Source organism: Pagrus pagrus (genome assembly GCF_965226575.1).
Source record: "Pagrus pagrus genome assembly, chromosome: 10".
In the NCBI taxonomy this organism is placed as follows: Eukaryota; Metazoa; Chordata; class Actinopteri; order Spariformes; family Sparidae; genus Pagrus; species Pagrus pagrus.
Genome location: NC_140194.1, coordinates 30,317,326 through 30,461,504, shown reverse-complemented (window position 1 = coordinate 30,461,504; position 144,179 = coordinate 30,317,326). Strand labels below are relative to the sequence as shown.

Here is a 144,179-nt window from a genome sequence, read left to right as displayed (position 1 = left end):
TCCTGGTTCCGTCACCAGATTTTCCCGCCCCTTACCCTTACGTCACGATTTCTGCTGCCCAGGACCGCGAAAGACAGAAAAGAAAGTAGGAAGAGAAAGAAGAAAGATGCCTGAAATGGAAGTTTTAGTTTTGGTTTTCTTCCTTATCTTCCTGATGTTGGAGGAAGAGGAGATGCGGCTCCGTCGGCGGCTGGTGTAGCTCCGATTGAGAGGGGAACGTGGAGAGGTAAACCTGTTATTTGAACCCACAGGAATGTTATCATTATAATCATTATTAGCTAGCTAACAGTTAGGGGTCATTAACATACCAATACATTATGTTAATACTAGACATGTATAACTGTAGAACGGCACATATGGTTAATGCCTTATAACATTGACAATTGATTAATAGTTAAAGAACCCTGACCTTAATTTAATATTAAAATATTTTGTCATGAATCATCAAAACCAGATTGAGAAGCCTAGATAGACTGATAAGTGGATTGATAATCAGATTCAGCATTATCTACCAAAGCTCTAAAATGAACTAGAATTAAATTGTTAACTAAAATTATGTAGCTATTGTCTTATTAACCATTTTTCTTCTCCTGTTCTGCCCTTCCTTTCCCAATCCAGACCAGACCCCTGTACTGCAGGATCAACCTGGCTGTTCCCGTCCTCGACAGGTTTTTCGAGGACGGGGACACCAGGCAGGATTTCCGGCTGAGCAGAGAGTCCCTGGCAGTGCTGCTGAACCTTTTCCAACAGGACCGGAGACACGGATGGGGTGCCACAATAGAGACCTTGGTGTTCCTCTTCTGGCTGGCAAGCGGGGCATCATACAGGGTGGTCTCAAGGGTGTTTGGGATGCCTCGCTCCGTCGTCCACTGGATCGTCCACAGAGTTACTGGGGAGGTGGTGGCCATTCGCCACAAGGTCATCCACCTCCCAAAGACCGCTGAAGACCTGGCGGCAGTAACTCGTGGGTTTGCAGGGCTGGCAAGACACAGAGCTTTTTTAAAAGCTGCTGGAGCGATCGACGGCTGCCATGTGAGGATCAAGCCACCAAGCGGCCCTGATGGTCACTGCTACAAGAACAGAAAACTGTTCTCCTCCATCATTCTGCAGGCAGTTTGTGACCATCAGGGCCGCTTTGTAGACATGTACGTGGGCTGGCCGGGATCGGTGCACAACTCAAGAGTACTCCGGCACAGCCCACTGTACAGGCAGGCTTTCTACCCTCCTCCAGGGCACTTCATCCTCGCAGATCGCGGGTACCCGTGCCTCCAACATCCCCTCCCCCTCATCACTCCCTACAAGCGGCCCGTACGAGGTGTGGGCCCCCAGCGCTTTAATGTCCATCATTCCAGGGCACGCTCTATCATTGAGCGTGCCTTTGGAATGATGAAGACCAGGTTCAGGTTCATCTTCCTGCAAGCGCTGGAGGTGCACCACACCTTTGTGCCCCAGGTACGTCATAACTCAACAGGATTCTTTTTTTTTTTTTTTTTTTGAGTACTAAAGCAGAGTAAATCAAAATTAATGAATACTTTTTTTCATTTCAGGTCATAACAGCTTGTGCCGTCCTGCACAACATCTGCCTGGGGGCAGGTGACATCATGCCCCCAGAGGATGAGCAGCAGGACGACATGCCGGAGGATGAGGGTGAGGGAATGTTGGAGGCAGCCAGTGGTGCTCCATGGCGGGACCAGCTGTCTGCGGAGGTGTCTGCCCTGGAGGAGGTGATCCCCGACCACGACTATCTTTAGTTGGTAAGTAAAATAATCTTAAAGGCATTATTCCAATTTAAAGTGTTTGGTAGATTGTTGTGTTCATCGTAATCAGTCAATCATTATTATATTATAATCACATTATGAAATCATAATTCTTTCCTCTTTCTTAAAAAATTCTTAGTGGCATGGCAGCTGTCGATCGAGTCAGCCCTGCAAACCCTGTTGATGGACGATGTGGTGGACAGTGGAGACTTCACCCCCCAAACACCCTGAGTACCACCCCAGATGATGTCCCACTGTCACCAGGTCTTTATTGTGGCATCACATCCAGCCCAGCAGCACTGCCAGGGACTCCTGCTCAATAAGGAGATTTTTTTGGAACGATTGAACTTTTTTTTTCTTTTGCTCCTTTTTTTTTTCTCTAAAAAAAAAAAAAAACCTAAAAAACAGCACAACACAAGCCTGTCTGTGTGCCACACTGCTCTGGCTCCTTCATGTTCAGTCCTGTCGAAGAGGAGGCTATGGTTATGTATGTGTTATGTTATGTATGTGTTTTAAATGTGTTATATATGTTATAAAAGAGGCCTCTCACTCAATGATTTATTTGTTGGCCAGTGCTGATTAACATTTAATGTTTTTATGTTGCATAAAAGTTTCAAATCTATCAAATGTGTACATTAATTTGTGTAAACATTGACCCATTAGTGAATAACAACTATATTTAGCATGTTGAAGGTGCAATATGGAACAGAAAGTGAAAGAAGAAAGGTTTGATGTTTGAAAAACCTTGTGAATACTAAATGGAATAGACAACGTGTGAAAAGTGACAATATTTAATTGATTAAATAAATAACAAACAATGATTGCAATGAACAATTAACTAATTAACAATTAACTAACAATGAACAATTAACTAATTAACAATTAACTAACAATGAACAATTAACTAATTATAAACAACTAATTGGAACTATTTAACAAACTGAACAAAATAAATGAATAGCAAAAGAAAAGAAAATCAGCGTTCCACCATCCGCTCCAGGAGGGAGAACAACCTGTCCATCCTCTCTTTGGTCTCTCGCTCCCTCCTCTTCTCTGCCTCCCTCTGCAGCCTCATGTCCTCCCTAATGAGGTCCAGCAGGTCATCCTCCCTCTTCGTCTTCCTCTGCCCTGGCTGTCGCTGCTCCTCCTCCTCCTCCTCCTCCTCCTCGTTCTCCTCTTGCACAACCGCTGCACTCGGCCCTGGTCTGTCCTCAGGCATTGAGGCAATCAGCACAGGGGGGGCAATGGACGGCCTCTGTCCCAACATTTCGTCCATGAGGACAAACCAGGGCCAAGTGGCAGCGGTTCGCTTCCCACCGACCCCCTCTCCACTCGCTGGATATTTGCAATCCTAAGGCAGTGGAAATCAATCATGTCAGCAATTTTCAGCAAAGTATTTATTAAATTGTATGGGTAAAACAAATAAAATGTAGTTTCCACATCATCATTCACACCTGCACCTACCTTATATTTTTTTTTGAGGTTGTCCCATTTCTTTTTTGCCTGCAGGGGCTCGACCTTCCCCTGCAGGCCCATTTCTTCTAGAATTGTTCTAAACACAGAGAGAAGCAAAAGAAAAGGTAAACACAGGATCACATTAACACAGGGATGCAAAGATTTACAAAAAAGTGACATCAGGACACTGACAAATGGGCTATTTATTATTGCCTTACCTCCATCCAACAGCGGCGGAGTGTTTTGCCCTTGTGAATAAATGGTCGTTTTGGCCCCTGACCTTGATAAATTTCTCTGTTTGCTCCCTGCTCCCTAAAACAAAATGAAATTCAAAACACATGTTATGTAATGTCAACAGACAAAAGGGTTCTGATATAGCAAAAATATAATAATTATTATTATAATGATGATGATGATGATGATAACCCTAAACTTAGCTCTTTATTCAATCCAAACGTTTAACTAGACATTACAGTTTTACAGTTTGGAAATAAAGCAGGGATCACAGCCTAATCTAAATTTGTTCATCTTGGTCCATTTATGTACATGAAGTCTCGTCACAATAAGATATGAGTCAACCTCTGAACGGCTGAACATTTTGAAAGTGAAGGCTTTTAAGGCTTTACTTCAAATGGCACAATGCTAAATTATACCGTGAGCTAATGCATCACCAGCGTCACGTATTTTAACTGAAAGTTAAAATTTGGAGGTTTTCAAGTCCCCTGAAGATTAACATATCTGGCGTTGGATGTTCAAATGAGTAAAAACCGAGTATAAACCCAATACTTACATTTATATGTCATATCTGCGCCACTTGATGTCGCCATTGTTCAAATTTTCCCTCTTCTTTTTCGGGACTGAGCAGCGGCGCGCAAAGGATCTTGGGATATGGGAGGCTGCGAAGGATAGTAGTGGTCCGTCCTCCAAAAAGCGGGAGAAGCAGGCTGCATTTGGAGGAGCCTTCCAATTTGGACAGCCTTCGCGCAGCGTTGTGACGTAATTGGCCTTCAAATCCGCACTTCGAAGGATGCAGCCCCTGAATTTGGACACAGCTTCTGTGCAGCCTCCAACAGAGCACAGAGGGGCGGGGCGAACAGTGGTGGCTCGTGATGTAAGCTGCCTCCAAAACGTCATCGGCCTCCATCTCAGCCAATAGCAAAATTCAATTGTAATAGCCGGGTTTCAACCCATAAAGGCCGGCACTCTTACATTTTTACAACAAAATACACCAAATTGAAATACTTTGACTAAAATGTTAAGCGTTAGACCAGAATACATCAACAACACTACTTCATACCCAAATACATTTGTTTTCAGCAGAAAAAAGTGGTTTGGGGGTTTAGTTACACTTTAATGATGACATCAGGCTCACTTAGATTGCACTGCGGATATAGCTGAGGCCTTGCTAACTGCAGGGGGGGCGCTCTACTAGTAGCTCTGCTGCTAGTAGTAGCGAGAGTATCTCTGCCGCTGCTGGTTCAAGCACAGAGCAGAGTACATCCATGGAGCACGCCCTCCCCCCGACAAGCAGCACGAGTCCAGTCACCATAGGTTGACAGGGTTCGACCCAACTTGGCTGTCAGAGAGGAAGTATTCCTCCTGGCTGTACAAAACTGATATTGGTAAGTACACAAAAATAGAGAAACAAATAAAACACAGATAGATGGATAAATAAACAAAAGTAGATGGATAGATAGATAGATAGATAGATAGATAGATAGATAGATAGATAGACAAAAGTAGATAGATAAACAAAAGTAGATAGATAGATGGATAATGATAAAGAGGTGGATAAAGATAGATAAATAAATAAACAAAAGTAAATAGATAGATAAACAAAAGTAGATAGATAGATGGATAATGATAAAGAGGTATATTATCTGTAATATCAAGGCATAATGCTATTTCAGTCTGTGTCAGGCCTTGATTGAAAAGATATGTGAAGCGGTGAACGGTATGCTCCTGCTCCTCTGACATTGCTACACTGAATTATGTTTTCTGCAATGATTTAAATATCAAACACTATCGTTAAATATCAAACACTATCGTTTTGTTTTCTGAAGATCTCGAGAAAATTATCCTGTTATCTTGGGAAAACGGCAGTTGTTATTTTGAGATAATAACTTGAGATCTCAAGAAAACAAATGAAATTAACTCGTTATCACAGGAAGACGAAGGAAATAAAATGTATGAATGCATGGCCCTTTAGGGCTTCCGTAACACACATACATACATACTGTATATATATATAATGATCATAATAATAATACTTTGTTTTTGTTTTAGTTTTAGGTGAATCAGTGTACTGCATGCCAGGCCAGCACTGTCGTCATAAAAAAGGAGGTGGAATACACACCAGTAAATGTAAAAAATACATAAATATCTCATTTTTGTTATTGTATCATCTTTGGTTTTAGACTAAAATAACCAGAAATAAAAATTGTACAGGAAATTTTACACACCTTTAATCAGTTATATTTTATGTGTTACAGGTTACCACACCCTTTGAACTTGTTGGGATGGACTTGATTGGTAAATTAAAAAACCACTGCAGCAGGAAATCAGCACATATGTGTACTCATTGATTACCTGACTAAGTGGCCCCAGGCTTATGCCATTAAGTGAAAGACCGCAGAGGAAATTACCCAGTGCATCCTCAAGTTTTTTTTACCAATTTGAAACCCCAAAAAGGATTTTAACTGATCAAAGCCGGGAGTTTGTGAAAGAAGTATGTATGAATAACCACAAAAATTAAATAAATTTATATACATACATACATACATGGGGGCACTTTGCTTATGCTTGCTGCTATGTGTTAAAACAATATTTTCGTGTTGTTTTGTTCGAGCACCCTGATTAGCTTAACCGGCGGGCGAGCAGATCTTGCCACTTTGTTATTTTTTCTTTTTTGTTTTTGTTGGTAATCCTGAGGAGGGGGTGCGCCAAACTTTCATCGTGTTTGTCCTGCCTAGAGCCGGGTTGTGACAATACACACACACACACATATATATATACACAAACATATATATACACACACATATATATTCACACACATATATATATATATATACATATACATGTATATACATATATACATATATACACACACAAACATATATACATATGCATATATACACACACACACACACATATATATATATATAACATTTATCATATACTGAATTTTGGTAATCACCATTTTAACACCACATTGGCTATCTCAGTCACACCTTATTCCATCTATGACTATTTTTAATTTGCTGTCTTTATTTATTTTCAATACAGATCAATCATCCTCAGACAAATGGACTGGTGGAAAGGATGAATGGGACCATCCAGACTTTGAAATATTAAATAATATATATTTCTTTATTGTCAAACCAAAAAACATTCAAAACGTATTAAGAATTGCTCTGTCATTTGTTTTTTTTTCTAGGGCACTGTCCAAATTGGTACAGGACAGGCCGGATGAGTGGGACAAGCATTTGGTAGCAGTACTGTTTTGCCTGAGGACAAAGCGGCAAATTACTACCAAATTCTCACTTTTTTTTTTTTTGATGTTTGGGAGAGAGGCGAGGTACTAATCTGAAATTCCAGACGAATACAGAGTGAGTTGCACTTTGTACTTTGAATAAACAGACACACTTTGAAATCAAGTCATAATGTAATAATAATGTCATAATAGTCATAATGTAACATTAGAATCATATATCGTCACCCTAATAAAATAATGGCCTAAGTCAGTTTTTGACAAAAATTAGTTTTTGGCCTAAATAAGCTCCTGATAATGCTGGCCACCTCTGGTAAAATCCCCATCAGCCTTAGTTGAAAGGATCATGCTCTTTTTTCCCAATAAGACAATTGCCTATGTCAAGAGGGTGACTTGGGCCATTTTATTGGTTGGCTAAGTCAAAATAATTGAATCTTTTAAAAAACATTTCTGACTTAGGCAATTTAAACAAGCTTTCATGATGGCAGCTGCTGCAAGGAGCAGCAGACATTATAGCACAGAAGAAGCTCTAAACTTGATTTTTGAGTCAATATCTACTGGTGAGTGACAAAGTTTGCTATCATAAAGGCTAGGCTGTAATGTCGTGTAGTAATTTAGTCTAAATTTCAAGTTATAATTTAATCCAAAAGCTAGCTATGTTCTGTTTCAGTTTCAGTTTTTTTCAGTTTTTTTCAGTTTTTCAGTGTGCAATAGGGAATGGAATGGCAATTTATGACAGTGTTAAAGTTGCCTAAGTCACACTATAATGTTTGAAAATTGGCCTAAGTCACTTTTATTCTTTAATATTACATGATTTAGACACAACGTTCTATGTATCTCAAGAGTCATCCACTATGAGGGCCTTTTTGAGTGAAATGATTAATAAATATCCTATGGTCTGCATTTGGTGAAGTTTTTTGTGTTTTCCCAAAAGCTTGAAAAAATGACTTAGGCCATTATTTTATTAGGGTGACGATATGTATTAGTGTTTTAATTTAATTGTGATATAATTTCAAAGGTGGACAGCAGTGTTGAAGAGAACCTGTCTGTTGAGGAGGTAACAGAGGACGTCCTCAAATTAGACAATGCTCTCCAGAGGGCAATTACAAACATCACGGCCAAACCTCACAAAATAAAAGGCGCAAAACCTGCTCCGGACTTTCAGGTGGGAATGAAGGTTCTGAGGCTGAATGTTCGGAGCCAACAGAGGAAAGGGGGTAAATTGGACCCCACTTACCTTGGGCCCTATACCATTTTGGCCATAGTCGGGAAGACTTGTTTTTGTTGGTGATCCTGAGGAGGGGGTGCGACAAACTTGGTTTATTGCAGCTGACCAGTTGGTTAGATGTGATATTCTGGGGTTGGTGATGCTTCGAACTCGGCAAGCCGACGAAGACCAGGTGAGGCTTTTGGAAGTATTACTGTGGTTAGGTAGTGAGGGGTTGGGGTGTCTCGGCTCTTGTTTGTTTGTTTTTTTGTTTGTTTGTTTCGCTTTGGTGGGGGGCTCCTTTTTTGGAGTTTACCTGGTAAGTAGCAGCAAGGGTGAGTGTCCTGGTGTTTGCGTTATTTGGTGGATATGTCTGATGTGGCTGATTTTGTGAGAAGGTAATGGCTGCGGCCTGCAGGAAGGCGGGGCTGGACGGTCCAGCCCCGCTGGACGGTCCAGCCCCGCCTACCATCTTAGGATCCGTGTGCCAGTTCCGGTTGATGTTTGCCAACCGCCATTAAAGAAGAAGAAGAAGAAGAAGAAGAAGAAGAAAAAGAAGAAAAAGAAAAAGAAAAAGATGTCATCGGTGAGTGTTAAATGTTAAAGCCTTATTCAGATGTAATGACAAGTAAAATAAGCTTTATTGCAGAGAATTGTTGTTACGTTATGAAGCTAAACTGTGGTACAAAGTCAATGCAAAGATGCGGGGCCCCGAGCACCGAGCGTTAGCCCCAGTTAGCTCAACAATAGAAGCTGGCTTTTTTCGCTTGTTGTGTCGTTCCGAGCCGGGTCTGCTCCCCGAGCTCTGTACCACCATACCGCTGTACACGCATACAGAGACCGGACAATAAAGCAGAGTGCTTGGAGAATGTGTGAATGTTAATTGTGCTGATTTTATAAGCTGAATCGGCTGCCAGTATTGTTGCCGATAGCATTAACCAGAGGTGGGAATTGTGGAGTCATCGAGTCATCTCCATGCGATGTATTTAACCTAAGTTGTGCATGAATTTGCATCTAATGATCTTTGTCTTTTGATATGGTTGTCTCAGCAGCACGCCACCCATTTATCTGCAGAGGATCCAGATATCCCTTTGGCGGACACATATTACTGTCCATGTTGCTATTACATGTCGACTGAAAGACATGCAATACTTTACCACCTGAAAAACCATTTAAAGTTGGCAGTGCCTCATGAAGGTACGGTCTGAACAAACTGAAGATAACATTATATTATTGAGAGAAAACTTGTATATCGCCTTTCCCCTCCTTATCAAGCATGTGGTTTTGTTTGTGGACTGTGTTTGAGGTTGTCAGTAGCTCTGATTGTGATAATGTTGTCTCATAGGTTATCTCATCTGCAAATGCAGTCGGCGGTGCAGAGTTTCAGCTCATTTCCACTGCCCAAATTGCCAGAAGACAGTGATACGGAAAATTCAGTTTCTCTCACACCTGAATTCATGCAAGGAGACACCTGAACCTCCACCTCTTGCCCCCACCGTGGCTTCAGCTGCACCTCCACCTCGTGCTCCTGCCATGGCTTCAGCTGCACCTCTTGCCCCCACCGTGGCTTCAGCTACACCTCCACCTCCACCTCGTAATTTAGCTGCACCTCCACCTCTTGCCCCCACCGTGGCTTCAGCTGCACCTCCCCCTTGTGCCCCTGCCGTGGCTTCAGCTGCACCTGCACCTCCACCTCGTGCTCCCACAGTGGCTTCAGCTACACCTCCAAAGGCACCACCTCGTGTGTGGGGTCAAAAGCAGAAGACTGTTCAGTGTATCCATTGTGGACTCAAACTGAATAGACGCAACTTAAGAATGCACATATCTAGGAAGCACTCGGAAAACAAGCGGGACATCACAGCTCAATGTCATCTGAGCAGTGAGTGCATTGATCCTGAACATGGTGTTTTTGTTGTTCGAAAATCATTTACTGGACCCAGCACACCTATCCACGCCATAAAAAAGACAGTCGGCAACAACCAACAAATTAGGTGTGAAATGGACCTGTGCAAGATAAATGCAGACTTTGCCAGAAGAAGCAACCTTTTTCCATTTGAATGCCACCACCTGCAGTCCCTCACCTACTGCCCACCTGCCAGAACTGAAAACCCTATGCTGGAAGAGGATGTGTTGACACAAATGGTCCAAGAAAAGTGGTTTGATGAAGCCAGAAAACAGAAATGTCTCCAACGGCAAGCTGAAGCTGTGAATGTGGGAGTGCCTCTGTCATGCCTGGTGACGATTGGTGGACCACCCACCAAAAAATTCCTTTCTGTGTACGAACCGGACATCTCGTATTATAGTAGGCTAGGTAGAGTGCTGGTCACGTACAACAGTAAAAGAATTGAATGGTGCTGTCCATGTGCCAAACCGAGACAGTCCTGCATCCACAAGACCATTGGCAAGTGGCATCTATTTCAGATAGACCCGTCACTTTTTGTCAATGTTAGGTGTATGGAAGATACACTTGCAGGTTCGTTTGCAGATGTTGCAGATGTTGCAGAGGAGCAACACAAAGAAGGGGCACAATACCCACCTGATGACCCGATGCTGTCACGGATGGTGCACTACATCTTCAGGAAGAAAATTCCTGCAGATCTTCCTCATGATGCTATCAGTGCAATGGGTGACTTTCCGAGGCACCTAATTCCTCATGAGACCATCTGCACTGAATGCACAGGCCAGACACTGCTGAGTGAACCACAGCTCATCACTGCAACTGCAAAAATTGTGACTCTGACTGACATAATAGAAGGTATGTGTTGTGTTGTGTTTTTTTTGTTTGTTTGTCTTTTTCAAGCCAAATTAAAATATGATAATAGTAGCAGCTACTATCATCATTTTGTAATTTTGGTGAACCAGCCTTTAAGTACAGATTTAAAATAACAACAATGTATGAGTTTTAAATGATTTCAGGAGCTTACTGCAAATAGCATAATTGAAATTGGTAGCTGTTGACACATCTGACACACCAACCTGTGATTGTTTTTATTAGGGGTATCAACGTATTGCAAGTACTGCTGTAGCTGTGGCATGATCTTCCGCTACCAGGAGTGGAGTGACGGAATACACAACTTTGATGATCACACGCTTGTATCCTTGCATCTTTGTGTGTTCCTGCGAAACACTCTCCAGGTATGTTTTAATGGTTTGCAAATCAGAACAAACTTGTAAAAAGACTCTAATCTGTAATAAGTCTGATAAATAATTTTTTTATAGACTCACCAGGCCATTGGAAGTGCTGTAGAGGTGTTGGAGAAGACGTGTGGCAAAAGATTCCCATCTAAGCAAAAACTCTTGTATGCATACCTCCATTATGAAGCCATGACAGATCATTCATACACATTTTCATGTGTCACATGTGGTTACCATCCTGTCACGGTTGTTATGGATCTCCATAAGAAGGGAGTCTTCAGTATGCCCAGTAAGTAAATAAATAAAGAAATAATTGCCCTGAACTTGATATAAAATATCACAGTAACCTGTCACTGTCATTCATTTGGTATCACAGGTTTGATTGTAACCAGATTTTACATGATCAATATTGACACTGTACTTGCCTATAAAATAACTCATTATGCCAGCAAAGTGACTTCTGGGAAATGTCATTCCACCAGACTTGAAAGAAGCATATGTGGATATCTTGAGCCCACTGAGGTAGCATCATTCATAATAGTGCAACATTTGCATTTGTTGTTGTCCTGTTTCTTTTCTAGTAAGTAGCATAGAGCCACCACCCCAGGATTATGAGGGTAAAGTTAATGTTGAAGACTTCTGGGAGTCTGTGTCACTAGAAATGGTCAGTCGGGGATTGGTGCCAAGTAAGTATGAACTACATCCAGAACCAGAATTTGTCAACATCCAAAATATGTTTGGAGTGACATTAATGAAAATCCTACAGGTGCTGCAATGGGAGTAACATATTCTGTACTCTTCTTCTGAAATGTTCCTGCAGGTAACAAGCAGAACCCGTTTTTGGTACGGCCCAGTTACCATTACTGGGCACCATGGATTGGTCCCCACACAAGAGGCTCCAGTGTGGTGTCAAACACAGAGCACTGCAAAATCCACACACCAAGGAACCCACATGAAGAATCCAACCTCTTAATTACAGAGGACAGGCTCACTGACGAGATTCTGAAGCTGAAGGTATTTGCACACTGTGGAGTCATTCGTTATTTGTATGGGTTTTCTCATTGTTGAATATATCAGGGCTGTAATATTTGCTATTTAACATCATAGATGGAAGCTGTGCGAAGTCTCTGCAAGGGGTGTGGCATAGACTCCAAGGGCTCCAGGATGGACCTAATTATGAGGCTCCGCAAAGAAATGCAGAACCGGTCAGCATATGACAAAGTGTTTGCAAAGGTCTGGGGGGCTTCTGGTGAGTTGATTCATATTCAAAAGTGTTTGCATCTGTAATAACTTTCAGACATACTTCATTTCACTGTAATAGTTACTCATAACGGGTACAATAACTTTCTTTTATCAGGTGGATGGGCTGTGGTCACATGCCCTTGTGCTGTTGTTTATGGAGTTAAATTTAACCTAAGGGCTGAGAGTCCAAGAGATTTTGCTGACCTGCTGCTATCAATGAAGCATTTCCCCAATGTGACCTTGTATGATTTTGCAAGGGGACTGGCAACACATACAAACATAAGAGAGCCACAGTCCTTGCCCTTCAGCCCTCATGAGGGGAGACTGCTGGATCCTACTGATGACAACATCAGATTGGCCTCTGCAGAGAAAGTGAAAGTCAGCTTGCCTTGGCTAACTACAAAGAAGCCAGTACCTGATGAAAATGGCCACCCTATGACAGGGTCATCAGAGCATTATGCTCTTTATGACCGCTTTCACGAGGCAAACACCAAAGACTCAAAGGATGTGTTGCGCAAGATAGAGCTTGTGCCTGAGTTACGTGGCTGGGCCAATAGCCAGTGTGCCGAGCAGCTCTTCAGTGGAATGAGGAAGAACAACCACTTCTTAAACATGATGAGTCCGTCGTCCCATATCTTTTTAATGAGGAACATTTTGAACCACTACAACAATGGACGCAATGCCAAAACAATAGAGACCATGAAGAAAACATTGGGGAGTGGACTGCAAATCCAGTTGAACTCCAGTGGGCAGACAGTTTTAGGTATGTACTTGCACAGTATATTGTGACATTCAGATGAAAAACTGTTATTGTCTTAGTAAAGCCACCTCCTGCAATTAAAAGGGTTTATTAATCCAGTTTGTGGAAATTCCTAGCAGTAATTTCATAATCTTAATTGTTTCCCTTGCCTGCTGACAGCATCAGCATCCACTGCAGCATCTTGCACAGCTGCCCGGTCTGTAAACACTGCAGCAGCCTCTTTTGTGACACAATCTGTGGCACCCCCTGCTGCAAACCAGGCCGCTGCCATCATCCCACCACCGACCACCGCTGCAAACCAGGCCGCTGCCATCATCCCACCACCGACCACCGCTGCAAACCAGGCCGCTGCAAACCAGGCCGCTGCCATCATCCCACCACCGACCCCTGCTGTACACGTAAACCCTACCATGAACATAGCAGCTTCTGGCATGAGTGCCACAATAGCAGTGGACGCTCCAGCTGCAACCACAACAGGTATTCCAGAGATCATTACAGTACAAAAATGTAGCACCTAATACTGCACTATACTGCATCTAATGCACTATAATCTAATGTTGTACAACTTGGAACAATATTTACTAAGTCAGTTGCTGGAAAGACATGCTATGGTACAAATTCCACACGTTGCTTATTATGCTCCTGTCATTTCTGAAATTGGGCTTCTCTTACCATATTGCAGGAGGTTTTGAGGTTTGCGATGAACACTGTTGTGGAATGAAGCACATGTACCACATATGTCCAAGAAGGGAATTAACGGAGCACGAGATGGACAAAGGACAATTGACATTGGTAATTTTTATTTATTTATTTTTTATTTGATTTAGTTCTAATAGGCCTAATATGGCCCGCATCAAACACAGTGAAGTATTTTTTCTTCATATAATTGAGTTCTAAAGTCAGTTTTCTATTGTATTTCGTTTTTTGCCGTCTAGTATAATATAGTAATAAGTATTTAACTGATACTGTCATTTTAAAGCTCAATGATGTGTTGGATGACACAAAATCACCAGACGAGGCAATTGGTCAAGTGGGCACCACAGTTTTAAAAAGGCTGGACTTCCTGTCCCTGGGATTGGACAGAGAATTGGACGCAACAGTTAGTACACTTTTAATCACACAAATATTTGAAAATTGTTTAGTAAAATGTCTTTGTAATCCGTAAAACATTCTGTTGTTTTATTACAGATCATCAACTGTTGTTTATCACTGATCATCAAGATTGCTGGGCAGAAGGTGTGCATGGATATTTTTTGTAGCATTTCGAAGTAGAATTTTTCAATCATTAATAGTACTTATTTCTTTTATGTGAACCCAAATAATTTAAACTGGTGTTCTGTGATTTACAGGGAAGGAATGTTCATGCTGTGGATGCCTATGTTGTCCCCACTTGGAAACAGCCTCTCAATGTTGACCCATTTCTCTCGCTGCCAGTAAGTTCTATGCATGTGTTGTGTATGGCTTTAGTTTGTTGAACCTGTACATAGTGACAGCATCTCAGACTATGGTTGTGTATCTAAAAATATCTTCACGTTGAAACTACAAGCTCTTATTGTTGTCATTACAATGATGCAGGTAGATGCAGCATCTACAGACTGCATCCTTTTTCCTATATGGAAACCAGGACACTGGATACTAGGTGTAAGTTTTACAGGCATCATGTCAGAGTTTTTTATAAGAATGTTCTACTTTTAGATTTGAAATTCATAACAGCCACACATTCTCATGGGAATTGTAGTCCATGTCATGAAAAATAATCTGCTTTGTCACATATATGTTCACTTAAAAGTTATGAAAAGGCATTACAGTGAAGCTGTTTAATGTACAGTTGCAGTAGTCTGCACAATGCATATTCAACCTTTACTTGAAATATGTATATTTTACAGGTCCTGAAGCCTCAACTTAAGAGGATACATCTTCTTGATTCCTCCAAGCTTAGTGGCTATGGAGACTGGCATTGTTTATCCATGCTCAGGTTTCAGTCTAATATTGAGGAACCGTTCATTGTTCCCGTAAATTAATGTTCCGTTAAGTTTTTGTGTTTTGCATGGTGTTATATTATTATTAATATTAATATTCTTATGTTTAGGAACCGTTCAATGTTCCTAGTAGAGTTAAGTATGTTAGCAACCGTTCAATGTTGCTTCTGCTGTGTTCTAAAGAAGCCTTCTGGTGATGTGTTCGTTATATTTGTGGCAATCAAGGTAGCACAGTCTGGAGTCATACTATGCACACCTGCTCCACTGTTGCTTAAAGCAATAATGGAAGCCAATTAATCGACAATCGATTGTCTGTGCAGATGGAAAAAGTGCTATTCAGAATGATGCATGGAACAGCAAGCTTAAACTGTTTACAATATTGCCCACAAATGTCACGTCACATCACAATCATGTGAGGTCTTTAATAGTAAATTTCAGTATGCTATCCTTTTGTCTTTTATAGCACCATTGCAGCAAAGATGGTGCCCGGATCCTGGCCATTTGTTTCAAACAAGGTGAAGGAAATTTTAGATTTTTCTATGCCTTGTGAAATGTGCTATGCATTGAAATAGTATCAAGAAATGTAATTTTATTAAATATATTTAAATATAATTGAGTTGTCAATAACTTCTGGCATTTTTATCAGAATGTTCCAGCACAAGCGGGCAGCGTGGACTGTGGTGTGTTCATGCTAATGGTAAGTGATAAATAAGTGATGGGATTGTGCACCTCGGCATCAACAAACATAATAACATAAGCAGGTGCCAAGGGAAAAGGATCGTTGACATGGTTTATATGTACAGTAACAACTCTGTGTATCAACTCTGTTCTATCATGACAAGAATGTAAACAGTTGTTTATAATATGGATTACAGTACGCGCTATACATGGCACTGGACTGGACCTTTGACTTCACTCAGGTCAGCAATTTAAGTCTGAAATTGTTAATGTACAGATTTTAGGATTGAAATTACAATGACGTCTGTCTTTATCTACTAGCATGATATGCCACTTATAAGGAGGTGGTGGTGCCAGCTTTTGTTAGACAACATAGAACACCAAAGGTATGAACAACTCCTTACTTGATAACTATGATGTGTTTCGGGGGGGAGGTTATGGTTATAGTTTAGTGGTCTGATATTTATAATTTGTTTTTAGGAAGAGGAAATGTGATAATGCGGACATGGACGAACAGGAAAGGTACTGTAGTTTGTACTGGTCCCCAGCAAGAGGATTTTGTGCATTTTTGACACTACTATAATAACAGTCAACAACAATACTTTTTTTTTTCCTGTACCAAACTGTCTCTTAAACTGGAATATGAACCAAAATGTGACTTCTGCGTAACGTCAAACCCCTTGTTTCTATATTAAAAGTTGAGGATTTTCATGTGTTACATTAGAAGCATCTTGCTAATGTCACCCCTATGACATTTCTACGTAGGAAGAGAAGACGGATGGAGCCCACGACGCATGGAAGAGAGCAGGAGCAGGAGTTGGCAACATGTATTGATCAGGTATTTTATTTATTAATAATTTCTTCATGATTTTGTTTGTTTGACATGTGTTTCTATTTTTGTGGAATACAATATTTATTGAAAACATTCAGTGCTCATGCTTTCAGTATTTCTATTAATGCTGTTTGGCTTTATACTAACAGAAGATGATGTCTTCGAATAGAAAATGTAAAAATAAAATCTTATTTGTTTCAGTTGCCATCTTGCCTGTTGGAGAAGATATTTGCTGAGGTGGTCCTTCATGATGGAGACAGAGCTTTAATGACCCTGTCACTGGTGTGTTCCCGCTTCAGAGAAGTGGTGGGAATGGACCACTTCCGGAGAAAAGTTCATTTTCTGTGGCTTGACAGTAAGATTACAGAAATGGTTGTAGCTATATAGTTATGGTTTTATACTGCACGTTTTCCATGTTAAATAAATTAGAGAAGCTTATTCTCAAAATTGTCTTCTACAGGTGTTGCAAACTGGACGAAATTCTCGGCAGCATACAGGGCCGACTTCTACAAAATGTACACTCTGGATGCATGTAGAGAGTGCAGGGTTACATACAAAAACTGCATACCAGGTATGAAAATTGTGCACAGAAATGTGTACTTATTTCAGTTATTGCTAGCTACCTAAAGATGACTTGTTTGTTTTAAAAATGTTGATAGACGTTGTTGCAAAGACTAGTGTGTTGACCAAGTACTGGAAAACTAATTTATTCCCATTCCATGGGCATCCATAAAGATTTCTTCAATGTGACAATCCATAGAAAATAAAGGGGGGCCCTCTAACAAGGACTGTTTTTATTTACCGACAGGCTATTCAGGACAAGGGAAAAGAGGGGTGCTGCAGGGCATCTACTCAGAGAACTCGCACCCTGGCTTCTGCTCTCACTTCTGCCAGCTCTGTGCAGGGTTTTCACAGTGAATGGTGGGTGAGCATTTATTTATTTTTATTTATAATTTTATTTGGTTCGAAAGACAGTTTCCAGGATGCTACACAATGCTTTGGTGCTTTGGCTACACAACTAATACTTGTTAGTAGGATCAATTATCTATTGGTTTTGGTCTTTACATGGAATTTGTTGACAAAGTATAGAATATATCACTAGATTTATCCTTTCATGATTCCTTTGCTTCCATTTTAGACACTCCACAAACCTGGGATCTGAGTCACACCATTTCATCGTTTCCTAAAAAAGGAAAATAAGAAATTGAAAAATATTATATTGTTCTGATTAAATAAAGTTCATATAAATGTATATTTTCTGACTTACTGTACCTGTGGAGAGTACTCATATCTCTCTGGTCTTTCCACGAAGGGACAAACCTCAGTTCTACGACACACCTTCGACCCGTTGTCAGAAATCCACAACATCTTGTTGGCAGTCTTATCGTCCAAAGACAAATTCATCCAATCTACAGGAGAAATTCAACAGTGTTTTTTTTTTTAACAAACATTGAAAAACAATACTGAGCATTAGATAATGAGAAAAAGAAAATCTTCTCATACACTTCATGAGTTCAGCTCTACTTGTTGGCTCTGGGATGTTCGGCACATAGACAGGAACTTTTTCTGTAAGTAGAGGAAACTGGTTTAAATACAAACTCATGCTTGCATATAGAGTATGAATAAGGTAGGGAATGATTCAAGCCCATTACCTGCATTTGTCTTCTCATTCTTGCTGGGTTCTATTTTCTTCCCTAAAAAGGTTAAGGTCAAAGGTTAAACTGCAAAGATGTGAAGAGCCGTTTCCTGTTTCAGTCAATTCATGTTCATTTCATTCTGTTGTTAAATAAAATACTGTTCTTAAATCGTTCATGGCGTATCTCCCACATTTGTCATGGCCGAAGAGCCAGGTTATGACGGCAGCTGCAGAGTTTTGTTCTTATCCTAGGTTTTTTCCCTGCCCATATGTATCTGGATGATGATTTGTCCCATTCCCAAAACTGTTCATCTAAAGGTATTGAGTGAAAAAGGCATCGTTTTTACCATGGATGTTAAATCCAGGTTCCAATCATATTGATCAAAGGACACTCAAAGCTTGGTATTGCAATAGCAGTTATAAGTTCAATTTTTTATGTTGTGGTCCCTGTTGTACTACAATAAAAAATATTTTCATGGATAAGATACATTTTAGTATCTTTAATCAACTAAACTACCAACTAAATAGGTATTCGTCATGGTTTGCCCACTTGAAGATGAAAAGGAGTCATTGTAGGAATAGTGATAAAGAGAGCAAGTAGAGAATAAACAATACCTTCCATTTAGTTTTATAGATGACAACATTTATGTATGTTGAAAAGAAAATTACGAAGTCCTACAGTTTGCAGGTGTCGTAAATGCAGCAAGTTTCATAGAAGTCCGAAATCCCCACTATCCTGAACGAAGCACGACTAAGGTACAGGAGCCGATGTGGGCGGGGCTGGACCATCCAACCCGTGGCGCAGCCGGATGTGGGCGGGGCTGGATCCGGATGTGGGCGGGGCTGGACCGTCCAACCCGTGTCGCAGCCGTTAGTACTTGGATTTTGTTAAGGCTCCTTCGGAGGAGTTGTTGGGCAGATGCATAATGGAGCAGCCTTTGAAGATCGCAGGCCACTACCGTATTGAGGTGGGGGGCAAGCAGCTGAAAGCTGACTGTTATGCGCTTAACCCTCCTGTTGTACTCACATTAAACCTACATCCCATGTCTCAGGGGTCACCCTGTCCCCAGTGATTAACCCTCCTGTTGTCCTCACATTAAACCTACATCCCATGTCTCAGGGGTCACCCTGTCCCCAGTGATTAAAAATTTCTGTCCACACCAGGGGGTTTTTCTGACCCAATAGGAAATGGCGATGATTTCAATTCTTAACCCTCCTGTTGTCCTCACATTAAACCTACATCCCATGTCTCAGGGGTCACCCTGTCCCCAGTGATTAAACATTTATGTCCACACCGGGGGTTTTTCTGACCCAATAGGAAATGGCAATGATTTCAATTCTTAATGGGGGACGGGCGGATTCGACAGGCAGTTGCCCGCTCTCTCAGTGCCAAGTGCCTGATGTTTTTTGGGAAGGATGTTTTTCTTTTTGTGCTCTTTTGGTTCTTGACTCACCTGATTCTCGGTGTGAGTTTTGGGGTTGTTGGCGACAGGGTATTGGGGGGGGCTAGATAATAATAATAATAATAATACATTTTATTTCATAGGCGCCTTTCTGTCACTCAAGGTCACCTTACAGTAAATAAAAGACAATGCACAGTACACAATAGAATAAAATAAGTTAAAAAATAAAATTAAAATAATAAAATAAAATAAAAAGAAGCCACAAAAGTACACAAGAGTACAAACAGTTAAAACGGACAGGAAGCTCAGTTAGAGGGAAAAGGCAATCTTAAACAGGTGTGTTTTTAGTCGGGACTTGAAATGTGAAAGTGTACTGATGCTCCTTATTTCGGGTGGCAGAGAGTTCCAGAGCCGGGGAGCAGAGCGGCTGAAAGCTCTGCTCCCCATGGTGGTAAGACGGACCGGGGGGACAGTCAGCAGAATGGAGGAGGATGAACGGAGTGTGCGAGAGGGAATGGCAATATGGAGAAGATTGGAAAGATATGGGGGGGCAAGATTGTGAATGGCCTTGAATGTTAGCAGAAGGATTTTGAAGTCAATGCGGGATTTGACTGGGAGCCAGTGGAGCTGCTGTAGGACGGGAGTGATGTGGTGGATGGAGGGGGTTCTGGTAATGACACGGGCAGCTGAATTCTGGACCAGTTGAAGTTTGTGCAGGGATTTATGGGTGAGACCGGAGAGGAGGGAGTTGCAGTAATCCAGGCGGGAAGTGATGAGACTATGGACAAGGATAGCAGTGGTATGGGGAGTAAGGGAGGGGCGGAGGCGGTTGATGTTGCGTAGGTGGAAGTAAGCAGACCGGGTGATTGTTGATGTGAGATTGGAAGGAAAGTGTGCTGTCGAGGATGACACCCAGACTCTTAATCTGTGGGGAGGGGGAAACGGAGCAGTTGTCAATGGTGAGGGGGAAATTGTTGGTTTTGGAGAGTATTGATTGTGTGCCAATGAGAAGAATCTCAGTTTTGTCAGAGTTGAGTTTTAGTAGATTTGAAGTGAACCAGGATTTTATTTCAGTTAAGCAGTCGGTAAGGGAGGAGGGCGGGAGGTTGGAAGTGGGCTTGCTGGTGAAGTAGAGCTGGGTGTCATCCGCATAGCAGTGAAAAGTGATGTTATGTTTGCGGAAAATATTGCCAAGGGGAAGGAGATAAATGATAAAGAGGAGGGGCCCCAGGACAGAGCCCTGAGGCACACCTGTCACCAGGTGACAGGGGAAGGTTGGGATGTGAAGGTTTTTAGCTGGATGAACTGAGTGCGGCAGGAGAGATATGACTTGAACCAGTTTAGAGGAGTATGAGTGATGCCGAGGGAGGATAGTCTCTTGAGGAGGGTGGTGTGACAGATGGTATCGAAGGCTGCACTGAGGTCGAGGAGGATGAGAATGGAGAGTAAACCAGAATCAGCTGCCATGAGGAGGTCGTTGGTTATTTTAATGAGTGCAGTCTCTGTGCTATGGAGAGGGCGGAAACCAGACTGGAACTGTTCGTACAGGTTGTTGTTGGATAAATGAGAATGGAGTTGAATTGCTACTGTTTTTTCAAGAATCTTGGAAATGAAGGGGAGATTAGAAATTGGATGGAGGTTATTGAAGTTTGTGGGATCTGCACCAGTTTTTTTCAGAATTGGGGTAATTGCAGCAGTCTTGAATGATGTAGGAACAGTTCCAGTGGAGAGAGAGGAGTGGATGATGGCGGAGATGAGAGGGACCAGGGGAGGGAGGCAGGCTTTGACCAGAACTGTGGGGAGAGGGTCGAGCTGACAGGTGGATGGCTTGGACTTGCGGATAAGATCTGAAATTTCTGAGGTGGTGGGGAGCTGGAAGGAGGAGAAAGAGTGGGTAGGAGGAGGAAGTTCAGATACAACATTGAGGGTGGTTTGTGAGCTGAGGTGTTGGTGAATCATCTGGATTTTCTGACTGAGGAATGACATGATGGAGTTACAGAAAGCAGTTGAACAGAGGTGAGATGGTAGAGATTCCGGGGCTTGGGTGATATTCTTGAACAGTGAGAATAGTGATTTGGTGTTACCTTTGTTGGAAGAGATTATGCCAGTGTAATAATTTGATTTGGTTTGGGTAATGCAGTTCTTGTAATGTAACATGTGATTTTTGTAATTGTCTTTGTGAATATGAAGTCCAGTTTTCCTGTATAGCCGCTCGAGTTGTCGTCCTTTAACTTTCATGAGTCGAAGTTCGGGGGTAAACCAGGGAGCGGAAAGGGAGAAGGAGACAGATCTGGTTTTTAGCGGAGCAAGGGAGTTGAGAATGTGTTGGAGTCCAGTGTTGTAGTGTGAAACCAGCTGTTCGAGGGTGACTGAGTTGTGAGTGGCCATGAGGGAGTCGATGCTGGAGGAGAGGGAATCTAAGCTAATGTCCTTAATGTTGCGAAAAGAAATGAGACCGCAGAGCTTGGTGGTGGAGAGAGGGAGTTTAACATTAAATGAGAGGAGGAAATGGTCAGATATGGGGAGTTCAACTGCAGTTAGGTCAGAAGGGGGAACACCAGAGCAGCAGATTAAGTCCAGAATGTGACCCTTCGAGTGAGTGGGGGTATCGGTGTGCTGTTGAAATCCAAAACTGTCGAGGCAGGATGTAAAGTCTTTTGTGAGTGGGTTGTTGGTATTGTCCATGTGAATGTTAAAATCTCCCAGTACTATGTTGTTTGGTGAAAGTGTGGATAGGTGGGTGAGCAGAGCAGCAAAGTCATGTAGAAAGTCATTGTTTGGTTTTGGGGGCCGGTAAACAGTTGCAATGATGGTGGGAGTAGGCCCAGAGAGCTGACAGACAGTGGATTCGAAGGAGGTGAAAGCAGGGGTTGGCACCGGCGAGACTTTCCACTTCTTGTGATGAATTATTGCTAGACCCCCTCCCCGGCCGGTGCCACGGGGTTGACAGGTGTAAGTAAATGCTGGAGGAGTAGATTCATTGAGTTGGGAGAAGTCATTGGGTTGTTGCCAGGTTTCAGTTAAACAGAAAAAGTCAAACTTATGGTCAGTGATGAGATCCTGGATGAGATAGCCCTTGCTTGTGAGTGAGCGGATATTAAGTAAACCAAAGTTGACAGTGGTGCTTTCATAATTGGCAGTGGTGTTAGCCGACCGGGGCAGGGAGGCTAGGACACTGTGGTCAACGGCCCTGCCGTGTTGGATGAAGGGGGACGGGAATTGGACCAGATGGATTTTATTGGCTGAGTGGGAGGGACGGGGGCGCTAGAGAGCTGGACTGTACTTTGTACTGCTGCTGGGATGGGTTGAGGAAGAGTGTCTATGGAGGGGGTGTGTGGTGTAAATAGTCAGTCACGTGGAGCATAATGTACAGAATATTGGATGTTGGCTGCAAGCATGCGAGCGCCTGTGGTGCTAGGATGGATGCCATCTGATTTAAAAAAGGAGGGGCGGTTCCAGAAGAGATTAAAATTGTCCATAAAGTAAAAACCTCGGACGTAGCAGGCAGGTTTGAGCCAGGTGTTGAGCATGAGTAATCTGGAGAAGCACGCGTCGCCGCGACCAAATGTGGGAATGGGGCCAGAAATAAAAACAGATTTTCCACAAGTGCGAAGGAAGTCCAGGAGGGAGATAAAAGCACGTTTTGTCAGTTCCGAGGCACCCCGAGCCATGTCGTTTGTCCCTACAGGTGGTGGCGTTGAAAAAGCGGAGCAGTATCCTGGAGGGCCGCTTTGAGTGAGACTATTTGCATGGATTGTTCGTGGGCAATGTCCAGACAGGAGGTCAACAGGGCCTGTTTATTCTGCAACTCCTGGGAGAGTCGACGGATGTCATCTTTAAGGTCAGATATTTGTTTATTTGCTTTTACGAGGGTGGTGTTTTTGAAAGACATGGCTGTAGCTCATAGGCTAGTGCTAGTTCCACTCGTAGGCTAATGTTCCTCTGTAAGTTCCTCTCCGCCTATGTCCACAATGTCTCGCTACTGATGCGCGTGGTTTAGATGTGATCTTCTTATCTTTATTGTAACACAGCCATCATCATCTCTATTTGTGTCCATAGTACAGGCCTACATGTTTTGACTCATTTGCTTAATACATTGCACATTGTTCAGCCCATTCTAGCCCTACAACTGAACCATGGGGTCCGCCCGCTATTCCGACATCCCGCTATTCCGATATGTCTCTATTTAGACATGGCGCTATTCCGACATGTCTCCGACAATGACAAAAAACAATGTCGAAATAGTGGGACGCTTGAAAAATAACTTTAATGCCGCTATTCCGACAATTACAGGTCACTGTCTAAATAGCGGCATGTCGGAATAGCAGCATGTAACCCTGAACCATGACAACTTTACAGTAAGCTACTTGGAACACGAACGGATTGAACGGGCCAGTTAAACGTGCGGCTTTCTTGGATTTACTCCGTAGAAACCACATTGATATCGCATATATCCAGGAGTTACATCTTAAAGCAACTGATGTACAGCGATTTGCTAATAGACAATATTATGTGGCAGCATCAGCATCTGTTGATTCTAAAACCCGTGACTCTCTTATCGTTTTGAAGCGCTCACTGTCCATAACCATACTTGATCAATTTGGCAGTGAAGATGGCCGCATTTCTTACATAAAAACTGTAATTGCTGGTTGTAAACTAGTTTTATGTCAGTGTATGCACCTAACCAATTCAATCCTATATTTTTCACCACACTATCTGAGACTCTGTCCGAAATGTATGATTTTGCTATAATCATGGGTGCAGATATGAATGCGGTTGTAAACCTGGCCTTAGACTGCTCGAGCCCCGCGGGACACTGTTCTCACTCTCAAAGCCCTATTTCAGCCTGTCTGTCCAAATTTATGTCTGACTTCAGCTTAATTGATGTATTTTGTGCTATTAACCCTACAGTTAAGCAATATAGTTTCTATTCTGATAGACACAAAACCTACTCTCGCATTGACTACATCTTAACCTCTAGCTCAATCTCCGAAATCCATAATGCAGTGCTTTCTCCTACTCCATTATCTGACCATAGCATCATTTTAGTCAAACTTACCTTACTGAACACACCTACCAGAGCAGCTCGCTGGCGTTTTAACACGACTCTGCTCATGAGTGAAGAATATTGTGTCTACTTCCGGAGACAGTTAAGCAGATTTGTGGCTGAGAATATTGGTTCCGTTAATGACCCTCTAATACTGGTGCGCTATGAAAGGATGTATGAGGAACACCTCGATAGCTTTTGCCTCACATCTTAGTAAGACTCAGCTGGCCAAAATAAATAATCTTGAATCGAAACTTACTTCCCTAAAGCATCAACAGCAACTCTCTTTCTCTGAAGCCAGGAAACAAATCATCGATGTGACAAAAACTGAGCTCAATTCTCTGCTAAGACAAAGGGCTGAATTTTTAATTCACAAGACCAGAAGTAGAGATGTTCCGATACCATTTTTTCCCTCCTGATACCGATTCCGATACTTATGCTGTGGGTATCGGCCGATACGAGTACCGATACCGATACCAGTGTGTTATAAAAAATGATATATATCATACTACGCCTGCATGACTGTGATATGATTATCAATGTGGTAAGGCCTGCCTCAGGTTAAACCCTTTGTAAAACATGAATGAATACAGCAAATGAAAGCCATTTATTTTTAAAAAGAATAGTATAAAGCCGAATTCAGCACAGAGCAGACAGGAAGTCAGACACGAAATAATAACATGACATCCAGTGATTTTTCAAAATAAAACACTCCGTGTTGATACAAGCACAAAAACCTCAAATGAGAGACAAATACGCGCTCTTCTTCTAATCCTTCAGTCGGGAACACTTCGTGTTGTTGTGTTTATAACACATACATATAACTGCGGTCGTGTGTGATTATGTAATCATCGCGGGAATTCCTTGGTTTCGTAACTCCAGTTGATCGGCGGAGCTGCGCTGTGGCGGACTCAAAACACAGCTGGTGGGGGTTGCCGGATGAGGACGACAGAGCCAAACCGTCGGAGCCGTAACGCAGCGGACACGTATCCGGTAGAATCTCGGAGCTAACGGAGCTAGGCACTAATAAATTACGTGGTATCGGAGCGGTGCCTGGACTCCAGTACTCGCCGATACTGATGCCGGCATTTTCTGCAGTATCGGAGGCATTTCCGATACTGGCATCGGAATCGGAACAACTCTAACCAGAAGGACATACTATTTTCACGGCCCTAGACCTAGTCACCTTCTGTCGCTCAGACTCTAGCAAAGTGAGAAATTTGCCAACATAACAGCCATCCGCTCTGGGTCATCACAGAACATTTTAACAGAGCCAAACGCTATTAACACGGAGTTTCGCGACTTTTACTCTAGCCTCTACACTTCTGAAGTTAATTTGGACAGTGACAGGTGTAGAAACTTTATACGGAAGGCAAATCTTCCAATCTTAAACCAAGAGGAAACAGATGACCTGCAGAGGCCTATTTCACTGATAGAGCTAAAAGAGGCCATTCAGAGGATGAAAAAGGGTGGGATGGAATACCCCCTGAATTTTATTTGTTTTTCTCGGAGGAGCTAGGTCAATTCATGCTGGATATGATCCACGCAGCTGTGGATAAGGGCTCATTTGACCGGGACACCAACTCTGCTATTCTCACAGTTCTCCCTAAATCGAATAAGGATCCCTCCCTCTGTGGCAATTACAGACCCCTGTCACTTTTGAATTCAGAAATAAAAATATATGCTAAAGTCCTGGCTTCACAGATTGAGACACTCATGACTAAATTAGTACATCATGACCAGACTGGGTTTATAAAAACGTGCCACGCAGCTGATAACCTGCGTAGACTTCTCCGTTCGTTATATTTTTTTAAAGATATTGAGTCCCCATGTGCTATTCTATCATATGACGCTGAAGAAGCCTTCGATAGACTCGAATGGAACTATCTCTGGCTGGTTTTGGAAGCTTTTGGTCTTGGTACTAACTATATTCAGATGATTAAGGTAGTCTACTCTAATCCTTCAGCTTTGGTGATTTCAGGCAACATTTTTTCCTCCCCCTTCCCAGTATCAAGAGGCTCCCGTCAAGGCTGCCATCTGTCTCCTCTTTTGTTTGCTCTCTCCCTCGAGCCTCTTGCACAGACAGTTAGACGGCACTCCTCTCTCTCGCCCATATCCTTTTGTAAAACTTCACATCACATATCATTGTTTGCGGATGACATTCTGTTATACATAAATAATGCGCCAGTGAGTATTCCGATTGTATTGGAGGTGTTTGAGGAGTTCAGCACTCTCTCGGGCTATAAAATTAACTAGACTAAGTCTTCGCTGATGCCCCTTAACTCATCTCTCGACACTTCAACATTGCCAACACACATACCAGTGATTGGGAGCTTCAAATACTTGGGCGTTGATGTCTTACCCTCCTTGTTCTCCATCTCTAGCAAAAATTTCCAGGGTATTATGAAACGGGTGGAGGGGGACTTGGAAAGGTGGACGCGGCTCCCAAACTCCTTACAAACCCGTGTGTCCATAATCAAAATGGACGTCCTTCCTAGAGTGAACTTTTATTCTAAAGGCTACTGGGACAAGATGCATAGTATAATATTGAAGTTTATCTGGGGTGGGGGACGTCCACGCGTCAAGCTAACTACTCTTCAGCGCAATAAACAGAATGGAGGTCTTGCTGTCCCTAGCTTTAAATTTTATTCTTGTGTAGCAGCAGAATGCTTTTGTACCACGTCATTAATTGAGCACCAGTGGTAGCCACTCATTGTAAGCGGAACTGAGTATAAATGCGGCAGCTCTCCCCGGCACTTTCTCTTTGCGTTCCTGTCTGACACGTCACTTCTGGTCCGGATGTATTGACTCTCGGCAGGTAGGATTGCACGCTGCTCGTCATTTCCATGTTATCAGGTGTTGAGCCCTTTTGTTCTCATAGCGCATATATGTTTTACTGCAGAGCGGCTGAGCTGATGTGTCCAGCTTGGCGTGCGCTGGTCCCGTTAAGCGGTAGTGGTAAGTGTCCTCTCTGTCTGCACGATCTTGGTCGATACATTTTTAAGCTAACGTTAGCATGGTTACAGGTAAATGCTGGTAGCTGCGTGTGTCTCTCCCTCTCACCACTCTGTGTGTGTATCCAATCCGGCCAAAAAGGTATGTTGTAGTTTTACTGCGGCACTTGAAACCGGAATGGTAGGCTCATTTAAATAGTGTTAATTTTGTTCTTTATTTTAGATGAGATACAGCCATTGGGCCAAACGATCTATGTGACATAAGAGTCACGATCAGCTGACCACTGCTGCTTTGTCTGCTGCTTTGTCTGCTGCTTTGTCGCAGTTTCGCCGCTGCTGTGTCGCAGCTTTGCCGCTGCTGCGTCGCAGCTTTATCTGCTGCAGCGCCGCCACTCTGTTGCAGCTTCGCCGCTGCTCTGTCGGCTGCTGTGTCGCAGCTTAGAGACTCTTAAGTCTGCCTTCATGGCCATGTGTTTAGTTTCATTTTGACACCTTAATTTGGTTTTTGTTTATTTGTTTTCTTTACCCCACCTGTCTTGACTTTTGATATCCGTTTGGTTAATTTGATTTAATTAACTTGTGTAATTTATTTGTTTAGGGCAGGTGGTGTTTATATTTGTTTATATACAATTCGTGCTATTTGCTTTCTTTTCTTTATGGTTGGTTTATTCTGGTTAATAGATATTTTGTTTGGGGTGATAATAATTTGACCAGTTTCTATTTTATACTAGTTTTGTTTCACTGTGTGACTATTCTCTCTGTTCATTTCCTTTGCAGAGGCCGGTGGTGGTGGTGGTGGTGCTGGTGACCTGGGTGGTGGTGTCCCCTTCCTCCTTGTGTGCTGTGCTCCCCTGGGATTATTTCGGTTATTCACAAAGTGTGAGTGTGTGTGTGTGATTGTCACGTGCCGGGGTGACCTATGATATTTTGTTTGGACCCCTTCCCTCACTAGTTTCTCCACGCCAACGAGCCTCAGCTTTGAATAGTCCTCTTTATAATTTGTGTCGATGCTGCAGTGTTTTAATATTATAATAAAGTGTATTAATTGTGAACCACGTCTCATGCCTATTGAATTGAGCTTACTTGCGTGTCCTTAGATCAAGTGATGTAATTAAATCTTTGGGTGAAAGCCCCAAGGTGGCGTTGTCTGCAGTTGGTAGGTTACGAGTGGGATCCCGTTAGCCCTACTACCCTCCTGAACACAGGCCAATTGACATTGCTGTGTTTGGTGTCCTCCTTACGCTCGCCACACTTGGTCTTATGTGCTGCGTCCGCTTTCCAATTGGCTGAAACCCCAGATACAACTATCATGGAGACCTATAGAAGAACATTTGGCCTCCCCTCACCGTCTTCAAGATTTAATACACTCAGGCCTTTCCATTAAACGCTCCAAACTAAAGCTGGGCCCCATTATGTCATTCCTTTTGACTGTGTGGCACTCAGTGGAGAGGGTGACCGGCTCTATGAAGTGGCATGCACAAAGTCCTATTTTTCATAACTACTCTCTACTCACTGGTGGGGTACCTTTTTCTTTCAGGGAGTGGAGTGAGAGAGGGGTTAACGTCTTGTCTGATATCGGTGATCATGGGGTTCTGAGGTTGTTTACTGATTTGCGAGCTACTTATGATATACCAGGTACAGCTTTTTTCCTCTATTTGCACCTAAGATCTGCGATGCGAGCGTACGGTGTGCCCTGGGGTACTCCCCTCCCCACCCACAAGTTACACACGTTGTTGGATGTAGGAGTAAGGTCAAGAGGCCTGGTTTCTGCTCTTTACTCTTTTTTACTAGCATTCTCTTGTAGACCTCTGGCTGTTCATCAAGTGTGGAGCGGTGACCTTGATCTACCCAGTGGCGAAATATGTTGGTTGACTGTCTGGAACAATTTTGATGAAACATCAAAGAACCATAATCATAAACTGATACACTTCAAAATCATACATAGAATGTATCTAACGCCAAGAAAGAGATACTTCATGAAGCTCATAAATTCGCCTGTTTGTAATCTATGCTCTCTGGGTCGTGTGGGAACATTCTTACATATGTACTGGGAATGTCCTGATGTGGCGTCCTTTTGGAAATTAGTATCTTCCACTTTATCAGATCTATTGGAGGTAGACATACCGTGTTCTCTTAAAATACTGCTTCTGAATGACACCTCATCATTGAGCCTGTCCTCTACTCGGACCCGCACTCTATTAGCGGGGTTGACTGCAGCTAAGAGAATGCTGGCCTTGCACTGGAAGCCCCCCCACGCACTCACACGCACCCAGTGGCTACAATCATTTTTGAGCATACTCGACATGGAGTTGTCTGTAGCAAGAATGCATGGGGCTAGTCAGGAAACAATCCGAAACTGGACCTCTGCGGTGGCAGTGGTTAAAGATTTACTGAGTTGAGAAATATGTCTTTTTTTACAATTTTTGGAATTTCTTGTTTATTTCTGTGCACTTACTGCGGCCTATAGGACACTGATATGACCGATGTACTATGTGCTGTATCACTATTTGTACTGTATGTAACGTAGAAGATCGTGTTGGGACATTGAGGGAGGGGGGTTGTCGCTATTCTTGGGGGTATTCTGGTGGGGTGGGTAGAGGGAAGTGGATACTTCTTGTTGTATACCGTCTTTGAATTGTGTCATGCCCTTCTCTTTTGAAAATAAAAAAATTATTGATCACAAAAAAAGAAATTTCACTGAGCTATTTTTGTAATAAAGGAGAAAGTTTCCAAACGAGACATAAATATACACGGCTCACAAGTGGCATTCATCCAATCAGGTGCAGCCAGTGAGTGTTTGTGTGGTTGTCGGATGGTGAAGCCTGTTTTGGTCGAGTGTTCAAAGCTGGGAAGCGCCCTGTGCTCTTGTGTCACATGACGCCCCGGTGAACACCAAGACTGAACATAATCGTGAGTTTGTAAAGTTGTAAAGCAACATTACAACATCGCAATCAATAGCGTTCAGTCAATTCATCACTGCTCTCATCCACAAGTTCATGTTGTAGTTTCTGCATCAAAGGTGTGTCATGTCCAAGTCCAGATGAGGTCAAAGAGTCATTCTTCCTCCGTCTGCAGACTCTGACAGACGCTGCTGGTGTCTGTGTTCATCTGACTGACAGCCGTCACATCCTCATACCTTCAAATACAAATCCAGACGCGTCAATGACGTGAGAGCAGAAACCCAGTGTGAGCTGTAGTGCTGCCAGTCAGCAGCAGGTGTCAGTGTTACAGAAGGTCTGTCAGTCAACATTCTCACTGTGTAAAAATGACTTCTGAAGTTCAGTTGAAGAGTCACATGACAAACATACAGAGCTCTGATTGGAGGAAACTAATACCTCTTTCAAACTGGCTGAAAAACCCACTAACATCTGTCTTTTGTGTGCAATGTGAATGTATATCATCAGGATTGACTCCCGGGTCAGTTAACCTGCAGTAGTCCCTGGTATTTATCTCCTCCGGCTCGGCTGTGATGTGACCACAACACTCAGGTGAACACATCATCTACTCTCCTTCTCAGGTGCGATGCTTTGACCTGTGTTGAAGTTAAAGGATAACTACCGTTTTTTACAACCTGGACCTTATTTCCAGCAAAATATATGGTCATTTACTCACCCAGATAACTTTGGTGTCATTCGGCGTCGTTCGGACGAAATTAGATCCAGTGTAGCGCCGATATATCCATATAATGCGAGTAACGGGGCATCGACACACAGCCTCTATATAACACATTATCTGCCACGAAACTAGTTCATTTCACCAATGTTTTGTTATGATACGCTAGTGCTATTCCCCTCTGAGTCCGGGCTCGTCTGTTGTCAACATCCGGGGTCTGTAGGTTGACCTTCTACCTCTGACCTGGAAGATGTCGTCTCTGAGCTGCGCGCGCACCCGCGACAGCCCAGCTTGTTTACCTGTAGCTGCTACTGCTAGTTTTTCATAACCTTCCTTGTATCTTTTTTTAATATGCATGTTTGTGATAAACTGAAGGATGATGAAGAAAATTCTCCTTCTTCAGCTAAATAAACTCTTTAAAAACCCTCTTGGATTAAAATGCATCGTCACAAAGATGAAAACATACGTGGTTCTCACAGGACAGCGAGGCTACAAACATATGATGATCTGCTGTAGATGAAACCAGCCAACAGGATATAAAGGAGTTAAAATGAGCTCCACCTGAAACATCTACAGCAGTAAAATGACACAAACACATTAATGCAGCAGGAATATTAATCCACAAACATCAGACTGTAGCGTCCTCAACACATATATTAAATATTATTAAGCACTTGTTAGAAGGAACCAACTCTATTTATTAATTAATCAACTAATTAATTAATTAGTAACATCAATTGAATCAGTCTTATTTTTTGAAAGCTGTCATAAAGGAATACACAAATACAACGACTTAATTCAAGACATTTATTGAACTATTAAGGGACATGGATGATGAATGAGTACCAATGAACATATATACAGTCAGAGTGGATAAATGATAAGGCAAGAAGTAATTGTAATTGTAATTAATGAATTTAATCAGAAATGATTCAAAACTAAAAAAAAGGGGGGAACACTTCACTACAATCAATAAAAGCAAAAATCCTTTAAGAATTAGCTCTTCATCAACTCTCAGCCAGAACACATGAAGATGTTTTTTTCCTACGTTTCTGTGGTGATGGATGAGCTGATGATGAGGGGAACTTCTCAGAAAGTGCCGAACATTGCGTGAGCAGGCTAAAACAAGGCCTATCCGAGGCCACAGAGGAGACACACGGCATGTGTCCTCTGGTCTTGTTGTGTTCAGTGACAGGCTGCAGAGTTGATGCATGAAGCCAAAAAGTCTTCAAAATTCAAAAAGGTACATGCTAAAAAAAAAAGGTTAAAAACAAAAGCCAACACCCGATCATGTCTGTTGGCCGCATTGCCAAGCAGGGTGCTTCACCACAGAGAGCCCTAAAAGAGTGATGAGCAAAATCCAAGAGTCAGGATGTAAACCGTAAGAGACAAGAGGGCAGGACAGCATGTGTTGTGAAGTTTTATAGTCTAGGGGTGTGTTTTGGAAGAAATAGGATTCTTGGCTTTTACTGATTAATATTTATACCTTTGTGTGGAAAGAGAACTTGTCTCTACTTAAAGGGGAGTAATTTGACATCTTAAGTAACATTTGAATTATATGCACTGGCAAACTGAAAACTCATTTGTTCTGTCGTCAATATATGCAACATATCTAAGAACTACAGGAAGCACCAAGAGCTTGTGAGAGGAATTTATCAAGTAACACAGAGTAACATAATATAACACCTAAACATGTTCATATCTGTAGCTAAGGATTATATAACAGTGGAGCACATTGGAAATAATAAATGATAATAGAAATTAAATCATTAGAAAATCATACTGGTTAACATCAAATACACTCATGTGATACTGACATTATATCATTGTGTTAAAAGTTACAACCAAAACTCATCAGATAGAAGTGGAATCCTGTAAATCAGCAGATTTTAAAGCTGAGGTTCATGGATATCAAAATGATTAGATGATATGAACTCATATACACATATTTACAGATAATAACTCAAATAAGACAAATGAGAAACTTCAATGATGAATGACAAATCAACTAAATAAAAGCTGTCTGAACAAAGATCATAATTATGACGATCTATATGCATGTGTGTGTGGAGCCTGATTTTATTGTATATACAGGCTGATTGTTGTAAGAAAACAATCAGATCACAAAGTTCAGAAAACTGAAATCTGAACGTTCAAAACATATTTAAAGAGATTTAAAACCACTGATGTGCAGCGCATTCACCAAGAAGAGACAACACAACTACACCATTTCTGTTACTGTGGTTTACAGAGAGGGTGTGTGTGTGTGTGTGTGTGTGTGTGTGTGTGTGTGTGTGTGTGTGTGTCTCCTACAGAGACACTGAGGAACCAGGCCATAACCTAAACCCAGGATAAAGAGGTTGAGTGAATGTGGTGTTGAAGGTGTGGAGGTGGATCAGTGTGTCAGAGGAGACTCTGTAGAAGGACAGAGTGCCAGCAGGACAGTCCACATACACTGCTACTCTGTTAGAGACAGAGGAGGAGGTGGAGGAGGAGGAGGAGGAGGAGAGGACTGTTCTTATGTTATTGTGACAGACACAGTAACGACCATCGTCATCAGAGCGGTTCAGACTCCAGGACTGATTATTCAATCCAAACACACAGTCCTCACTGTCTCCTCTCCTGCTGATTCCTCTGTAACTCACTGATATACGAACCCTTCCTCTCCACTCGACCTCCCAGTAACAGCGACCAGTCAGACCATTTTTACACAGCAGCTGAGTCCACCAGTCGAACCTCTCTGGATGATCAGGATATGGTACATATGTCACCTTCCTGTTGTCAGACAGTTTGAGGTCTGTGTTTACTGTGTTTGTGTCCACTGTGAGTTTCCAGACATCTGATGGAGAGAACAAGACACAATACAGCAGCAGTTTATCATCTAACACAGCTGATGGTTTATTTGTTGCTTTATTAAAATACTTGGGGACTTGGGGCAGGATCAAGAAATAAGACTCAATAGTGAGTTGCCGGCCGTTGCGGCCGTTAGGGTAACTGCAGCCATCAGCCAAGCCGCCGTGGGAGGGCTGATGCCATCTCATCCCTATTCATCAGATGCTTGACGCTTGGTCAAGTGCCCCTCGCGTTGATACCTGACACCCTTTGCGTCGGTCTTATCCGCTACACATGAAGCCGCCGGGAAGCTGCTTGCTGTGTGTAGCAACACACACGATTTACCGTTACAGTTGATGCAGTCTGAAGGCACAGGCGAAAGCAAAGACGGCATGTTGGGGGACAGAAATATTGTCTCTGATACGGGATTGCCGTGTGTGAGCGGCTAATGTTACTACACAGACACAAACAAACCGTTAGCCTGTGGCTATAGCCAGCTGCTAACGTCACCTCCCGGATAACAGGTTGGGCTTTCGGTCCCATATATAAAGGGACATATTTCCAACTATTCGGTTTCAGACTGAAGGACCGTGGAAAATGCGTAGTCTGTAACTATTCAGTGTTACACGGCGGTGGACTAAGTTACATGTTTACAGCTAACGCTACTTTGCACGTTAGGTCACTCCGAGTCCTCTGTGATCTCATATGATTTTCAAATCAAGCTCTAAACATGACCTGTAATGTTTTCTTACCTGGTTACTAGGAAATGAGTTGTGTCAGCATCTGTTTTCAGTCCCAGTTCAAGCTGCCTCCATGAGTCCAACACGTATCCGATGTATATTCAGGTGCCAGCCCGCTTTGCTCGTAATTTCGTTTCGACTCGCGACATGCCGCTGATAAAACCTTTGTCTTCTTCCTACTATGACTTTTTAGTGGACTTTGTGTGGTGGTGGGTCGTTTGCTGGCCGTAGCAGAATCCATTACTACCTAAACACTAGTTGGGTCCACCGCGCTTGTCTTCTTCGTGTATACAAGTCGAAAGCCATCGAGGACACGCATTTAGCATCATCTGACGTCACGTCTGCAAGACTGCACGGGAAATTCGGGCCCGAATAGCAGTACATTATGCAGCACACAGCCTGTTCAAGGCAATGGAGAGTTACGTGGGTGGGCTCATTCTTTTTGGTTTTGAACGCTTCATCACCCATTATCATTAAAAAACTTAAAATGCATGTTTATAATTTCACAGATCCTGCCCCAAGTTCCTTTAACAGACTGACTGTTAATTAGATCAAAACTTCACAATTACTCATCTTTTTGGATCTTCTTTCAAACTGACAGTTGAATGCAGATACACAAGCTTTAGATTTAAACTACTTTAACATGTGCTGCCTTGTTTTCATCAGTCAAAGTGAACACACACTTACACTTCCTCAGACCAGGTTTCAGCCACTGCTCTCCACCATGTTCCACCCTGGAGGAAGAAACAAAGTCAGGATGAACCTTCAGAAGCTTCCTCATCAATGATCTTCATAAAGCTTCACTCAGATCACCATGAAGACAAAACAGCTGCATTTATAAAACACACTTCATACACACACTCAATCTTTACATCAAGTATTCACAAACAACAACTAAATAATTAAAGGTCAGCTCAAGAAAACTACGTCCAGTTGTCCACCTGAGTCTCTGGCTGCAGAAGTGTGGCTCAGGTCTGTTGATTATTTGGTTGAAACTGTGTCTGCAGATGAAGCTGCTCTCGGAAAGATTTTCTGGTCACAACAAATAAAGAATTTGTGGGACAGCCTACATTTAAGTATTAAAGATCAAATATTCCAGATTTTGAACATTAATATAGCAGCAAACGACTAATAGCGATGTGAAGATATAGTTCCTTAATGGCGTCCCGAACAGAGAATGAAGTGACACTCCTCTGTATGTTGTGATCTGAGCTTCTTTGTTTATTGTTTAAGTAGCCAATAGTGCTGGCATGCATGTTGGTGCTTGTGAGCCCCTGTCCTCCCCTCATCCATTTTAAACATGGCTGCCTGGTAAGAAACTTGAGGGAAGAAACAGTCAATGCAGCAGAATATTGATACATATTTGATCAGTACTGCCTCATATTACTGTTAGATTTGATTTTAATCATCAGTGTTTGTTCAGATGACACTGTCTTTTAGTTTCTGATTTTAATCACAGAACAGACATTAATTTAGACAAAGGTCGACCGGACGGATTCTCAAGAGCTATTGTTGTCTGTTCATACCTGAGAGTGTCCAGTCTCCAGTCTGGATCCTCGAGTCCAGCCGACAGCAGCTTCACTCCTGAGTCTCCTGGATGATTGTAGCTCAGGTCCAGCTCTCTCAGATGGGAGGGGTTGGATCTCAGAGCTGAGGCCAGAGAAGTACAGCCTTCCTCTGTGATCAGACAGCCTGACAGCCTGGACACACACACACACACACACACACACAGATTTATATTTAATTTATTTTCATCTATTCTTTCCTTGTCAGAATTCCCGTATTAAAATTTGATCACTCAGGCAGCACAGGAAGTTGTTAAACACAAAGCCTCAACATTGAGGTGTACAGACAACCTACACACATATGAATGGCACAACACAGGAGGGCCGACTTCTCAGGTCAAGACTGTGCTGTTCACTTACATCTGAAGGAGAAAAATCATTCCTTTGAGGACAACAATGTAAACATGTTGTTTCAAAGAAGAGTAAAGGAATCCATCTAGGTCAAACTGGAACGACCGTCTTTGAACAGAGGAAGTGGCCTACGACGACCCACAAGTGGCCCTAACGACTCTCAAACTCAGAGCTCACATGTGTCCTTAACAACTCTGTAAGGTCACTCCCACACAGAGTTTAAAAGCCTGCAACTCCCCTCCAGTTAGTAAGAGCTGAAGAAGCCTATTGGATGAAAGGTGAAACAAGTCAAGTTTCCTACGATACAGCACTTAGAGCTGAAAAGTGTGTCAACAGTCTGAAGAACTGAGGTGTTTTTTTAATAAAAAATAGTTCTTGTTTGGCACAAGCTCCTCATCCATCGTGGTGCTAGCTATAACCCAAATTACAAATGAAAACAAAAATTCAAAATGTGCCACTCAAGGAGGAGCCACGACATTTATCAATTTGGACGTGAGCGGAAGCTACGATCAGATCTCACGTCAGGTCTGAGCTCGTGTACGCAAATCTGAGTCTGTGGATTTGCGGTGCAGCACAGCAAAATCTGTCCGAAAATAATTATTAAACAAACCTCAGCTGTCATTAAGCATAAGCAGTCACATATTTAGAACAGATCAAAATGGATTCTTAAAACGAATAAACAAAATAAATAAAAAATAAATTAAAAAAGCCCACGTTTTTACTGATACCACTTTTTTGTAAAATAAAACAATATGATAGGCTAAATAGCCTAACATGACAACTAATTATTGCACATTAAAATTTGAAATAATAATAGAAAAAGGCAATTTTATGAGATTGCTCGGTTTCCGAATGTGGTTGGAGCAATTGATTGCACTCATGTGCGTCTGAAGGCACCATCCATGAATGATTACGCATCATCAATCGCAAAAACTACCACTCGATAAATGTACAGGTGATTTGTGATGCCAAGCTATCACTTTTAAACGTGGTGGCCGGGGGGGACACACGATTCTTTTATATTTCAAAACAGCTGTGTTGGCGCGCGGCTGCAGGAGGGCGCACTGCAGAGCCAAAGTCATCTCCTCGGTAAGTAGCTACCCTAGATAAATTGCATTAAACTAAACAAGGTATCAGATGATAAACATTTTGGTATGGTTCTTCTAGGTGACAAGGGTTATCCTCTAACGGAATACCTAATAACCCCGCTGGCAAACCCTGCTACAGAGCAGGAACGCAGATTCAACAGTGCGCACACACGCACACGGGTCACAGTGGAGCGCTGCTCCGGGTTGCTGAAGGGCAGGTGGCTCTGTCTCGGACCAGCAGGGGGACCGCTGCTGTATACTCCAGAGAAAGTGTGCGATATTATTATGGCCTGTTCAGTTTTGCACAACATTGCATTAGTGAATGGAGTGCCTTCTGATGTGCCGGCGCAGCCAGATGAGCCAATGCCCATTTGTCTCTCCATCTCCGAAAAGTTTCTCTTCTTGCCAGTGTTTCTTCTCTCCACGGTTGACCTCAGTGGGCGAGGCCTCCGAACCAGGAATATTTAAGGGCGTAACATGTTAATGACGATCGAATTCAGCCGCCGCATTTATCAAGACCCGATCATTCGTACGCGGGGATTGGTCAGATACGAATGTTTCATAAATCACACGTGTGTCCTGTCGTAAGACCAATTCTGCGCTCAGATCTGCACCCGTTTTCACGCAAGATTGATAAATGAGGGCCAGTGTGACTAAACTAACCAACAACAGAAAAAATATGACAACTTGAAGAAAGACAAGACTCCGACTGATGATGAAACCCAACCTTGATTTTGTGTCAGAATCACAAGACTTAACATTATTTAAACACAGTTTAAAATATTTGTCATTCAATTTCTGGTTAGTGCGAGTATGAGTATGTAATGAGTATGAGTACTTGCTTGTGAGTTTTGTTCTTGTTCTCCTAAAATTTTCAGTCAGGAGCATCAGAGCTACAAGTGGAAGAAGTTAGTCTGGAGCCCTGCTACAGATTTTGGATGTTGTATTTTAAATAGATTTACACTTGTATATCCAGTAACATTTAAAGGGTTATCTCTTAAACAGAAGCTGAATCCTGACCTGAGAGTCTCCAGTTTACAGTGTGGACTCTTCAGTCCAACAGACAGCTGCTTCACTCCTGAATCCTGCAGGTCGTTGTTACTCAGGTCCAGCTCTCTCAGACTAGAGGACTGGGAGCTGAGAACTGAGGACAGAGCTTCACAGCTTCTCTCTGACAGATTACAGCCACTCAGCCTGAAGGAGAGTTAGTGACAAAGACAAACACTGATACTGTTTCTGTCTTATACAATATAAAACACATCACATTTCTATGGTTGAGTCTTTATAGTCTCAAGTATATTACTGGGATCTGACAAGCAATTAATAAAATGTCCTAAATTATACTAAATTATACTATATCTCTGGGATTTAGCCTGACATGAACTACAAAGAGACAGTTTTCTTCTATTTCCCGATACAGTATCTGTTCACTTGCAGAGCTTTGTTGGAGGCTTTGACCACTGGCAGCAGCCTCAGAAGAGCCTCCTCTGAAGCACAGTATTTCTTCAGGTCAAACACGTCGAGATCTTCTTTTGATGACAGTAAGATGAAGCCCAGAGCTGACCACTTAGCAGGAGACAGTGTATCTGTGGAGAAACTTCCTGATCTCAGGTACTGTTGGATCTCCTCCACTAGAGAACCATCATTCAGTTCATTCAGACAGTGGAACAGATTGATGCTTCTCTCTGGAGACAGATTCTCACTGATCTTCTCCTTGATGTACTTCAATGTTTCCTGATTGGTCTGTGAGATACTTCCTGTGTGTGTCATCAGACCTCGTAGAAGAGTCTGACTGGTCTCCAGTGAAAGACCCAGGAGGAAGCGGAGGAACAAGTCCAGGTGTCCATTTGGACTCTGTAAGGCCTTGTCCACAGCACTCTGGTAGAACTGTGTTGGTTCAGGTTCGTCTCTGAATGGAAACACCCACCGCCACCACCACCACCACCACCACCACCACCAGGAGGTTTGTTTTCCTTCTGACATCAGATTGACTCCAGAGTTGATGAACGTCAGATGGACATGAAGAGCAGCCAGAAACTCCTGAACACTCAGATGGATGAAGCAGAAGACCTTGTCCTGGTGCAGTCCACTCTCCTCTTTAAAGGTCTGTGTGAACACTCCTGAGTACACTGAGGCTGCTTTGATATCGATGCCACACTCTGTCAGGTCTGAGTCAGAGAAGATCAGTTTTCCTTTCTGCAGCTGCTCAAAAGCCAGTTTTCCCAGAGACTCGATCATCTTCCTGCTCTCTGGAGTCCAGTGTGGATCTGTCTCAGCTCCTCCATCATACTTGTCCTTCTTCACTTTGGACTGAACCACCAGGAAGTGGATGTACATCTCAGTCAGGGTCTTGGGCAGCTCTCCTCTCTTTCTAGTCTTCAACACATCCTCCAGAACTGTAGCAGTGATCCAGCAGAAGACTGGGATGTGGCACATGATGTGGAGGCTTCGTGATGTCTTGATGTGGGAGATGATTCTGCTGGCCAGCTTTTTCTTTCTGAATTTCTTCTTGAAGTACTCCTCCTTCTGTGGGTCAGTGAACCCTTTGACCTCTGTCACCATGTCAACAAAATCAGAATGAATCTGATTGGCTGCTGCAGGTCGTGTGGTTATCCAGAGGCGAGCAGAGGGAAGCAGATTTCTCTTGATGAGGTTTGACATCAGCACATCCACTGAGGTGGACTCTGTAACATCAAAGTCTGTGTCCTGGATTTCATCGGTCGAGCAGTTCAGTTGAAGGCGGCTCTCATCCAGTCCATCCAAAACAAAAACAAGTTTGAATTTACTTCTGTCATAGTTGGTGTTTCCTGATGACTGCAGAGCTGTAAAGATGTGATTCAGAGCCTCTTTCTTGATGTCTTTGGTCTCTCTGATACATTTATGGATCAGCTCGGTCAGACTTAACTTTTTTCCCTTCCATAAATTCAGCTGGCGGAAGGTAAAGGGGAATATGAGATGCACATCTTGATTGTTTCCTTTGTTAATCCAGTCCAACACAAACTTCTGGACAAGAAATGTTTTGCCAATTCCAGCAATTCCATTGGTCAGCACTGTTCTTATGGATCTTTCTTTTCCAGAGGGGGTCTTGAACATGTCACTGAGTTGAATTGATTCCTCTGTTGTTGGTTTCAAGTCAATCTGAATGACCTCATGCTGTTTGTTGAGGTTTACGTCATCCCCAGTTGTGACGTACAGGTCTGTGTAGATATCAACCAGATGTTGCTCATCCTTCTTCTGTGCTAACCCCTCTTTTGCACAATTAAACTTGTCCCTGAAGTTTGACTGAAGCATGTTTTGGTAATATGAGATGGGTTGTGGCTTTGGTACTGGAACAATCAGATCTGAGTGACAAATAGAAAGAAAAAAACAACTGAAATGCAGGATTTTGAATTTACAGTTGGAGCAAGATGTCTATGGAAACTATTCTAGCAGTATATCTGTAATTGTGTTACAGTAAGGTCTTTGTGGCAGTGGGGTGTGGTTAAGGCACCGGCTGCTGGAGGAGAGGGAGGATCAGCCGGTGCTCAGACAGCCGGACAGAATCAGGTAATCAGTCAGCTATACTTTATAAGCACGCTTGTAACCTGGTTCTGCTCTCCTGCAGTAGGCTGGGTCCTGGGAGAGGACCAGAGCAGCGACAACAGCGGAGACGGCAGACGCTCCAGACCCTCAGCCGTGAGAGAGAAGGCTGTTCTTTTGTGTTTAATTGTTTTCTTGTGAGCCACGTTGTCTGCCGGCCTGGAAATAAAACTGTCATCTTCATCGTCTAACGCTGTTTCCTCCTTCCTGCCCTTCCCAGTGAGCACTGAGGCTCACAGTCTTGTAGGCCCAGAAGTGCACACTCTTAATTTCTTTCACTTCCTCTCGTTTTGGGGAATCACTTGATGTTTAAATGCCAATATCATTTAAACCACCCCAATAGAGACCGATAGTATTGGTTAATTAAAAATAAAAAAAAAAGTTTTATTACAACTGAGCCTGGTGGCTCCATACAGGCCATGATTTATCTGTTTTCTTTGGTTTTTCACTCAACAAAAAAGGCTAGAGCTTAGATCGGGGCCCAAAAAATCAAGCCCGACCCTACCCGAGCCCGTGCACATTGTGTTCGACCCGGCCCGGCCCCACACATTAACTGTAATTATGAGCCCAAGCCCGATTTAAACCCAACAATTTTTTAATAAGTGGTGTAACAGTCAGAGTTATTCAATGTAGCGCAACTACGTGGCACCTCCTTTTGTTTAGTGGGTAATGTAACCTGTACGATGAAGAACAGCAGGTGTACTTCTGCTCCCCGTGAGAAAGGATGCTGCCGACAGAGCAAAGACTCCCCATTTTATTTTGTCTTTATTTTGTAAAGTGATGGTGCAAGAACCTCGGCCTGGATCGTTTGCATGTGTGCCTGTAACATTAGTGCCGTAGAGACCTGGCATGGTGTGGTCAGTATTATGAATAAAAGTGCCGTGTGGAAACCTCCACATGTTGCCTGCCGTCTCTTGAGTAACCGGAGGCACCGCACTAAAGTGGACCATCACCTTCCCCTTCACCAGCCCACGTTACAGTGGGCTGTTATAACTGACGCTCTCAACTACAACTCCGAGTTGTTTGAACTACAGAAATCTGTTTACAATTATCTTAATGAATAATGCAACAAGGACAAAGCATGTACACTGCGTTGTTTGTTTATTTAGAATGGAATGGATCGCAAATGAATAAAGTAATGATTTAAAAAAAACCCACAAATGCTTGATCAAGGGCCCTGCCCGGCCCGGCCCGGTCCGAGGATAGTAGTGGGTATATCTACCAGACCCGTACCTGTCAAAGATCAACTCCTCTGCCTCCGACCCCAGGAAACTATTCTCCATGTTCTCTTCCCTCCCCACCGCTCCTACCCCTCCCCCTCCCCCCTCCCTCACTGCTGATGACTTTGCAACTTACTTTACCAAGAAAGTAAAAGATATCAGCTCCTCATTTACTCCTCTGCCGATACAGAAAGCATCTCCCCCAACATCTTGCCTTTCCTCACCACCCTGATCAACTCCTCCCTCACTTCAGGTCCTATTCCAGCTCCTTTCAAGACAGCTACAGTAAAGCCACTCCTAGAGAAACCCACCTCAGACTCAGCTGACATCTGAAACTACAGACCTGTATCTCTTCTCTCGTTCCTCTCTAAAATCCTGGAATGCGCCATCTACAACCAGCTGTCCTCCTACCTTTCACAAAACGACCTCCTTGACCCTAATCAGTCAGGTTTCAGGACACTCCACTGAGACGGCCCTCCTCACAGTGACTGAGTCCCTCCATGCCGCCAGAGCCTCGTCCCACTCATCTGTCCTCATTCTCCTCGACCTATCTGCTGCGTTTGACACAGTCATAATCTAAAAATGTGTGTTACAGTCTACAGTACCCAAGGAAAACATATTCAAAACATTTGTAGATGGATTTTAAGACTTTTAAATAGCTTCTAGGTAGGGATGTCCCGAGCCGATCTGCGGGATCGGGGCCGATATGGGCATTGTTTTACTGATCGGGATCGGCAATTTTGAATGTGGACCCAAGCCCAGAGCACAATTTGTGGAAGAACGCAGACATGCGCGCAACGTTACTCTGGAGAACCTGTGGATACAATTTCTGCAGTGTGGAAATATTTTAAATTATTAGCGAAAGCGGTCCAACGACGACATGTAACATCTGCAATACGACCGTTTCGTGAGCTGGTAACAAAAGAGCTGCATTTAATACTACAAATTTGATATGGCGCATAAAAAACAAACAAACACTCAAAGGAATACAACAAGTTCACTCAAGCAATACAGGCAAAGGCACCGAAGCAACAAACACTCGCGGATACTTTCAAAAGGAAAGAGAAATATCCTTGAGACAGCGACATGGCCAAAAATATCACAGAGAAGGTCACTGAATTCATCGCTCTGGATAACGAGCCCACCTCCGTGGTCGAGGACCAGGGTTTAGTTACTGACTTTGTTTACTTGGTTGTTTTTGTTGAAAAACAAAAAACAAATGAAAACCAATGTTGTATTAGCATATGTAGAATAAGAAAGAGCTGTATGAAAGTATTTACTTTGTTTCAACAAAATAAAAAAACCTATTAAGGAACAGCTTGGATGCAGGTAATTTTTTATTAATGCAGCTGTATTATCTAGGAAAATATTAGTTAGGGCTAAGTATCGGATCGGGACTCGGTATCGGCAGATACTAAATATTAAATGACTCGGATCGGGATTGGGGTAAAAAAACCTGATCGGGATATCCCTACTTCTAGGGTCTTTCTTGAAGAAACTGAATTAAATGCTTTATATGCGATGTCTTTCAGAGCTGCAGATACTCTGATACTGCTTCAACTACAGCTCATCAAGTACTCCTGTCTCTGCTTTCACTCAGTTATACTGCAGTCAGTCAGTAAAAACTAAAAACTAAACTTTGTCTTTCAGGGCTTCCATACATACCAGAGAATACAGCAGTTTTACCTTCATTCTGAGAGGAAGAAGGTCCTCTGTTCTCTGAAGGCTCTCCAACATCACCGACACTCGCTGACACTGAGAGAGAGGTGAAGACAGAGATTATGGCTGGTTGCACCAACAAGGATTCATTTAATCTAAGATCAGATCTAATCCGAGTTTAGTAAAACCAGGTTTAAAATGAGTTGATCCAGATTTTAAATTAGGCAGAGCTCTGTTGCACCATTAAAATGAATCTCTGCTCAGTTAAACATGTTTATTTATGTGAACCATCAAACCTCCATCCTCTCCAATAACAATTATTGATGCTTCAACCTTTTCTCCTCATTATGAAATCAGACCTCTTTGTTTTTCTTTGCTGGAAACAATGAGCTTCTGTACTGAGAGGCCTGTTCCTTTACAAGTATTGTGTTGACTCTCTTCGTCTGAAAATGATATTAAAATAAAAAAATGTGACTGACCTTCTGGTCCTGAGCTGTTGGCTGACAGACTCTGCACCAGGTCATTCCTCTTTATCTTCTCTAAAATCTTCTTGGTCACCTTCAGAGCTCCATCAAGTGTAAAGGTGTTCACCATCAGATCCACTGTGTCCCGTCTTTCTACACTCTCCAGCTTGGACTGTTTGATGGGTCGGTAGCCTTCCAGGATGTCAGACTGCTTCAGATGCCATTTGAAATCCTTGAATTCGTCAACTTTTAGATCCTCCAGAGTGTTGAAAATGTCCTCTGGAGTCATCGTGGCTTCCTGCTGAAGACAGGCAGTGTTGTCACCTGATGGAAAACCAGCCAGGCTTCCAGCAGCTGGGAAACATCAGTGAAGACCGGTCTTAACTCTTGAGAAGCTGCTGCATTTATTATCTGACACACTGCGACCTGTACTGACAACAGACACAACCTGCTAACCTTTTTATTCTCTGAGCTGCTCGCAGTCATCGTCTCTTTTCTGACTCTCTCTCTTTTCTGACCACACTCTGCCTACGCACAGCGAGCACATGTTGATGATTACAACCAGAGTGCAAATTGTACAATGACAATGGGGGGGGTCAACATTTTCTCCAGGGTGTAAAGGGAACCCAGTGCAGCGCAGGTGCGTGCTACAGTTAACAGAAGTCATACGATCCTTACAGGATCTTGCTTGTTCAGTGGCCAACACTTTAACATAAGTCCTAGCTTATTAGTTGAGAACAATAGGGTGTGGTAGTCGTGCATTTTATCAGTTTCTAAAATTTGTATTTGCCTGAATATCTGATATGATCGCAATACATCTTTGTAGTCTCCTTTCCGACTCACCTTGTTACTACTTGGTCCTGCCTGCTCACTCACAATATCTCCCTCTGTCTCCTTAATACAACAGCACATACATGTAAAATTCACCATTATTCATGCTATAATGCTCAGTATTAAGTCTACATAACAACCACAGAAAATACAGGCTGCATTATTAAGTCTTAAGTTTCAACTTACTCTTTTTTTGGCACCAACATAGTGCAGGATTTCTCCTCCTTTCCTCTTGCTCATGTTGGCTCTGTAAATGAAATCTAATCTGAGTTCAATAAAGTAGTCATACATTTGAACTTATACAACTACTACAATTAATCAGCTTTCAGTACACATTGATTTTAATTGTTCTTTTTTTTTTTTTATTTATAATTTTTATTCAATGCAAGGTACAGTACACATATGAAGCATCCATTACACTTGTTAAAGGAAGTAAATGTAAAGAACAAAGTCTAACAGTGGCGTACTGAGTATTGTCAGAACCACACAGAACAATTTATCACTTTCAAAAGTAGAGGACGATTTTACTGCTCCACATAAACCACAGCCTTACTGAAGAGCGTGTACAACATATCAGGTACCACGATGAACACACCAGTTGTTTGTTTTTTTTTGTCCCCCCCCCCCTTTTTCTTAAACCAAAAAGGCAAAAACAAAAATCCAGTAGACATTTGGTAGTCACTTTCTAGCCACTTTTTTTAAAAACCCCTAAACAAAAAATAATATTTAGCTAGGATATAGCATAATACCAACAATGAGAAAAATTAAAATAAATAAATGAAAATAAAAGACGACCATAATCTTACAAATATGATTTTTTTTTCTTTTTTTTTTAAATCAAAAAGACAAAAACAAAACCCAAATAGTTGACATTTGGTTGCCACATGTCTAATACTGTATTATTAACTCTGTACTGCTTCTTTTTTTACCCCCTAAACAATAAAATATTTAGTTAAGATATGGCACAATACCAGCAATGGAAAAAAACAGATATAATAATTTTTTTTTTTTTTTTTTAGTTAACTTCAATAGAACAGAAGAAACATAAGAACTGGGATGTATATTAGAAAAACACAGGTTGATTAGAGAATATCAACACATACTACTAGCAGTAGTAGGCCTATATTCTTTTTGTGTGTTCAGATAAGGAAAAACCCCAATGTTTTGTTGTTTAATAAGGATCATTCTGTCATGTCCCTTCAGTTAGGTCGTCTTTTTTCAACAAAGGAGATCCACTTTGACCATATTTTATTAAATCTGTCCATCTGTAGATTAAGTGAGTGTGTGATTTTTTTCCATTCGATATATGTCGTCAATCGTGTCCGTCCATTCACTCACTGTAGGAGGTTCGGGGTGAAGCCAGTGTCTAGTGATATTTTTCTTAGCTACAGTTACCATAATTATAAAAAGATATCTATTAGTGTTTCCAGTAATAAAATCTGATTTGCCTAAGATAAAGGTTTCAAATTGGTTGGGTATCTTTATATGAAATATCTCCTCCATTGTTTTATGAACATCTGACCAAAAATTCTGCAACCCTGGGCATTTCCAAAATATATGCCAATGATTTGCATCTCGACCTCCACATCCTCTCCAGCATATGGGGTCTTCCCCTGTGTAATGAATTTTCATCTTTGGAGTAGTGAAAAATCTTATCAAACACTTCCACGCAAATTCCCTCCATGTGTGTGCACTTGTGCATCTCCACAGAATTTCGCAGTAGTTAAGCCATTCTTCTTTGGTTATGTCAAGTTGTCCTTCTTTTTCCCATTTATTTTTGATATATTCTGTGGTGTATGTAACCTTGAGATGGCGCCTTTAATTGATTCATTTGAGTATGACCTCAAGAATTCTTTTAATATTGCATCTTCCAGGTCTACGGGAAGTGTTTTGTTGCATTTATCAAAATAATTACGAAGTTGCAAGAATCTGTAAAAGTCCTGCTGTTCTAAGGAGAATTCTCTTCTTAGCATTTGGAAGTCTTTTAGTATTCCTTTATTTGTAAGTGAGTAGAATGTTGAGATCCCTTTGCTTGTCCAGGTTTTAAATCTGAGGTCTAATTGGTTTGGTTTGAAGTCAGGATCATATGCAATCCATCTGATGAACCATAATTTATCCAGTAATTTATAATCTGTTTTGATTGTGTTCCAGATTTTAAATTGGGACTTCAGCCATGGATTTTTTAGTTTACTTATTGTTTGTTTTATTTCCTTATTACCTAACACTGCTTGAATTGGGGAATCCTTAATTAAGGTCTTTTCTATATCCTTCCATCTTGCGTTATATTCCTGATTACATAAATTTAATAATGGCTTGATCTGAGTTGAGTAAAAGTAATTTCTTAGATGTGGGACTGCCATTCCACCCTCTTTTTTGGGGAGTTGCAACGTTTTAGATCTTACTCTTGGTTTTTTCCCTTGCCAGATGGATTTTAATTGTTCAACAACCCAAATAGATTAAACTCCTGCATATCTGAGTGAAAACAAGGGGCTGCCTATTTTAAAAGCTAATATCAAAAAGGCAAAAGCCTATCTAAAACACCCCTCAAAAGACTATTAAAATGAAACAATATTATATAATAGCTTAATATAATATGATGTGCTACGATAATACACAAGTAAATACAGAAATAACACTACAAACACGCAAACATCCGTATTATATTTCTCCTGTCAATTCAAATTAATTTTGTTTCCAAAAGGGGGCAACTATCAAACCTGGCAACGCAGCACGCTTTAGGCATTGTTTACAACTTGACTGCAGTGCACCTGCAGGTTACTACAGCCAGTGAGTGTTTGTGTGGTTGTCGGACGGTGAAGCCTGTTTTGGTCGAGTGTTCAAAGCTGGGAAGCGCCTGTGCTCTTGTGTCACATGATGCCCCTGTGGACACCAAGACTGAACATAATGGTGAGTTTGCAGCCTGTTGTAAAGCAACATTACAACATGGCTTTCTTGCATAAAACTGTGAGCTAACGTTACTTTTACATGTTGGGAGATGATGTGGTGATAAGAGTGATAAAACACACAGCAAGACCTGACACTCCCTCATCTCTCAGCAGTAAAGTCAGCTCAGATTAACATCAGTAAATTAAATTGGACGAAACATGAAAAGACTAATTTTGTTGAGAAAGTCACATTTGATAGAATAACTAGTGAGTTAATTCATGAATATTCAGAACTTAAAATAGTGTTCGTTCAGTTCATCACTGCTCTCATCCACAAGTTCATGTTGTAGTTTCTGCATCAAAGGTGTGTCATGTTAGCTGTCAGAGTTCTCACCTGTTAAAGTCCAGATGAGGTCAAAGAGTCATTCTTCCTCCGTCTGCAGACTCTGACAGACGCTGCTGGTGTCTGTGTTCATCTGACCGACAGCCGTCACATCCTCATACCTTCAAATACAAATCCAGACGCGTCAATGACGTGAGAGCAGAAACCCAGTGTGAGCTGTAGTGCTGCCAGTCAGCAGCAGGTGTCAGTGTTACAGAAGGTCTGTCAGTCAGCGCTCTGATGGGAGAGATTTCACAGCAGTTAGACACACTGACAGAGATCCAGAGTCCAAACTGCAGGAATATAATTTGTGGAAATAATGTATTCTGTGGGTAACGGGGGCGGGACTAGATAAGCATCTGCTTCTCCCGCTTTCCATTTCGGCCATGTGTACTACCTGATTTTAACTAAGATGATGTGTGATGATGACTGTCTAATAACATGCCGAAATAAATAAATAAATAAATAAATAAATAAACAATGAAGCCCCGAGAAGAAGAAGAGAAAGAAGAACAGGTTGATTATTGAATGAGGGAGAGAGAACAGTCTGTAAACTCATGACAACATGTGACAAACACAAAGTGCATCAACAAAGAGACAGAGAGGTGGACTGAAACCAACCAACAGATATCTGACACACATTTACAATAAAGCTGCCTCTTTCAAATGTTTGCTCTGTTTCATTCAGTAACAACACCATTAATGTTTGGTGGCTGAATTTAAAGAGTCCTTCACATGTTCTCACATCTCAGTATCTTAATACAAAACTCACATGCTGTATGTGTGTTGAGAGAGTCGCTGCTGATGATGTGTTCTGCTAAACTGGACTTTCTTTCATCGTCATATTATAATATTAATAAAAAAACTTTGATGAGCACATGATTTTGGCTCGGTCTCTCTTGTTGAAACTAAACTTCTCTCCACAAACATGTTACATTTAGAATAATGAGGTCGTTCTCTACAAAAACACAACCTTATTTTAAAACCTGCTTCAGAAATAACATCATTGTTGTTGGTGGACTAAGAGACTGGACTGTCCGGCTGCACAACTCTTCAGATTATTGGAGGAAACAGAACAATGAAAGACTCAGCAGTTGTTGTTGATGTAGTTCTTCTGGATCAGAACCCTGCTGAGGAGTATTACCCTCCATGGCCGCTCACTCACACTGTCAGTTTGTCTCATACTGCTGTGGCTGCTTTGTGCTTTTCAGCAGAGCGTCTGGATAATAATAGAAACATCAGAGCTTCAGTTCTTCATGTGAGTCCATGTTTGAATGGTTCAACAGAGAATCTGGTCCCTGCCTCTCAACTAGTTTCTTATTAATAAAGACAGAAGTTGTGTCCAAATGAATTCACTGTTTCTACACAACTAAATCTTTCCTGAGGACAAACGGGACGTTGAGTCTGACTGAACATTTTACAATTCACATGAAAATGTGAAAACAATGAAGAGCCTTGTTGTTCTTCCTCATTTGCACCGGTTGATCCTGTCAACCAACGAGCTCGACACCTCTCACACATTTCAACAGGTGTTACTGCGATGATTGTGTCAAACTAATGAAGACACAAACAGTCTGATAACACGAGTCTTTACAGGAGAAAAGACACAAATCACACATGAAGAAGTCACATTAAAAACACACATTTACCTTTTTGTCTGCAGGCAGAAATCATGTACTGTAAGTCTCACCGAGACAGGAAGTGAAAGAGACAGAGAGAGAAGAGAAGCTGTGTGTACGTGTGTGAAAGTCACGGACTTAGTAATGAAGAGAAGCTGTGTGTACGTGTGTGAAAGTCACGGACTTAGTAATGAAGTGAAGTCACTAGTAACGGCCATATCCCAGACTCCCTTAACAAAGTGCATGATTTGAGCAGTTGTTGCCTCACAAGGAGAAACTTAATAAAGTTTGTGAAACAGCTGCAGCACATTTTAAATCTCTGGTGTCTTCTTGTAAATTCAGCTTGAAATAAAATACATTAAGATGTTTCTTCACTTGTGAAACGTGTCATCGCTGTAAGAGCCTGTCTGTTGTTCATGTTTAAAGTGCATCTTACCTCCCAGCAGCAGTTTGAACTGATTTCATCTGTTACACTAAATGTATTAGAGAATATAACACACTGACAGTAAACATGTCACATTTTACAAATACAGTAAACAGTAACTGATACAGGCTACTGCTCTGGAGGGAGAAGAAAGTGGAGAAAGTCACCAGACTCCCTTCAAAAAACACTCAATTCTGAGACTTGCTGTGTCAGGAGAAACTGTATGAACTATGTGAAATGCTCTACAACACATTCTGAACTATTTGGGCCGACTTGTTCATTCGGCAAATGTCACACATGAAGATGTTTCTTTGTGTAATCAATACATTTCTTCCAGTGATGTCTGTATGTTTGTATATAGAGCAGGAAGTGAGATCAGATCTCAAGTGTTCACAAGACGAATGTCAAGACACGTTTAAGGTCAGGTGTGAACTGACGGGCCTGAAGCTGTTCACTAATGATCGGATCACTGAGGACAGAGGGTAAAACCAACCAGTCTGTCTCTCAGGACGCACCTGTCTGTCTGCGTCCTAACGTTGGTCAGGGTTAGTTCATCTAGAGACCAACAAAGCTCAGACTATAACTCGACCCCTGGGTCTGCCCACTGAACTGTCCATGACAGGTAATGGATTACTCATAAAAAGGTACGTATCACGTTACGTACCTTGTAATATCCCTTCCACAAATATTTATTGAAGTATTTGCAAAAGGCTCCTTTTATAAACTCGGGCCTCTTTAAACTTGCTCTGCACGCCCTGCTCATGAGCAGAGGAAGTCATGTGACGGAGGAGGACAGCGTGGGACCACCACAGTTTAACACCAGAGGCAGCTGCTCACTTGCTGTTTCCTGTCAACAGTCAACCTCATGTACATATATAACATGACCACCATCATTCACTGACCTTATTGTAACCATGACGACAAAGCTCTTCTAAACTTAACAGAGTCATGTGAACCCAAAACCCAGAATGATCTCTGAGCTTCACCAGGTTGTCCTCGTGGTGTCACGTCAGGAGGCAGTTTGATTTCTGCAGCGGTCGTGGTCTGTAATGTCGTCTTGCTGAGCTTGTTTGTCAAAGCACTTTGTAAAGGTGATATATAAGTAAAGTTGATCGTATTCTTATTATTAAAGAAAGAATCACAGTGTTTGGACTGAAGTTGATTTCTTTTTGTCACATTAAAGCTGAGCAGACTCTCGGCTCAGGATGAAAATCTGTTCAAATACTTCTGAAATAATACTTGTGTCAAACTAATGAAGACACAAACAGTCTGATAACACGAGTCTTTACAGGAGAAAACACACAAATCACACATGAAGAAGTGACATTAAAAACACACATTTACCTTTTTGTTGAGGCAGAAATCATCTGAGTCACACCGAGACAGGAAGTGAAAGTAAGAGACAGAGACACTGACACAGGAGGGCGAGACATGAAAACAAATGTCCTCCTGATGTCTTCATGTGAAAAACACTAGAATGAAGCTCATGAACAACAGGTCCAGGGTTTGTTTCAGTGTGAGTCTTTACTCAGGATTCAGCTCCTGACACACAACGATGACTCAATCTTTGGTTTTACAAGTTTTCATATCCATAAAAATCTACTTACAAAACTTTGATTATTCTTATTTTAAGGCTTCTCAACCTTTGCCTACAAGTTCAAAGAAACATTTAAGACCTTCAAACCTTCTCAGAGTAAAATTCATATTTTTACTTTAACATTTATTTTAACATTTGTTTGTATTTGGCTCAACACACTGTTCCCTGATATTGTACCTTAACACAGAGGCTATATGTCCCTCTGACTGCTTGGAAACATATACTTACCTTTTTGTCCCTCAGAGGTACTCATAGTTACCTTGAGGTCACATAATCAGACTTGTGCAGGTACATCATTGTAGATTTGGAAAGAAATGGACTGCACTCCTGACAGTGTATCTATCAATCTAAAATACTCTTTATGTCTTATTATTGTGTTGTTTCTTATATTCTTGTATTTTGAATTCACCGTGGAAAGCAAAGGAAGAATATCAGCTACACCACAGTCTGTCAGCGCCGCCCTCAGGCCAGAGCAGGTACTGCTGTGGTACCACAATCATTGAGCTGGTGACCACAACATCACCAGACTCCCTTAACACATGTTGTTATTTTAAGAGCTGTTTCATGAGAAGAAACGACTACAACAAAATCTAAATCATTGTCTCCTTCTTGTAAATTCAGCATTAAATGAAAACAGTAAGTTGTTTGCTTCCTTGTAAAAAGTGTCAGTTTGTGGCAGCATGGCTGTACCAGCCTGTCTGCTTCTGTGTCTAAAGTGCTAAAGTCTTACCTGCCAACATTTAGCAGCTGTTTGAACACACTGTTTACACTGACAGTCAGTCAGGTCAGGTGTGAATCAGTAGCCCTTTTCACACAGAGTCGCCGCATTATCTCCGCCGTTGTTCACACAGAGCCAAGCAGCTCCGGCGTAAAGACGAACCAGTGTGTAAGCAGTGCGACTCTTCTCTGTTCTGGTGTTGGTTCTGGCCCCTCAGTGGTGGAACGAACTCCCGACCAACGTCAGGACAGCAGAGTCACTCGCCACCTTCCGCAAAAGACTCAAGACTCACTTGTTCAGACTTCACCTTGACCCTGCATAGCATGACTCCTGACCGTCGCAGTGTTTTTCTTCACCGCGACAAACACTTGGTGAGTTATAGTTTTTTTTTGCCAGGGACAGACACTGTTTTTTGGGCAGAAATGTGAAGAGTCGGTCGGACAGACAGACAGGAGGACAGACACTTCTCCACGTATAACTGCGGCATTTTTTTCCTCATATAAGTTGCCAAAGACACGACCAGTTACTGCGTTACTGTTGTTTGGTCATGTAACGTTGCTTTGAGGGACATTAATCTTTACTTTGAGTGAAGGACTTGTAGGCTATAGTTACCAGACAGTGAACACCATCAGACCGACACGCCCCCGCTACACGCCGCCGGCTTATCTGTTCACACTGGTTTTGGACTGCGCCTCTGATACTACCTCGATACTACCTCTGATACTACCTCTGATACTACCTCGATACTACCTCTGACACTACCTCTGATACTACCTCTGATACTACCTCGATACTACCTCTGATACTACCTCTGACTCTACCTCTGATACTACCTCTGATACTACCTCGATACTACCTCTGATACTACCTCTGACTCTACCTCTGACTCTACCTCTGATACTACCTCTGATACTACCTCGATACTACCTCTGATACTACCTCTGACTCTACCTCTGACTCTACCTCTGATACTACCTCTGACTCTACCTCTGATACTACCTCTGATACTACCTCGATACTACCTCTGATACTACCTCTGACTCTACCTCTGACTCTACCTCTGATACTACCTCTGACTCTACCTCTGACTCTACCTCTGATACTACCTCTGGCAGTACCTCCAGAGGCGCATCAGAGGCGCAGCGAAATTTCACCCCTTGCTGCATCTGAGACTTTCACACAGAGGAGGATGCTGAGAATTACCGCAGGATCCCCGCACTCAAACGGCAGTGTTAATGGGGCTAGTCAGTTACTTTGAGGCTGTCTGTAGCTTCATGGACCCAAAAACAGACTCAGACACAATAAGGTGGAGGATGGTGCAGGGTTATTCATAGAAACTGGAGGATGTGATGCAGACATCAGGTATGGGGCAAAAAAAAAAAAAGTATAAATCATTGTCATTTTGTATTGATACTGATGCACTTTAGAAATTCTGTAACACTATTTGGCAGCAGATTGAGTCATTTTTCCAAATGCAAACAGAGGTATTTAATGTTCCAGCAGGTTCTCTGGTAGAACACTGAGGATGGTTAAATACAGATGTTGGGACCCACAGATTAAGTCATTCATTGTGGATTTCAAAATGGACTCTGAACTGAACTCAGTGTCCCAGAATTCCCCAGTCTTCACACCTAGGTGCAAAATTCAGCTTTGAGCTACTATTGGTCAGGGTGACAGACCCCCCTCTGATCAGATAGTCAAAACTCCAGCGCCTTCCTTTGTTCTCTCTCTTCTCCTCAAGCCTCCGTTCTCCTCAAGCCTCCCTTATCCTCAAGGGCTCCTCTCCATCTCCCCCCACGGGGCTGCCTGCCCTCAAGATCTCTTCTTCTGGGCCTAACAGCTGCGGAGAGCTGCAACCTGCATTTGCAGCAGGCCCAAAGAACTTCTCCTCACTGCAGCGACACAAGGTCCTGCCAGTATTCCTGATCAGTTAGCACCAGCAGCTGCGACGCAAAGCTTGCCAGCTAACTTCACAATCTGAGGAACACCAAGCAGGTTAGCACTGAGCTGCTATCCCTGCAAAGGAAAGGAGCGAACCATTTCTTCCTCTGCTGACTTTCATCAGTCCTTGCACAGCAAGAACAGCATTCAACATTGGAATCCCAACGTTCGCCTGCAACCACCAGCACCTTTTCTTCAAAGACTGGTAACGTTGAACTGGGCTTAGACAGCATAGCATAGCACAGCTAAGCACAGGACTTTAAACTCTGGTTGATGTGATGCATATGTGTTCAATTTATGTGTGTCCACTGCTTGAGTGTTATTGTGATCTCAGGTCAGGTTATTGGTGGTTTGCTTTCCTAGGTGGCTATTTCAACGTTAGTCGAATGATGCTTCACACAGACTCAGAGTCTTTGCATGCAACTGACCATCTTCTATAACCTGGCATCACATCACACACACACACACACACACACACACACACACACACAGACACGCACACACACACACACACGCCACAGTTTTGGCCCAAAATCCACCCTCCCCACCTTCCAGAATTTCTCACTCTGCATCGATGGCCACTCTGTCACTCCCTCCCCGCTGGTCAGAAACCTTGGCATCTACATGGACCCCACACTCTCCTTCAAGTCACACATAAACCATGCCACCAAGACATCCTTCTTCCACCTCCGGAACATAGCACGCCTCCGACCCACCCTCTCCTTCCCGGCCGCTGAAACACTAATTCATGCATTCATCACCTCCAGACTCGACTACTGCAATAGCATCCTGTATGGTCTCCCCTCCTCTATTCTTCAAAAGCTGCAATATGTTCAAAACTCCGCTGCCCGACTGCTCACCCGCTCCCACTCCAGAGATCACATCACACCTATCCTCCATCAACTTCACTGGCTTCCCGTAAAACAACGCATACATTTCAAGATCCTCCTCATCACCTACAAAGCCCTAAACAATCTTGCCCCTTCATACCTGACAGACCTCCTCCATCGTCACATTCCCCCTCGACGACTACGCTCTGCTGATACTAACACCCTCACCCCCATCACCAGGACCAAATACCGCACCATAGGAGACAGAGCCTTCGCCATTGCTGCCCCTACCCTCTGGAATTCCCTCCCCCTGGCCATCCGTAACTCTGATTCACTGCCATCTTTCAAAAGTCATCTCAAAACCCATCTCTTCAACATCACTTACAAGACCTGACAAAATCATTTTCCACCATCATTCTTCTTATTTTTACTGTCTACTCTTTTTATTTTTATTATATATTTTTTGTATTGCTCTCTACCTTTGTTTGAGTCCCTGTATGTGTATGTATGTATTGTCTGTTTGTTTGTCTTTGGGTACCCTGAAAAGTGTATATAAAACCTATGTATTATTATTATTATTATTATTATTATTATTATTATTACAGTGTAAGGCTTGTACCCAGTGGTGTACATTTCCTCAAGTACTGTACTTTTTTTTTTTTTTTTAATATTCTTTTTATTTTCATTTTTCATTTAAAGGAAAACAGACATAACAATAACAACAACAGTAACAACACCCCGGCTCAGACACGTAAAATTAAATTAGAAAAGAAAAATACCTGTGACTTTAGCAAGCACACATACACATAGATGAGTGCATAAACAAATATACAGTAAGGCTACCAGTTATTTGTCATCTGTCCTGGTCTCATCCAGGTAGGCAAGGAAGGGGCCCCAAATAGCCAAACATTTTCCAATTGAATTAGTCCTTGTGAACCTGAGTCTTTCCATTTGTATGGTTGAGGCCATGTCAGCCAACCACCTCTGAAAGCAAGGGGGAGACGTCGACTTCCACTCCAGTAGGATTAGCCTTTTTGCAATAATCATCCCCAGCATCAGACTGCTGCATTGCTGCAGGTAGGCTTGCTGTAGTCTGTGAGCAGCCAAAGATTGCAAGTTCAGCCTCCGGTTGGAAGGGTCTCTTATAGGCCTTGGAGAACCAGTCAAATATTTTGTCCCAGAGTCCAGTCAGCAAGGGACAGAGCCAGAAGGTGTGAGACAGTGTGCCCTCCGACACCCTACACCTGTCGCACAGTGGTGAGACAGAAGGAGCGATCTTATGCAGTTTGAGTTTGCAGTAATGAAGACGGTGAACAACTTTGAATTGAATCAGCTGATGTCTGCTGTTAACCGAGCAAGATTGTATCATAGCTAAACATTTCTCCCATGTTTCTGCAGACAGCTCAATGCCTAGCTCTCCCTCCCAAGCCGCCCTCACCCTGTCCGTGGCAGCCCCGTTACAATCATCAAACAAACGCACAAATCTGGAAATGAGATGCCCGGAGTCAGGGGGGCTCCTTAAGATGTCGAAAAACACATGCTCCTTAGGGAGAGTTTTGAAATCAGGGATTTTGGATCGAACATAGTCTCTGATTTGCAGGTAACGAAAATGGTGCGAGTGTGGTAACTCAAATTTTGCCCGCAATTTATCAAAAGAAGCGAAGTGTCCATCCACGTACAAATGCTTTATGGAAGTAAGGCCCCTCTCCCTCCAGGCATGGAAAACTCTGTCTGATGTTGAAGGCATAAAGGAGTGGTTGAAGCAGATAGGTGTATGTACAGATGTCGTTGGCAGACCCAAGGCTTTTCTCACCTGGTTTAAAATTCTAACAGCGTTTTTAACAACAAAACTTTGACTCCTCAAAATGGCTAGCTTCTCTATTTTGCAGAACATCAAGGCAGATAAAGATGATCTGACTACCGAGTTGGCCTCCATATTCAACTAGGAGGGGGCCCCAGGGGCCAAACTGCCTGGAGATTCCAGTTGCCAGAACATCAATGCCCTAATGTTAGCAGCCCAGTAATAATGTCTAAATATAGGCAGACCCAGCCCTCCCTCTGATTTGGCCTTTTGTAAATGGGCTTTTGAGATCCTGTGGTTCTTATAATTCCAAATGTATGACAAAATTATGGAGTCTAGTTCTTTAAAAAAAGCTGATGTGAGGAAAATAGGAAGGTTCTGACAAAGGTAAAGGAACCTGGGAAGGGAGACCATTTTAATCAAGTTAATACGGCCGATCATAGACAGGGGCAAGATCTTCCAAGCCTCTATACTTCCCTTAAGCTTAGCCACAAACTCTGAGAAATGTAATTTGAATAGGAGTCTGGGTTCCCTGGGTATTGTCAGGCCAAGATATGTAAAGTGATCTTTAGCCAACCTAAAAGGGATGTCTTCTAGGAAACCGGGCGTGTAGGTGTTGGAAAGGGGCTAAATTCGCTCTTTGCCCAGTTAATTGTATACCCAGACAGCTTTCCGAAAGAGGTAATCAGTTCTAGCAGAAGGGGAACAGATTTTTCTGGCTTTTTTAGGCCTAATATGACATCGTCTGCGTACAGACTAATGAGCATTTCGGTACCTCCCACCTCCAGACCCACAATTCCCAGATGGGCTCTTATTGCTAAGGCGAGGGGCTCCAGCGCGACAGCAAAGAGGGCAGGCGAGAGAGGGCAGCCCTGCTGTACCGAGCGACGCAAAGGAAATGGTGTCGATCTATCACCATTAGTTAAAATGGAGCACATTGGGTTAGCATATATCAGTCTCACCCAAGACACAAAAGAGTCACCGAACCCAAATCTGCGCAGGGATTCCAACATATATGGCCACTCGACCTGATTGAAAGCCTTGTGTGTGTCTAGAGACAAAATTGCTGCCCCACTGGTTTCCATGTGATCAACATACATAATATTAAGAAGGCGTCTGACGTTGGAAAAGGAAAATCTACCGGGGATGAACCCTGTCTGGTCAGGATGAATTATGGACGACAAATACCTATTTAACCGACAAGCTAATATTTTGGTTATTATCTTCCTGTCAAAATTCTGGAGTGCAATAGGTCTGTAGCTGCCTGGGTCTGTTTCCTCCCTGCCCTTCTTCAGAATGAGGGAGATATTGGCCTCATAAAGCGTTTTTGGTAAGATTTTGTCTCTCTTAGAACTCACCATCATCCTGAGCAAAAGTGGAGCAAGAATGCCACTGAACTTCTTATAAAATTCGCAGCCGAAGCCGTCAGGCCCGGACGCTTTGCCTGATGGGAAGGACTTAATGGCAGAGACTATTTCTTCCAGTGTAAAATCGGAGTCTAGGTCTTCCTTGGCCGCATCACTAATTTTAGGTGTTTCAAGAGAGTCAAAAAAGTTGGCCAGGTCAGAGTGGGTGGCATCACATTTAGAAGAGTACAGCTTACTGTAAAATTCTTTGAAACAATCATTTATCTCTTTAGGGTCGGTCAACAGGGTGCCCGCCTCAGATTTGATATTGTGAATCGTCCTGGAAGCCTGCACACCTCTCAGCTGCCGCAACAAGAGCCCCACGGGCTTTTCCCCCAGTTCAAAATGTTTTTGCCTCAGTTTCAGAAGAAGGCTGTTGGTTTGTCCTCCTAGAATGCAGTTATACTCATATTTGAGCTTAACTATCTTATTGTAGTCTTCAGAAGACATTGAGGTTCGATATGTCGCTTCATAGGTGGGAAGAGTATTCCTGATTTCTAACAAACGCTTCTCTCTCTCTTTTTTAATGGCAGATTCATAGGAAATTATGTCTCCACGAATAACGGCCTTTAGAGTTTCCCAAAGAGTAGAATCCGACTCCTCACCGTTGTCATTGATTTCTATAAAGGTTTTTAGTTTGGTAGTAATAGCTTCCACAAAGTTACCATCGGAGAGCAGCAAAGGGTTAAAGCGCCAGGAGTAGTTTTGTTTAGGGAGAGAGAGGTTTAAGGACATCGACAGGGGACTGTGATCCGAAATTAGTATATTGTGGTATTTAGTATTAGTGACAGAAGGAATTAGACGTGAGTCAATCAAGAAATAGTCTATCCTGCTGTAAGATTTTTGGACATGTGAATAAAATGAGTAGTCCCTGTCCGTAGGATGCTGAATCCTCCAAATATCCACTGCATTCCTAAACTTAATCAAATTATTCAGGACCTGCACTGACGTAATGTTTGGAGGTGGACGTGACGACATTCTGTCCAAATAAGGATCTAAATAACAATTCAGATCACCTCCAATTATTATATTAGAGTTGGTGGCATCTGGCAACAAATCAAAAACTTTTTTGAAAAAATTAGGATCGTATACATTCGGACCGTAGATATTCAAAAATATTAATGGAAATGAATTAATAGTCCCAGAAACCATAATGTACCTGCCGTTGGGATCTGTATTGAGGGAGGTAAGTTGAAACGGAATATTTTTCTTGAAAAGAATGGCCACCCCACGAGCGTGAGAGGTAAACGACGACAGATAAACCTGAGATATCCAGCTGCACCACAATCTACGTTGCTCAGTTGCTCTTATATGAGTCTCTTGCAGGAAAATTACATCTGCAGATAAAGATTTAAGATGTCGGAAAACCTTGTCCCTCTTAGTAACATGACCCAGCCCCTTAACATTCCACGAAACCACCGTGACATCCCTGCCTCCTACTGCTACTCTATCTTGGGCCCCCTGCATACATGAGTAATGAAAGGGATGACATAAACGAGCAAAAGCATATTAACCATTGTAACTTGACTGGCTGAATTAGAGAAAAATCACACAGAAAAACAACTAACACTGACATGTCTGAGCCATATACAAAAACATATCCCCCCCACCCCCACCCCGCCTCGTGCCTACCTGAACCTGGCACGTAGCATCCTACCTTCATCCTAACGGGAGCTGCTGGCGAGTACAGTAGGCACTACTAACTGTGTTACCGCCATCTCCCCTCTCCGCAACATTATATAAACAAACAACTGTATAATACCGCAATAATTAAGTTATTAGAACAAGGAATATGACTTAAACTAGCACCCCAGAGTGAGAGAACATGACATCACTTTAAATGGGCCTTCGTAATGGCAGATACATGTAAACAATGTACATAGAGAAGTCCCAGTGTTGTGAGCGGTCAAACAGCCGCTTTGAAGAAACAGTTGCCTCACCCCGGTGCGGTCATGAGTTGAGTGAAAGATGTTAATGTGGGCTCACTCCCCCTGGCCTGGGTTATTCCTTCCCTGGGACCGCGCTGCCTCGTCCAGGTCCGCGAAGATCGTGGGCGCCTCACCATCCCGGGAGTAAACGAAGAGCTTGGCCAGGTACCGCAGGGTGTGTTTCACACCTCCGTCACGCAGAGCCTGCATCACATCTCGGAAGGCGCGACGCTGGGTCATCACCTCGCTGGTATAATCCGGAAAGATCAGCACCTTACATCCTTTATACTCCAGTGGCTGCTGTCTGCCACGGCGGAGGATTAGTTCTTTATCCTGAAAGTGATGGATACGTGCCAGGATGGTGCGCGGTTTAGCTCCGGTGGCCGGCTTCGGTTGAAGGGAGCGGTGCGCCCGGTCAACTTTAACTGGGTGCAGGAAGTGATCAGCGCCAAGCAGCTTGGGAATTAACCTGGAGACGAACTCGGTGGGTTTACCCTCTCCTTCGCCCTCTTGTATCCCCACGATTTTGATGTTATGTCTCCGGGAGCGGGCCTCCAGATCCTGCACTTTAGCGTGAAGCTGAGTGTTACACTTCGCCAGCTCAGAGTGTCTGGCCTCAAGTGTTAGCATGCGTGCATCAAGCTCAGTAACAGCCTCCTCCTGACTAGCCACACGAGCTTGTAGCTCCGACTGTGAGGCTACGAGTGCATGGAACTTGGTCTCGAAAGCATCGAAACGCTCGTTAATGCAGCGCAGGACCGATTCGGACATCTCCCTACACATAGCATAAATCTTGTCTGGTGGTGCGTCCGGCTGGATGGGGGAGTCTTTGCCGGTCTCGATGTTAGCACTAGCACTAGCACTAGCTCTCGTTGCGGCGGTTTGTCCCTCCATGGTTTTAGGTCTGCTGGGAATGCTCGGTTTCGGCATGCTGCATTTTCAGCTCAATAAAGTTCTTAAGGAAACATATATATTCACTTTCACAGCTTGTAAGCAAAAAGATGCGGTATTAAAATAGTTTTTCAAAGTAGCGGAAAGGAGCACATGCGAAACACGTCTACATCCTCCACATGCGCACTAGCGCCCCCCAAGTACTGTACTTAATTACACATTTGACATACTTGTACTTTAATGAAGTATTTCCATTTAATGCAGCTTTACATTTCTCCTCCACCACATTTATCTGACAGCTTTAGTTACAAGTTATTTCACAGATTTTGTTTTTCATATCCTTCCTGTCCAGTGAAAACCGTGTATCTCCAAATGATGGTTTTTAATATGCATGTTTGTGATAAACTGAAGGATGATGAAGAAAATTCTCCTTATTCAGCTAAATAAACCCTCTTGGATTAAAATGCATCGTCACATAGATGAAAACATATGTGGTTCTCACAGGACAGCGAGGCTACAAACATATGATGATCCGCTGTAGATGAAACCAGCCAACAGGATATAAAGGAGTTAAAATGAGCTCCACCTGAAACATCTACAGCAGTAAAATGACACAAACACATTAATGCAGCAGGAATATTAATCCACAAACATCAGACTGTAGCGTCCTCAACACATATATTAAATATTATTAAGCACTCATTAGAAGGAGAACCACCTCCATTTATTGATTAATGAATACATATTTTCTTATCTGTAGCTAAGGATTATATAACAGTGGAGCACATCTAAAATAATAACTGATAATAGAAGTCAAATCATGAGTAAATCATACTGGGGTTAACATCAAATACATTCATGTGATACTGACATTGTATCATTGTGTTAAAAGTTACAACCAAAACTCATCAGAAAGCAAAGTGGAATCCTGTAAATCAGCAGATTTTAAAGCTGAGGTTCATGGATATCAAAATGATTAGATGATCTGAACCGATATACACATATTTACAGTAATAACTCAAATAAGACAAAGGAGAAACTTCAATGATGAACGACAAATCAACTAAATAAAAGCTGTCTGAACAAAGATCAAAAGTATGATGATCTATATGCATGTGTGTATGGAGCCTGATTTTATTGTATATACAGGCTGATTGTTGTGAGAAAACAATCAGATCACAAAGTTCAGAAAACTGAAATCTTGGTAGACAGCATTTTGCATCAGCTGCATCTGCGCAATATCATAGCCCATGATTTCCGAAAATATACTATGTCAACTCGTGATATCAGCACAAGAACTGTTGAGGAATATTTAGACAATTGTTTTTGTCATGCTATAATAATTGACAGATGCTATCATTTCAATCTGTGCGTGTCCTCGCAGACTGAACACAGGAGCTCAACTTCGTGGCTGAGACACGAACTAGGGGATGCTGCCATTGCGGGCGGGTGCGCCTGCAGTTTTTTCCATTTTCTATTTTTATAAAATACTGCCACGCTGCTGATGTCTTTGACATGGTAGAATAGGATTGAATAGGATTGTTAATTACATGCTGCCATAGCAGCATGTAATTAACACGCCAAAAATCGACCAATCAGAATTTTGGTCGAGCCAGAACGTATCGACCAATAAATCGACCAGTCGACTACGAGATTCAGATTAGTCGATTTTTTGTCGAAATTTCACGGCTTCAGTCGATCAAGGATTTCTTTGGTTGATTACAGCCCTGTTGCTGTGCTTTACAAAGAGTGTGTGTGTGTATGTGTATGTGTGTGTGTGTGTGTGTGTGTGTGTGTGTCCCTCCTAAAGAGACACTGAGGAACCAGGCCAGAACCAGAACCCAGGATAAAGAGGTTGAGTGAATGTGGTGTTGAAGGTGTGGATGTGGATCAGTGTGTCAGGGGAGACTCTGTAGAAGGACAGAGTGCCAGCAGGACAGTCCACATACACTGCTACTCTGTTAGAGACAGAGAAGTAGGAGGGGGAGGGGAGGACTGTTTCTCTCTTATTGTGCCAGACAGAGTAACATCTACCATCATCAAAGCAGCTCAGACTCCAGGACTGATTATTCCGTCCAAACACACAGTCCTCACTGTTTCCTCTCCTGCGGATTCCTCTGTAACTCACTGATATCTCAACCCTTCCTGTCCAGTTGACCTCCCAGTAACCGCGACCAGTCAGACCATTTCTACACAGAAGCTGAGGCCAGAAGTCAAACCTCTCTGGATGATCAGGATATGGCTGCTTCTCTCTGTCATGCGTCACCTTCCTGTTGTTGTCAGACAGTTCGAGGTCTGTGTTTACTGTGTTTGTGTCCACTGTGAGTTCACAGACATCTGATGGAGAGAACAAGACACAATACAGCAGCAGTTTATCATCTAACACAGCTGATGGTTTATTTGTTGCTTTATTAACAGACTGACTCTTAATTAGATCAAAACTTCACAATGACTCATCTTTTTGGATCTTCTTTCAAACTGACAGTTGAATGCAGATACACAAGCTTTAGATTTAAACTACTTTAACATGTGCTGCCTTGTTTTCATCAGTCAAAGTGAACACACACTTACACTTCCTCAGACCAGGTTTCAGCCACTGCTCTCCACCATGTTCCACCCTGGAGGAAGAAACAAAGTCAGGATGAACCTTCAGAAGCTTCCTCATCAATGATCTTCATAAAGCTTCACTCAGATCACCATGAAGACAAAACAGCTGCATTTATAAAACACACTTCATACACACACTCAAACTTTACATCAAATATTCACAAACAACAACTAAATAATAAAAAGGTTAGACAAAAAGGAAACGTCCAGAAAATAAAGACAATAAAATACTAAAACTGAAAGACAGGAGAATTATAATATAAAACTTGGACCAAAAACTGATTTAAGTCAGTTTTCAAGTCAACTTCATTGATTTTGTCCAATATGACAAATAACAGTTTGTCTCCAGGCTCTTTACAATCTGTTCAGCAGGTGACTCCCTCTGTACTCAGAACCTTTTGACAGTATTTGTTAAACAGAGTGTGTGTTAAAGTGTCTTTAAAGGATGGTGGTGTGATGTTAGTCAGGAGGTCAGTCTCAGTGTGGACAGGCACATCAGTGTGTGAGTTCTTGTTGTCTGTTCTTGCCTGAGAGTGTTCAGTCTCCAGTCTGGATCCTCGAGTCCAGCTGATAGCAGCTTCACTCCTGAGTCTCCTGGATGATTGTAGCTCAGGTCCAGCTCTCTCAGATAGGAGGGGTTGGATCTCAGAGCTGAGGCCAGAGAAGTACAGCCTTCCTCTGTGATCAGACAGCCTGACAGCCTGGACACACACACACACACACACACACACACACACACACACACACACAGATTCATACATCATTTATTTGATTCCCATATTAAAATTTGACCACTCAGGCAGCACAGGAAGTTGTTACACATTAAACGGAAATAATAACATAAAGTTCATATTTTGTCTCATCTTAGCAAACAGTTGCCTACTTCTGTTGAACCTGGACAGAGCAAGCACAGTGGAGAAGAAGACCAAAGTTGAGCTGCAGAGTTTGTGGAAATATTGAATCTGAAAATTGGCTTCACCTCTGGAAAACATTTCCTCACCATGAGATCATAAAAGCACCTGTGAAGATAGTGTGCTGAGGTTAAAAAAGAGGCAAAGTCTCCACCAACTCTTGGGATAAATATCTGTCTGATGTTCAATTTTCTTCAGTAGCTAGTCTCTCGCTGTGTCTGTCAGCTGTTTGCTGCTGGGCAGGTAGTGTACAGAAGGTCTATCAGAGCTTGTCTGATTAAAACAGCTGCAGCTGAAAAAGGTGCTGATGAGAGCAGAGAGACTGAATCAAAACAGTAAAGTTGTGGGTCGTGAAAACAAAAATGAACTAAAAAATGCTTCAATGATCTGAAGAGCTGTGGGGTAACGTCACCTGTTGATAAGTCTCTGTGGGTTTGTCACTGTGAGCCATTCCATTCATATTACACGGACATTTAAACCATTGTTGAGTAAAAATACTGATTAGAGTTGCTTTAATCAGTGGTGAGCGATCTGCCTAAAAAATAATATCACAATCTATTTAATTCCAATCACAATCTAAATTATTCTAAATTAAATTATTATCATTTTTAATTATTATCTTATTCATCAATTTTGAAGTGCCCTGTAGACTACGGCCAGAGTTGAAGTAGCTTATGAATTCCTCTATTTACACCATTAAAATACAATATTTCATTAAAGATAGTTCTTGTTTGGCACAAGCTCCTCATCCACCATGGTGCTAGAAATTACTAACATTACATGTTTCAAAATACATTATCCAAGTATGGAAGTCATTTTTTTCTGGTGATGTATTGATGCAAGTTCTAAAAGACATTTTTTCAAGAGGGAAATAAGGCTCATTTGTGTTCTTATATTGCATTTTTGTGTTGTATTTTTTCCTTTTATTCTTGAAAAATGATTTTCACACATGAAAAACTTTTTTTAAATCTTAGAAAATACATAATTGGACAAAAAAAATTCTCACTTGCCCCTCAGAGCTTCTGTGCCCAACAAAGAATCACAGGAAGCAATTTGGCTCCAGACTGTGACCATCAATAGAGACAGTGCGACTAAACTAACTAAAAAACACTACAAAAATATGAAGACTTGAAGACTGACGGTTCTCCAGCTCATAATAAAACCCAACCTTAATGTTTTTGTGTGATACAGTCAGCATCACTAGATTTAACGTCATTTAAACACAGTTTGAACTATTTGTTATTTTTATAATTTCTGGTGATAGGAGCTGCTGCAGCCTCCCTCACAAAATAATAGAGTATAGATAATAGAATGATATAATGGAGTAATACGGTTAAGATGGAAAAAGATAGAACTGTATTGTGTTTCTTGATGATTTATGTGGTGCTCGTAAATTTTGTTACGGTGCTCCTAAAATTCAGTCAGGAGGCTCAGTGCTACAAGTGTAAAAAGTTAGTCTGGAGCCCTCCTACAGATGTTGTATCTTAAATAGACTCAAACTTGTATATCCAGTAACATTTAAAGTCTTCTCTCTGAAACAGGAGCTGAATCCTGACCTGAGAGTCTCCAGTTTACAGTGTGGACTCTTTAGTGCAATAGACGGCTGCTTCACTCCTGAATCCCACAGGTCGTTGTTACTCAGGTCCACCTCTCTCAGACTAGATGACTGGGAGCTGAGAACTGAGGACAGAGCTTCACAGCTTGTCTTTGACAGATTACAGCCACTCAGTCTGAAAAAGAAAGAAATGTAGAGGACATGTGACAACTTTTCTCTCTGTTTAACTTACTTAACTTACAATTGTATTTTGATACACTCAGTTTCAGAGCAGTGTCTGAAAAGAAAACTGGTAAAATGACAGGAGAAAAATGACAACATAAAGGAACAGTTATGGTTCACTCTGTACATGTCTTTTTTAATTCTGACCTGAGAGTCTCCAGTTTACAGTGTGGACTCTTCAGTCCAACAGACAGCTGCTTCACTCCTGAATCCTGCAGGTCGTTGTCACTCAGGTCCAGCTCTCTCAGACTAGAGGACTGGGAGCTGAGAACTGAGGACAGAGCTTCACAGCTTCTCTCTGACAGATTACAGCCACTCAGCCTGAAGGAGAGTTAGTGACAAAGACAAACACTGATACTGTTTCTGTCTTATACAATATAAAACACATCACATTTCTATGGACTGGGTCTTTATAGTCTCAAGTATATTACTGGGATCTGTCAACAATTAATAAAATGTCCTAAATTATACGCATAACTCTGGGATTGAGCCTGACATGAACTACAAAGAGACAGTTTTCTTCTATTTCATGGATGCATTAATCTGTAGAGGTACAATCAAACTAAAGGAACTGATGACTAAATCTTTGAACTCTTATTTGATTGATATTTGATATTAGGAGATTCATTAGTGGAGAAAAACCCTACATGTGTGATACAGTATCTGTTCACTTACAGAGCTTTGTTGGAAGCTTTGACCACTGGCAGCAGCCTCAGAAGAGCCTCCTCTGAAGCACAGTATTTCTTCAGGTCAAACACATCCAGATCTTCTTTTGATGACAGTAAGATGAAGACCAGAGCTGACCACTGAGCAGGAGACAGTTTATCTGTGGAGAGACTTCCTGATCTCAGGTACCGTTGGATCTCCTCCACTAGAGAACCATCATTCAGTTCATTCAGACAGTGGAACAGATTGATGCTTCTCTCTGGAGACAGATTCTCACTGATCTTCATCTTGATGTACTTCACTGTTTCCTGATTGGTCTGTGAGATACTTCCTGTGTGTGTCATCAGACCTCGTAGGAGAGTCTGATTGGTCTGCAGTGAAAGACCCAGGAGGAATCGGAGGAACAGGTCCAGGTGTCCATTTGGACTCTGTAAGGCCTCGTCCACAGCACTCTGGTAGAGATGTGTTGGTTCAGGTTTGTCTCTGAATAGTTGAGACCACCAGGAGGTTTGTTTTCCTTCTGCCAGCAGATTGACTCCAGAGTTGATGAATGTCAGATGGACATGAAGAGCAGCCAGAAACTCCTGAACACTCAGATGGACGAAGCAGAACACCTTGTCCTGGTACAGTCCTCTCTCCTCTTTAAAGATCTGTGTGAACACTCCTGAGTACACTGAGGCTGCTCTGATATCGATGCCACACTCTGTCAGGTCTGATTCATAGAAGATCAGGTTTCCTTTCTGCAGCTGCTCAAAAGCCAGTTTTCCCAGAGACTTAATCATCTTCCTGCTCTCTGGAGTCCAGTGTGGATCTGTCTCAGCTCCTCCATCATACTTGACCTTCTTCACTTTGGACTGAACCACCAGGAAGTGGATGTACATCTCAGTCATGGTCTTAGGCAGCTCTCCTCCCTCTCTGGTCTTCAACACATCCTCCAGAACTGTAGCAGTGATCCAGCAGAAGACTGGGATGTGGCACATGATGTGGAGGCTTCGTGATGTCTTGATGTGGGAGATGATTCTGCTGGCCTGCTCCTCATCTCTGAATCTCTTCCTGAAGTACTCCTCCTTCTGTGGGTCAGTGAACCCTCTGACCTCTGTCATCATGTCAACACACTCAGGAGGGATCTGATTGGCTGCTGCAGGTCGTGTGGTTATCCAGAGGCGAGCAGAGGGAAGCAGTTTCCCCCTGATGAGGTTTGTCAGCAGCACATCCACTGAGGTGGACTCTGTAACATCAGTCAGGATCTCAGTGTTGTGGAAGTCCAGAGGAAGTCGACACTCATCCAGACCGTCAAAGATGAACACAACTTGGAACTCTTCAAAGCTGCAGATTTCTTTGGTTTCAGTGAAGAAGTGATGAACAAGCTCCACCAAGCTGAACTTTTTCTCTTTCAGCACATTCAGCTCTCTGAAAGTGAATGGAAATGTGAACTGTATGTCCTGGTTGTCTTTGTCTTCAGCCCAGTCCAGAGTGAACTTCTGTGTTAAGACTGTTTTCCCGATGCCAGCGACTCCATTTGTCATCACTCTTCTGATTGGTTCATCTCTTCCAGGTGAGGCTTTAAAGATGTCTTCTTGTCTGATTGTTGTTTCTGGTCTGTCTGGTTTCCTGGATGCTGTTTCAATCTGTGTGACCTCATGTTCATCATTGACCTCTACAGTCCCTCCCTCTGTGATGTAGAGCTCTGTGTAGATCTGATTCAGAAGGGTTGGGTTTCCTGCTTTAGCGATCCCCTCAAACACACACTGGAACTTCTTCTGAAGCTGAGATTTGAGTTGACGTCGACAAACTGCAGCAACAGTTCCTGAATGAAACACAACACATCAGTGAGTGGATGTTAGTGTGAAGAAGAAAACAGTTTATTGAGGAAAGTCCTCTTACTGCTAACCCTAACCCTCCTCACCGTCCAACACCTCCTCATCCTCACTCTGCAGAACCTTCTGGAACTTCTTCAACTTGTTCTTCACAAAGGTGACACCGTTCTCCTTAAGATGCGGCAAAAGAGTAAAACTTCAAATATAAAATGAGACATTTCATTTCATTTGCAGCTGAAGTAAAGTTGTTGTTGGACATTAACACACCTTAAATATGGAGTCCAGGTCTGTTGGATGCTGCTGGACAGACTGACCACTGAGAACCTGCTGAACTCTGCAGAGAGAACATAAAGTACGATGATTTCAACCATCAACAGCTTCATATTTTACATCATCTGTCTGCTTCTGGGGCCTTTTGATGGATTAGGTGAAACAGTTTTCTGGTTTTAATGATGAAGCCTTTAGTTGAGTTTCTAGTTGTCGACCCTGTTATTTACCTTCCTGCCTATAACATGGTGTAATACAGTAATAAAGACTGAAGACTTCTTCTGTGAACACAAAATAATTGTTTCTCACATTTTGTGCACAAATTAGTTACAATTGTGTTGGTGAGCACTTCTCCTTTGTCAATCTATCCACCTGACAGCTGTGGTATATCAGATGCTGATTAAACAGCATGATTACTGCACATCTGTTCCTGAGACTGGTCACAATGAAAGGCTACACTAGTGCAGTTGGCATGAACCATCAAACATTAATACTAAAGCCCAGGACTCTGGACATTAACCATCCAACTTCCTGCCAACAGACTGAATCTATGGGCAACAACAAAATATGTTGTCATGGTCCACCTGCACTGATTCACACTTCCTCCAGTCAGAGTACTGAGTCCCAGGAGGAACCAGAGAGAGATCAACATCTTTAGTCCACAAATGATTTGAACAATTGATATCAAATCTGGAGGAAAATCATTTGCTCTCATTTGATCACTTCCTTCATGTATTAACTGTCGATTTCTGGAAAATCTTGAAAACTAAATGTTCCTCTTTGAAGAAAACATTAAATCAGTGGAGTGTGAAAGTTGAGACCAGCTGACAGATCATTTTATGTCAGGACTTGATAGAAGGAGAGCTGCAGAACAACAAACTCTTCTGGTTAACATTCTTACCTTTCTTCAGCAGAGTGTTTGTCTCTGAAGTCTAAAGGTAAAATCACGGACGAGTCACTCTTCATGGACACTCTGCTGGGTGCAGGACAGTCTGGTCTCTGCTGCTGAACCCTGATAGAAACAGACAGACAAACCAACGCACCTCTCAAACTTTCAACCACAAATTAATGTTCAAATGTATCAAAATTTAAAGTTGATTTAAAGAGATGAAGTCCAGAAAAACCATCAGAGTTTGATGATCCAGTTTGGGACGATAACCAAAGTTCATATTATAAGTCAGATAAACTGGTTCTAGTAATCGTGTCATGTTGCTGATCATTCCTTCAGTTTGAAGCTACAACCCTTTTTAAAATGTGACATGAGGAAATAAGAGGAGGTGGACAACATTACAGGATATTACTAAAGCACCTCTTGGGTCCTAAAACCCACTGGCACTTTCACATGTGTCCCCTATAATCAATGTAATAACATCAACAGAGACAAAACTTTGTGGATGTGTTCAGCCAAAAGACATTTCATTATTGAAGCTTCGCTGATTCCAACAGTAACACATGTTGTCTTTAGACTTGAATGTGACTTTGGCTTCTTTTACATCAGCCGCACAAAACCTCAACTGCTGAAGAGATTGGCTGAATACAAATATGCCATCAGGACCAAAAATCGCTAACTACCCCATGACATCACTACAAGACTGTTACCACACCAACCTGAACACTTTAAGAGCCATGACCAGTGAGGTCATCCCAAAAGCCATACAGGGAGGTGATATTAAAACGTGTCCTGCAGTGGGAGAGCCTCTGGATCTAAACCTTCAGGATCACTTCCTTCTCAGGTCTCAACAAGGAAACTGACTTCTCCCCCTTTCTATACCTTTTTCTGTTTTGTCTGGAGGTTGATGGTTTGTGATTTTCTACACTTAAGTTTCAACACGGCATTCCAAGAGAAACACTGTGTCTTTAATATTGTGATGTTAAATCATACTGTCGTGAACTGTCTGACTTATTTTTCATGCTGTATTATTCAATTTCAATATACTATCATTATATCTTCATCTTCAACACAGAATATCATGTTTGTAGGAATTGCTAGTTCAGACTTTTGACACAGATTTTGACAAGTGTTACTGTGATTTATCAGCTCTTTAATATTTACAGGGCTCTCTTCACAGTGCTGTGCACCAGTGTACATTAAAGTCAGTTTTCTGTTCACACTCTGAGGATTAGTGATTGAATACTGTATTTCAATATTTTTCCTTTGTCAGTCATTGCATATGTGTGGTAATCTAAGGATACGTTGCACTTGTATTGCCACTTTTGGAGATATACTGTTGATTCTGAGAGTATAGATCTAAAGAGGCAGAATTAATGTGTCATGTGACAACTTGATGAACTTTTATTTAGAGGACCTGTATTCATTCCTTGAAGAGCAGCTCATTTTTTACTTCTTAATTGACTTTTTCTTTGTTCCTGACCAATTGCAGCACTCACCATGTTGCATTTGAGATTTTTAAATAATCGACTGTGAAATGTCAGAAACGACTTCTCATCACATTTGAGAAGATGGAACCAGAGAGAGATCAACATCTTTAGTCCACAAATGATTTGAACAATTGATATCAAATCTGGAGGAAAATCATTTGCTCTCATTTGATCACTTGCTTCATGTATTAACTGTCGATTTCTGGAAAATCTTGAAAACTAAATGTTCCTCTTTGAAGAAAACATTAAATCAGTGGAGTGTGAAAGTTGAGACCAGCTGACAGATCATTTTATGTCAGGACTTGATAGAAGGAGAGCTGCAGAACAACAAACTCTTCTGGTTAACATTCTTACCTTTCTTCAGCAGAGTGTTTGTCTCTGAAGTCTAAAGGTAAAATCACGGACGAGTCACTCTTCATGGACACTCTGCTGGGTGCAGGACAGTCTGGTCTCTGCTGCTGAACCCTGATAGAAACAGACAGACAAACCAACGCACCTCTCAAACTTTCAACCACAAATTAATGTTCAAATGTATCAAAATTTAAAGTTGATTTAAAGAGATGAAGTCCAGAAAAACCATCAGAGTTTGATGATCTAGTTTGGGACGATAACCAAAGTTCATATTATAAGTCAGATAAACTGGTTCTAGTAATCGTGTCATGTTGCTGATCATTCCTTCAGTTTGAAGCTACAACCCTTTTTAAAATGTGACATGAGGAAATAAGAGGAGGTGGACAACATTACAGGATATTACTAAAGCACCTCTTGGGTCCTAAAACCCACTGGCACTTTCACATGTGTCCCCTATAATCAATGTAATAACATCAACAGAGACAACACTTTGTGGATGTGTTCAGCCAAAAGACATTTCATTATTGAAGCTTCGCTGATTCCAACAGTAACACATGTTGTCTTTAGACTTGAATGTGACTTTGGCTTCTTTTACATCAGCCGCACAAAACCTCAACTGCTGAAGAGATTGGCTGAATACAAATATGCCATCAAGACCAAAAATCGCTAACTACCCCATGACATCACTACAAGACTGTGACCACCCCAACCTGAACACTTTAAGAGCCATGACCAGTGAGGTCATCCCAAAAGCCATACAGGGAGGTGATATTAAACATGTCCTGCAGTGGGAGAGCCTCTGGATCTAAACCTTCAGGATCACTTCCTTCTCAGGTCTCAACAAGGAAACTGACTTCTCCCCCTTTCTATACCTTTTTCTGTTTTGTCTGTAGGTTGATGGTTTGTGATTTTCTACACTTAAGTTTCAACACGGCATTCCAAGAGAAACACTGTGTCTTTAATATTGTGATGTTAAATCATACTGTCGTGAACTGTCTGACTTATTTTTCATGCTGTATTATTCAATTTCAATATACTATCATTATATCTTCATCTTCAACACAGAATATCATGTTTGTAGGAATTGCTAGTTCAGACTTTTGACACAGATTTTGACAAGTGTTACTGTGATTTATCAGCTCTTTAATATTTGCAGGGCTCTCTTCACAGTGCTGTGCACCAGTGTACATTAAAGTCAGTTTTCTGTTCACACTCTGAGGATTAGTGATTGAATACTGTATTTCAATATTTTTCCTTTGTCAGTCATTGCATATGTGTGGTAATCTAAGGATACGTTGCACTTGTATTGCCACTTTTGGAGATATACTGTTGATTCTGAGAGTATAGATCTAAAGAGGCAGAATTAATGTGTCATGTGACAACTTGATGAGCTTTATTTAGAGGACCTGTATTCATTCCTTGAAGAGCAGCTCATTTTTTACTTCTTAATTGACTTTTTCTTTGTTCCTGACCAATTGCAGCACTCACCATGTTGCATTTGAGATTTTTAAATAATCGACTGTGAAATGTCAGAAACGACTTCTCATCACATTTGAGAAGATGGAACCAGAGAGAGATCAACATCTTTAGTCCACAAATGATTTGAACAATTGATATCAAATCTGGAGGAAAATCATTTGCTCTCATTTGATCACTTGCTTCATGTATTAACTGTCGATTTCTGGAAAATCTTGAAAACTAAATGTTCCTCTTTGAAGAAAACATTAAATCAGTGGAGTGTGAAAGTTGAGACCAGCTGACAGATCATTTTATGTCAGGACTTGATAGAAGGAGAGCTGCAGAACAACAAACTCTTCTGGTTAACATTCTTACCTTTCTTCAGCAGAGTGTTTGTCTCTGAAGTCTAAAGGTAAAATCACGGACGAGTCACTCTTGATGGACACACAGCTGGGTCCAGGTCCAGATCCAGGTCCAGGTGCAGGTCCAGCAGAGTCTGGTCTCTGCTGCTCTGGGCTTCAACACAACACACACAGAGCTTTGAGTGTGAATCATGATGGTGGAGTGATTTGAGTGCTGAGCTGTGACATGGAGAAGAGTCATGGACAGTTAGAGATCCTCATCTCACCTCTGAGCTTTGGTCTGGCTGTCATGTTCCCCACACAGAGTGGTTTTAGAGGGAGGGACTCCCTCCTCTGTCTCCTCACACTGATTCATAGCAGAGCCCACACCTTCACACAAACACAACAACATGCTGTCACACATGATTTATCAGCATTCCTCTCAGTCACATGACAAACATACAGAGTCTGACTGGAGGAAACTAATGAAGCTTTCTGACACCAAATGATCAAAACACAAATCTGACAGTTTAGAATGAAGTTTAAAGTAAAACCAGCTCAACATTTTGTTTCTGACCACAGAGACCACAAAGAGCAGTTAAGACGCTTTAACAAGCCAAAATGAATATTTCAGCTCAGCAGAAGCTGCTGAATTCACGTCCACATCAAGTCACAGAGATTTTCTACCTTCATCTGTAGGAAACACTGGAGCAGAGCTCAAACTGTCAGTCCATTCATTGATCAGCTGATTGACAGATCATTACAGGACAGCAGTTTGAATGATTTACACTCATTTTTCCTGCAAAAATAACAAACATGAGCTCCAAACTTCTTCACTGTCTTTATAATTTAAACCTTTGTGCTGCTGGATGTCAGACTTATTAATAGTCGAGTCTAAACAGCTGATGGATTGTTAGAAAAACTGATGAAACTAAGTTGATAATGGTCAGCAGAATCCTGAACTGAGAGAGAAGAAGCTTCTTATTGATCCATCAGGAAGAATCAATTGAGTGGAAGCTGCAGCCAGGAAGCCAATCACAGAGCAGCTGGTGTAGTTCTGCTGTCAGTCCACTAGATGTCCTCAGTCATCTACAGTCACTACAGAGCTGCTCAGTAAACAGATAAATGTCTGCAGGAGGAGAAACTCTGATCTCTGTAAAATCCACTGACAGACAGAATGAGAGTGAAGATCTGGAGCTGAACTCACAAAGTTTCTCACGTCACCACTCAGAGTGCTTCTTTACATTTATTCAGAAAGCTGCTGAGAGACACTTTGACTGAAGAAGTGAGAGGACAGAAGGGGTGGGGCTGAGCCTGCTGGTATGGAGGACTCTGTGTCTCTGCTGTGATTGGACGACAGTCTGTGTCAGTGAATGTCCAGTAAAACATTCATCAATACAATAAACAGATGGACAATTATATTTCATTACACATGTGTGACATCTTGAACTGAACAGATTTCATACAGAGAAATAAAATATTGTTGACTAAATAAATCTTCATACTCTGACCAGGTTATTCTATAAATCAACAAACTGGAGTCTGAAGAGCATTTTTGGTTTGGCTGCAGCTTTATGTCTCAGAACAGTTCAATACTAAAGACTTGATGGTTATTATCTACTGACAGATGCATCAATGCTGCACAGTGTCCCAGACTAATCAACAGTTACATTAAATATGTGATCAATAGTCAACGTGCTTCCATCTTGCATTAATGCAGAGTTGGAACTAAACCTCGACTGTTCTGAGAACTTGATGAACGTTGTCTTGTTTTAAAATGATGTGCGAGTTATGTGCAGCTGTTGTCCGTCGGCAATAATCAAACGTAGGCCTCATAAATACTATTCAGTGTTTCACTCTCACTGTCGTCAGCACAAAGTCACAAAACAGCCGTGGAAGCAGCTCACAGCGACACACAGGCAGACTAGAGAGATGCACTGCAGGCAGCACACCAGTTTAACGTCAGGCTAGTGTTGTCACCATACCGACACTTTGGACTTTGATGCAGTACCTTGAAAAATACTGACGTTCGATACTGTGTTCGATACCACGGAGAAACACTGACACAACTTTGAGGACATAAAACTTTAGATTGTTAGCAATACATTTATATCTGTCAAATTAAAATGATATCGGCCCGAGCTCTGTCGGCCCACTGGGAAAATGGCCGGTGTGCCAGAGGATGAGTCCAGCCCTGCCTTCATCACACTGTCATCATTCAAATCAAACATTCATCTGAACTCAAACATGATCTACAACAGAACTTTTACACTCATCAGCTTCTCTCTTCCTGCTCACACAGACGTCTCTGACCTTCAGAGGAGGAAGTTCACTCATTAAACTTGTGTTTGAACTGATGACTGCATTAAAGGACACCTTCAAACTATCTGACACAGTCTGTCAAACCTCAAATAAATGATGATGTCACACAGGAACATGTTCACCAACAGAAAAGCAGAGTTTCACTCACTCGACTTATTTCCACGAGTGTCCGTCAGTCCAGCAGCTCACTTATGTCCTGATCAGGTGTGTGTAGAAGAGGATTAGATTGATCTCAGTGTGACCAGCGCCTTCAACACAAACTCCTCCCAGCAGCATTAAACACTATAAACCAGTGTGAAGCTGCTGCACAGGGCAAAGTTCAGCCTTCACTCTTTTATTAGCAGCTGATCAGATGATACCTTTAACCCCCGACGCCTCTTTATACCATCACAGTTCAGCTCTCTACCAAAGTCTTTGTGTCTCAGAGTGTTTCTCCACTGAACTCTGCACACAAAGTGTGAAAACTCAAACCTGCTGGATCAGAACCAAAGTCCAGAACACAGTTCTAATGTTTTCACTCATGGAGGAGGAGGAGGGGGAGGAGGAGCAGAAGGAGGAGGAAGAGGAGGAGCAGGAGGAGGAGGAAGAGGAGCAGGAGGAGGAGGAGGAAGAGGAGGCGGAAGAGGAAGAGGAGAAGAGGAGGAGGGGGAGGAAGAGGAGGAAGGAGAGGAGGGAGAGGAGGAGGAGGAGCAGGAGGAGGAAGAGGAAGAGGAAGAGGAGGAGGAGGAAGCTGATCAGCTGGTTATCTTCTGTATTACTGTGTATTATCATGTACGACTCATCATTTGTATTATTAAACACAAGTTCCTCTAAACTGAACTTGACCAAATGTTCTTGTCACTTTCCACCGCTGGAAACTTTGAGAGACAAACTGTTCTGTGTATAAAATATTATTATCGTTAATAACTTCAGATTCAAACCTATCAGCTGACCTTCAGACGTGTTTGTCCAACAGAGACCTCAATAAAAACCATAAACAGGCTTCATAAAATCATTTCAATGTCAAAGTCCAAACAACATGTCCAGTATCAGAGTCCAACCCATCCCCTGAGGCAGAGACATGATTTCTACTTCCTGCTCTGATTCTAACAGCTGCAGAATAAAATGGTCTCAGTACAGCAACATGTTCATGACTTCAGTGTGAACAGACACTGATGTGTTGAACTGACTGACAGTGAGATCAGCCTGCAGTCACCTCACCACACTGTATTATTGGTGACCAGGTAGTGATTCAGATGTTCAGTGAGCTGATGATGACTTCATACAGCAGAGCCTGTGACTGCTGACACTGAAACGTTCCTCCAACAACAACATTGTTAGAACATGTTGAGAACATGATGGAACGTTACAGGAACGTTTCCTGTTAGCTGGGACTGTGTTGACTTACTGAGTCTCTGAGGGAACTTTAAACACTGAAGGTGGATCCATGGACCGGTGGCTCTTGATGGACACACAGCAGGGCTCAGGTTCAGTTCAGGTCCAGGTTCAGGTTCAGGTCCAGGTCCAGGTCAGTCTGGTCTCTGCTGCTCTGGGCTTCAACACAACACACACAGAGCTTTGAGAATAACTCTCCAGTCTGATCTGTAATGTGGTCTGTAGCGTTTCCTGCTCAGGTTTGCTTTGTCAGCAGTCTCTTGTGGAGCCTCTGCGAGGTCCAGGAGTGAACCCCAGAATTTGTGTTGACTCAGCAAAATCCATTAATCTGTAAAACACTGCATTTAAATTCTGAAATACATTTGTTTCATGTGTTGAATTCAAAATAATGATACACCCATGATTCGTCCAATCACTGCCAAGTATTTCTTTAAAGTACCTGCTGTTCTGGCTGGTTCTTTAAAAGTCTTTTAAAGTTTGCCATCTTAACAGAGCTCCGCTTCTCGACTCGCACATTAAAAACAGTCCAAATCACAACACTGCAGTCGCTGATTCTGTTGCCCTCATTTGATTTATTGACACTTTGAAACGAGACAAAAAACGTTCTTAGTCTAATGTGAGGTCAAAGACTGACTCTTTTTCTTCATGAGGCTTCAGTTGCTTCACAGTGTTTTAATACATCATCAGTTGTGACTGAAGGAAGCTCATGTTCACGTATTTATGGTTCTGCTACAAACTCAAAGTGACGTCACCAGTTTTAATGTGACACTTTAGCTGTGAAACATCATCTGAAGCTTTAATGTTTCGCCTCCATCAGTCAGAGATGATCTCTGTCTGTATCTGTATGGATCTGCTGCCTCCTGCTGGTCACTCTGCAGTCTGACACTCTGCTGCTCTGCACCAGCTCACATCAACCACTTCCTGTTACTGACCGAGGAACCTAAAGAAGAAGGAAGGGTCATCACGTCACTGGATCTCTGGTGTCAGACTGTGGTGACCGCTGTATTGAAGTCTATGGAAGATGATGGAGAAACACACTAAAACACACACAAGAGGAGGAGTACAGAGGACTGATAGAGAGCTTCATCACATGATGCAACAGCAGCCACCTGAAGCTCAACATCAGTAAGACCAAGGAGGTGGTGGTGGACTACCAGAGGAACAGGAGGCCCCCTGCCCCAGTCATCACCCAGGGGGAGCAGTGGAAGCTACAGTCGGTCATCTCACTGATCCCCCCCGCATACCTACATACCTACTATGCTGCAACACTTGAATTTCCCCTTTGGGTATCAATAAAGGATTATCTTATATTAGGTTATATCGATATCTATTCTGAAAATACAACGACCGAAAACAAAAGCTAATCAGCAACAAAGTTCAAATCAAGGACTGAGGTGAGCAAACAGGAACGAAAATTCAAGAAAATCCAGTGTCACCAGGAGGCAGAGGTAATGAGCAGAGAAGTTTGGTAGTTCACAAAACATTTCAGGAGCTTCACAGTAAAACAGAGTTAAAGTAGCAATAGACAACTGAAGCAGCTGGAGATGATTTAAAACATCAGATGTCTCCATACAGCTCGTCTGCTGTGATGTCTGTAATGTAAAGTGATGTGAAAAGACGTTATTTCAATCAGGAGAGACACGTGAATGAGAAAGTCAAATGTTTATTCTGACAGATGATGTGAGATAATGAAGTGTTGACAGAAAGTCTTTGGCTCTTTGACTCTACAGGGAGATTTTGTAATGGAGGTCCGTCTGCACGTAGCAGCAGCTCTATCCACTCATATACACATATTTACAGATAATAACTCAAATAAGACAAATGAGAAACTTCAATGATGAACGACAAATCAACTAAATAAAAGCTGTCTGAACAAAGATCATAATTATGATGATCTATATGCATGTGTGTGTGGAGCCTGATTTTATTGTATATACAGGCTGATTGTTGTAAGAAAACAATCAGATCACAAAGTTCAGAAAACTGAAATCTGAACGTTCAAAACATATTTAAAGAGATTTAAAACCACTGATGTGCAGCGCATTGACCAAGAAGAGACAACACAACTACACCATTTCTGTTACTGTGATTTACAGAGAGTGTGAGTGTGTGTGTGTGTGTGTGTGTCTGTGTGTGTGTGTGTGTGTGTGTGTGTGTGTGTGTGTGTGTGTGTGTGTGTGTGTGTGTGTCCCTCCTACAGAGAACACAGAGACACTGATGAACCCAAAGATAACCTAAACCCAGGATAAAGAGGTTGAGCGAATGTGGTGTTGAAGGTGTGGAGGTGGATCAGTGTGTCAGAGGAGACTCTGTAGAAGGACAGAGTGCCAGCAGGACAGTCCACATACACTGCTACTCTGTTAGAGACAGAGGAGGAGGAGGAGGAGGAGGAGGAGGAGGGGAGGGCTGTAGTTGTCTTATTGTGATAGACAGAGTAACGACCACCATCAGAGCAGTTCAGACTCCAGGACTGATTATTCCCTCCAAACCAACAGTCAGCACTGTTTCCTCTCCTGCTGATTCCTCTGTAACTCACTGATATATAAACCCTTCCTCTCCACTCGACCTCCCAGTAACAGCGACCAGTCAGACCATTTCTACACAGCAGCTGAAACCACCAGTCAAACCTCTTTGGTTTATCAGCATATGGCTGCTCCTCTCCCACATATGTCACCTTCCTGTTGTGGTCAGACAGTTCGAGGTTTCTGTTTACTGTGTTTGTGTCCACTGTGAGTTCACAGACATCTGATGGAGAAAACAAGACACAATACAGCAGCAGTTTATCATCTAACACAGCTGATGGTTTATTTGTTGCTTTATTAACAGACTGACTGTTAATTAGATCAAAACTTCACAATGACTCATCTTTTTGGATCTTCTTTCAAACTGACAGTTGAATGCAGATACACAAGCTTTAGATTTAAACTACTTTAACATGTGCTGCCTTGTTTTCATCAGTCAAAGTGAACACACACTTACACTTCCTCAGACCAGGTTTCAGCCTCTGCTCTCCACCATGTTCCACCCTGGAGGAAGAAACAAAGTCAGGATGAACCTTCAGAAGCTTCCTCATCAATGATCTTCATAAAGCATACTCAGATCACCATGAAGACAAAACAGCTGCATTTATAAAACACACATATTCACAAACAAATAAAATACTACAAAGTGACAGATGGGAGAATTATAATAATTAGCTTATTTGAAATAAATGATTCAAGTCAGTAAAATCAGTATAATAAAATCAAGTTTTTAAGTCAACTTTATTGATTTTGTCCAAAATGACAAATCACAGTTTGTCTCCAGGCTCTATACAATCTGTTCAGGAGATTATTCCCTCTATACTCAGAACCTTTTGACAGTATTTGTCAAACACAGTGTGTTATAGTGTCAGTAAATGATCAACAGCAGATGGTGGTGTGATGTTAGTCAGGAGGTCAGTCTCAGTGTGGACAGGGACTCTCAGCACATCAGTTACTGTCTTCACTGTTATCCTCAGCTTGTCGGTGTGACAGAGAAACAGTGTGTGAGCTCTTGTTGTGTGTTCATACCTGAGAGTGTCCAGTCTCCAGTCTGGATCCTCGAGTCCAGCCGACAGCAGCTTCACTCCCGAGTCTCCTGGATGATTGTAGCACAGGTCCAGCTCTCTCAGATAGGAGGGGTTGGATCTCAGAGCTGAGACCAGAGAAGTACAGCCTTCCTCTGTGATCAGACAGCCTGACAGCCTGGACACACACACACACACACACACACACAAACACACACACACGACAATATATATTTATGAATGTATAGAGACAGATATTCTGTGAATTAAATCTGTAAACTGTGATTTTGGTCTCAAACCTGGTCTCATCATCCATCCCACTTTGGACGGAGCGACTCTCATCTCGAGAAATTTAACCCATTTCATTAGCCAACAACCAGCCTGACAACCCAGAGTTGAGACCAGGAGGCAGAGCTGCAGTCTTACACTGAGCTTCCATTAGATCAGTTGCACACCCAAAACTTCATTGAGACTGTGTCTGCCCCCCGACCACCTAAATTAATTAAATTCATCAAATCAAAAGTCCACAGAAGAGGAGTTGTGCATGAAAATCTAGTAAAAATTAACAGCAACTCTGCAATTTCAAAACAAGACGAGAATTAAATGCAGACTCCTAAATATCAGATCCCTGTCATCGAAAGCTGTACTAGTAAATGACTTAATTTCAGACTGTAATATTGATTTATTCTGTCTTACTGAAACCTGGCTGCATCCTGAAGAATATGTCAGCCTGAATGAATCCACTCCCCCTAGTCATATCAATACTCACATTCCTCGAGGCTCCGGCCGAGGAGGGGGTGTTGCAGCTATTTATGACTTAAGTCTGTCAATCAATCCTAAACCTAAATTAAACTATAACTCACTTGAAAGCCTTGTTCTTAGTCTTTCACATCCAACGTGGAAAACTTTACAGCCAGTTCTATTTGTTGTAGTGTATCGAGCACCTGGTCCTTACTCAGAATTTTTATCTGAATTCTCTGAGTTTTTATCAAGTCTAGTCCTCAAATCAGATAAAGTAATTATTGTAGGTGATTTTAATATTCATGTGGATGTCGTTAATGATAGCCTTAGTACTGCATTTATCTCATTATTAGACTCTATTGGCTTCTCTCAGTGTGTACATAAACCAACTCACTGTTTTGACCACACCCTTGACCTTGTTCTAGCTTATGGTATCGAGATTGAAAATCTAACAGTTTCTCCACAGAATCCTCTTTTATCAGACCATCACTTAATAACTTTTGAAGTTCTATTACTGGACTACACACCATTAGGCAAAAACTCCTTCACTAGATGTCTATCTGATAGTGCTGTAGCTAAATTTAAGGAAATTATACCGCTGGCACTAAATTCAATGCCATGTCTTAATATAATAGAGGACTCCTCCGCTAACCTCAGTTCCTCACAAATTGATCATCTTGTTGATAGCACTGCAGGCTCATTGCGAACAACACTGGACTCTATTGCCCCTCTGAAAAAGAAACCTATAAAGCACAGGAGGTTAGCACCCTGGTATAACTCGGATACCCGCAAATTGAAGCAAACATCACGGAAATTTGAAAGGAAATGGTGTTCCACCAACTTGGAAGAATCCCGCTTAGCCTGGAAAGATAGCCTTAAAATATATAGGAAGGCCCTCCGCAATGCCAGAGCAAGCTATTACTCGTCATTAATAGAGGAAAACAAAAACAACACAAGGTTTCTTTTCAGCACTGTAGCCAGGCTGACAGAAAGTCACAGCTCTACTGAACCATGTATTCCTACAACGCTCAGTAGTAATGACTTCATGAGCTTCTTTAATGATAAAATTTTAACCATTAGAGACAAAATCCATCATCGCTTGCCCTCAACTGGCACTATTGTATCTTTAAACACAGGAACCTCAGAAACAGTTGTAAATTCTGACTTGTATTTAGACTGCTTCTCTCCCATCGATCTCCACCAACTAACTTCGATGGTTTCTTCATCTAGACCAACAACTTGTCTCCTAGACCCCATCCCAACTAGGTTGCTGAAAGAAACTCTACCTTTAATTAGCACATCTCTACTAGAAACGATCAACCTGTCTCTATTAACAGGATACGTACCACAATCCTTTAAACTAGCTGTAATTAGACCGCTCCTTAAAAAGCCTAATCTTGATCCAGAAGCTTTAGCCAACTATAGACCTATATCCAACCTCCCTTTCCTCTCCAAGATCCTTGAGAAAGCAGTCGCCAACCAACTATGTGACTTTCTTCATAACAATAGTTTATATGAGGATTTTCAATCAGGTTTTAGAGCACATCATAGCACAGAGACGGCACTGGTGAAAGTTACAAATGACCTCCTAATCACTTCTGACAAAGGACTTGTCTCTGTCCTGGTCTTACTAGATCTTAGTGCTGCATTTGATACCATTGATCATCACATTCTACTACAGAGACTGGAACACTTAATTGGCATTAAAGGACCCGCATTAAACTGGTTTAAGTCCTATTTATCGGATCAATTTCAGTTTGTACATGTTAATGATGAGTCATCCCTGTATACCAAGGTTAGTCATGGTGTTCCTCAAGGCTCCGTGCTTGGACCCATACTATTCACCTTATACATGCTCCCTCTAGGAAATATAATTCGGAAACACTCCATAAACTTTCATTGTTATGCAGATGATACCCAGTTATACCTATCAATAAAGCCAAATGAAACTAATCAGCTTACTAAACTCCATGCATGTCTCAAGGACATTAAGACCTGGATGACCTGCAATTTTCTGCTGTTAAATTCAGATAAAACCGAAGTTATAGTACTTGGTCCTAAACACCTTAGAGATGCATTATCTAATGATATAGCTAGTTTGGATGGCATTAACTTGGCCTCCAGCACCACCGTCAGGAATCTGGGAGTTATCTTTGATCAAGATATGTCCTTCAACTCCCACATAAAACAAATTTCAAGGTCTGCATTTTTTCATCTACGTAACATTGCAAAAATCAGGCCCATCCTGTCTCAAAAAGACGCAGAAAAGCTAGTCCATGCATTTGTTACTTCCAGGCTGGACTATTGCAATTCTCTATTATCAGGCTGCCCTAACAAGTCTCTAAAGAGTCTCCAGCTGGTCCAGAATGCTGCAGCACGTGTACTGACAGGAACTAAGAAAAGAGATCATATTACTCCTGTATTGGCCTCTCTGCACTGGCTCCCTGTAAAATCAAGAATAGAATTTAAAATCCTTCTCCTCACTTACAAAGCTGTTAATGGTCAGGCACCATCATATCTCCAGGAGCTCATACTACCCTATCACCCAACTAGAGCATTACGCTCCCAGAACGCAGGATTACTTGTAGTTCCTAGTCTCCAAAAGCAGAATCGGAGCCAGAGCCTTCAGTTATCAAGCTCCTCTTCTGTGGAACCATCTTCCTGTTTTGGTCCGGGAGGCGGACACCCTCTCTACCTTTAAGAGTAGACTTAAGACCTTCCTTTTCGATAGAGCTTATAGTTAGGGCTGGCCCAGGCCTGTCTTGGACCAGCTCTTAGTTATGCTGCTATAGGCCTAGTCCGGGGGACAAATGACACACTGAGCTTCTCTCTCCTCCTCTCCTCTCCATCTGTATACATTATGCCTGTATACATGCCCATTCTCTGCATGTCACTGACTTACTTCTTCCCCGGAGTCCTTGTGCTTTCTAGTCCTACAGGCTCCCATGGATCCTGGCGGCGCCCGGGTCGTGGATCGTGGATGCGCCTACTGCTATGGCCCTGCCTGATCGTGGTTGCGCCTACTGCTATGGCCCTGCCTGATCGTGGATGCGCCTACTGCTATGGCCCTGCCTGATCCTGGATGCGCCTACTGCCATGACCCTGCCTGACACCCACCACTACTGTCGCTAATATTAGTCATATCTCTGTTACATACGTTCCACTACTATCCTTACCGTTAATCACTACTACTGTTGTCACTAGTAATCACATTTCCATGTGCATTTCATTGTTGTTGCTGTGATGCCTCTTAATGTACTTTCATTCCTGTCAACCATCCATTATAATTGTATACATTGTGATCTCGTTGATCTGCTCTGTACATGCGACATCTATTGCACGTCTGTCCGTCCTGGGAGAGGGATCCCTCCTCTGTGGCTCTTCCTGAGGTTTCTTCCACATTTTTTTTCCCTGTTAAAAGGGCTTTTTTTTTGGGGCAAGTTTTTCCTCACTCAAATCGAGGGTCGAAGGACAGAGGGTGTCGTCTCTGTACAGATTGTAAAGCCCTCTGAGGCAAACTGTGATTTGTGAATTTGGGCTATACAAATAAAATTTGATTTGATTTGATTTGATTTGATTTTGTTGTTCTGTACACGCAACATCTACTTCTTGTCTGTCGGTCCTGGGAGAAGGATCATCCTCTTCCTGATGTTTTTTCCCTGTTAAAGTTTTATTTTCAATATGAGAATTTGCCTCACTTGAGTTGAGGGTCTAAGGACAGAGGATGTCAATCACTGTACAGATTGTAAAACCCACTGAGGCAATGTGAAAATGATTTTGGGCTTTATAAATAAAAAAATGAACACCAAAAAAAGATAAACATTTTATGCACTATTAATGAAAAAAAAAACACTTAACACAATTAGAGCTGACATGATCATTTAACAGAAAATGAAGTCGGACCTGAGAGTCTCCAGTTTACAGTGTGGACTCTTCAGTCCAACAGACAGCAGCTTCACTCCTGAATCCTGCAGGTCGTTGTTACTCAGGTCCAGCTCTCTCAGACTAGAGGACTGGGAGCTGAGAACTGAGGACAGAGCTTCACAGCTTCTCTCTGACAGATCACAGCCACTCAGCCTGAAGGACAGTTAGTGACAAAGACAAACACTGATACTGGTACTGTCATCCACAATACAAAATACATCACATTTCTGTAGGCACTGTTATAGTGTTGATGAGTCGAATCAAGGATCTGAAGTAATGAGTAGATATTTGGACAATTAGTTGTGTTTTTCTTTATAAGCAACTAACAGCAATTTGCGAAAATTTCAGGGGGGTCAGCCATTCTAATTTTGTCAATTTCAGCAATTACATTCTCAGTCAACTCGCTGTTCATGTCATGTTTGTGTTTTGTGTATCAGGCAACTGAATCTGCAACTGAAGAGCTGAATGCAAATGATCTGGTGTAACATGCTGAAATCAGCAGTAACAACGCAAAGGACTCTCTCTACTGTCTCCAGAAGTTGAAGCTGCCACAATTTCAACAACAGGAAACTAAGCTGAGGGTGCTCGATCAGGATTTTTGGGTAGTAGTATTGGCCTTTACAGATCACTGATAAAAAGGACATATCTTTACCCTATTGTCATCTATAGTTGTTACTTATTCATGGCATAATAAAACCACCATTTAAATGCTGAGGAAATAAATATTTATATTTATCTCACATCGATTTAAAGACAGAAATAGGTTATATATAAGTTATCTAAACACTGTTAAAAGAGAATTAAGAAAAATAACGTAGGACACAGAATTTAGTAACAGAGAGAGAATTTGGGAAAAAGTCTGTCTCATTCTCACTTGTCTCAGTCTTTGAGGTCTTTGTTCTGAAGCTACTGCTCCACCACCTGGTCACTGCTTGTACCAGGTTACTTTCACCTCTGTCAGAAGATGGATAAAATGTACACGGATGTAAATTGTCTGTAACTCTAAACTCAAGGTACTTTTACCTCCAAACAGTACTAGGCTAAAATACTTCAGTACATTCATTTTGTGTAAACGTGTTGTGTTGTCACATTAAACTGCAGTTCAGTGTTTACCACTTAATGTTCCACTGGAAGCTTTTAGCTCCGTCAACTGTGGTTACACCCCGCCTTTCCGAAACCCTGCTGTTCCGAAAATAGACTTCCATTCTTCGTAATGTCGAGGTTTCCCATTTTTTCTAAAGAACCCGCTATTCCGAAAAGGCTATTGGGGAACCCCTGACCCTAACCCTATTGGGAAGTAATTGGAACTTGAAAGTCGGATTCGGAACAGCGGTGTTTTGGAATGGATATGGAAGGCCGTCAACTGTTACCTCTGTTAGCTCTCATGCTGTAGGGGCTCGAAACAAACGTTGTCACGTTGCCCCCCCCCCCCCCGGGCTGACAGAAAATGACTTATAACGAACCGATAATCTCAATGATAAATTGAACCGACTACTTTGTTGATACTGCATTAGATTTTGATTGTGAAATTTGAAGGCTCATTTCCCCCGATTATCGATTTAAAATCGTGACACCCAAAAATATTGCTAGTTTAGACTATGTTGTGTTTAGGATGCCGTAAATGTGTGTTCAATATCTTGTATTTATATTAATATATGTTTGTTTTACTTCAGCAAAATCCACTTCTGTGCAAGCTAGCCCAGTTGTTAGTAGCCTTGCCTTGGCAATGTGCATCAGTGAATTTGTTTGGCTATTTGTCCAAATATCAACAATCATTCTCCAGAATGACTCACCTCACCTTTAAAAGAATTAAAATGCAACAGATTTGTTTCTTTCATAGCTGCATTAATGTGCAGAGGTACAATGAAACTAATTAAACAACGCAGTTTTTCAGTTGATCAACTGATTGAAATCAAAGCCTTTTGTTAGTTGACCCTACAAATGTGATATACAGCAGTTAGTATCTGCAGTTATCTGCTCACTTACAGAGCTTTGTTGGAGGCTTTGACCACTGGCAGCAGCCTCAGAAGAGCCTCCTCTGAAGCACAGTATTTCTTCAGGTCAAACATGTCCAGATCTTCCTCTGATGACAGTAAGATGAAGACCAGAGCTGACCACTGAGCAGGAGACAGTTTATCTGAGGAGAGACTTCCTGATGTCAGGTACTGTTGGATCTCCTCCACTAGAGAACCATCATTCAGTTCATTCAGACAGTGGAACAGATTGATGCTTCTCTCTGGAGACAGATTCTCACTGATCTTCATCTTGATGTACTTCACTGTTTCCTGATTGGTCTGTGAGCTTCTTTTCTTTTTCAGGAGGCCTTCAGGGAGAGTCTGATTGGTCTGCAGTGAAAGACCCAGGAGGAAGCGGAGGAACAAGTCCAGGTGTCCGTTTGGACTCTGTAAGGCCTTGTCAATAGCAAACCTGGTGACCTCTGTCATTGATGGTTTGCTGAAAATCTTTCGCACATGTTCGAAAAAAGTTGGTGGTTCTGACAACACATTCTTGTTTTTATTAATGAGTGACATCGCTACATACAAAGCTGCCAAAAACTCCTGAACACTGAGATGGACGAAGCTAAACATCTTGACTTCATCATTCTTCCTCCCACGTTCCTCTTTAAAGATCTCTGTGAACACTCCTGAGTACACTGAGGCTCCTCTGACATCAATGCCACTCTCTTTTAGATCTCTTTCATAGAAGATCAGGTTGCCCTTTTCCAGCTGGTGGAAAGCCAGTTTTGCTAATGACTTAATGTACTTAATGCACTTTTTTTGGTCATATTTCTTCTTTGTCTGATGAATTTGAAACACCAGGAACTCTGCATACATCTCAGTCAGGGTCTTGGGCAGCTCTCCTCCCTCTCTGGTCTTCAACACATCCTCCAGAACTGTAGCAGTGATCCAGCAGAAGACTGGGATGTGGCACATGATGTGGAGGCTTCGTGATGTCTTGATGTGGGAGATGATTCTGCTGGCCTGCTCCTCATCTCTGAATCTCTTCCTGAAGTACTCCTCCTTCTGTGGGTCAGTGAACCCTCTGACTTCTGTCACCACGTCAACAAAATCAGAATGAATCTGATTGGCTGCTGCAGGTCGTGTGGTTATCCAGAGGCGAGCAGAGGGAAGCAGATTTCTCTTGATGAGGTTTGACATCAGCACATCCACTGAGGTGGACTGTGTCACATCAAAGTCTGTGTCCTGGATTTCATCAGTCGAGCAGTTCAGTTGAAGGCGGCTCTCATCCAGTCCATCCAAAACAAACAGAAGTTTGAATTTACTTCTGTCATAGTTGGTGTTTCCTGATGACTGCAGAGTTGTAAAGATGTGATTCAGAGCCTCTTCCTTGATGTCTTTGGTCTCTCTGATACATTTATGGATCAACTCGGTCAGACTTAACTTTTCTCCCTTCCATAAGTTCAGCTGGCGGAAGGTAAAGTGGAATATGAGATGCACATCTTGACTGTTTTCTTTGTTAGTCCAGTCCAACACAAACTTCTGGACAAGAAATGTTTTGCCAATTCCTGCGATTCCATTGGTCAGCACTGTTCTTATGGATCTTTCTTTTCCAGAGGGGGGTTTGAACATGTCACAGGGTTGAACTGATTCCTCTGTTGTTGGCTTCACCTCCATCTGAATGATCTCATGCTGTTTGTTGATGTTTACATCACCCCCAGCTGTGATGTACAGCTCTGTGTAGATATCAACCAGGGGTTGCTCATCCTTCCTCTGTGCCCACCCCTCTTGTGCACAATTAAACCTATCCTCGAGGTTTGACTGAAGCATTTTTTGGTAATATGAGATGGGTTGTGGCTTTGGTACTGGAACGATCTCATCTGAGTGACAAATAGAAAAAAAACAACTAAAATGCAGGATTTTGAATTTACAGTTGGAGCAAGGTGTCTATGGAAACTATTCTAGCAGTATATTTGTAATTTTGTAACAGTAAGCTCGTGTAGGCCCAGAAGGGCACACTCTTAATTTCTTTCACTTCCTCTCATTTTAGGGAAAATCATTTAAACCACCCTAGACCAGCAGTACTGGTTACGTTTTCTTTTGTTATTATTTAAATACAACAGTGCCTGTTGGCTCCATACAGGCCATAATATATCTGGTTTCTTTGGTTTCCACTCAACAGTAAAAGGATGCGAAGATGGCGCCGTGCTAGTGGCAGCCTATCGTAGCAGCTCCCAGTACTTCGTAGTTTTTATTGAGTTTTTATTGTGTTTTTAGCTTGTAAGACGAAATACCATGGAGCCTTCATCATCATCACAGGTGACTTCAACAATGTCTCTCTCTCATTCACACTCCCAACGTTTCGCCAGTTTGTAAAATGCACTACACAGGATAATAAGACAAAAGATCTGCTGGATGCAAATGTCAAAGATGCATACAGCTCCAGCACCTCTTCAACCTGAGCCTCTACCTTCAGAGAGTGCCAGTGCTTTGGAAAACATCCTGCCTCGTTCCAGTGCCCATAAAAGGACGTCCCGTGGCACTGGATGACTACAGGCCAATTGCACTGACCTCTCACTTCATGAAGGTCATGGAGAGGCTGGTTCTAACACACCTCAGACCCCTAGTGTGCCCATCACAGGACCGCCTACAGTTTGCATATCAGCCATATTAGTTGGGGTCGATGATGCAATCATCTACCTGCTGCAGGAAGCCTACTCCTCCCTTGATAGACCCAACACCACTGTCCGCATCATGTTCTTCCACTTCTCCAGCGCCATCCAGCCCAGGATGCTGAAGGCCAAACTGGAGAACATGCAGGCACATGGGTAGATGACCCAGTTTGTGAGATTACAATACTATGTGTCTGACCGTCTGATCGGTAGGATCATTTTTGCGCTTTAAATTATAATTAATGTACTGTAAATAAAAATGCACCTCATCCTTTTGCACCTTATGTTCCACTCAGCTTTACTCCTCGATACCTCAGCATTTCATTTTATTTACCTCAGTATTTTATTTTACTTAAACTACTTAAGCACTTTATTGTATATAGTACTTTATTGTTTTTTGTATGTTGTATATAGTACTTTTTTGTTTCTATATTTGCCCTTGTATTTTGATTGTATTTGTACTTGAATGTACCCGCTGCTATGATAACGTATTTTCCCCTTGATGATTAATAAATCTATCTATCTATCTGTCTGTCTATCTGAAAACCATGCACTGAGCTTACACTCAGTTTAAGTTCATTCAGTTTGACAAACAGACACAGGCACAAGCTAACAAAAATGCTTCAGAAATAATGGTTATTATTATTATTATTATTATTATTATTATTATTATTATTATTATTATTACTCATGGCTTGCATGAAAAGAGTTGCACTCTTCCCTTGAGGCTTGAGTTTCAGTCACAGTCTGAATGTAAGTTATCATATACTGTATTCCCTGAGTCTGTCACATTTTCTTGTTATCGATTCACCAACTTTTCCTACTCTGACATTTTTGTGATGTTTTGCACCTTTATAATACGACACAGACTGAATGTAAATTTCAATCACTTGTCTGTTTTGAGCTGATGAGCTTCCTGGCTGCTGTAGCTGCAGTAGAGACGGAGTTTGATGCAGATCTGATGGTTTGACTGAAATTCCACATAAAAAGGATTAAACTGCCTCCTGCAGCTCAATCCACTGTCACAACAGTCCCACTATAGTTTTAAATAGGGATGCACCGATACTGGCATCGGGTATCGGGCCGATACTGCGCTCATATACTTTTACTCGTACTCGCAAAAATTCACCGATACCACGCACCGATACCACATTATTGCATTAGGCCTTACATTGCATGAAACTGAAGACCGCGATCAGAGGGCGGTTTGTTAGTTGTGCGCACTGTTGTGCGACCCACAGCCGGAGAGTTTTAAAACCAAGAAACAGCTGATCACAGCGATCAGTCCATCACTTCATCCGCGGATGTCAAGATGAGCAACTGGAAAGCCGCTGAGATCCGGGAGATGCTAGCGTCTCCTCGGTCTCTGTAGCTGACAGCTAGCGGACACAATCAAACAGCTAGTAGCTGCTGTCAGCTTGTTGTGTAGCGGCGAGCTACGAACGGTCGCTACTTTCAAATTAAAAGCCCCCCGCTAAGAACCCAGTTCTAAAATCCAATGGGGTGCAATATAAAGCTCTTATTTAGCTAACTGTTCTGGGTCCGTTCGAGGAGTTATCACGAAAAGTTAGCTCTTCAGATGCCACAGCTGCAGACGTCATTCCAGCGTCACTGTGCTGCACAGATTTCTACAAAGGAGACTGATGAGGACCATGGGATCAAAACCATGAAGGAAACCTTAGCTGCAGCATTGCAATGCTACTCAATCTCAGGTGTGTGTGTGTGTGATTGTGTTGGTGTGACTGCGTGTGTCTCTGTGTGACGGTGTGTGGGTGATTGTGTGTGTGTGTGACTGTGTGTGTGTGTGTGTGTGTGTGTGTGTGTGTGACTACAACTATCAAATGTGAAGACAGTGCCAATGTGGAGGCTTTTTGTTGACACAGGAAATGATGATTATTTGTATTTATTTTTATTAAATTTATTGTCATTTGTTGTAACGAGCAGAGAAGAAAATAACTCATGTCTTCCAATTCAGTGCATCTGTAACCTTATAGTTATTTTTGTGGTAGAAATATCGGTGTCAGTACTCGGTATCGGCAAGTACACAAATGAAAATACCCATACTCGTGATCGGTTTGAAAAAAATGGTAACGTTGCATCCCTACTGTCTTGCAATTAATTGCATTTTGCCTAATAGTTTTTTGGGTATTTATTTTTTTTTGGTGGTAGAAGTATCGGCATTGGTACTCAGTATCGGCAAGTACTCAGATCCAAGTATCGGTATCGTATCGGTTTGAAAAAAATGGTATCGTTGCATCCCTAGTTTTAAATCCTCCTGACAGCTCACAACCACATACAAAATAATCTAAAAACTGATGTTACAGTCTACGGTAGCCAAGGAAAAAATATTCATGACCTTTGTAGATGGATTTTAAGACTTTTAAATAGCTTCTAGGGTCTTTCTCGAAGAAACTGAATTAAGTGCTTTATATGCAATGTCTTTCAGAGCTGCAGATACTCTGATACTGCTTCAACTAAAGCTCATCAAGTACTCCTGTCTCTGCTTTCACTCAGTTATAATGCAGTCAGTCTTACTAACTTTTAACTTTTCCAAACTAAAAACTAAACTTTGTCCTTCAGGGCTTCCATACATACCAGAGAATACAGCAGCTTTACCTTCACTCTGAGAGGAAGAAGGTCCTCTGTTCTCTGAAGGCTCTCCAACATCACAGACACTCACTGACACTGAGAGAGAGGTGAAGACAGAGATTATGGCTGGTTGCACCAACAAGGATTAATTTAATCTAAAATCAGATGTAATCTGAGTTCAGTAAAATTAGGTTTAAAATGAGTTGATCCAGATTTAAATTAGGCAGAGCTCTGTTGCACCATTAAAATGAATCTCTGCTCAGTTAAACATGTTTATTCATGTGAACCATCAAACCTCCATCCTCTCCAATAACAATTATTGATGCTTCAACCTTTTCTCCTAATTATGAAATCAGACCTCTTTGTTTTTCTTTGCTGAAAACAATGAGCTTCTGTACTGAGAGGCCTGTTCCTTTACAAGTATTGTGTTGACTCTCTTCGTCTGATTAAAATAAAAAAATGTGACTGACCTTCTGGTCCTGAGCTGTTGGCTGACAGACTCTGCACCAGGTCATTCCTCTTTATCTTCTCTAAAATCTTCTTGGTCACCTTCAGAGCTCCATCAAGTGTAAAGGTGTTCACCATCAGATCCACTGTGTCCCGTCTTTCTGCACTCTCCAGCTTGGACTGTTTGATGGGTCGGTAGCCTTCCAGGATGTCAGGCTGCTTCAGATACCATTTGAAATCCTTGAATTCGTCAACTTTTAGATCCTCCAGAGTGTTGAAAATGTCCTCTGGAGTCATCGTGGCTCCCTGCTGAAGACAGGCAGTGTTATCACTTGAAGGAAAACCAGCCAGGCTTCCATCAGCTGGGAAACATCAGTGAAGACCGGTCTTAAAGGAACAGTTCACTTTAAAACAAAATTCAGTCATTATCGACTCACCCACATGCTGATGAGAAGTCCGGTGTAGTTTCTTATTCCTCAAAGTGCAGCTGGAGACCCGCGGTGCTTCCCTCAGGCAGGAGTAATCCATATAACGAGCATAAGTGGCGACCCAGAGAAAAATGTCCATAAAACTACACAAAAACTTTGTAATATTCCTCCATACTGCTCGTCCGCTGCAATCCAAGTGTCCTGAAGTGGCGACATCCAGAGTTTACTCGAAACGATGTCATTTAGTACATTTTTACAGCCTAAACAGTCACCATGCTATGTTTACACGGAGGCACGCTCCGCATTCACGCGAGTTTCCCTCGCAGCCGATTGCACTACGGAAGCCGCGCCGGACAAGATGAACGAGACTCGCGATAGATACACACCGGTATTTACATCCTGCTGTGAGTGTCAAAGTTTCAAATCACCAGTGCAGCAGATCCCTCTTGTGTTTGTGTGTCGCTTGGTCGCTCAAAGCAGGAAGTAAATGCCGGTGTGTATCTATCGCGAGTCTCTGTTGGTCCAGTTTTAAATATACACGGCTCACGAGTGGCATTCGTCCAATCAGGTGCAGCCAGTGAGTGTTTGTGTGGTTGTCGGACGGTGAAGCCTGTTTTGGTCGAGTGTTCAAAGCTGGGAAGCGCCCTGTGCTCTTGTGTCACATGACGCCCCTGTGGACACCAAGACTGAACATAATCGTGAGTTTGCAGCCTGAACACATTTATAGTCTACTGATGTTTATTTTCAGGCCTCGGCTGGACAATAAAGTTGTAAAGCAACATTACAACATGGCTCTCTTGCATAAAACTGTGAGCTAACGTTACTTTTACATGTTGGGAGATGATGTGGTGATAAGAGTGATAAAACACACAGCAGGACCTGACACTCCTTCATCTCTCAGCAGTAAAGTCAGCTCAGATTAACATCAGTAAATTAAATTGGACAAAACATGAAAAGACTAATTTTGTTGAGAAAGTCACATTTCATAGAATAACTAGTGAGTTAATTCATGAATATTCAGAACTTAAAATAGTGTTCATGCAGTTAATCACTGCTCTCATCCACAAGTTCATGTTGTAGTTTCTGCATCAAAGGTGTGTCATGTTACCTGTCAGAGTTCTCACCTGTTTAAGTCCAGATGAGGTCAAAGAGTCATTCTTCCTCCGTCTGCAGACTCTGACAGACGCTGCTGGTGTCTGTGTTCATCTGACCGACAGCCGTCACATCCTCATACCTTCAAATACAAATCCAGACGCGTCAATGACGTGAGAGCAGAAACCCAGTGTGAGCTGTAGTGCTGCCAGTCAGCAGCAGGTGTCAGTGTTACAGAAGGTCTGTCAGTCAATATTCCTCACTGTGTAAAAATGACTTCTGAAGTTCAGTTGAAGAGGCACATGATAAACATACATAGCTCTGATTGGAGGAAACTAATGCCTCTTTCAAACTGGCTGAAAAACCCACTAACATCTGTCTTTTGTGTGCTATGTGAATGTATATTGTCAGGATTGACTCCTGGGTCAGTTAACCTGCAGTAGTCACTGGTATTTATCTCCTCCGGCTCGGCTGTGATGTGACCACAACACTCAGGTGAACACATCATCTACTCTCCTTCTCAGGTGCGATGCTTTGACCTGTGTTGAAGTTAAGGTTGCTGGCTTGTTAATATCTTTCCATCCGTCTCTGACATCGTTCAGTCAGCACTGAGTTTGAAAGAGAGACTGAAGTTAAAGAAAGTAACTGTTGTTTGTGTTTTCTGGGCCTGTCAGCTGCATGATGGGTAAAGCACATCTGCAACTCTCAACACAGATCATAAAGGAGCAAGATGTCTCACTCCTTAGCAACTTCTGTTATCAGCTCTGGAAAAAAACACATTTCTACATTCATCTGTAGGAAACACTGGAGCAGAGCTCAAACTGTCAGTCCATTCATTGATCAGCTGATTGACAGATCATTACAGGACAGCAGTTTGAATGAATTACACTCATTTTTCCTGCAAAAATAACAAACATGAGCTTCAAACTTCTTCACTGTCTTTATAATTTAAACCTTTGTGCTGCTTGATGTCAGACTTATTAACAGTCGAGTCTAAACAGCTGATGGATTGTTAGAAAAACTGATGAAACTAAGTTGATAATGAAGATAATGGTCAGCAGGATCCTGAACTGAGAGAGAAGAAGCTTCTTATTGATCCTTCAGGAAGAATCAATTGAGTGGAAGCTGCAGCCAGGAAGCCAATCACAGAGCAGCTGGTGTAGTTCTGCTGTCAGTCCACTAGATGTCCTCAGTCATCTACAGTCACTACAGATCTGCTCAGTAAACAGATCAACAGGCTTGTTTCCAGATGAACTGCTGACAGTTTCCCAGCAGCCTTCAGTCTGTACAGGAAGTCACAGAAACACTCACTTCCTGTTAGATCTGATTGTGATGTATTAAAATGTGATCAGACCCAGATATCAGATTATATACAGTCTACAGTTGTTGTAATTGTGACAGGGTCGCCTGTTTAAACACTTCACAGATCTGTGAGTCTGTTTGTGGTTCAACCTCCATTTTACATAAACTCTCATCATATCAGTGTTTTGCTGTTTATAAATCAGCTGAGCAGACATGTTGCTCCTAAACTACATCAATACATTGAACACATTAACAGTCAAACAGGAGAAAGAAGTACAAGACTTCATTATTGATCTGTCAGATCTTTAGACTGTCAGGGATTTACATCTGTACACATGACATATTGTATTTGATTCACTGTTGTGTGTGTAGATCAGAGAAGTCAGAGAATTAACAGCTGATCAAGGTTCAGTCAAAGAATAACAAGTTTCCAGGCTGTCAGACCGGTTCTGACAGAACCTCATCTCATTTTGTTCCTGTTTTTAAGAGTGAACTGAATGAAAGTGTGGATGCCATCAGATACTGAAAGAAGTGTAAAGTTGTGCAGACTGTGATATTACAGCAGACACAAGCTTTGAGCTGGCAGGACTGATTAGCTCCGACTGAAGTTGCTGCTATATGCTCAGACTGTTGAATGAATAGTCTCGTTGTCCTTCTTATTTGCATCATTTTCACCATTTCAAACTATTCAAATCCACAAGAGCCGAGCGGTTGTTTTTGATGTAATTCTTCTGGATCAGAACCCTGCTGAGGAGTATTACCCTCCATGGCCGCTCACTCACACTGTCAGTTTGTCTCATACTGCTGTGGCTGCTTTGTGCTTTTCAGCAGAGCGTCTGGATAATAATAGAAACATCAGAGCTTCAGTTCTTCATGTGAGTCCATGTTTGAATGGTTCAACAGAGAATCTGGTCCCTGCCTCTCAACTAGTTTCTTATTAATAAAGACAGAAGTTGTGTCCAAATGAATTTACTGTTTCTACACAACTAAATCTTTCCTGAGGAGACAAACGGGACGTTGAGTCTGACTGAACATTTTACAATTCACATGAAAATGTGAAAACGATGAAGAGCCTTGTTGTTCTTCCTCATTTGCACCGGTTGATCCTGTCGACCAACGAGCTCGACACCTCTCACACATTTCAACAGGTGTTACTGCGATGATTGTGTCAAACTAATGAAGACACAAACAGTCTGATAACACGAGTCTTTACAGGAGAAAACACACAAATCACACATGAAGAAGTCACATTAAAAACACACATTTACCTTTTTGTCTGACGGCAGAAATCATGTGAGTCACACCGAGACAGAAGTGAAAATTAGAGATGGAGAGAGAAGTTAAGCTGTTTTACTGTCAGGGCTGATTACAAAAGGAAGCAGAAGTTCTGTGTAACAGGTGTTTCAGATCAGTGCAACTAATGACTTAGTTAAGTGGTTATGAATAGATATATGGGCTAGTTTCAGAAGACTCAAGACACGACTATGGAGCCTGAAGTATTAAAAGGTTAGCAGAGAACACACAACACAAAACAGGTAAGTTTGAGAAATATATTACACAAGAATATAGACAGTTATTTACATTCCCTGCCTATCTAAGCCGGCTTCCTAAGTGCACAGGCGCACTATAATGGGGCCCAAAATAGATAACAAAATATCATAAAAAAGTGTCCCTTTGTGAGATTCCTCAGCAGAGTAGAAGAAAATTAAAGTTCTCCAAAGTCCATGAAAGTTCTCAGTGTGTGTGTGTGTGTGTGTGTGTGTGTGTGTGTGTGTGTGTTTTGGAGTATGTATGGTTTTTCACTACCCGGGTAGGTTTATGTGTGATCTTATCTGTATTTCAAATGAAGGAGTGGGATGATGCTGTTTCCAAAGATGCCACGGCTGGCCACAACAGGCTCTTGGTCCATTCAGTCGACTTCAGTTGGCTCACCACTGACCGCCAGGGTCAGATTCTAGATGATCTCTCCCTCACTAAAAAACCAATCAGATCTTGAGGAGCTCACAGATTCATGTGGCTCAACTCTCTTTCTCACAGCTCTCGACCAGTCCTTGATGCTTCCTGGCAAGTCTCCACCGGAAGAAAGGAAGAGTGAGTGCCTCTACAAAGTTCCCAGGGGTGTATGCGCCACCCTCTGGCAGAGTAGAGGAATGCACTCAAGTAACCCTGTGCGGGTTACATCTGTCTGGATAATCTTTTTTAGTTCCTTAATTTTTTTTCATCTGTAAAAACATTCAGGAGAAATAAAATGTTTGTCATGTGTGAATTATTATTTTTATTATTATACATTTTTTTTGTCATGGAAAATAAAAGTTTATTTGGTTTCACACACACATAATAAAAATGTACGGAGAATTTGGGAAAGTTTCCACAGACAAAAAAAAAATGAAGGAACTTTGAAAGATTATCCTGCAAGTGTTTTTTAAACACCAGCTGTCAGCTCATAAGCACAGGAGAGAAGATAATTTAGATCAGACAGAAAATATCGCACCAGAAATAAAAACGTCTGCACTGACCCCTCAGGGCTTCTGTACCTCGTTAGCTGTAAGGAAACTCCCTGTGGAGCACCTTCAGGTTTGAGGAGGAAACCCCTAAATCTGATGTATCAATCAGCTGTTAACAGTTATTATACCATGGTCTTGGTGAATACTCGATTTTGAATGGCTGGAGGGTGTTAATTAACTTTTGATAAACAAACACTCTGAAACTCCTCCTGTAGCTGCAGTGTAACTGCCTGTTTACTGTTCTATATCCAGGCCCGCCCCTGGCCAAATTGGGGCCCTAAGCAGAATTTTATTTGAATATTTATTTTTACATTTTGTACTTAGGTTCTTTATTCCTACACTGCTGTTTGCTGCTGCAACGCTTTAAATTTCTCCATTGTGGGTCAAATAAAGGATTATCTTAATTTATCTTATTTCATCTAATCTTATATGACTGTTATGAATTAAATTCACCAAGAGATGGCGACATTTTACCTCCATAAAAATAGCCCAAAACTTCTATTGATAGCATAGATTGATAGGCTATTAACCTGAGCCAACATACGACCACCAACTGGTCAATTAACCGCTCCTTTTTCAACAGAGGTGAATGTAGATGCAGTTAACAAGACATTCAACAAATGATAATCAGAGCCGCTGGAAAATTTAATCTCCATCCCAGAATTATGCTCTCTTCTGTCTCATGATTAGCAGGCTAGCAGCTGGGGTGTTTATGCCACAAAGTTTTTCTTTTTTATTTCAACAACATACCCACCTTCAAGTGAAGCACGAGCCTCCTCTTGTTTTGACTTTTTCTTTCTTTTGTTTGCTCCCGATTCATATTGCTGTTTGGAGGCCATCTCTCCACCTGCATCCAACTGCCTGTCGGCGCATCTGATTGCTGATTAGTGATGTGCGAGTCATGAACGAATCGTTCAAAACTCAAGATTCTTTTTACTGACTCGGGAGTTGCGAGTCATTGTCTCCATTAACTCGTTCGCTGACTCACCGCTGCTACCGCCAGCTAACTGCAAAGAGGAGACATGCCACACAACTGTTATTCTAACTGCAATTGCGTAAATGTATCAAGCTGGCTCGCAGCTAACTCGCTCTCCCTCCCAGCTCGTAGAGCCCCTCCCTTACCTGAGAAACTCGCATTCCATGGCGCACACTCTGGGGCTGTGTCCAAATTCAGGGCTGCATCCTTCGAAGGACCCGGCCTTCGGAGTCAACAAAGGCTGGGTCCTTCGAAGGATGCAGCCCCTGAATTTGGACACAGCTTGGGTGACTGACTCAAGTGACTCAAGTGACTCGAAAACCCGATTCACTTTAGTGAGTGACTCATACAAACTCGAGTCAGTAAAAGGAATCGAGTATACCATCACTACTGCTGATTGGTCAGATGCTGCGTGTCAGATTACTCGTCTTTCTCTCACCTTTTCTCGTCTACTCCTCTTTTTTTTTTCTCTCCTGCCTTGGGCTGTCTTGATGCTCTACGCGCGCCTCACGGCAGCGATGCGCATCCTTTCCGCATTTGCAGAGAATGCATCCCCTTGCGCAAAATGGGCCTCCCCATGGATCGTGGGCCCTACGCACAGCGTGTGTTCTGCGTGTAGGCCCTATATCTATATAAATGTTTTATTGTCACCTGACACACGTCTCCTCCTGTTTATTGTAATGTGCTCCACTGGCCACATGATGGAGACAGAGAGCCACATATGGCTCCAACACAGGGTTGTATAATGAAATGAAAGTTTGTAAACTCCTTCATGCTACACTAATTACAGAACATATATACAGTTATTAATATAGAAATATACATAAACATGAAGAGCATCTGTCAGTTACTTTGAGGCTGTCTGTAGCTTCATGGACCCACAAACAGACTCAGACACAATAAGGTGGAGGATGGTGGAGGGTTATTAATAGAAACTGGAGGAGGTGACGCAGACATCAGTATTGTATATTATATATATTGATACTGATGCACTTTAGAAATGGCGTAACCCTATTTGGCAGCAGGAGCAGATTGAGTCATCTTGGGTCCAAATGCAAACAGGTATCTCCACATCCTGTTCCCCCTTTTTAAATCCTGATTAACACCCACCTGTAACGTCGTCTCTTCAAGCTGGATCTTCTCTTCACCCTCACTGACACAGCCGTCATGTCCGCACATCTGGAACTGCATCTGTGAAACAAACCCAACAGAACATCTTCATTTTAACAAAGACAACCACTGTAACAAAGAAAAGAATATGATGTTCTGCTGTAGATTAAACCAGCCAACATGATATAAAGGAGTCAAAATGAGCTCCACCTGAAACATCTACAGCAGTAAAATAACACATACAAATTAATGCAGCAGGAATATTAATCCACAAACATCAGATTGTAGCGTCCTCAACACATACATGAAATATTACTAAGCACTCTTTAGAAGGAACCAACTCTATTGATTAATTAGTTAGGAGGAAAATTAATCACATCAAATGAATCAGTCTTATATGTGAAAGTTGTAAATTCTGATTACATTGACCTGGGGCCGGCTCTTGACAGAGGTCATGTAGGCGGTCGCCTGTAGCACCACATGCTGGAGGGGCGCCGCCGATTGGGGTGTTGTGTCACGTGAGCACTGACTGGGCTGAAAGTGGGGGGGTGCATCTGAGGTCAGAGGAGAGAGAGGCAGGTTATAGGTTTCTATTTTTACATTTCAAGATGCGAGCCTTCAGGTGTGCAATTTAGAAAATGGAGAAAAGAGGAGGAGGAAAATAAATCCCACTATATGATCTACTCTATAACTGTCCAGATGCACTCAGGACAGTTTTGCAGAAGTCTCCAACAGCTGCTGGAGAAGGGCCTTCTAATGTGCCATCTACTCTCTGAAGCATGTAAGTTCAGAAAAATGATTTGTGGTCTCTGATACACTGCAGTGTTATTATTATTATTATTCTTATTGTTGTTGTTATTATTTTTATTATTACTGAATGTTACAGTTCAACCTTGTTACTAATTAAATGCTGTCTTAGTCGTATTAAATAAAGCTTATTTGTACAGTGCTGACTTCATATGTGGTAGAATGACACAACAGACTTAATGCAGTGGTATAACAGCATGGATGTACTGTATGTTTGAATACAGCTACGGAGAGGGAAGAGAAGCTGTTTTACTGTCAGGGCTGTTTTCCTAAAGTCAGCAAAAGTTCTGTCATGATTATGTTTTTTAGTTCCTCATTTTTTTTCATCTGCAAAAATATTAAAGAGAGAAAAAAATGTTTTTCATGAGTGAAAGATTTGTTTTTGTCATGGAAAATAAAAATTCACTTGGTTTCACACATGATTTTTTTTTCTCCTGGAATTTTTGAGAAAGTTTTCATAGATGGAAACAAAATGAAGGAACTTTGAAAGATTATCCTGTAAAAGCTGTCAGCTCATAAACACAGGAGAGAAAATAACTTGGATCAGACAGAAAATGGATCACCAGAAATAAAAAAAAATGCTGACTCCAGACAGAAAATTAAACTAAAATGAATAATCTGAATATCTTAATGACAACATGAAGTGTAGTTCTTCATCCTCTGAACAACAGACGGTGGCGCTGCGACACACAAGCTGCAAAAGAAGCATTCACTCTGGGCTGAAGTGAATTAAAAGGGTTTGAGTTAAGTGGGAACCAAAGGGGTCTGAGCTCCCATGACAGCAGTCAAATCACACTAATACATCACTAACAACTGTTATTTTAATCACAAATAATGATTTTCTCAATGTGTCTCAATTAAACTCCATTAAACTCCGGTGTAACAGTTTGGATGTACTCTATGTTTGAATACAGCTGCAGGTCAGGCAACAAGCAGCAGCACCACATCCAGTACGCCACCTACCTTCAGTGAAACGCAGCCTGAAGCAGGTGACTTCTGTTAATTGTATGTTACTGTGGGCTTTGTCTAGTGCCCTGTTTTATTCAGTGTTTTTGTTTGAGAAGTAATTCAACTGTTGATGTTTCTGATGGCTATTGTCCAAATATTGTGGTGACAAATCCTAATCTAGCCTAGGGCTCTGTCATTAAGGAATACACAAATACAACTACTTAATTCAAGATATTTATTAAGCAATTAAGAGACAGAGAGATGGATGATGAATAAGGACCACTAAACACATATATACATGTACATATACATAACTAGAATGGATGAATGATAATGAATGGCAAATGTAGGTATTAAACTATTGCCGACAGAATCAATAAAAGCAAACACCATTTAAGAATTTGTTCTGCATCAAGTCTCAGCCAGAACACGTGAAGATGGTTATTTCCTACTTTTCTGTGGTGATGGATGAGCTGATGATGAGGTGAACTTCCTGGAAAGCACTGGACCAGGCTAAGACAAGGCCTATCTGAGGCCACAGAGGAGACACACAGCATGTGTTCTCCAGTCAAAAAGTTAACTAACAATAAACAAGGATTTCTTCAGCTCTCAGTAAAAGGTTAAAAACACAAGCCAACGCCTGATCATGCCTGTTTTCTGCATTGCCAAGCAGGAGTGCTTCACCACAGAGAGCCCAAAAAAGAGTGATGAGCAAAATCCAAGAGTCAGGATGTAAACCATGAGAGACAAGAGGGCAGGACAGCATGTGTTGTGAAGTTTTATAGTGAAGGGGTAGTTTTGGTGGTAATAAGATCCTTGGCGCTCTTTTCCCGATTACTAATGAATTCCTTTGTTTGGAAAGAGAACTGGCCTCTTCTTAAAGGGGAGTAATTTGATTGGCTTGACTAAATAATATTTGAATTATGCACGCTGGCAATTTGCAAACTGTAAATCAATTTGTGTGACATATCATAAGAACCAATGGAGGCTCTAAGAGCTTGTAAGATGAATTAATCAAATAACAGAGTAACAAAATATAACAAATAAACATGTTCTTATCTGTAGCTAAGGATTATAGAACAGAGGAGCACATCTAAAATAATAAATGATAATAGAAGTCAAATCATAAGTTAATCATACTGGTTAACATCAAATACACTCATGTGATACTGACATTACATCATTGTGTTAAAAGTTACAACCAAAACTCATCAGATAGAAGTGGAATCCTGTAAATCAGCAGATTTTAAAGCTGAGGTTCATGGATATCAAAATGATTAGATGATCTGAAACACAAGATAAATATATTTACACATTAAAGTAGATAGAAAGGGACCATTTCAGACACTTGTGGTGAGGAAAGGAGAGGAGTAGGACGAAACACACTTAAAGAGGAATGTTGGTCACCCCACAATGTACAGCCCTCGAGAGGTTTAATGGTCCATCTATGTGGATGTAGTCTGTCTAAAGAGTGAACAAATCCGCTTCGATCTGCTACACCTGAGATCCCATACTAATGTGAAAAGACGTTATTTCAATCAGGAGAGACACGTGAATGAGAAAGTCAAATGTTTATTCTGACAGATGATGTGAGATAATGAAGTGTTGACAGAAAGTCTTTGGCTCTTCGACTCTACAGGGAGATTTTGTAATGGAGGTCCGTCTGCACGTAGCAGCAGCTCTATCCACTCATATACACATATTTACAGATAATAACTCAAATAAGACAAATGAGAAACTTCAATGATGAACGACAAATCAACTAAATAAAAGCTGTCTGAACAAAGATCATAATTATGATGATCTATATGCATGTGTGTGTGGAGCCTGATTTTATTGTATATACAGGCTGATTGTTGTGAGAAAACAATCAGATCACAAAGTTCAGAAAACTGAAATCTGAACGTTCAAAACATATTTAAAGAGATTTAAAACCACTGATGTGCAGCGCATTGACCAAGAAGAGACAACACAACTACACCATTTCTGTTACTGTGCTTTACAGAGAGGGTGTATGTGTGTGTGTGTGTGTGTGTGTGTGTGTGTGTGTGTGTGTGTGTGTGTCCCTCCTACAGAGAACACAGAGACACTGATGAACCCAAAGATAACCTAAACCCAGGATAAAGAGGTTGAGTGAATGTGGTGTTGAAGGTGTGGAGGTGGATCAGTGTGTCAGAGGAGACTCTGTAGAAGGACAGAGTGCCAGCAGGACAGTCCACATACACTGCTACTCTGTTAGAGACAGAGGAGGAGAAGGAGGAGGAGGAGGGGAGGGCTGTAGTTGTCTTATTGTGATAGACAGAGTAACGACCACCATCAGAGCAGTTCAGACTCCAGGACTGATTATTCCCTCCAAACCAACAGTCCTCACTGTTTCCTCTCCTGCTGATTCCTCTGTAACTCACTGATATATAAACCCTTCCTCTCCACTCGACCTCCCAGTAACAGCGACCAGTCAGATCATTTCTACACAGCAGCTGAAACCACCGGTCAAACCTCTTTGGTTTATCAGCATATGGCTGCTCCTCTCCCACATATGTCACCTTCCTATTGTTGTCAGACAGTTTGAGGTCTGTGTTTACTGTGTTTGTGTCCACTGTGAGTTCACAGACATCTGATGGAGAGAACAAGACACAATACAGCAGCAGTTTATCATCTAACACAGCTGATGGTTTATTTGTTGCTTTATTAACAGACTGACTGTTAATTAGATTAAAACTTCACAATGGCTCATCTTTTTGGATCTTCTTTCAAACTGACAGTTGAATGCAGATACACAAGCTTTAGATTTAAACTACTTTAACATGTGCTGCCTTGTTTTCATCAGTCAAAGTGAACACACACTTACACTTCCTCAGACCAGGTTTCAGCCTCTGCTCTCCACCATGTTCCACCCTGGAGGAAGAAACAAAGTCAGGATGAACCTTCAGAAGCTTCCTCATCAATGATCTTCATAAAGCTTCACTCAGATCACCATGAAGACAAAACAGCTGCATTTATAAAACACACATATTCACAAACAAATAAAATACTACAAAGTGACAGATGGGAGAATTATAATAATTAGCTTATTTGAAATAAATGATTCAAGTCAGTAAAATCAGTATAATAAAATCAAGTTTTTAAGTCAACTTTATTGATTTTGTCCAAAATGACAAATCACAGTTTGTCTCCAGGCTCTTTACAATCTGTTCAGGAGATCACTCCCTCTATACTCAGAACCTTTTGACAGTATTTGTCAAACACAGTGTGTTATAGTGTCAGTAAATGATCAACAGCAGATGGTGGTGTGATGTTAGTCAGGAGGTCAGTCTCAGTGTGGACAGGGACTCTCAGCACATCAGTTACTGTCTTCACTGTTATCCTCAGCTTGTCGGTGTGACAGAGAAACAGTGTGTGAGCTCTTGTTGTGTGTTCATACCTGAGAGTGTCCAGTCTCCAGTCTGGATCCTCGAGTCCAGCCGACAGCAGCTTCACTCCTGAGTCTCCTGGATGATTGTAGCACAGGTCCAGCTCTCTCAGATAGGAGGGGTTGGATCTCAGAGCTGAGACCAGAGAAGTACAGCCTTCCTCTGTGATCAGACACCCTGACAGCCTGGACACACACACACACACACACACACACACACACACACACGACAATATATATTTATGAATGTATAGAGACAGATATTCTGTGAATTAAATCTGTAAACAGTGATTTTGTTGTTCTGTACACGCAACATCTACTTCCTGTCTGTCGGTCCTGGGAGAAGGATCCTCCTCTTCCTGATGTTTTTTCCCTGTTAAAGTTTTATTTTCAATATGAGAATTTTGCCTCACTTGAGTTGAGGGTCTAAGGACAGAGGATGTCAATCACTGTACAGATTGTAAAACCCACTGAGGCAATGTGAAAATGATTTTGGGCTTTATAAATAAAAAAATGAACACCAAAAAAAGGCTTGTTATGTTAAACATTTTATGCACTATTAATGAAAAAAAAAAACACTCAACACAATTAGAGCTGACATGATCATTTAACAGAAAATGAAGTCGGACCTGAGAGTCTCCAGTTTACAGTGTGGACTCTTCAGTCCAACAGACAGCAGCTTCACTCCTGAATCCTGCAGGTCGTTGTTACTCAGGTCCAGCTCTCTCAGACTAGAGGACTGGGAGCTGAGAACTGAGGACAGAGCTTCACAGCTTCTCTCTGACAGATCACAGCCACTCAGCCTGAAGGACAGTTAGTGACAAAGACAAACACTGATACTGGTACTGTCATCCACAATACAAAATACATCACATTTCTGTAGGCACTGTTATAGTGTTGATGAGTCGAATCAAGGGTCTGAAGTAATGAGTAGATATTTGGACAATTAGTTGTGTTTTTCTTTATAAGCAACTCACAGCAATTTGCGAAATTTCAGGGGGGTCAGCCATTCTAATTTTGTCAATTTCAGCAATTACATTCTCAGTCAACTCGCTGTTCATGTCATGTTTGTGTTTTGTGTATCAGGCAACTGAATCTGCAACTGAAGCGCTGAATGCAAATGATCTGGTGTAACATGCTGAAATCAGCAGTAACAACGCAAAGGACTCTCTCTACTGTCTCCAGAAGTTAAAGCTGCCACAATTTCAACAACAGGAAACTAAGCTGAGGGTGCTCGATCAGGATTTTTGGGTAGTAGTATTGGCCTTTACTGATCACTGATAAAAAGGACATTTCTTTACCCTATTGTCATCTATAGTTGTTAGTTATTCATGGCATAATAAAACCACCATTTAAATGCTGAGGAAATAAATATTTATATTTATCTCACATCGATTTAAAGACAGAAATAGGCTATATATAAGTTATCTAAACACTGTTAAAAGAGAATTAAGAAAAATAACGTAGGACACAGAATTTAGTAACAGAGAGAGAATTTGGGAAAAAGTCTGTCTCATTCTCACTTGTCTCAGTCTTTGAGGTCTTTGTTCTGAAGCTACTGCTCCACCACCTGGTCACTGCTTGTACCAGGTTACTTTCACCTCTTTCAGAAGATGGATAAAATGTACACGGATGTAAATTGTCTGTAACTCTAAACTCAAGGTACTTTTACCTCCAAACAGTACTAGGCTAAAATACTTCAGTACATTCATTTTGTGTAAACGTGTTGTGTTGTCACATTAAACTGCAGTTCAGTGTTTACCACTTAATGTTCCACTGGAAGCTTTTAGCTCCGTCAACTGTGGTTACACCCCGCCTTTCCGAAACCCCGCTGTTCCGAAAATAGACTTCCATTCTTCGTAATGTCGAGGTTTCCCATTTTTTCTAAAGAACCCGCTATTCCGAAAAGGCTATTGGGGAACCCCTGACCCTAACCCTATTGGGAAGTAATTGGAACTTGAAAGTCGGAATTCGGAACAGCAGTGTTTTGGAATGGATATGGAAGGCCCTCAACTGTTACCTCTGTTAGCTCTCATACTGTAGGGGCTCGCTGTCACGTTGTCACGTTGCCCCCCCCCACTGGGGCTGACAGAAAAGGACTTATAACGAACCGATAATCTCAATGATAAATTGAACCGACTACTTTGTTGATACTGCATTAGATTTTGATTGTGAAATTTGAAGGCTCATTTCCACCGATTATCGATTAAAACTCGTGACACCCACAAATATTGCTAGTTTTGACTGTGTTGTGTTTAGGATGCCGTAAATGTGTGTTCAATATCTTGTATTTATATTAATATATGTTTGTTTTACTTCAGCAAAATCCACTTCTGTGCAAGCTAGCCTAGTTGTTAGTAGCCTTGTCTTGGCAATGTGCATCAGTGAATTTGTTTGGCTATTTGTCCAAATATCAACAATCATTCTCCAGAATGACTCACCCACCTTTAAAAGAATTAAAATGCAACAGATTTGTTTCTTTCATAGCTGCATTAATGTGCAGAGGTACAATGAAACTAATTAAACAACGCAGTTTTTCAGTTGATCAACTGATTGAAATCAAAGCCTATTGTTAGTTGACCCTACAAATGTGATATACAGCAGTTAGTATCTGCAGTTATCTGTTCACTTACAGAGCTTTGTTGGAGGCTTTGACCACTGGCAGCAGCCTCAGAAGAGCCTCCTCTGAAGCACAGTATTTCTTCAGGTCAAACATGTCCAGATCTTCCTCTGATGACAGTAAGATGAAGACCAGAGCTGACCACTGAGCAGGAGACAGTTTATCTGTGGAGAGACTTCCTGATCTCAGGTACTGTTGGATCTCCTCAACTAGAGAACCATCATTCAGTTCATTCAGACAGTGGAACAGATTGATGCTTCTCTCTGGAGACAGATTCTCACTGATCTTCATCTTGATGTACTTCACTGTTTCCTGATTGGTCTGTGAGCTTCTTTTCTTTTTCAGGAGGCCTTCAGGGAGAGTCTGATTGGTCTGCAGTGAAAGACCCAGGAGGAAGCGGAGGAACAAGTCCAGGTGTCCGTTTGGACTCTGTAAGGCCTTGTCAATAGCAAACCTGGTGACCTCTGTCATTGATGGTTTGCTGAAAATCTTTCGCGCATGTTTGAAAAACGTTTGCGCTGGTTCAGACATCACATTCTTGTTTTTGTTAATGAGTGACATCTCTACATACAAAGCTGCCAAAAACTCCTGAACACTGAGATGGACGAAGCTAAACATCTTGACTTCATCATTCTTCCTCCCACGTTCCTCTTTAAAGATCTCTGTGAACACTCCTGAGGACACTGAGGCTCCTCTGACATCAATGCCACTCTCTTTTAGATCTCTTTCATAGAAGATCAGGTTGCCCTTTTCCAGCTGGTGGAAAGCCAGTTTTGCTAATGACAATGTACTGAATGCACTTTTTTTGGTCATATTTCTTCTTTGTCTGATAAATTTGAAACACCAGGAACTCTGCATACATCTCAGTCAGGGTCCTGGGCAGCTCTCCTCCCTCTCTGGTCTTCAACACATCCTCCAGAACTGTAGCAGTGATCCAGCAGAAGACTGGGATGTGGCACATGATGTGGAGGCTTCGTGATGTCTTGATGTGGGAGATGATTCTGCTGGCCTGCTCCTCATCTCTGAATCTCTTCCTGAAGTACTCCTCCTTCTGTGGGTCAGTGAACCCTCTGACTTCTGTCACCATGTCAACAAAATCAGAATGAATCTGATTGGCTGCTGCAGGTCGTGTGGTTATCCAGAGGCGAGCAGAAGGAAGCAGATTTCTCTCGATGAGGTTTTACATCAGCACATCCACTGAGGTGGACTGTGTCACATCAAAGTCTATGTCCTGGATTTCATCAGTCGAGCAGTTCAGTTGAAGGCGGCTCTCATCCAGTCCATCCAAAACAAACAGAAGTTTGAATTTACTTCTGTCATAGTTTGTGTTTCCTGATGACTGCAGAGTTGTAAAGATGTGATTCAGAGCCTCTTCCTTGATGTCTTTGGTCTCTCTGATACATTTATGGATCAACTCGGTCAGACTTAACTTTTCTCCCTTCCATAAGTTCAGCTGGCGGAAGGTAAAGTGGAATATGAGATGCACATCTTGATTGTTTTCTTTGTTAGTCCAGTCCAACACAAACTTCTGGACAAGAAATGTTTTGCCAATTCCTGCGATTCCATTGGTCAGCACTGTTCTTATGGATCTTTCTTTTCCAGAGGGGGGTTTGAACATGTCACAGGGTTGAACTGATTCCTCTGTTGTTGGCTTCACCTCCATCTGAATGATCTCATGCTGTTTGTTGATGTTTACATCACCCCCAGCTGTGATGTACAGCTCTGTGTAGATATCAACCAGGAGTTGCTCATCCTTCCTCTGTGCCAACCCCTCTTGTGCACAATTAAACCTATTCTCGAGGTTTGACTGAAGCATTTTTTGGTAATATGAGATGGGTTGTGGCTTTGGTACTGGAACGATCTCATCTGAGTGACAAATAGAAAAAAAACAACTAAAATGCAGGATTTTGAATTTACAGTTGGAGCAAGGTGTCTATGGAAACTATTCTAGCAGTATATTTGTAATTTTGTTACAGTAAGCTTGTGTAGGCCCAGAAGGGCACACTCTTAATTTCTTTCACTTCCTCTCATTTTAGGGAATCACTATGTTTAAATGTCCAAATCATTTAAACCACCCTAGACCAGCAGTACTGGTTACGTTTTCTTTTGTTAATATTTAAATACAACAGTGCCTGGTGGCTCCATACAGGCCATAGTATATCTGGTTTCTTTGGTTTCCACTCAACAGTAAAAGGATGCGAAGATGGCGCCGTGCTAGTGGCAGCCTATCGTAGCAGCTCCCAGTACTTCGTAGTTTTCTATTGAGTTTTTATTGTGTTTTTAGCCTTTTAAGACAAAATACCATGGAGCCTTCATCATCATCACAGGTGACTTCAACAATGTCTCTCTCTCATTCACACTCCCAACGTTTCGCCAGTTTGTAAAATGCACTACACGGGATAATAAGACAAAAGATCTGCTGGATGCAAATGTCAAAGATGCATACAGCTCTTCAACCTGAGCCTCCACCTTCAGAGAGTGCCAGTGCTTTGGAAAACATCCTGTCTTGTTCCAGTGCCCATAAAAGGACGTCCTGTGGCACTGGATGACTACAGGCCGATCGCACTGACCTCTCACTTGATGAAGGCCATGGAGAGGCTGGTTCTAACACACCTCAGACCCCTAGTGTGCCCATCACAGGACCCCCTGCAGTTTGCATATCAGCCATATTAGTTAGGGTCGAAACATGCAATCATCTACCTGCTGCAGGAAGCCTACTCCTCCCTTGATAGACCCAACACCACTGTCCGCATCATGTTCTTCCACTTCTCCAGCGCCATCCAGCCCAGGATGCTGAAGGCCAAACTGGAGAACATGCAGGCACATGGGTCGATGACCCAGTTTGTGAGATTACAATACTATGTGTCTGACCGTCTGATCTGCAAGATCATTTTTGCGCTTTAAATTATAATTAATGTACTGTAAATAAAAATGCACCTCATCCTTTTGCACCTTATGTTCCACTTAGCTTTACTCCTCGATACCTCAGCATTTTATTTTACTTACTTAAGCATTTTATTGTATATAGTACTCTATTGTTTCTATATTTGCCCTTGTATTTTGATTGTATTTGTATTAAAATGTACCCGCTGCTATGATAACCTAATTTCCCCTTGATGATTAATAAATCTATCTATCTATCTATGTATCTTTCTGAAAACCATGCACTGAGCTTACAGTCAGTTTCAGTTCATTCAGTATGACAAACAGACACAGGCACAAGCTAACAAAAATGCTTTGGAAATAATGGTTATTATTATTATTATTATTATTATTATTATTACTCATGCCTTCCATGAAAAGAGTTGCACTCTTCCCTTGAGGCTTGAGTTTCAGTCACAGTCTGAATGTAAGTTATCATATACTGTATTCACTGAGTCTGTCACATTTTCTTGTTATCGATTCACCAACTTTTCCTACTCTGACATTTTTGTGATGTTTTGCACCTTTATAATACGACACAGACTGAAATGTAAATTTCAATCACTTGTCTATTTTGAGCTGATGAGCTTCCTGGCTGCTGTAGCTGCAGTAGAGACGGAGTTTGATGCAGATCTGATGGTTTGACTGAAATTCCACATAAAAAGGATGAAACTGCCTCCTGCAGCTCAATCCACTGTCACAACAGTCCCACTATAGTTTAAATCCTCCTGACAGCTCACAACCACATACAAAATAATCTGATGTTACAGTCTACAGTACCCAAGGAAAAAACATTCAAGACCTTTACAGATGGATTTTAAGACTTTTAAATAACTTCTAGGGTCTTTTTGAAGAAACTGAATTAAATGCTTTATATGTAATGTCTTTCAGTGCTGCAGATACTCTGATACTGCTTCACTCCTGTCTCTGCTTTCACTCAGTTATACTGCAGTCAGTCTTACAAACTTTTAACTTTTCCAAACTAAAAACTAAACCTTGTCTTTCAGGGCTTCCATACATACCAGAGAATACAGCAGCTTTACCTTCACTCTGAGAGGAAGAAGGTCCTCTGTTCTCTGAAGGCTCTCCCACATCACCGAAACTTGCTGACACTGAGAGAGAGGTGAAGACAGAGATTATGGCTGGTTGCACCAACAAGGATTAATTTAATCTAAAATCAGATCTAATCTGAGTTTAGTAAAACTAGGTTTAAAATGAGTTAATCCAGATTTTAAATTAGGCAGAGCTCTGTTGCACCATTAAAATGAATCTCTGCTCAGTTAAACATGTTTATTTATGTGAACCATCAAACCTCCATCCTCTCCAATAACAATTATTGATGCTTCAACCTTTTCTCCTCATTATGAAATCAGACCTCTTTGTTTTTCTTTGCTGAAAACAATGAGCTTCTGTACTGAGAGGCCTGTTCCTTTACAAGTATTGTGTCGTCGACTCTCTTTGTCTGAAAATTATATTAAAATAAAAATGTGACTGACCTTCTGGTCCTGAGCTGTTGGCTGACAGACTCTGCACCAGGTCATTCCTCTTTATCTTCTCTAAAATCTTCTTGGTCACCTTCAGAGCTCCATTGAGTGTAAAGGTGTTCATCATCAGATCCACTGTGTCCCGTCTTTCTACACTCTCCAGCTTGGACTGTTTGATGGGTTGGTAGCCTTCCAGGATGTCAGGCTGCTTCAGATACCATTTGAAATCCTTGAATTCTTTGACTTTTAGATCCTCCAGAGTGTTGAAAATGTCCTCTGGAGTCATCGTGGCTTCCTGCTAAAGACAGGCAGTGTTATCACCTGAAGGAAAACCAGCCAGGCTTCCAGCAGCTGGGAAACATCAGTGAAGACCGGTCTTAACTCTTGAGAAGCTGCTGCATTTATTATGTGACACACTGCGACCTGTACTGACAACAGACACAACCTGCTAACCTTTTTATTCTCTGCTCTGCTCGCAGTCATCGTCTCTTTTCTGACTCTCTCTCTTTTCTGACCACACACTGCCTACGCACAGCGAGCACATGTTGATGATCACAACACAGAAACAAGCTTTGTTTGAAAAAAGACTGCTGATAAATAAATATTCTACATCAGAGATCAGACGACGAGACGACCCTGGTTGTATGGACTGACCAATCAGAGGTCTGCAGTGTTTTAACTCTACCTGTTAGTATCAGATCAGTGTGCTAGCTACGTCAACAGGACAGTAACATGCATGGCTTACTTCTTACTTCTCTAAAATATCTTCAGAAATTTTGCTGAGGGGAGTCACTTGACCTGCAGAGAGGATGGCTGCGTAGCACTTTTGCTCCCGCTCATATTCCCCCATTTCAATGAAAAACTACCTTTTTATTTAACTTAACCTTTTTTGAGCGTGTTGTGGCATTTAATCATCCACCCTGTGAGATGCCGCAGCCAAGAAAGTTCGCCAGGCCTCTTGACCCCAACCACAAGTCGTCTGACGAAGACGAGGGTGAGCAGGGAAACAAGCTAACCACCATGCTAGAGACGGCCATGGAAAAACAGAGAGAGTTTATGGTGGCACAGTTCGCAGGACTAAATGGAAGGCTCGACGAAATAAAAACTGAGATGTCTCGTTGCACTAAGGATGTTGCTGAGCTGCATACTGACTACAGTGACCTTCGCAAAAGAGTCGACAAAACGGAGAATACCATCAAGAGCAACCAAGCTAAGCTAGCGGACTATGAGGCTAAGCTGGCGGACTTGGAGGACAGAAACCGGAGGGACAACATGCGTATACTGGGCATCCCCGAGGGCACGGAGGGACCCAACGCCCCCCAATTAATCTCCACAAATCTCCTGAAATGGTTCCCTAATCTGGGTGAACAACGGATGGAAATCATGCGAGCGCACCGCGTCGGCCCTCCGGCTACTGGTAACCGAGGTCCTTGGACACTAATATGCAAAATGCTCTGCTTCACCGACCGGGACAAAATACTCCAAGCTTCGCGGAAAACGCCTGTCAAGCTCCAGGACCGAGAGATTCATTTCTCCACCAACTTCAGCAGCTACACGGTAATGCGGCGGAGGGCTTTCTCCCCAGCCATGGGGGAAGCGAGGAAGCAAGGTCTCCAAGCCTTCCTATTCTACCCGGCCGGCTCAACACAAAACGGGGAATGGAAATGACGGAACAACCGCTGGACAATAGCTTGCTGGATGAACATGCCCAGGACTGATGGCAGATCCCACCTGTTCAACTTTAACTAGGCCATCTATCAGAGTGTCAGTTCATGGACGCTAACATATGTTACTTGATATAACCATCGCCCTGTTGTTTGTTGTTTTTTCCTTTTAATGGCCTAGCCTTCCTGCTCACTGCCAGTCTACAGTGCATGCAGAGTGTTGACTTATTTCTATCTGACGTTATGCAACTTAACTTTGAAGGTGAAGCTAACTATTGTAGCTAAGTTCATTGCCAACTTTGTACAGCTTCTACGGTTTATAGAGCTTTAAGGTAGTTAATTTTAAACTGTCGGTATCTGACAGCTATTTTCTTTAACCCTCCTGTTGTCCTCACATTAAACCTACATCCCATGTCTCAAGGGTCACCCTGTCCCCAGTGATTAAAGCTAGGGCTCCCCAGGGGAGTCCAGCGGGGCAACCAAAGGGTGCCTGTTGTGCCGTCTTTCTGTCTCGCGGGCCAGCAGTGGGCGCGACGGATCAGAGTGAGTCCGTGCCTGCTTCTTTTCTGCCGTTCATTTCTGATGGCTATGTTTTTCTGGTGGGGGGCAGTTTAAAGGTGCCGGTTAAAATACTGCAAGACATGGTGGCTTTTGATTCCTTCATTCAGGCTTCCGTGCTGCCTTTTTCCAACGAGAGTCACACAGGTTGTTGGGTGCCTGTTGTGGGCATGGAAATTAAGGTTTTACAGGTTCCTTTGCACAAAGTTATGTTACATTCTGATCTTTTCCAGGGCAAAATAGCGGTTGGTGTGAGGCCAGCACTGCCCATCAAGGGGATCTCTCTGATCCTGGGGGAAGGAGCTGCAGGTGGGCGTGTGTGGGGTGGTGCGTCGCTGGTGGTTTCTTCGGGTCTGCTGGCGAGGAAGCAGCCCGATGATGATGCGACGAGTTTCCCTGAACTGTTTACGGCGTGCGCTGTGACGCGTTCCATGTCCCGGATTTTAAAAATCTTATTCAAACAGATCAGGGGTCGAACTTCACCTCTCACTTGTTTTCGCAGGTATTGCGACAGTTACACGTAAATCATAATAAAGCGTCTGCATACCATGCTCAAAGTCAGGGGGCCTTGGAGCATTTTCATCAGTCTCTGAAATCACTGTTACGATTCTATTGTGTGCAGATGGATAGAGACTGGGAGGAGGGGCTTCCCTGGTTACTGTTAACAGCAAGAGAAGTGACCCAAGAGAGCACAGGGTTTAGCCCTAACGACTTAGTGTTCGGACACACTGTGCGCGGCCCTTTAAAGCTCCTGTATGAGCAATGGAAGGATACGGACACCCAGAAAAATCTGGTTGATCACGTGAATGGGTTCCGCCATAGGTTCTATGCTGCAGGGGTATTAGCAAAGAAAAATTTGGTTTCTGCACAGGGAAAGATGAAAACATTGTATGACCGGAGGGCTGAGCAGCCTGTGTTCAGTGAGGTGGACGGGGTCTTGGCACTACTTCCCATCACCACCTCTCCGTTTCAGGCAAAGTATACTGGTCCCTAAAAAATAACAAAAAGGACATCGGACCATAACTGCATCATAGCTATGCCTGATCGTAGAAGAGGTACTCAGTTGTGTCATGTCAACTTATTAAAGCCCTCTTATGATCGTGTCCCTCCAGGTAAAGCTGTCCTGGCCTCTCCGGCACCTGCACGCCCGGTGTGTTCGGTGGGGTGCAGCAAGGTCGGCTAAAAAACTCAGAATCTCTGAACAACTTACCTGTCCTATTGGGACATTTATCTGAGTCACAGCAAGCGGATCTGTCTGAGGTAGTGAAATCCTTTCCCTGCTTGTTTGGTGACACCCCCACAAAGACCCCCTCAATTGAACACGACATAGATGTGCAAGATGCGCAGCCAATTAGGCAAAGATTTTACCGCGTAAACCCTGAGAAAAAAAAGTATCTTGATGCCGAAGTGAAATACATGTTGAATAATGGTATTGCTGTTCCCTCCTCTTCTAGTTGGGCCTCCCCGTGCATTTTAGTGCTGAAGCCGGATAAAACGGCCAGATTTTACACTGATCTTTGAAAGTTAAACGCCGTGACCAAACCTGATTCTTTCCCACTACCTCGCATGGAGGACTGCGTTGACCAGGTTGGGCACGCAGCGTTTGTAGGTACGTTTGACCTACTAAAAGGTTATTGGCAGGTCCCGTTGTCCAAACATGCTTGTGAGCGCTCTGCATTTATAACACCGAATGAACTTTACGCGTATAATGTTATTCCTTTTGGATTGCGAAACGCTCCAGCCACTTTCCAGAGGCTCATGACAAGGGTCTTGGGAGATTTGGAGGGGTGCACTGTTTACTTGGACGACGTAGTAGTGTTTTCGGATACGTGGCCCTCTCATGTTGAGCACGTCCATGCTTTGTTCATGCGTTTGGCTGAGGCGCGCCTGACCATCAACCTCGCCAAGTGCGAGTTTGCACAGGCTACGGTGACCTATCTTGGCCTAATTGTAGGTCAGGGGAAAGTTCGACCTATTGCAGAGAAAGTGAGAGCTGGCCAGTGTTAACCTCCACTCACCACCAAAAAGGAGTTAATGTGCTTCCTGGGTTTTGTGGGGTATTATAGAGGTTTTTGTAGAAACTTCTCAGAGGTAGTGGCACCCTTGACTGACTTACTTAAGACACTTGTTACGTTTGTTTGATCCTCTTCTTGCCAACAGGCTTTTAAAAGGGTAAAGTCACTTCTGTGTGAAGCACCTGTCCTGGCAGCTCCAAGGTTTGACCATCCTCCAGATGGACGCTAGTCATGTGGGAGTGGGCGCAGTCCTACTGCAGATGGATGGTCTGGATTTGGAGAAACCAGTGAGTTTTTTCTCAAAGAAGTTTAACTCGAACCAGTTGAATTATTCAATGATTGAGAAGGAGGCACTTGCTCTAGTTTTAGCGCTCAAATATTTTGAAGTTTACTTGGGCTCTGGTGTGGTACCTGTCGTGGTTTACACTGACCACAACCCACTCACATTCTTGAACTTGTTGCAGTGTCCAAACAAGCGGTTAGTACGGTGGTCGTTGTTCTTGCAGTCCCACTGGCTCAACATTAGACATATTAAAGGCTCTGTTGTAGCGGACGCACTTTCCAGAGCCCCTCAATGATAAGGCTGTGTGCTACAAATTATTGGTGCATGTTTTGGTCTCCTTCTCTCTCCCTTTTGTCTTCTTCCCTCTTTTCCTCTTAAAGTGCTTCCTTTTGGTACCAGGTTCCTGAGGTGAGAGTATGTCGATGACAGGCGGGGTGGAGGAATGGATGGCCACTGACAGCATGGATGTTCCTGTAACCTTATGGTAGAAAAAAAAAAAAAGTTGAATGTTTTGGGTTGTTGTTTCGGGGTTAGGTCACCATTCTTTAGGAAGGGGGGTGTGACGGCCTCCTGCCGGTAGTGCCTGTTGGATGTCTGTGTTGGTGTGTTTGTCTTTTTTTCCCCTTGTCTTTGTGCGTCTGTCTGTAGGTCGCTGGTGGTTGGTGCTGTGTCACCTGTGTGGGTTTGGCCAGTCCCCAAGTGTAGGCTGTAAGAGTGTAGCGGTCCTCCCTCTTCTTCCTTGTTTTGCTTTACTCCGTCCCAGCGGGAGAGCTGGGCGCAGTTCCGCCGCAGCTCCTCGTGTTTCCTTTGTGTTCATTTGGTTGATTATGTTTTGTTGAGGGGTAGCTGTAGCTCGGTATCACCCCACTTTTCCGAAACCCCGCTGTTCCGAAAACAGACTATCATTCATTGTAATGGCGTGGTTTCTCATTTTTTCTAAAGACCCCGCTATTCCGAAAAGGCTATTGTGGTACCCCTGACCCTTACCCTAACCCTAACCATATTGGGAAGTAATTGGAAGTTGAAAGTCGGATTCGGAACAGCGGTGTGTCGGAGTGGGGTGTGTCGGGATGGAGGGGTTTCGCAATGGAGGTGTTTCGGAACGTCAGGCTGTTCCCCTGTAGCTCAGTGGGTAGAGCAGGTGACCAGCCCGGCTCCCCTGGATGGAACCGAGCCACATGCCGAAGCATCCTTGAGCAAGATACTGAACCCCGAAATTGCTCCTGACGCAGTTGGCACCCTGTGTGGCAGCCTCTGCCGTCAGAAAGGGCCCTGCAATGAACTGGCGACTCGTCCAGGGATATACCCTGGCCTTCACCCATATGACAAACTGGGATTGGCTCCAGTAACTCCCGCAACCCCCTGAAAGGGGGGGATATAGCAGCAACATTTCCGTGACCCTCACGGGGTCTATTTTCGTGTTGTTTTGTTCGAGCACCCTGATTAGCTTAGCCGGCGGGCAAGCAGATCTTGCCACTTTGTTATTTTTTCTTTTTTGTTGGTAATCCTGAGGAGGGGGTGCGCCAAACTTTCATTGTGTTTGTCCTGCCTAGAGCCGGGTTGTGACAATACACACATACATATATACACACATATATATACATATATATATGTGTATATATACATATATACACACACAAACATATATATATATACAGATATATATACACACACACACATATATATAACATTTATCATATACTGAATTTTGGTAATCACCATTTTAACATCTCAGTCACATCTTATTCCATCTATGACTATTTTTAATTTGCTGTCTTTATTTATTTTCAATACAGATCAATAAAAAGATATACCAATTACTTGGTATTAAAAGAAGCCTCTGCTCACCCTATCATCCTCAGACAAATGGACTGGTGGAAAGGATGAATGGGACCATCCAGAGGTATCACTTTGAAATATTAAATAATATATATTTCTTTATTGTCAAACCAAAAAACATTCAAAACGTATTAAGAATTGCTCTGTCATTTGTTCGTTTTTCTAGGGCACTGTCCAAATTGGTACAGGACAGGCCGGATGAGTGGGACAAGCATTTGGTTGCAGTAATGTTTGGCCTGAGGACAAAGCGGCAAATTACTACCAAATTCTCACTTTTCTTTTTTTTTATGTTTGGGAGAGAGGCGAGGTACCCATTTGAAATTCCAGACGAATACAGAGTGAGTTGCACTTTGTACTTTGAATAAACAGACACACTTTGAAATAGTCATAATGTAATAATAATGTCCTTATAGTCATAATGTAACATTAGAATCATATATGTATTAGTGTTTTAATTTAATTGTGATATAATTTCAAAGGTGGACAGCAGTGTTGAAGAGAACCTATCTGTTGAGGAGGTAACAGAGGACGTCCTCAAATTAGACAATGCTCTCCAGAGGGCAATTACAAACATCACGGCCAAACCTCACAAAAAAAAGGCGCAAAACCTGCTCCGGACTTTCAGGTGGGAATGAAGGTTCTGAGGCTGAATGTTCGGAGCCAACAGAAGAGAGGGGGTAAATTGTACCCCACTTACCTTGGGCCCTATACCATTTTGGCCATAGTCGGGAAGAGTGTGGACCTTCTAGATGGCTAAGGACTGGTGGTTCCTAAAATCAATAAAGACCACTTGGTTGTCTATTCGCACGAACAGCCAAGGGTGGGTGGGTGTTTAGGTAGGTAGGTATAAAATAAATGTATTTTGTGCCAAAACTTATGAATTTAAGTAATTCCTACAAAGTGGTATTTCTATGGTCACAAGGTAGAAACATTGTTTTAACCAAGACATTCAACAAGGTCTTGTCTTTGAAATGTTGATAGTGCAGTGATTTAAAGTCATTTTGAGGCAGAAAATGTAAGGAAGTAGCTGCGACCACTTTTTGGCAAGTGGAAATGTAAATTTTATGGGTTGTGTTACTCATTTACAGGTATTTCAACAAATAAAGGGAACTGGGTGAGGTGGTAATCAGTCACATCAGAATCAGATCAGAATAGTGTTTGTTGCTTCCTTAAAGCTATGGTCTACGATTTGAAAGATTTGTCATTATTATTAACATTATTTAGATGGTGGTTATGGCCCAATAGTACGACCTACACAATGAGAAGAGTAAAAGGAACCAAATAAATCCATTCTCTCTAGCGCCTGTAAAACTGAAAAGAATTTTAATTGGATCAATTTTCCCATCCAATCCCCTCGCTCACTCTCCTGCTCCTGCTCACGTCTGGTCCCGACCCACTTCCGCATTTGAAACTACAAGCTGACAAGACGTTTGTTTTGCCCTGAGCAGTTCAGCTGTCTCTGCTTGCCCCACTGACAAAGAGTCAAAGAAAGAAAGTCTGTCACTGAAAAGACACAAAGCGGAGATGTGAAACAAAGAGGTCTCAAACCTGAATAAACATCGGGTCATCATTTGAATGGTGGCGAAAGGTCCGTGAAGATAGGGACCCGAGGCTGATACAGCAGAGTTTCTGTTGAACAGGTAATCTTTCGTCTTTATTGTGGATGTTGTGACACAAATCATGCCGATGCTGGCTTATGACTGTGAAAGCTGCTGTTAGATTGTTTCTGTGTTATTAGACGGTGTCTGTCTCTGCAGTATTGTCAACACTTGTTTACTTGTTCGAGGGAGACGTTAGCCTCTATGCTAGCATTGTAAGCTAACAACAAGCTAACATTGCTATCACGTTTACACCAAATCAGCCTATTTATTTGCTCGTGGCAGCTAAATGAAGCAGCAAATAATGCAAGTAAGATGAATGAAGGGATGAATGCAACCCCAACCTGCAGCGAAGGGTTTTCGGATTTATTTCCGGATTTTTATTTTATTTGTCCGAATTTATTTCTCCATAACAACCTCTCGCGCGGTCACTACTCAACTGTTTTGCTAACCCTCCTCCCGGTCTTGTCCATTTGTTTTCAACGAAGCCTTTGCTAAATCAATATGATGGATTATCATTTAGGTGTTACGATGTGTGTATTTGTGTCTTATCGATCATAAACAAGAGATTACGGTTTACGGCACGTTTGTGTCGCGGTCGCGGTGATACTCAGACAACAGCTGGGACACAGCTGGTCCGAGGCTCATGTAGGTTGTTTTCAGCCACAATGTGGAAGCGATCGTTATGATTAAAGCTGACAGCAGCATCTGTTAGTCTCTTGGCCCTCAATAACTTTTAGAAGTGGCTAACTTAGCTGTTGATAAATAGCAACTTATTACCTAGCTGTAACGTAACATAGCTGTAACATCCTAATGACGTTACGGTAGCTTGGCTGTGGAGCTTAGCTGTGGACATTGTAAAGACTTACAAGATTTACGTGAGTTTCAACGTGCATTGTAATAACTTTACCTGTGAATCCGACATCGTTACTCCGCATTCAAAGCTGGCGCTATATTTTTCTGCCAGTCAGCTGTTGCTCTTGTTGCAGGAGGGGGTGTGTCGCGGGAGACTCCGAGGGGAGAGCGATACAAGCTCGGAGGGGAGGGGTTAAGGAGCACAGAGGGGAGGGGTGTGTGTGTGGGGGGGATGCTTTTTCAAATCTTTCTCAGATCGTAGACCAGAGCTTTAATTATTACTTTACAGTCACAAGGAATTTGACTTGGTGAGGTTGTTGCAACGATTACAAAACAATGAAATTGAATTAAGTTAAGTAAAAAGTAATTACCAAAAAAATGTAAAATAAAATTAAGAAAGAGAGAAAAAAAGTTACATATATATACACACATGGGGGGATCATTAAGGAGTCTGCCTCTTGCCTGAGGGGAGGGATTTAAACAGTCCGTGTCCGGGATGAGATGGGTCAGCCACAATCTTACCCGCCCACCTCAGGACCCTGGAGGTGTATAGGTCCTGAAGAGACGGCAGACTTCAGCCGATCAAACTCTCTGCAGAGCAGATGATACGCTGCAGCCTGCTCTTGTCCTTAGCAGTGGTTTCAGTGTACCAGACGGTGATGGAGCAGCAGAGGATGGACTCAATGATGACTCATCAATGATGACTCATGCCCATCAGAGACAAGTCCAGTGAGGCTGGTGTCGTCTTCAAGAGCCTAACAGGAGGAGATAACAGGATCATTTTCTCGAGATCTCAAGATAACAAAACTTTGTTTTCCCGAAATAACGATAAAATTAATTTGAGATATCGAGATAATAACTGATTGCCTGAGATTTCCATCACACACAAGTGGCATGGTATGCTGACCGATGGGTTTCTTGAACACTACTGTAGGTAAGTCTATTTCTCTGTTTGTTTTGTGCGTTTATGCTTTCTATACTAAATTACTTTTTGACAAAAGGATGAATGAATGTCACAACAGCTGTTTGCCAGCTCACTTGATGGCTGCGCGACTAGTTTCACCTCGGTCTAGATGGCTCGCTAGCGATGTCCGGACCTCACCAGTTATTCTGCATACAATCGGCGTTCACATTACCGGCTACAAAGCTACAAGCTACAGCTGGCAATGTGAAGCTACGCTTCTGATGCCCAACACAGCAAGACGCGCGCTATCAAAAAAGTTGAGCTGGTCTCAACTTTTTTCAGTGACGCGGCGAGGCGTCAATCTGGTTTAACTCGCGTTTCTGTGCTATTTACATTTACCTTGACGCAAACAAAATATATGCAGCTTGGCAGAGGGTAGCGGTTATTGCAGCAGTAACTACCAGGTATGTAACATACATTTTTAAACGCACAATGGCTCGTTGTGTGTGTTATTTAGCTATCTGACGCTATGCTAGCTACTGTTAGCTTCTGTGACGACATACCCACTGAACGAGCACTCATTCACGGCAACTTGGCCACGCTTGGTTGTTTTGAAGCTTTTGAAGGCGGTGTACAGGTAATGTGAACACCCCGCGTGCGTAGTCACTCAATTTGTTAAGAAACTGGACACAAGTAGCCACCACGTCGGCCACCCACGTTTAGCTTTTCAAGGGATACTATTTGTGTTGTGTATCGATACCTGACGTTACGTTGCCAAGCTAGCTATACGCCCTCATTTAGTTAATGTAACGTTGGGTTATGTTACTTTGGTAAGAAAATAAGCACCACGAAAAGTATCTTTTTTGTGAGCCTCCCAATGCTAACACCTCTTTCATTCATTCAGCTGCACCAAAATGGACGGCACTTTCCTTGCTGCCATGAGGGACAGAGGGATATCTGACGCAAACCTTGAGGACATGTCACTGGATAAGGTAACGTTAAATCACATCCGAACAACCCTTCCCAACAAGCTATCATGACATGGGACCAATGGATACCTTAGGTCGTCTAGTTTAATGCGATATTGGTGATTATTTTGTTGTTAAAAAATAATCTATGTAGCTGATGTTACTGCAAGAGAAATATTAATAGATGAGAAATGTTTTTACTTACCTGATCAAGGTGTGAAATGAGTAAGGCTGATGACAAAGGGGAAATTACCTGCTTTGACAAGGGAATATTTGCTGTCCTGGTAAATTTGTTGTTTTGTTGTTTACTTTGTATAAAGTGCAGTGAGCTAGTTTCTTTTTCACTGTTCAGCTATTATCTACAAGATGGCCACAAGTCCTGAAGCTCATGGCAAAACCCATTTTGTACGGTTTAGCAGTTAATTGAAGAAAACATGTAAAAATTTGATTGTATGCCCTACATCAATAAGGATATTGTCGTTATAAAAAGAGAGACATATTTCTGTTTTTGTTTTGTTTCCCTTTTCTCACGTAGCTAAACTAAATCCTGCTAACCGCTGACAACCCACATTGCCCCAATGTATTTCTCATTATGGTTTGATTCTCTTTAGACATAAGTGATGAAACTGTTATTGAAATGTGACATGGGCTGTATTCAAAAACCATAAGCCAAAAGCCATACTGCTAGTACGTACTGATTTGGCCAAAATGTAGTGTGTAGTATGCAGTATGCAACCAAAAGCAAAATCTGCAGTATGCGAAAAGTTCCCGGATGTCGTACTGATTCGAAGAAATATTTCCAGTATGCATCCGACCAGTCTACTCTGCCTACTGTTTCCCACAATGCAATGCACTGGATAAAAACAAGTAATGGCCGAGCAAGGGAGCGTTCCCGAGGAGTAAAAATGGAAGTACCACATTTAAATTTTCTCCTTCTTAATTTGGTGTACGTGATACTCTTACATAATTCATCTTGTCGTGCTCCTCTGTTAGATTTTAGAATTATAATACCAGTACGTTGGATTAACTTGTTGTTGAAGTAACTACTAGGGATGAGCGAGTACATCTGTATCTGTATCTGTATCTGTTAACCCTATGAATTATCTGTATCTGTATCTGTACTTGAAGTGGGCGGGGCCTAACCCGGAAGTGGGCGGGATTTAACCAGGAAGTGGGTCCGGTTGTCTTGAAATGAGCGAGGCTTTAACCGGTATGTTATTTTAAGGATGCAATTGATATGGGTTGATCAGAAATTGTTATTTATTGCTGATTAGAAAACTATTTACAGGACAGCATCAGCATTGAGCTTCAGATCAATGGTTTTGATCACGATAGCAAACAAACTATTTACAGAACAAGTTTTGCAACAATGAATACGACACATGCGGTTGCAATTATCAAGTAAAATGTAATTAACAAGAGTTTTCATACTCAACAATAACTTTCTTCTTTTAACCCTCTGGAGTCAAGGGCATAATTGGCCGTTTTTGACTACTTTTCATTTTACCTTTATATTTCACCTTAAAAACTGTTTACCTTGCCTTGTTTGGTGTCATTTTTTTCAGCACAACCTCACCTGTGTGGATTTACAGTTATTTTTCAATTTTGACATACTATACTAACACAGCGGACCTAAAATCACACAGAAAACATAAAATCCGAGTAGAAAAAAGTTATATTTTTTATTGTGAAAACCACAAATATGTTTAACCAACCATTTTTATAACTTATAATGCAAATATAAATTGTGAAATTCAAAACCTTTGTACAATTTTAACACACAACATACTAATTTACCACTATTTACATTAAAATGCAGGCAATGCCTCAGGCGTTTTTTGTACAACTATTTACAAAACACAAATGGCACTCACAAAACTCACAAATGGCACACAAATTATTTGTGCCACTCAAAAAAACAGTTCCTGTCCACCACAACACAGAGGGGCACATCACAGGCCTGACACTTCCAGGGTGTGTCACTCCTCCTGTTGTCCACCTGAAGGCAGCGCTTGCACTTCAGTCTGCCTTTGGTGGCTTTATGGCCAGCGTCTGTGTCTGTGGTGATGGGCACAGGAATGTGATCGGCCCTCCTGCTCTGGGGAACACCTGCCCTGTCCATGCCACAAAGCTGAGACACCAGCTCCACCATGAAGTCCTTGTGTGTCATGGGCTGCACCTGCTTGGCATTGCTCATCTCACGGTGCAGGATGAAGGCATTTGTTGTTGCAATGTCCAGGAAGTGCAGCAACACGGTCCGGTACCAGCGAGCAGTTTTTCTGTGGGTTGAGTAGTACTGGATGAGCTGGTCTGACAGGTCGACCCCACCCATGCTCTTGTTGTAGGCCATGATTGGTGTGGGATAGGGGATGTCTCTCACAGCCCAGCGTCCATCTCCATCCTTCACTCTTCTCTGCACTGTCTCACCTGAAAATGCAGGATGGATGGTGGAGCACACAGACACCTCCCGTGTATCCATCCACTTCACAAACACCAGTGGCCCCTCTCTGATCCATCTCACTGATCCTCTTCCACATTTTTTGGTGAGAGCATTTGCCCTCCCTCTGGGGCATCCTCTTCTGTTCTCCCTGTAGGTGCCACATGCTCCAAACTTCATGCTGGCCAGGTCCATGAACAGTTTGGGGCTGATGTAGAAATTGTCCATGTAGATATGGTACCCAGTACCAAGACAGGATGGCTGAATGAGGTCCATGACTACATCATAAGACTGCCCATGCTCACTTGCAGTTACAGCCTTCCCAGTGTAAATGCTGAACCTGATGGTGTAGCCACTGCTCGACTCAGCCAATACAAAAAGTTTTATCCCCCATTTAGTTGGCTTATCTTTCATGTACTGTGTCATGCCGGTCTTTGCCTTAGTTGCCACCATTCTTTCATCCACTGACAGCTCCCTCCTCGGGTGGTAATAAGACTGGCAGGCAAGGAGGATGTCATCATACAGAGGCCTGACTCTGAACAGTTTGTCATGGCCTGGTGTCCCCTTCTTCCTGTCGTTCTCTGCATCCTCCTCAGGATCACTGAGGTGGATGTTCCAGAATATGGACCTGAACCTGTCTCTGGTCATCACTTTGGCTGGAAGTGGCACAGACAAAATGTGATTCTGTCTCCAGTAGTCCTGGAGACTCGGCAGCGACACCAATGACATGTATATCAGGTTCAAAACGCCATTCTAGTTCTCTGCTCAGATTGGCTGCCAGTTTCCTTGCTGCTGTACCTAACATTTCCCTGGACTCAGCTGGAACATCTTGGCCCAGCCCCACTGTGGCATCCTGATCATCATCACCAGCCATGAACTGATCAGATTCATCCAGCATTCACCAGCTGCAAGACCTCCCACATGCAGTGATCTGATGATGGAGCACAGGCCATGCAGGAGGGGGATGACCTCAGAGAGGGAGGCGCTGTGTTTTGAGATCGCCCGTGTGACCTCCTCAAAAGGACTAAGAACAGTGAGCATGTCTAACCTCCACTCATTTGGATAGATGATTGTTGGAGCTCTACCCATGTTAGACTCCTGAGTCATAATCTGCACAGCCCTGCGCTGCTCCACCAGCCGCTGGAGCATGTAGAACGTATAGTTCCACCTTGTTTTTATATCTGTTATGAGCGTGTGCTGGGGGAGGTTCAGCTGTGTTTGCAGCTCATGTAGTCTGTTGCTGGCTTTGCTTGAGCGATGAACATGGCCAGATATGCTCCTGGCTTTGGAGAGAAGAGATGTCACAACTCTGTCCTTCTCCAGTGCTTTGATCACCACCAAGTGAAGTGTATGGGACAGGCAACGGATGTGCCCATATTCAGTCAAAGCTTTTACCATGTTGGCTGCATTATCTGAAACAACAAACTGTATTGTGACAGACTGACCAACAGACTCTTCCCACTCTCTCATCTTTTCCTTAAGGCAGCACAGAATGTTGTTTGATGTGTGCTCAATGTCCAGCACACTGACATTTAGCAGCCCTGCTTTCCTCTGTACTGAAGCTTCCCCTACACGTTCACACCAGTGCCCAGTAAGACAGAGATATGCATGTGCGTTGTGATTGCTGGTCCAGAGATCTGTAGTGAGGTTGATGACACCTCCTTCAGCTGCCTTAAGTGACTGGACCAGCTCCCCTCTCATTGCCTCCTACAGCTCAGGCACTACAGTTCGACTGAAATAGTGCCTCGATGGGAACTTATACCTGGGCTCTAGAAAGCCGACAAGTGTCTTGAAGCCTCTCCTCTCCACCACAGAGAAAGGTTCAAGATCAGTGCAGATCATTTTACCAGTCATGTCTGTAATTTGTTTTGACCGGGGATGGTTTGCTGAGAATGGCTGCTTTGCTGTAAATGCAGTGAGTATTGGTGAAGAGGAAGATGAATGTGAGCCCTTAGCAGCACCCAGCTGAACACCAGTGACCCGAGAAGGAAGAGGAGAGGAGGAGGAGGTGGCTGATACAGTGGGCTTTCTCATGTGATGGACATATAGCAGATGGTTATGTAGAGATGTTGTGTTGTAATGTTTTGCATCTCTACCTCTGCTTAGCTTGGACTTGCAAAGCTTACAAATGGCTTTGGAGGGATCATTTTCAGAAACAGTGAAAGAGTCCCATACTGTAGAAGTCCTCTTGGTCTTTGGTGGAGGAGGACCTCCCTCACCAGATGCAATATTGGTCTCAGTGGGGGAAAGGTGGGTGCTACTGCCACTGTTTTCATTGTCACTGATTTGACCCTCACTGTCCTGCAAGGTTAAGGAAACTCTGACTGGTGGTTCAGTGTCAGCTGAAGTACTCTCTGTATCACTCATTATTCTGTATCACTGATCATGAGAGAGGGAGGGGGGGGGGGGGGGGTGCGTGTGTGTAGCTTAATATTATTTATACCACTACTAGCTTTATTTTATTTTTTATCCAATACAGCAAGAAAGTGTCAGACACAAAAAACAGAGCCAGCTGACGGTTTAAAGAAAGAAAAAAAACTCCCGACGATCGGCAGAGAGAGAGAGAGAGAGAGAGAGAGAGAGAGAGTGTGTGTGTGTGTGTGTATGCTAGCTTAATTTGCAGTATTTATACCACTACTAGCTTTATTTTTTTCACGAAATACAGCAAGAAAGTGTCGGACACCGTGCGTGAAGTCAAAAAACAGTTAGAGCCAGCTGACGGTTTAAAAAAAAACAAAAAAACTCCGACGACCGGCGGAGAGAGGGAGAGAGAGTATGTGTGTGTACGTGTGTGTGTGTAGCTTGATTTCCATTATTTATACCACTACTAGCTTTATTTTTTTCACGAAATACAGCAAGAAAGTGTCGGACACCGTGCGTGAAGTAAAAAAAAAAAAAACTGGTTAGAGCCAGGCAGCCAGATGACGGTTAGAAAAAGAAAAAGAAAAAAAATCTCCGACAGGCAGAGACGCAACGTGAGTCGGCACCACGTCTGGACGAACCCACGTTTACCAGAACTCTACTGGTTCATAAGTAAGTACCAACCTAAGTTATAACAACCTGAAGCTGAAGGAACCCTAAACATTAACGGAAAACGACCCGCGAACCTGAGTGACTGAGGGAGAGACAGAGAGCTGTTCTGTGTGTGAGTGAGCAGAGCGGACACAACAACACATCTGCATGTGTGCAGGGGGAGGGGCGCTGTAGCTTATCACAGAACGCAGACACAGTCAGCTCCCCAATGAGGATTTTCATTCAATCCGAGCACAGATATTGACTCGTATAACTCGTATAATACTCGCACTCGGCAAAAGTGCTTTATCCGTACCGGATACTCGTTTCAGCCGAGTATCCGGCTCAACTCTAGTAACTACGTTTATTTTATTTTTTTTCAGAGAGTTCATCAGAGTGAATGCCTTGGTGGGGAAGGTGGAGCCCGCCAAGGTAAAAAGAAAATGGGAGAACTTGAAACAAAAATACAAGGTATGTTATCAAGCTGGCAAAGTGGCCTCCACACGTTCTGTTAGACCTTCTGCAATGCAGTCACTTGTCAACATAGAGGTACACGACATGTTAAATTAGAAAATATAAAAGATAAATGAGGTTGTAAACATGTTTAAGATGCTTCAAGTGTGTGTGTGTGTGTGTGTGTGTATGTATTGTGTTGTGTAGGAGTTGAAAGCTCCCAAGACGGAGTAAGTACAGAGGGAGGAGAGGCCACTGCCGCATCCTGGAAGTGGTTCAATTTAATGGATGAGTTTTTAGGCCGGAGCCGGAGGCCCAGCATTGTGCCTCCGGTCTGAATTGACTCATCCAGTCAGGATGTGGTAGTGGCCTCTCCTCCCTCTGGGGAAGCCACCTCAGAGCCACCAGTGGCCAAGAGAAAGAGGGGGCCCAAGTGGCTTCAACTGGTCTCCCAGATTGCAGAGAAGGATGAGGAGAGGGAGAGGATGTACATAGAGAGAGAAGAGAAGAGGGAGAGAGAGCAGCTGGAAAGAGAGGAGAGGAAGGAGAGAGAGCAGGTGGAGAGAGAAGAGAAGAGGGAGAGAGAATGGAGAGAGTGGACTGAGCGGAGAGGGAAAGAACATGCAGAAAGGGAGGAGAGAAGGAAAAAGTCCCTGATGTTGATGTTGGAGAGGGTTTTTCAAAAATAAATTGCATTTGTCAGATTATATTTGTTTCTAGTGGTTCACTGGTGTTCAAATTATGTCATCCCAGAAAACATATTCATATAACAGTATGACATCTTGCATAAATGTTATTGTATGTTATATTTTGTATCACAATTAGGGATGTCACGATTACAGTTTTCCTTAGTACGATTATTGTCAGAGAATTTATCACGATATTATGATAATCACGATTATTATGCGTTGATTGATTTCACAACTCTATTCATATGTAAAATCACATGAACACTCCTTGAAGGTCTTAAAGTTTCCTTTATTTCTATCCTTTGATGCCAACATAACAAAAATATATAGCAACAAAGTAACCAAACGAGAGCTTTGTTTGGGCTGTAATGACTTATGTTGACTGTCAAAATATAATTATATTACTAATTATATGACCCAATATTGTATTTGTATATTTAAGTATCTATTTATATAGGACCAATCATTAATCCCCCAGGAGAATTGTTTAAATTATTTAAGTCAACAATTGTCATCTATACCAGATGTTTAAGTTTAATTTTAATCGTTTTAATCATTTGTCTAATTTTATGTGGCCACATATAAAACTTATCTATTATTTTGGTTAATTTATTTTATGCTTAAATTACAATGACATAAACAAATTAGTAAAACATGAAACAGACTGGAAGCACAAGCCCAACGTTTACGCACAGATTGGAGAAAGCAAAAGGAGGTAATGCTAAATGTTCACTGACTGAGTGAGGACCTTGACTATAATGGCGTTTTCTTCTACAGGTCACTGCACACTGACACTGAGACTGATGACAACCTGGACCTTATTTCTAGCAAAATATATGATCATTTACTCACCCAGATAACTTTGGTGTCATTTGGCGTCGTTCGGACGAAATGAGATCCAGTGGAGCGCCGCGTATATCCATATAATGCGAGTGATTCGGGCACCGAAGCGCAGCCTCTATGAGCATTATCTGCCGCGAAACTAGTTCATTTCACCAATATTTTGTCATGATACGCTAGTGCTATTCCCCTCCGAGTCCGGGCTTGTCTGTTATCAACATCCGGGGTCTGTAGGTTGACCCACTACCTCTGACCTAGAAGATGTCATCTCTGAGCTGCGCGCGCACCCGCGACAGCCGGCTTGTTTACCTGTAGCTGCTACTGCTAGTTTGACCTGCTAGTTTTTCCTGTATCCAAAATATTCCGACACAGCTGACGTAACACGTTTGGTCGGGGGGAATAATTTCTGCCATTCTCCCCACAGGCACGCCTCTCTTCTGCAACTTGCAGGGACCAAAACAAAGCAACACACGCGGGCGCGGCAACGCGTGGGTGTTGCCCTTAACTATGGTTCCGGCATAATATTTTCTGACGGTATTCAGGAAACGTTACGGTCAATTAATCGTAGCGCTTAATACCGCAATTAATTGTGAAATCGAGTAATCGTGACATCCCTAATCACAATGAAGGTGGATGAGGCACATTGTTAAAAAAAAATAAAAAGATTTTGGGAGAACATGCATGACATTAATTGCCTAGTTGCTAATACTGTTTTGAGAATGGTTTCTAGTACCCTCAGGTACATTTCCAAAAATTCCTTAACTTACAGTTAGTGACAAAAACATCCTGGTGAGGCAGTGCCATTCTATTTGTATAGTAAATTTTTTTTTACAGTTTGTCTTCACAGGGCTTCACATAGCATCATAGACAAGTAATAGTTCAATAAATAAAAACTAGGGCCCGACCGATGTGGATTTTTTGGGGCCGATGCCGATACCGATTATTAGGGGGAAAAAAATCCGATAACCAAGTTTTAAAATTTTATTTAAGTAATATATCTACATATTTACTTTTTTTTTTTTTTTTACAAATGGCTGCTTTTGAGCCTTTCAGACACTTCTACAAAGAATTAAAGGCAGAAAAATAATTTCAAATCCTTTTTATTGCTGTGTCAAGCAGCATATTAATAATATGGCTTACACTACACCCCTGGCTATTTATTTTAACTGTAATAAAGATGATAAACTAATTCTTCTCTGCTTATTATTCAGACTGTAGCGGGTGTGAGTGTGAGTCTGATTTGGCAACCTCCCACACTCACACACTCGTCATCCTCTAAAATAAATAGCCTAAATAAAAATAAAAAAACCTAACTCACGTACATCATAACGTTTAAAAAAAAAAAAAAAATCAGGAACACTCGATATACTGTAGGCTACTGCTCTTCACGTCGACAGGAAGACCGACTGATCATCTCAGTAATATACCACGAATTTATCATGAATCAAACTCGGACCAGAAAAGCGTTTTCAACTACTCGCCCCCCCCTCCCTCCCCTCCACCGGTCGGTGCCTCCCCTCCACCGGTCGGTGCCTCCCCGTCTTAACTCACGTTACTCATTTTGCTGTGGTCTTATCTGGAGACATGCAGCTGCCTCAGTGAGAGAAGTAGCTAGTCGATTACGTAATGTATACTGTTGTGTTTATTCTACCGTTACTGGCACTAGAGGCTGGAATCGGGTCGGGTACCCGCCCGGGGCGGGCAGCCCGCCCGGGTAGCGGGCCGGGCCGAGTTTTTAATGAATTAATTTGGGCTCGGGTCGGGTCGGGCTGCACGACGGACTGTGATGAGATAAATATTGACGTTGTGTTACGCCCGCTTCTCATTTCAAATAACGGAGAGGGAGAGAGAGAGAAGAGAGAGTGAGAGAGAGAGTGGGTGTGGGGGTGTGAATGTGACGTGTGGGTGGGGGTGGCACAGATAGAACATATAAATATCATAATAAAGTGATAGCCTACGTTATCAAAGCGCGACACAAAACAAATTCGCACCGCGGGAGCCACCAACTAGCTTAATTACAAGTGGCAGCAGCCATGTCGAATGCTTCCACAATCAGGGAGAGATTAGCTACAGGTGAGCTAATTACGGTGCCAAATACCCGACGTGGAACTAATGCTGAGTTATGGGAGCACTATGACCTGGTGTTTGATCCTCAGATCAAAGAAATGACTGGCTTTGTGCAGTGCCGTAAGTGTCACAGTGTCTTATCCTATCACAGTAAGGGCACGGGGACCAACAGCCTTCGCCGTCACCTTGAAGGGGGAGGATGCAATCGTTTTGGGGCTGGAAGTGGGAGACAGCTGCAACTAACTAGTTTCACCGTCTCAAGTTCACCTAAAGTTCCAGCTTCAGCAAAATGTCAAGTCACAAAGAAAACAGTCAAGTTCTGCTGCCGTGATGTGGTGCCCTTCGCGACCATTGAGGGGGAGGGATTTTTGGAGCTTTCTCAGGAGCTCATCAATGTTGGGGCGACCTACGGCCGAGTTAAAGTTGAAGATGTGCTACCTGATGTTACCACTGTCTCCAAGAATACAGCCACAGAGACGGAAAATGACAGGAAAGTGCTTGTTAAGGAGATATCAGATATCATCTCTACTGGTGTAAATGTCTCCATGACCACTGATATGTGGAGTGACTCTTTCCGACAGGCCAGCTACACCTCTGTTACCTGTCATTATGTGACAGCGGATTTTCAGCTCAAGAGTCGTGTCCTTGTCACAGCCAAGTTCCCTCTCGAAGAAGCCAAAAGTGGCGAAAATATCAGAAGAGAGCTTAAACGACTACTGATATCTGTGCTGGGATTTGATGCCGGTGTCTTCAACAAGGTGATGTGGGTTACAGACCAGGGTGCGAACATTTTGAAAGCACTCGAGCCATATCCCCACATGTCCTGCATCGATCACACCATTAACACTGCTCTCAAACATGCACTAGATATAGAAGAGCTAAAACAGGAAGCCCCTGAAGTCGGAGAGACTATAGTGGCAGCCAAGGCCCTCGTAAAATATGCGAAGAAGTCAGGAATCAACAGCACACTGTCTACTACTGCTAAACAGATGGCTGACACCAGATTCAGTAGCGTTTTTCTGACCTTACAATCTGTCAATGCAGTGTATGGAGAGCTCGCTGATAAGCTGGCCAGTCGCGACGAGAGCCACCGCATGGATAATGTATCACCTGAAATCCTCTCTTTCCTTGTTGATTTCCTCCGTCCGTTCTATGAAGCCTAGAAGGAGCTTGAGGGTGATAAATATGCTACAATACAGCTGGTCCTGATCTGGTATGAGAAACTTACACGTCACTGCGAGCCTGACCTGTCTGACACCCCACAACAAGCCACCATCAGAAGAAGGCACCTGGAATGGCTGGAGAGGAAAATAGAGATAACACCACTCCACAAGTTGGCCTTGTTTCTCTGGCCAAAATTCAGCCAACTACGCATGATGAACACAGGTCAGTTTATTGCCATATGATTACGACCCATTATTTTATTTGATCCAAAAATGAGTGCCATATTTGGGCTATTAATTTTAATGTACTGTAAGCCTATACTATACATGTCTCCTGTCCTGTCCATAATTATGATCATCAATCATTAATAATATTAATAACATAAATTTCCAATTCTCTCTCTGCAGCGGACAGAGAGAGAGTCCACAGAGAAGCCAGGTTGCGGATGGCTCACTTCCCAGGCAGGCCTACATCTCCAGAAGAAGATGGACCACCCCGTGCCAAGAAAAGAGCCGCGCCGTGCGCGCTGGAGTTGGAGTGGGAAAACTCACAAGAAACAGCCACTGAGGATGAATTAGAGAGATATATCAGTGTGGTAGACACCATGGACAAAGACAGAGATGTTCTTGGATGGTGGAAGGCACACAAGGATTCATTTCCCAAACTATCAATGCTTGTCCGCTCCGTGTACTGTACGCCAGCAAGCAGCAGCAGTTCCGAGCGAAATTTCTCTGTAGCCGGCCGCGCGGTAACCAAGCGCAGGAACGCGCTCAAGGGATCTACAGTAGATGGGATCTTATTCCTTCACGACACATATAAAAATAAGTAAGAAAAAGTAAGAAAAATACTTTTTTTATTTAATTTTAAAACATGAAAAATGCAAGAACAGGAGCCGGACCCTCTACGCGCTTTTGACTGGACTGTGGCCCCGTCTTTTAATGTTACACAAAACCCTGCACTATGTTTTTGCTCCTCGTGTTCCAACAATTATTATATGTCATTATATTTGTTTTCTGTTTAAAAGGTACAAACGTAAGCAAGTATTCACCCATCTTTTAACTGGGTAGTTATGTCTCCAGTCTGATTTCGAGCGGACGAGCGCACAGCTGATGTGCTTCCATTCCAACAGACGCACGGATTCAGTCGTGGACAGAGAGCTGGCTCGCGTCTCATCAGGAGATTTCCGCTGTTTGTCGTCATTGAAAATAACGTGAAGTTTGCATAATAATATTTCGGGTATCGGGCTGGGTCGGGCCTGGTTTTTAATTAATTAATTCGGGCTCGGGTCGGGTCGGATCTGAAAGTCTCGGGTTCGGGCCGGGCACGGGCTTAATTTCCAGGCCCGATCCACCCTCTAACTGGCACGGCTAATATGTGTAGCAAGGCTAATAGCAGATGGCTAATTCTAACTTTAGCTTGCATATTACATAGTGCTTAAACGTTAACTCGGCGTGATCGAGACCAACACAGCGGGGAACATCGTGAAGTGGGTTGAATTGAAACTTGTTGACTTATTGTTTATTTCACAAACTTGTTTATTTACCGTTGAGGCGGACCACTCTCCTCCGTGCGTCCCTTCCGCTGCCTGCTCCAGGTCAGTCACTCTGCTGTGGTGTGAGGTGGATAGTGGATGGAGTTTGTCATGAGGTCGATGCGCCCTCTACAGGATAAATAGCCTAATGTCGGGGGATCTTTTCAAATGGGGGAACATTTTCAAAGTAAAACTAAGTCTTATTCCCTGCATTTTATTTCTGAAAATATCGGCGACAATCAGCGAGTTTTGGCCGATTACCGATTAGTCTCAAACGGGCTATAATCGGCCGATTTAATCGGCTCGCCGATAAATCGGTCGGGCCCTAATAAAAACAATTAAATTGAAAACAGCATACATTACATATATTAGACATCAATCTATGCAATGTATGCTAGAAAGAAAAAAAAGCAATCACAGGAACACAAACAATTTGAAATATATGCAAAATACTTATGTCATATCAACTATATACAAAAAATGTCTTTGTGACTAATAGTCATGCTCCTGCAGTGCAGGGATGACGGCTCCAGGAGCTGAGACCTCTGCTGCCAGTCTGTCTCTGACATTGTCCCCTGGCATTTGGTCTCCGGCCTGGTTTGCCTGCTCCTCCTCGTCTCCATGGTCCACCCCTTCCTCCACATCTGGCTCCACTAAATCCCCGTTGTGGATGGAGAGGTTATGGAAAAAGGCACAGGTGGACACCACCACCGGGACAAAGGTAGATTTAACCTACAGGAACAAAGAGGTGAGTTATGTAACTGCATAAAGTTATTAAACCAAAATCATTTTAATCCTAATTTATTAAATGCTGTGTAAGCTATTTTTTTTTTTTACCTGTATTTGTGTATAATGTACTGCTCAGCTGTCAGCCATTACGTACTAGTTACATTTACACACATCTTATGCTCTCTTTTACCTCAAGAGCCTTCAGGAAGATGCTGCGCCACCGGGTTTTCATCATCCCAAATGCCCTGTCCACCACACATCTGGCCCTGGAGTGATGCCGGTTGTACCTGGCCTGCACAGGATTCTGCACCGGCTCCCTGTACGGGGTTATGAGGGAAATGGGTGCCGCCAGACAGGGATAACCCCCATCCCCAAGGATGATCCAGCCCGGAGGAGGGTAGAGCTGTCGGAAATACATGGAGCTCCACCACAGCACCCGTGCATCGTGGACTGCACCAGGTAGGCCTGTAAGTAGTGGTCGTGAAAAAAACAGAAAATGAGCACTTGATTGTAAACACTTCTGATACAGACCTTTTTAAATCACAAATAAAAGCAATCCATATTCCTCAAAAAAAAATTAAAATCACATATCACCATAATCCAGATCAAAGTAATTAGGCCTATTATCATCCTGTTAAATATTGATTTACCATCCATACCAGTGAATGTGTTCAGGAAGAAACCCTTGTGATCACAGACCGCCTGAAGCTGGATCGAGTGAAAAAGCTTCCTGTGTGAAAAAAAAATTGAAAAAAATCACTAAATAGTTCACATTAAGATTAGAGCTGCAACAATTAATCGATGAATTGAACAATAATCGATTATTAAATTAATCGTCAACTATTTTGATACTCAAAGAGTCGGTTTGAGTAGAAAAAAGAAGTCCAAATTCTCTGATTCTAGCTTCTTAAATGTGAATATTTCTGGTTTCTTTGTTCCTTTATGACAATAAACTGAGTATCTCTTTGGTTTGTGGACAAAAAAAGACATTTGAGGACGTCATCATGTGGTTTGGGAAACACTGATATTTTTCAACATTTTTTAAAATTTTATTGACCAAACAACTAATCAATTCATTATTGAAATAATCTTCAGATTAATCAATAATGAAAATGATCGTTAGTTGCAGCCCTAATTAAGATGGGATTAAATAAAACTTTGTATGCAGCATACCTGTTAAGGTAATCGTCCTTGTTTGCTGCAGGTGGCTTTATCCTGATGTGCGTCCCGTCGATGCAGCCAACAACACGGCAGAAGGCACGGGAGCCAGCAAGGTGGGCAAAGCCTTCCCCAATGCCCTCCAGCTCATCTGCAGCAGGAAAATGGACCACCCTTGCATAGATGGCCATGATGCTGTCTGCCACCCGATGCACAACATCGTGGACTGGTGGTGGGGATACCAAAGGCCTCCGATACCACCCAATATGAGGTGGCACTGGCCAGCCAGTACAGGAAGACCGCAACCTCCAGGGCGTCTCCCCATCCGTGGTCCTTGCCACACCTCAAAGCCTCGACCAAGGTGTTTACTGTCCGCCTTGAAAGGCAGAAGTCTCGCCTCAAATCCCCTTCTCCCAAAAAGAGGCGGACCACAGGAGCGTGGGCATTTAATTTTAAATACTGCCCTCTAAGCACAGCCTGTGGGAGCAGGGGCAAATGTTTTTTCTTTGTTGTATCGCTTCACATGACTGTTAAAGTTCTTTTTTTTAAGTTAACTGTTTCAAGAAGGCCTTATAAATTGTTTCTAAATAAACGTGTTTATCTCTGAATATTATTTATTGACTTATCTGGCACAACTGTATGCCCAGGTTAAGAACTACAACTGCCCCTGACACTTATAAATGTTTGGTTTACTTACATTGGCTTCATATTCACATATGATGGAAAGATTTACCCTGGTCCTCTCCCTCCTTCGTCTTCTTTGTGCCACATTGTGGCCTCTCACTACTGATAAATAAGACATTTACAGTATCTATTTTAGTCTGACTTAAGTTTGCTGTTTTCAATTTTCTCCTTTGTCTCCCTCAGTTTTTTCCCGCCTCTGCTCACCTTTTATACTGTCCATAAGCCTCATGACGTCGTCGTCACGTACTCCGGAGCAGTACAGCGTTTATGTTTGTTTACATAAGTACAGTGCATAGGCTACTTGACTATTGTGACGAAAGCTATATAGGTACAATAGAAATCCAGGCTGTTGTACATATGAAATGAAAAAAAGTACTGTTAATTAAAACTTTTACAGAGCTCCTGAGACAGTTTTACAACTACCGCTGCCGGTCGCCACGAAATGCATTCCGGGAAACTTGCATACTGCGGTGTGAACCGCGTCGGTCTGCTGAAGTAGCATACTGAATCCCACATTCAGTATGCAGTATACAGTATATACTGACGCAGTATGTAGTAGGCAGTACAGTAGTATGCGGTTTCGAAAACAGCCATATACTCACCGGCCATTAAGTACACCTGTGCAATCTAATGCAATCCAATACAACAGCTCTACCATAAATTCTACTTAATGAAGCTTTACATTTTCAGTTTTAGTTGACATTGTCAGAAAGGTGATAATTATACTTTATGATTATTATTGAGGTTGTGGTGGGTGGTGCTGGTGTACTGGAGTACAATATATTGAAAAGTGTTTCTAATATTTTGTCCCCCTCAATGTATGTTAATGGATTGGACAAAAGTATAAGGAACACCGCTCAATATAATGCACTCCAATACACCACCACCATCCACTATGACCTCAATAATAAACAAAGTAGAATGATCACCTTTCTGACAATGTCAACAAAAACCAAAAATGTAAAAGCTTCATAAAAATAGAATTTATGGCAGAGTCATTGTACTAGATTGCATTAGATTGCACAGGTGTACCTAATGAAGTGGACGGTGAGTGTATGTTAATTGGAAAATCGTATAATTGGAATACTGTACCCCAACAAAATAGTAATTAAAATCCTTCTGAGAACACATACCCTAAAAATATAAATATTGCCAATTGGTTGAGAAAATACCCTTATTAGTTTACATTTAAGGAATATTTCACTTAAAAACTCACTTCATGGCCATAAGCAGCCCCTTCCTATGGGGTCTTGCCATTGAATTGGTGAAGACAATGACATTTCTAAAGCCCTAGATATACTACTCCGACTACGCAATACGTAATCCGACTCCGTAACCCACGGAGACCCCTCGAGCCTTCGCAGGTCTCCATTGTGGTGCTGGATACGCGATGCAGTTTCCCCCCAATACAAGCGTCCTTGTATATCTTTAAGGAGGTTACATAAAGGTTCTCGTATTTTCTCATTTCTTCGGCTAGGTGTTCTTCGATCGGATTCATTCTCGTCTTGATTGCGAACCGGTCAAACTCTTTCGAAAGTAATTCCGGAAATGATGTTTTTAGAGGACCAATCACAGCCCTTGCCGTCTCCGTTTCCCCTCAACGGAGTGACGGACACTTAAAAAATCTTTCATGCGCCCGGAGAGTACGGAGAGGGTCTCAGACAGGCTCTCCGGCGACGGAGAGGGCTCTCCGTGTCCGTGTACAGCACTTTACGCAGTAGTATAAATTAGGCTTAACTGTGAATATTATGTGGATTTAAAAACTTCAATTGGCATTTGACTGACATGGAGAATAAGCAATGCCGTAAAGTGAGTTTCAAAGTTAACTATTCCTTAAGACAATAACCACACCATTTTAGGTTGAATATCATCTGTCTTAATCTCATATTGATGTTGATACTAATGAGTTTTGTTGTTGTTGTTGTTGTTGTTGTTTTTTACCCTGACAGGTGGACCAAGATGTTGTCAAGTTGATGGATGAAGAAACCCTGTCAAAGTATCTTCCTCATTTTGGAGACCCTATGTTTGCCAAAAATTAGACTGGGTCAACCCTAGCAGAAGCTGAGAGCAATGCAGATAAGAAAAAGACACTCATAGAACGCATTCAAGCTAAAATGAAACTTCCAAGCTCTGGCCAAGCAACAACAAGCTCATCAAATCTTACTCGCCCAGCACTTGGTTTGGGAAACAAGAATGCTGCACGAAAAACAAGAAAAAAAGAACTGGGTTGTATGAATTATCATATGTCCAAGTGTTTGGACATATGCTTTGGTAAAATTGTTGTTAAACTTTCATGCCAATAAAGCCCCCTTTGAATTTGAATTTATCAAGATGGTTATTTCGGGCAGGTTTAGTTGACCAACTGGTTGGGGCACAAGAGAGATCATTGCCAGGAAAGATGACACTGAACAAAATACTAGGGGATGGGAAGAAAATATTCTTTCCCAAAGGGAAATCGTCAAAAAGAAGAGTTGAGGACTTTGACTTCACACTTTGTGTTATGGGTTCAGAGGAGCCCTTAGATGGCACACTTACAGTTGGGGCATTGTCTCATCATAAAATACTCAGGTTGTACATTTGTTCAAAGAAAACACAAAGTGATGATTCAGATTCAAGTGACTCATCAGCACAAGCCAAGTCACCAGAGAGATCCCAGACAGCAGAGGCTCTCACCTCGCCAGATCTTTCTCCCAAATCTTCCTCTCATACCGTGTCACCTCAGTGCTCTTGGAGCTCTATGTCCTCTCTGTCCTCGGAAGGGCCTTTGTCTAGCTCCAGCCCTTTCACGCATTCAAGTGTACCAGCAACCTTGATTTCTAATTCTACCCCAACTTCTCAGATATCTGAACTGTCTGTGGCCCAAAGACAGTTTAGTCCTTCTCCTGATGAAGTTATTTTCCTTGGTGATGATGAAAACATTTCCTTGGATGTTCTCTGTGACACACTGATTTATCAGCCTCTCCATGCTTCTGAGCAGCAGCCATCAGATAATGTTATTGAAGTTCAAGTGAATTCCAACCTTGCCTCCAGTACCAGAGATTGCAGAATAATCCAGCATGTGACATAAATTGAGAATCCCAAACCTGTGACCAACCTTGTGCCCACAAACAGTGACTCAGACACTTCCTTTGATTGTCAGTCAACACCACTTGAAGTCATAAATCAGGAAGCAAGTTCAAACCACACCCCAACAACTAGCTCATCTACAAATTTCTATGAGAGTCCAGAGAACATAGTTGAGAAGCAGACAAATACTATTCGCACAGTGCATTGTGTTAATGACACAATTGAGGCATTTTCAGATGAAAATATACTAGACGCGAACATTTGATTTAGGCGTGTGCTGGAAATTGGTGAGTTGGAGAGTGGAGTGGGAAGTGGGCTTGCTTTGGACTGTATCACTGATTTCTGGAGCAAGTTCTATGCATCAAGAACCTCTGGAACCACATACAAGATCCCCACTTTGCATCATGCCTTTCAAGAAAGGAAGTGGAAAGCTGTTACCCGTATTGTGGCCTTTGGATGGCAGAGATTTAAATACTTACCCATTCAGCTGGCTCCGCCATTTCTTAACGAAGCCCTTTACATATCTTCACAAAACTGCAGCCTTATGGAGGCATTTTTCAACTATGTAAGCCCCACTGAGAAGGATGCACTTACAGAGGCTTTGACTGATTTCAAGGGAGCTGATATGGAAGGGCTTCTCACCATTCTGAGCAGTCACAACTGTACCACTCTACCAACAGAACAAAACTTACTAAGATTGTTGGAAGAAGTCGCACACAAGGAGTTGGTACAACAGCCAGCATTTATAATAAAGTGCTGGAAGCCATTCCTAAAAACTATTGGAGATTCTCTCAGTGGTGGAGTGCTGGACAAGATCCTTGCTGATCTTCAGCCAAAGGCAAGAGGTATCACAAAATACATTCAGTTTCCAAACTCAATGTCACCAGAAGAGAGGACTACCTCTTTTCATCTTCTGAGATTTGTCAGAGAAATTGATCAGAGAGAGATTGGACAGTTCCTTGGGTTCTGCACAGGGTCTGACCTTTTTCTGTCAAACACCATCATGGTTACATTCCCCAACATGTCTGAGTTCTCCAGAAGGCCTGTGGCCCACACCTGCACTTGTGTACTGGAACTTGCATGCAACTACAGCACTTATTCAGAATTCAGGTCAGAGTTCCTGTCTGTGTTGCAAAGCGGAATCTGGGTGATGGATATGGACTAAACATGATGTGTGATTAAGTGAAGACCTCAGAGTGGTCATGGTTGTCATGTTCTTAAGAAATTACACTGATATTTAGCAATGAAACCCACACATGTATGCATCCATCAGGGAGCATAATCATACATTATACCACTTAACTACAATTAGACACTAGGTGTTAGTATTCCATGTACAACAGTGGTATGAGGACCATAAATGCTATGTTATGTACAAACATTACTAAGGTGACTTGAGACTAAAGCCTAAGTCAGGCCTATTGGACTAGTGGCCCGCGGGCCGGATACGTCCCTTTTGAATTTTTTTATGGCCCGCAAGACGGCCAGTAAATCACAGTGTTTGATTTGTATGATATAATAAAATTATGGTAAACCGGTAGCTCTGAGCTACTTCAACAACGGTTCCGATCTGACCCGAAAATATCTATGTCACGTAATACTACGCATCTACGTGCTGGACAGGCATGCGCTGTGATTGGTTGCTACACTCGCTCTGCACATGCACTCAGCTCGCGGGTGAGAGGTGAAGAGGTCAGAGTCAGCTAAGCTAACACCGCTTTGCAACATGTCGCTCTCAAAACATGGCTCAGCTATGCATCTATGTCAGATTTCACGATGGAGTGCGCTTTAGAGAAGAAGTTTTGGGGCTTATTCCGTTGGAGGGACATGTTTCAAAAGATTGTCGCATTTTTTAACGAGCGTGAGCTGGATTTACAGAAAGTTTTCCTTTTTTGTTACCAATGGCGCTCCAGCCATGATCGGTACATTACAAGGGCTGGTGGCGAGGCTATCAACCGTAGCCCCACATATGCAGTT

The 144,179-nt window shown here is 42.4% G+C and overlaps 5 protein-coding genes, 2 long non-coding RNA genes and 1 pseudogene across 8 annotated transcripts; 2 read left to right on the top strand and 6 right to left on the bottom strand.

Moving 5' to 3' along the window:
• The first annotated feature begins 17,005 nt into the window (after window positions 1–17,005).
• On the top strand, window positions 17,006–17,787 carry LOC311263663. Its single transcript, XR_014623379.1, has 3 exons — window positions 17,006–17,106; window positions 17,344–17,456; window positions 17,674–17,787. It is a non-coding gene; the product is annotated as an uncharacterized lncRNA (long non-coding RNA).
• A 14,222-nt stretch (window positions 17,788–32,009) lies between these two features.
• On the bottom strand, window positions 32,010–77,896 carry LOC311263245 (uncharacterized protein; the record flags this gene model as incomplete). Its single annotated transcript, XM_084363166.1, has 15 exons — window positions 32,010–34,026; window positions 35,447–35,493; window positions 36,286–36,459; window positions 38,784–38,957; window positions 65,073–65,246; window positions 67,013–67,186; window positions 67,381–67,554; window positions 67,909–69,706; window positions 69,806–69,887; window positions 69,984–70,050; window positions 70,885–70,995; window positions 72,717–72,827; window positions 74,547–74,687; window positions 74,800–74,902; window positions 77,875–77,896. The coding sequence occupies 15 exons, from the start codon at window positions 77,894–77,896 to the stop codon at window positions 33,497–33,499; spliced, it is 3,882 nt and encodes a 1,293-aa protein (XP_084219292.1). The 3' UTR covers window positions 32,010–33,496.
• Window positions 38,954–50,469, bottom strand: LOC311263941 (protein NLRC3-like). The gene is made up of 7 exons (XM_084364342.1): window positions 50,433–50,469; window positions 48,796–49,020; window positions 45,703–45,763; window positions 45,529–45,579; window positions 44,701–44,983; window positions 44,249–44,317; window positions 38,954–41,104 (listed from the first exon to the last, which is right to left on the bottom strand). The coding sequence occupies exons 3-7, from the start codon at window positions 45,754–45,756 to the stop codon at window positions 39,168–39,170; spliced, it is 2,394 nt and encodes a 797-aa protein (XP_084220468.1). The 5' UTR covers window positions 45,757–45,763; window positions 48,796–49,020; window positions 50,433–50,469; the 3' UTR covers window positions 38,954–39,167.
• Window positions 63,743–64,618, bottom strand: LOC311263940 (neoverrucotoxin subunit alpha-like; the record flags this gene model as incomplete). The annotated part of the gene is made up of 2 exons (XM_084364341.1): window positions 64,510–64,618; window positions 63,743–64,275 (listed from the first exon to the last, which is right to left on the bottom strand). Exons 1-2 carry the CDS (start codon window positions 64,601–64,603, stop codon window positions 63,743–63,745), a joined length of 627 nt encoding a protein of 208 aa, XP_084220467.1. The 5' UTR covers window positions 64,604–64,618.
• A 2,506-nt stretch (window positions 77,897–80,402) lies between the features above and the next one.
• LOC311263244 (NACHT, LRR and PYD domains-containing protein 3-like) lies at window positions 80,403–94,383 on the bottom strand (the record flags this gene model as incomplete). The annotated part of the gene is made up of 7 exons (XM_084363165.1): window positions 80,403–80,953; window positions 81,188–81,234; window positions 81,760–81,933; window positions 86,400–86,573; window positions 88,407–90,258; window positions 93,667–93,735; window positions 94,110–94,383. The coding sequence occupies 7 exons, from the start codon at window positions 94,381–94,383 to the stop codon at window positions 80,403–80,405; spliced, it is 3,141 nt and encodes a 1,046-aa protein (XP_084219291.1).
• Window positions 94,384–98,762: 4,379 nt separating this feature from the next.
• Window positions 98,763–99,174, top strand: LOC311263942. Its single transcript, XR_014623421.1, has 2 exons — window positions 98,763–98,854; window positions 98,946–99,174. It is a non-coding gene; the product is annotated as an uncharacterized lncRNA (long non-coding RNA).
• A 6,148-nt stretch (window positions 99,175–105,322) lies between these two features.
• LOC311263243 (NACHT, LRR and PYD domains-containing protein 3-like) lies at window positions 105,323–113,974 on the bottom strand (annotated as a pseudogene). The gene is made up of 7 exons: window positions 113,701–113,974; window positions 113,248–113,316; window positions 109,296–111,148; window positions 107,292–107,465; window positions 106,675–106,848; window positions 106,102–106,148; window positions 105,323–105,867 (listed from the first exon to the last, which is right to left on the bottom strand). The product of its transcript is annotated as an NACHT, LRR and PYD domains-containing protein 3-like (transcript).
• Window positions 113,975–126,269: 12,295 nt separating this feature from the next.
• Window positions 126,270–127,538, bottom strand: LOC311263242 (piggyBac transposable element-derived protein 4-like; the record flags this gene model as incomplete). The annotated part of the gene is made up of 1 exon (XM_084363164.1): window positions 126,270–127,538. The coding sequence occupies one exon, from the start codon at window positions 127,536–127,538 to the stop codon at window positions 126,270–126,272; it is 1,269 nt and encodes a 422-aa protein (XP_084219290.1).
• Window positions 127,539–144,179: the final 16,641 nt, after the last annotated feature.

Coding starts and splice junctions, on each gene's coding strand:
- LOC311263941 (XM_084364342.1), bottom strand. CDS start 45,756: ATGAGCAAGAGGAAAGGAGGAGAAATCCTGCACTATGTTGGTGCCAAA. Junction 45,580..45,702: donor ATGTTGGTGCCAAAAAAAGA/GTAAGTTGAAAC, acceptor TGTTGTATTAAG/GAGACAGAGGGAGATATTGT. Junction 44,318..44,700: donor CAACAGCTCAGGACCAGAAG/GTCAGTCACATT, acceptor CCTCTCTCTCAG/TGTCAGCGAGTGTCGGTGAT.